This window comes from Anastrepha ludens, chromosome 5, assembly GCF_028408465.1.
Source record: "Anastrepha ludens isolate Willacy chromosome 5, idAnaLude1.1, whole genome shotgun sequence".
NCBI lineage: Eukaryota > Metazoa > Arthropoda > Insecta > Diptera > Tephritidae > Anastrepha > Anastrepha ludens.
In genome coordinates, this window is record NC_071501.1 from 15,111,982 (window position 1) to 15,256,160 (window position 144,179).

General features: G+C 38.7%; 2 protein-coding genes and 1 non-coding gene across 4 annotated transcripts; 2 read left to right on the forward strand and 1 right to left on the reverse strand.

The window, feature by feature from the left end:
• Positions 1–23,668: 23,668 nt before the first annotated feature.
• Positions 23,669–23,862, forward strand: LOC128865488 (U2 spliceosomal RNA). Its single transcript, XR_008454822.1, has one exon. It is a non-coding gene; the product is annotated as a U2 spliceosomal RNA (small nuclear RNA).
• Positions 23,863–36,472: 12,610 nt separating this feature from the next.
• LOC128865258 (WD repeat and FYVE domain-containing protein 3) lies at positions 36,473–112,786 on the forward strand. 2 transcript variants are annotated; one of them, XM_054105409.1, is made up of 27 exons: positions 36,473–37,332; positions 80,645–81,150; positions 81,231–81,476; positions 84,703–85,057; positions 85,129–85,315; positions 90,157–91,500; positions 91,572–92,578; positions 92,858–93,012; positions 93,090–93,514; positions 93,580–94,781; positions 94,876–96,104; positions 96,183–96,571; positions 96,747–97,005; positions 98,043–98,786; positions 98,872–99,021; positions 99,125–99,343; positions 99,426–99,705; positions 99,775–99,905; positions 99,972–100,075; positions 100,135–100,435; positions 100,594–101,205; positions 101,271–101,448; positions 101,522–101,746; positions 101,803–101,907; positions 107,910–108,044; positions 108,124–108,238; positions 111,827–112,786. In XM_054105409.1, exons 2-27 carry the CDS (start codon positions 80,881–80,883, stop codon positions 111,990–111,992), a joined length of 10,533 nt encoding a protein of 3,510 aa, XP_053961384.1. In that variant the 5' UTR covers positions 36,473–37,332; positions 80,645–80,880; the 3' UTR covers positions 111,993–112,786. The 2 variants fall into 2 exon arrangements, with proteins under 2 accessions (XP_053961384.1, XP_053961382.1); XM_054105407.1 differs by having other exon boundaries at positions 36,473–36,700.
• On the reverse strand, positions 83,918–84,653 carry LOC128865259 (uncharacterized). The gene has a single exon (XM_054105410.1). It carries the CDS (start codon positions 84,594–84,596, stop codon positions 84,006–84,008), a length of 591 nt encoding a protein of 196 aa, XP_053961385.1. The 5' UTR covers positions 84,597–84,653; the 3' UTR covers positions 83,918–84,005.
• Positions 112,787–144,179: the final 31,393 nt, after the last annotated feature.

Sequence of the window (144,179 nt, forward strand, 5' to 3'; positions counted from 1 at the left end):
TATTGCTCTGAACCCTCTTTGTAGTAGCCAATGGCGAATTCTGCTGCGGAACGCCAGGCCGGATAAGAAGCAGTATCCCCCTTAAATTCTTGTATAGATTTTATTAAATCCATATTTGTGTTGCCCCCGACCACAGTTGGATTTATTTCCACGGGAATGTAACTCTCCGCGGATGGCGGCTCTAAGCGCCGAAGAGTTTGCATCACTTCATCCAACTGGGCTTTTAATTCTTTTTTATTTTGCTCATTTTGTTGTCTTAAAATTTCTATTACCTGTTCCCTAGTTACACTCATGTTAATTTTGTTTTGCTTTTTTTTTTTTTTTAAAAAAGGGTAAGAAAGAGCCGAAGGTATTTCGCTTTACAAAAACTTTATATAACTTTTCTTTAATTGCACTGGATCAAAACCGAACAATTACTTACAGTATTATTATTTCACGTATTGCAATCATTTCTGCCGTGCAGGTTTCCTTCGTTTCCACAAATAGTTGATTGTATCCTTCGTTGTTAGATTCAGTTGTTCTGCCAGTTGGGTTCAGTTGTCCTGCTAGTTGGGCTCGGTTATTCTGCCAGTTGGGTTCAGTTGTCCTGCTAGTTGGGCTCGGTTGTTCTGCTAGTTGGGTTCAGTTATTCTGCTAGTTGGGTTCAGTTGTCCTGCTAGTTGGGCGCCACTTTTCTAATTTTTGCCGTTCTTTATTAAACTCCAATCTCAACTTTCGACCGTTCTTTATTAAACTCCAATCTCAACTTTCGACCGTTCTTTATTAAACTCCAATCTCAACTAAAAACTATATTCTTACAATCTACCCTAAATCCCTACTTGCGGTGTAGCTATTGAGTTTGTGTTGGTGTAGTTGCGCCGGCAGCTTTGTTTGTATGTTGGTACGAATGCATTCTCAGCTGCATTCCTCAAGCTGCCAAAAGTCACGTACGTAAATTGATGATCAGCTTGACCGCTGTAAGATTTGTTTATTTGCAAAATCCAAAAGACGGGCAGGCGTAGGAGTAAGCTGTGCGATCTAATTACGAACAGCCAGTAGCGTGGGAGTGATTCAAGGGAATCATCAAATCTCTGTTTTAGCTTTGCAAGTGTGCAATGCGCTAACTTATATATTATAAAAAAATTTTAATACAATTTTTTAATACAATTTTTTTTATATAATTTTTTCAGTTTTGATTTTTTTTTTATTTATATTAAAAAATATTTAAATTTAAAAAAAATAAATTTAAAAAAATTTTAAATGAAATAAAAAATATATTTTTTTTAACTTTTGTTTGAATTAAAAAATTATTTATTTTTTATTTTTTTTATTTTCTATCAAATGAAGGCTTAGAATTTTTCCTTTGGAATGACACCGAACTTTTATGGCGACATATGTTTTTATGATTAAATTTCGATCTTAAATGCACTTTTCCGCCCCGACGGGGTGCAATTCGGTTCCCACGACAGTCGGTCCTACGTTGTCGGAACGAACCGCATTTATACCCGTCCATGGACTCTCACTTTAGCAGCCTTCCCCAAGTAAATATATAATATTTACAATACACAACTTGGTTTTTTCCAGCAACTGTACATTAATAAACTACAACTCGCCATTCAAGGTAAAAGGACCTGTATAAAAATCCTAATCACTCAATATTTGCTCACCCCCCTTTACACAATTTATGCTACTGTATAACAGATATCTTAACCAAATAGGGGTCCAAATTCCGTTGTAGTTTTTAGGTTGGTACACTTGAGGTGTTTTGCCCCATAGGTAGTTGATCACAATGGATACATAGACTATGAAGTAGTGGCAGGTATTCCAGCCGAAAAATGGAAGAGCCCAGGGATTTGAAAGCCAATGAACCTTGTAGGGGCTGCCAAGGAGCTTCGGCGAAACTATTAACTCTGAATCAATAAGGAGATCCCAAATTACTGGATGAATACAGAAAGTAATATACGAAGTTGGATGCTTATTATAGGAATATCAGCAAGGAGTTCCAGGTACTTCTTAAACTCTCCAGAGACGGGGCCGATCATTCCAGACGACTAAAACACATATCGAATTTATGCGTAACACATTTCATCCAATCCAGGAAGCATGAAATAGCAGAGCAATTGCTTGTAATGTGTCGCTGTGAAGCTCTTAGTACGCCAAGATTTCGATTTCGCCTTTTGGGATCACTGTGAGTGATGTCTTCCACTTAAATGGCATATCAATAGCGCATGCAATGAAGAATGATGTGTGATGATGAATGTCTATTATGCCAGAAAAGCACTATGAGACCCAGGGAATAATATATTTTTTTTCATTATGTTGCACTGTGTTGTGATGGGCAAGTGGGGGTCCAGTACAATCTCGAAAAAGGCCAACAGAGGAACTCCACAGCGAGGAATACTCTCCCAACTTCTATGGAGCCTAATGATAAATCAGATTCTCATCAAACTTGGGAATAGCGGGCCGAAACTGACAGCATATGCTGACGACTTGGCTGTTATCATCCCAGGTAAGTGTCCACAAACGATGAGTGAAAGTCTCATAAGGACGCTTAGAGAGATGTACAAGTAGACGGAACAGGTCAGTCTGGAAGTAAATCCAGGTACGACAGACTTAGTACTGTTTACAAGGAAGTACAAGATTCCTAACTGCTTACCTCCGAGGCTTGGAGGAGTAGGGTTGACACCAAAGGCATCGACTAGCTACCTAGGTTTTGTTGTGGACAGCAAACCGTGGAAGAAAGAGTAAAGAAAGCCGCTAATGCCTTATACGCATGCAGAGGAATGCTTGGTAAGACTTGGGGCTTATCTCCTCGACTCACACATTGTATATACATGGCGGTCATTAGACGAATAATGCTCTATGATTCATTAGTATGGTGGACGGCGTGCGATAAAGTGACTTGCATCAAAGGATTGGAAAGCGCGCAAAGGATTATGTGTAAATGGCGCTATCAGCACAACTCCAACAGTGGCAATAGAAAGAATTCTCAACTGGCATCCAATCAAATTAGTAATAATCTTAGCTAAAAGATCTGCTCTAAGACTGAAGATGTCAGGACAATTCTCACAGAGGCTTTCTGGTCGCAGCAACATTCTCTGAGTTCAAACGGATGGTCAGACTACGTAATTCCACAAGTTACATTTGGCAAAAAGGCAAGCAGAAAGGCTTAGAATCTACTTACCATTCATACAATTTCTTTACTGATGGGTCCAAAATGGCAGAAGGAGTAAAAGCGGCTATCTTATGTCCGGAATTTGATCTCCAAAAGTCTTTCAAACTCTCTAATTACTATAGTATATTTCAAGCTGAAATCTATGCCGCATCAAAAGCAGCTGAAACGGCTCTGGAGTGAACCCCTATTAATATTCGGACAAGCATTCTCATTGATAGCCAAGCGGCTATTAAAGCAATTATGGTTTCTTGGACTAACTCGAAATGTGTTCAACAATGCAGATCCAAAAAGGGTGAACTCAGCGGAAACGGACAGGACACTATTTACTAGATACCAGGACACAAAGGAATAGAGGGAAATGCGAAGCCGATGATCTCGCATGAATGCATGTATTTGATTGCCGAGAGTGAGCACGGCAGGAGTATATCCATCACTCTTCTTTCTGAAAACGGAACTAAATGAAGAAATAGCTCTGGACACACAGGCGATATGGGAACACTCAACCTCCTACAAAATTGCCAAAATTATGTTAAGGACTTGGAGTACGATAACTACAAACAATATTTTATCACTCCCTAGAAAAGATTGCAAAATATTGATTGGAGTACTGACGAAACACTGTCTCACCTCACATCACGCAAACAAAATGGGATAAGTCCAGATAGAAGCGTCTAACACTCGCAATGAAGCGAATGCTAGGGGTACTGTGGAACATCTACTTTGGCGCAGTCCTGCTCTTTGTAGGACTCGACAAATGTGCCCAGGCTCAACATATTTTTCATTCTTAAAGGATATTGCTGAGAAAATACTTAACGGCTTGTTGAAACTCGCGAACTGTGCATTAAGTATTAAGTAAAATAATAATTCGACTCCAAATACATAGCACTGGTAACATAATGGACCCCAGAGGTCTAAGTGAGAACTTTTTACAGAACAGCCAGAACTACCTAACCTAACCTGTACAGGACACAATTGTGTGGATATCAATTATTTGTTAATGAAACTGCAAAATATCTAAACTAATTAACAATATAAATGAATTCTCCAATTCACTTATCACTTTCGTGATTAATCTACATGGTTGCTACGTCCCTAACTATATAAAAGGAAGCCGTCTAATTTTCTTTTTTACGGTAGAACAAAAATAATTTTTTATTTGAGCCACCTTAATCCACACATCCCACATCATTATAAACTTAAGTTTCAAAGCTTTGACCGAAAACAAAATGAGACTCGTCTCGATCTCAATTACCACAACTGTATGCTTCCCTTTATCCCTTCTCTGTTTACCCAACATTAGTGAAGCATGTCGCATGCACTAATGTCTTGGTCACCAAACAAAAAGGAAACACAATGGAAGCAAAGTTGGGCACATTAAGTTAACCTGCGGCAGACAATATCCAGAGGGAGTGGTACTAAACAATTTAATCAGCATTAAAGTTGGCGCACAAACGGCAGCAGGCGCAAATGAAACATATTTTGGGCGCCTGCATTTAAGGAGAAATTCGCCTTAATTTAATAAAGTTTATGCACATGCATGGAAAAATTTGAAATGGGGTGTGTGGGAGTCAGTTTATAGGGGCAACTCCAAGTGAAAGTAAATATGGAATAAATTCATGGAAGTACGAACATATGTATTTATATTCTTACGATGATTCAGTGCACCCTCTTCATACAAAAAAACAGAACTAAACACCCTTATTGCCCAAAAATTGCTAAACAAATTTACATCTACAATTTGAATGATTTGACGAGACATTTCATATGAAATACTCCACAAATTCTTTCCAGAAATAAACTACTCGTATAAATGCAAGATGAGCACTGAGGGAGTGGCCAGTTTAATAGACATGAAACGCCTTAAAAGGTAAGGAAATACAGTAATTAAATTTTTGTAGTCCATTAGAAAGTAATTTGATGGTCTCTTAAGGGAGCAATTTTAATTATAAGTCACTCCCAGTGGTCTGCAAATTGTCACGAATGTGCCTAACAGATATGGTAAGACCACTCAATATTTATTTTTAAATACAATATAAAAATTGTTCCTCCTACAATCAAATACTCAAATAGCGATTAGAGTCGAAGCAAACATTTTTAATGAGGAGTTCGAGATACAGCTATGAATGTGAAAAACGCTTTGGGCTAATGATAAACTTTTTCAAGGCGGCCGCCGTAGCCGAATGGATTGGTGCGTTGACTACCATTCGAAATTCAGAGAGAACGTAGATTCAAATCTCGGTGAAAGACCAAAATTAAGAAAAAAGTAGATCCGCCATTTGTGGAACAACATCAAGACGCACGCCACAAATAGGAGAAGGAACTCGGCCAAACACCCAAAAAGGTTGTACGCGCCAATTATATATAATATAATATTTATGTCTAATAACTCCTCAGGTATAGTTAAGAAGTGAGCGCTAAGCTGTCTGAAATGTAGCTTCTTGAAAGCAGGAACCTGTTGCCGAAAATGGTACTTGAAGTTGTGTTGGCTATCTTTGTATGAATATCCAACAAGTAATATCAAATTAGGTCTCCCACCACTCTCGAGAGATAGGGCTTTACTTTAATTTAAGTTGCTCAGCAAGCAATTCCTGCTGAGTTGCTACCAGAGGAATCCATACAGCCACTTACTGAAGGCTGAGCCATCTCCAAGGTGAGTCAGGAGATATCTCTTCAACTATACCGATGAGTTACAAGATCAACCACAAACACAAATTTGAATCAATAAAGAGATCCAAAATTACGGGATGAATACAGAAAGTAATATACAAACTGGGAGCCTTATTATAGGAATATCAGCAAGGAGTTCCAGGCACTTCTTTAACATTCCAGACACGTACTACACAACTACTGGATCAGACATTTTACAGACAGACATTAGCATTCATTGTAAGTCTCTTATCACCTTCCTAAACCCTCGACCCGTGAGTTCCGTCATCGGAGTCCAACCAACACCCATCGCATGCGAAAAGCTTCCTGCCTCGTGAGATCTGCGTTACTTTGACACAGTTACATTCTGGATATTTTAGCAGGTTAAACTCCTTCCGGTCGAAAAACGACCCCGACATACTCAGTATATATCTAGCGATATATACATATATGCGCCCTTAAACCTTCTCACCTATCAACCCTCTCTTTCTCTCTTGCTCTTTGGACACAACCCGCTGAAACAGTATGACGACCGTACTGGCAGGGCTTTGCTCACTTAGAAATTCCCCTCAAACGTTTTTAACCGAGACGAGGCCAGTAGGATCTCGCGACCTTACAAGTTAGTGTTCTAGTTCAGAACTCGCTGAACTGAATAGAGGCACATCTACACAAGAGCAGATTAGGGGTATTCTAGGTTGATTCTAACCTCTCTGCACATATAGAAACTGTTGCCCGAGGTTTCAGCTAATTTTAATTCGTCGAATGGCAGCCACTTGGTGGGGTGATATCATCAGCTTTACAACTAGGCAATAGTGCAAATAATAATTTCGGTTTTCTCTTTAGTAAAAGTATTTCAATAAAAAAGGGATAATAAATGTTTATGGTATAAAAAAAAATAAAAGGTAGATTTATGTACGTTCATTTAATTTGCATTCTTAATTTTTAATAGTTGCATTCGTCCTGTTCCTATCTCCGAATAAACTAAAGAAAGACAGACCAAATGTAATGCAGAGGTGACGATTGTCCCCATGCATGTTTTTGTTAGCTCCATGGTAATGCAGCGATGAGAATGGTCTACTACCTAGGGCATGCAAATATTTAACATTTATATGGAAGGCATTGAGGGTAGATGGAGGTGGGACAACTGGTACATACCAAGTTGTTGCCGATTCGTTAGTCCAGGACCAGTCCCTAGTAGTAGTGGGTAGTTATTGTACAATTTGCAAAATATGATGCACCTTATTATATAATTTATATGGAGAAGAAGAGAAGGACATCTGCACTCAAAAGTATTTGATCTGTGGCCACTTAAAACTACGATTAATATTTTGTTTTAAACTTTTAATTAAAATTTGTTAAAAATTTACTAAAATAGCCTAAATTTTAATTTTTTAATGAATTTAAATTTAATTTTTCAAAAGTAAATAAACAATCAAAAGTATATACATACATACATTTCTCTTTTTAATTAGCTTAGTAAAAAAATTGTCTGGATTTTTTTTTTATCTGTGGTCAGTTTGAGACAAATCTTTCCATTAAAATTTCGGTTGAGGTTCCCATGAAATTCAATTATCTTTATTAACATAAATAATTCTATATCATCTGCCGTCAGTATCACAACTTCCGCTAGAAACTACACAAAAAATAGCTACAGTGGCGAAAAAAGTGATAGCAGTGTGACATATTACCAAGTTTTGATTATTTACTAAAAGTTGTTTTTTTTTTTTAAAACGTAAATATTTCATAATACAACAAAAACCAACCATACTACAAAAAGAAAGTCAACAAATTTCTTTCAAAACTTTCCTAAAAATTGTATGCGCAATTTTATTGCCGCCGTCGACCGCCGTAGCCGAATGAGTGGGTGTGTGACTACCATTCGGAATTCGGAGTAAATTGATTCGACTCTCCATGATACACTAAACTGAAGAAAAAGCTTTTTCTAATAGCGGTCGCCCCTCGGTAGGCAATGGAAAGCCGCAATGTGCATTTCTGCCATCGAAAAACTCCTCATAAAAAAAATCCTAATAAAAAAAAAAAACAAAAAGAACAAAACTGTCTGCCGTTCGGAGTCGGCTTAAAGCTGTAGGTCCCCCCATTTGTGGAAGAATCAAGCTGACTTTTGGCCGCCAATAAACAAAATTGCCGTTTTGGGCTGAAGAGCAACCCGAAGGTATTCCAGACAGCCATTGCATCCATTGAAAACAACCTTTTGTTGCATCCTGTCACTATCGCACCATGATAAACGACTTTTTGACGCTGGAAATTGAAGCCCTTGATCTCACAATATTTGGTTCATTGGTTCCAACAAGACGGCGCTACTTGCCATTACGGCCCGTGAAACAGTGCATTTAAAGCGCCGTTGTTTCGGTTTCGAATTAATATCTAGTCTCGGACCAATGGATTAGCCGCCAAGATCGTGCGATGTCAAACCTTTGAACTTTTATTTGTGGGAGTATGTAAAGTCTAAATGCTTTGTGGATAAATCAGCTTCGATTAAGGCATTGGAAGCCAACATAACTAAAGTTATTCGCGAGATACCGACCGAAGTCCTCGAGCGATTCATTTAAAATTGGTATTTACGGATGGCCAAATTATGGCGCAGTTGCAGCCAGCCTTTGAAAAGTATTATCTAATTTGATCGGATCGGAAAAGCAGAAATTGCTTTATATGCCTGTAAACATTACAAGAATGGACGGTACGAGGGCGCAGAAGAAAATCGTAGAAGCCAGAGAGTTCAACACTAGAGCAAGAGGAAGGCCGAGAACAAGATGGACCGACAAACTAGAGGACGACATCAAGAAACTTAGGATAACGAACTGGAAAAAAGTCGCAAGCGTTCGAGACGTATGGAGGTCAAACGTGAAGCAGGCCAAAGCTCACAAAGAGCTGTAGAGCCAAAAGATGATGATGATGATGAAACTTATGCTTGGAAGAAGATGGGGTCCTCAACCTAAGCCGGTTATACGACATATTTTATCGTGTGGCTCGGTACTTTAGTGGAAAGCTCTTGGGAGAAATTACAATACCAAATTACTCGGTGGCATACAAAGACCAGCCTGTGCAATAACGGTCGGTGCAATAAGATCATGTCCTAGAGAGGCTCTCAAAGCACTGGCACACGTTATTCCAATAGACCTACATATTAAGAAGACGGCAACCATGAGTGCATTTAGGTTAAACGAAGCGGGCCGCTGGAGAGAAAAAAACTTATGGTCACGCAAGTCTATTATTGCGACAAATTCAGTTAACCTCGAAGAGGACTGATTTAATCGTCCGAACGGTAACTTTTAACAGGAGTTTTGCTACTCTCTTTCCATGTAAGGAGGAATTGACTAAGGGATTCTCACTAAACAACTTCCACACTACAGTCTATACAAATGGTTCTAAAATGTATTGTGGTCTTGGAACAGGTATATAATCTCATAGACTTGGAATTGAAAAATCTGTGAGTCTCTCTAATACCAGCAGTGTCTTCCAGGCGGGCATACTGGCAATTGGGGAAGCTTATAGGCTACTAATCATAGATTTATCTTTTAAGGACAATATCGCTGCTCTTTCGGATAGACAAGCTGCAATCCAGGCATTGGGTTCAGTTACTACAACCTCTAAAGTGGTGGAACAAAGTAGGAATAGCCTCACCACCTTGAGTGAAAACCATAAAGTTACCTTAATTTGGGTTCCGGGACATCGCAATATTGAAGGTAATGAAAAAACAGATGAACTGGCAATAAGGGGATCTGCCATGAATAACGTTCGTGCAGAATCGGTATTCACACCATGTCAGGTGCAGCCAAGAGTACAATTTCCCTAAAATACCTTCGAATCGCAGATTGAAGATGGAGAGACAAGACGAAATGCAAAATTAGCAGAACGTTATGGCCTACCTACAACCTCAAGCGATCGTCGACATTTAGAAACACGAAACAAAAGGACGCCTGTAGACTAACGGCTTTTAGTGTACCGGAGAACAAGCCGCCAAAATGCGCATCCCTCACAACACATACTGCCATAGTTGTAAACAACCGGAGAGAAAGGAAAACAATTTTCCATTTCCTCTGTGAATGCCCTACCCTATCGAAGGACAGAATGTTAACCCTGGGCAAACCGCTGTTCGAGAGTCTCGAACAACTGTCTGGCTTAGACGTCAACTATTAAAATTCTTAAACCGCACAGACACTCTCTTGCTGTAAATAACTGTTAAACAAGTTAGTAACGAGGATGTGGCAACAAAATGGGGCGGAAGCGCTAGTTGGATTCTGAATGAATCACCACTCTAACCAACCAATCTAAAATGATCACCCTTTACATGTGCACTGCTCGCAACGAAAAGATTAAACTTATACAGAATTATACCAGAATTAAATTGACTATGAAACTGTATATCAAGAATATTTTAAGAATTTTTTTTTATTTAAGAAATTTTCATGAACGTTTTTCGATTTTTTTTTTTAATTTTGTTCAAAGTTTCAAAGTTTTTAAACTAATTTTTGTTATAGTCTGTAACATATTTTTATGAAAAAAAAAAAAAACTATTAAACAGTCGAAACTTCGTAATATGTTGCGCTGCTATTATTTTGACCGCCACTATAGGCACAAGCATATCCATACAACCCATTTGAATTGATAACTGTTTGATAAGCTTACACTCTAATGCCACTTTGATAGATATGTAAATGGCGAGGTGTCAAACAAGCCAAATGCACCTATCACTTTTCAAACACCAAAGGAGTGTAGCCAGTCTCTACTAAGTAATCGCGGCTCTGAACCACAAAGTTAGCGCTGAGCACTCCCTGCTATCACCACCACATAGACACTCACACGCATTCGCCGCCGGTACACGCAGTCACTAATAACTTCCGTTCTAAAAGAAGAAATTTCATTCGAAAATCGTTCCATGCGCCCCGGTATGATCAGACGCTCCATTGCATTGCATGCTAAGCTTAAAATTATGCAAATGACTTTGAAAAGAAAAATTTCCCGCTTGTCTGCGTGTCTACAGTTTAGGTAACGCAATGTTCATTGAAAGTTATGCGCCGAAGAGTATTTAATATTCTTTCATTCTGTTATTAATCACTCCTGCTGCTTGTTTTGAAGCCACGAGCCGACCTTCACCATGAATGCCAACCATTCCCGTCAAGGTTCCTGTACTTGGTAAGGTTTTCCAACTGCGAAAGCTGCCTTTTTCAATTTTCAATTTCTTGTTTTTTTTCTCTTTTTTCCTTTTTATATTAACTTTGCTTTTAGAAATGCATTTTTCATTGACTGCATATTGATTGGCATTCGTGGCATATCAACCGTTTTTTTTTTTTGTTTTGGGCAAGAAGCACCGTAACAACGGACAAAAATATGATAGTTTGGGCGCGCGATGCACCCTAAATGCAAGAACCACGCAATGGGCAGCAAAGTGCCGGTGCGTCTGTTGGACTGACAAGTGAGTTAATGCATAAATAGGTGTTTGATTGCCTGCATAGCAACCGACGCGAACGGGCATACTTATAAAGGGTGATTAAGTTTCAAGGGCCGGTGTTGATTTTGAATAAAATACAATTTTTTTTGGAAATGATTGGCAAGTCTTAGGCTGGGACATGCAAATTTTAGTAGGCCGTAAAAAAAAATTCGAAATAACTTTTGCAAAACGATCGAAAGTATTCGATGCGGTAATTGCTGGTGATAAGAATGGGAAATGAAGGCTCCCTTTGCGTTGAAAATATTGTGCGGAGAAGGTTAGTTTGTCTAACGACGACGGTGGTGTGTGGGCGACGAAAAAGAGATGTCTAGCGTCCTTTGTTGAACTCGGCCAAAATCACTTAGGTGGTTGCTATCAAGCAAAAAAAACAAATACTTTTTTCAGAAAAATTTTGTTTTAGTATTCTGTGGCTTGTTATGGCTTAATTTTAGTAATAGATTTCAGACTTAAAGTCCCATGGGAGGATGACATAAAGTAGAAGAAGTAGTGGCATATTTTATCGAGATATCCCCGAAAGGAGCCCACTGGGTTACCTTTCCTTTGGATCACCTTTTGAGAGACGTTTCACCAGCCTGGTAGATCTGTGCATGTAAAATGGTAGACCCGTCGAACGGCGAACTGTATCCATCGAAGGTAGTAAAACGGACTAACCGCAGCCAGAGTCAGTCGAGAAGTTGTTGAAGAAATCAGAATGTCTGCCGGTGAAAGTTTGGAAGTTGACCGACCGTCGATTAATTTACTTTTGAATTTTATTTTACCCAACCCAACCGACTGCATCACTTCTTTAATTGTATTTCCTGCGTTAGAAATTATCTATAAACTTAAATTTTGTATTAGGTTGGGGAATAAGTTCGTAATGTTTTTACCGAAGTCTTTTATTTAAACAAAAAACAATAATTATATTAATACGTAAATCAATTTTATATTCACCGTTGCTGTTTACAGCCTCTTACCACCACTCGACCAATTTGTTGATGCCGTTCCGCCAAAAATCGCCTGATCTGGTGTCAAAGAAGTTGTTTAGCCAGCTTTTAAGGACCTCTTTGTTATCGAAGGTAACGCCCTTCATATGGTTTAATAAATATATATATAATTGGCGCGTACACCCTTTTTGGGTGTTTGGCTGAGCTCCTCCTCCTATTTGTGGTGTGCGTCTTGATGTTGTTCCACAAATGGAGGGGCCTACAGTTTCAAGCCGATTCCGAACGGCAGATATTTTTATGAGGAGCTTTTTCTTGGCAGAAATACACTCAGAGGTTTACCATTGCCTGCCGAGGGGCGACCGCTATTAGAAAAATGCTTTTATTAATTTTGGTTTCACCCAGATTCGAACCAACGTTCTCTCTGTGAATTCCGCATGCTAATCACGCACCAACCCATTCGGCTACGGCGGTCATATGGTTTGACAGGGAGCGGAAAAAATGGTAATCGGTCGATGCAAAGTTCGGAGAATACGGCGTATGCCGGAGGACCTCCCATTCGAGCTCTTGGAGTGCGGCTATGACGACTTCTGCAACATGAGGTCTGACGTTGGTCGTTGTCGTGAAGGAGTATAGTTTGCCATGTCGATCAGGTAATTTCAGTCGAATAGCCTCATTCAAGCGATGTAGCTGGGCAATGTTGAGTTCCTTGTTGACCGTGGCATTCTTTTCGAGCATTTCTCAATGCACCATACCTCCCAGTCCCACCAAACACATATCATGATCTTCTTTGGATGAAGATCCGGCTTGACTCTTGGCTTTGGCGTATCTCCCCGAGCCACCCACTGCTCCATTTGCTTCATATTGATGTAGAGGCACCATTTTCTTATCTCCCGTGATGATTCGGTACAAAAATTGGTGCTTATGACCGCATTTTGCTCGATGGCGGGCGAGATGCCAAGAAGCAATTTGAAGACGACTTTCTTTGTTTTTTTTGTTTTTGTTGAGCTCGTGAGGCATCCAGGCTCCCAATTTGTCGGTAAATCCCATTGAATGAAGATGATTGAGAACCGTTTTATGATCGCAGTTAATTTTTTCCCCCAATTCACGACTGGTTTGGGGGCCGTTCCTCTTCCAAAGTGATTTGAGACGTTCTTCATCGAATTTAGAAGACCTTCCGCTGCGGGACGTGTCCTAGACGCCAGAGTCGCCATTTTTTAACTCTACAACCCATTTCGGTGCTGCAGACTCGCCTATGACACCTTCTCCATATACGTCGCAAATATCTTTCGTTGAGCTCGTGAAGCGCCCAGACTCCCATTTTTTCTGTAAAACTCGTTGAATGAAGTAGACTGAGAATAGTTTTAGGATCGCCGTTCACTTTTACCGCCAATTTATTGCTGGTTTGGCGACCGTTCTCCTTCAAAAGTGATTTAAGACTTTCTTCATCGAATTCAAAAGGCCTTCCGCTGCGGGACGTGCCATCGATGTCAAAGTCGCAATTTCTGAACAGGTCGCAAACGTCCCGGACTGCTTCGGTAGCTTTTTGACCTCGATGAAAAGCAAAGAAGAGCAGGTGTCGAAAATGTTGATTCTTGCCTCCTGGGCATTCCATTTCTAAGCCTGAAAACTAATAAAAAATTATATAACTTAAAAATATAATTAAAATAGTTTTGTAGAGCAGAAAGAGTTCTACCGAATGAATACTTATCCTTTGCCAAACAACAAACAAATTTTTGTAAAATAAAAGAAAATATAAAAACGCCATGAACTTATTACCCAAATGAATTGACTTTTCTACTCGCTTCACTTTTTTATTAGTTGGTAGCGAAGATTTTATCGCCAAAACCTTAATTTATCACTAGTCGGTGCGAACTCATATGAGTTATATGCAAATCTCGCCCATATTAGAGTACTCCCTCCAATGTCCCCTGAATTTGTTAAGCTTATGAATTGAGCAAATCAAATAAAAGCTTACTTTTGGAACACCCTGTATTCTCATACATACTATACAACCAAGTCAAATGTCCATTATCATTGTAGTAGTTTGTTCAATTTCCTCAATTGGACGCCAATGATGATGTGAAGTTTGCTGATGGTTGAAGTTTAGCAGCGGCGGGTCATCACTCATAACAATTTTTGACAAGTGCGGAGGTGTCATACATATAAACGTCTTTTTTATAATTTTTATTCCCACATACTACTGCTTTTTATTACTTTTTATTATTTTATATAAATGTACTTGATAATGTTTACATATCAACGCTGGCTTTTGTGTTCTGAGATTTACATAATAAACCATCCACGTTTGATTGGTGGCCATCAAAAAAGGCATAAAATTTAAGCATTTATTTATTTAATTTTTTATTACTATTTGTCTTTTTTTAATGTTCAATAAAGTGTGTGAATAAAATAATATACTATTTTTTTTCGCTTCTTTTTTTTGGTTTTTAATGAATCTGGAATTCATTACAAAAGTTTACCGTTTGCTTATTTGCCGCGAATTCGAGCATTTCCGCTTGAAATCAACGCCATACAAATACGATATTTATTTTTATTATTATTCAATGCCTCAATGCGGCTATTGATATCTGCTATTTTGGGTAAATTGACTGTTGACAGTTTTATTTTGCAATTTGCGGAGTTAAAAAATGAGACATATGGCATTTCAGTAATTTGTTGTTGTAACTTGATTTCAATATCCGTAAATAGCAGCAAAAATAGGCAGATAAAAATGTATATTTATTTATAGTGGGTTTGGGAATACGTTCATAGTGTTCTTATATTTTCTTTTATTTTCCAACGATTTGTTTGCTGTTTGGCAAAGGGTAAGTATTCATTGGATAGAACTCTTTCTGCTCTACAAAACTATTTTAATTATATTTTTAAGTTATTTATTTTTTTATTAGTTTTGAGCCTTAGAAATGGAATACCCAAGAGAAAAAGCTCAACATTTTCGACACCTGCTCTTCTTTGCTTTTCATCGAGGTCAAAAACCTACCGAAGCTGCCCAGGATGTTTGCGACCTGTTCAGAGATTGCGACTTTGACATCGATGGCACATCCCGCAGTGGAAGGCTTTTTGAATTCGATGAAGAAAGTATTAAATCACTTTTGAAGGAGAACGGTCGCCAAACCAGTCATGAATTGGCGGTAAAAGCAATCACCTTCATTCAATAGGACTTGCAGAACAACTGTGAGCCTGGCCGCTTCACGAGCTCAACGAAAGATATTTGAGACGTAAGCATATGGAGAAGGTGTCATAGATGAGTCTGCAGCACGGAATTGGTTTGCAAAGTTCAAAAATGGTGACTCCGACGTCGATGACACGTCCCACAGCGGATGGCCTTCTGAATTCGAATTTTACATGCAAAGAAGATCATTATATATGTTTGGTGGGCCTGGGAGGGCGCACTCGGAAATGCTCGGAAAGAACGCCACGGTGAACAAGAAGTTCTACAGTGACCAGCTACACCGCGTGAATGAGGCTATTCGACTGAAAAGACTTGAACGACTAGGTGCAAACCATACTCCATCTTTTCCGCTCCCTATCAAACCATATGAAGGGCATTTCCCTCGATAACAAAGAGGTCCTTAAAAGCTGACTAAACAACTGCTTTGACACCAGACCAGAGGATTTTTGGTTGAACGGCATCTACAAATTGGTCGAGAGGTGGGAAAAGGTTGTAAACAGCAATGGATATTCGCCATAATTGATTAATTTATTGATATAATTATTGTTTTTTTGTTTAAATAAAAGTCTTCGGTAAGAACGCTACGAACTTATTTCCCAACCCAATATTATCAGTAGCCAGATGGTGAGTCATCTAAGTACATTATTTATTTTTTAAGGTTCCTTTCACTACGATTTGACGTATAAGGCATCAAACGAGGCAATGTAGTTGACGATTCGTTAGCAAGTCAAATATCCGTCAAGTAGGTTGCTAGCCTATAGAATTCTAACAGCACCTCAAAGCAGGTGTTTTGCTTGTTTTAGTAATTATTTCCCACCTACTCTGCATATTGCCCAGCATTCCCCTATCAGCTACCTGGGGACGAGTCCGATGGGAGGCAAGCAACTCCACATGAATAAGTCACTTTTCGTAGACAACGTTAATCACTCGGTTCCTTAAAAACGTGCGTTGCTAACCCACAAAGGTCGAAAGCTTTTCTTTTTTTATCTTCTTTCTGTGGAAACATACCTGCTTTGTTGAAAGGGTAGAGTGCAGCGTAGTCTACTTTGTTTTGCATCGAAAGCGTCAGCAATCCAAGTTGGAGTATGCCGTCTTTGTCTGGAGACGTTTCTCATCAGTGCCACACCAATAGACTTGAACGTATTCAAAAGAAATCTCTTTGTTTTGCACTCAGCTCGTTGAACTTCACTGATCCGATTCCTTCTCATAATGCAAGATTTGCAGTAGTAGACTTAAAATCGTTATAAAGTAGAAGAAGTTTACTGTTATAAAGCAGAAGAAGTGTACTGTTACTACTATTATAAATGAGACAGTTGACTCGCCTATACTTTTAGAACGCATTCAATTTTCCATACCACGAAAAAATGATTTATTCGAAGTAATGATTTACTACTGTGGGCAAAAAGTAAGGTGAATTTATTTGTCAAACTTCGCGGGATTAAAATTTCGCTCTAGTTATTTTTTCCATGAGTTGGCAGCACTGGGCCAACTTTCATGTGAATGTCATTATCAGTAATATATTTACGCTTGTGTTTACCAAACGACCAAGAGTGCATTTTTCGATTTTTACAATGTCTGATTTGATTGAGCAGAGAAGTGCCATCAAATTTTGTTTCCGGAATGAAATTTCGGCTGCAGAAGGCATTTGGGGATTCGAACATGTCGCAGAAAAATGTTTATAAGTGGTACAAAGACTTCAAAGAGGGTCGAGAACGTGTTGATGACTTGGAGCGCTCCGGACGACCATCGACGTCAACAGATGACCAACACGTCAATAAAGTGAAGGAGTTAGTGCTCAAAAATCGTTGGTTGACTGTTAAAGACCTTACTGATATGATCGGAATATCAGAAGGATCTGTGAAAAATATTTTGAAAGACCATTTGGGCGTACGAAAAATCAAATCTCGTTTGGTACCGAAAACTATCAATTTCTTGGAAAAGAGTCGTCAGGTTGATGTGTGTGAAACAATGCTTTCAGACTATCAGGACAAGCTCAAATGCATCATTACGGGAGATGAGACTTGTATTTATGCTTACGACCCTGAAACAACCGACCAATCAAGCGAATATCGTGCTAAAGGCGAGGCCAGACCGAAAAGAGCACGTCAAAGTCGTTCAAAAATAAAGGTCATGATGACAGTTTTTTTCGATTTTCGTGGTGTGGTGCACTATGAATTCCTTCCACCTGGCCAAACTGTTAATAAGGAATATTTTTTGAGCGTTATGCGTCGTTTACGTGAAGCAATTCGTCTAAAAAGACCAGAATTATGGGCCAAGAACTCTTGGTTTTTGCATCACGATAATGCACCGTCTCACACTGCACTCGTTCTTCGTGACCATTTCGCTAAAAATTCCACGCATATCGTTCCGCAACCACCGTATTCGCCTGATTTGGCTCCGTGTGATTTCTGGCTATTCCCAAAACTCAAGAGACCACTCCGGGGAACCCGTTTCGAGTCGATTGAGGTATCTCCTCAAAGCTGAATCGGGGATTGCAAAAATCGTTGGCATAAGTGTATTTCATCGAGAGGGGATTATTTTGAAGGGGATGAAATTGATTTACAAGAATAAATAAAGATTTTTCTTTTTACAACCAAATTCACCTTACTTTTTGCCCACAGTAGTATTCTACCTAGAGCGGGTTAGAAATGTTTATGGTTCGCACTTATGCAAAACATTGAATGAGTTCAACCATATTTTAAAATATTTGGCTTTTGATTTATCGGTATGTAAATTTAAGTTTAAATTAGTCTGACGAAACCTTGAAGAAGTTCTCTACAGCTGTTTACTTAAAATCTAATAGGACTATGAATAAGTTCGTGCGGTTTTTTTCGAAATTTGAAACTTTATTGACGTAAAATGGTTACAAATTTAATATTCAAAATATTGTCCATCGCTTACTACTACTTTTTCCCATCTTTCTGGCAATTCACGGATTCCCTTTGTGAAAAATTCGGTCGGTTTTGCCGCAATCCACGAATCGATCCATTTTTTGACTTCATCGTAATTACGGAAGTGCTGGTCAGCCAGGCCATGTTGCATCGATCGGAAGAGATAGTGATCGGATGGCGCAAGGTCTGGACTATACGGCGGGTGGGGTAGGACATCCCATTTGAGCGTTTCTAAGTATGTTTTGACCACTTGTGCAACATGTGGCCGAGCATTGTCATGTTGCAAAATAACTTTGTCGTGTCTATCGGCGTATTGCGGCCGTTTTTCTCGCAGTGCTCGGCTCAAACGCATCAATTGTCGTCGGTAGACATCCCCCGTAATCGTTTCATTCGGTTTCAGTAGCTCATAATACACAACACCCAGCTGGTCCCACCAGATACACAGCATAACCTTCAGGCCATGAATATTCTGCGCCGACGTCGATGTTGAAGCATGGCCAGGGTATCCATACGTTGCCCGACGTTTTGGATTGTCGTAATGGACCCACTTTTCATCGCCAGTCACAATTCGATGCAAAAAACCCTTTCTTTTGTGCCGTTGAAGCAGTTGTTCGCATGCCATAAAACGGCGTTCAACGTCTCTTGGCTTCAATTCATACGGCACCCAATGGCCTACCTTTCGGATCATTCCCATGGCTTTTAAACGTTTGGAAATGGTTGATTGATCAACTCCCAAAGTTTTTGCAACCTCTTCTTGCCTTTGAGCCGGATCTTGATCGAGCAATTCCTCCAATTCGGTATCCATGAACTTTGGCGGCGCACCCTCGCGTTCTTCGTCTTCCAAGCCAAAATCACCACTTTTAAAGCGTGCAAACCACTTCTGGCACGTTCGCTCAGATAGAGCATGCTCACCATAAACTTCCACCAAGATACGATGACTTTCGGCTGCTTTTTTCTTCATATTAAAATAATGAAGAAGAATTCCCCGCAAAAACACATTATTTGGCACGAAATTCGACATTTTCAAGTGTGGTAAAAATATTGTTGTTTACGCTTCAAATAAAAAACTTATACTGACGTTTGTGCCTTACGACAGTAGCTCTCCAATGAATGTTTGGAAATGTGGATCGATGGAATAATAATCAAGTTACGCCATCTGTTGTAAAACCGCACGAACTTATAAATAGACCTATTAATTCACTGTTTAACTCTTCTTTGAAATCATTTTTTTTTATTTTGCAGCTTCAAACTTCGCAACTCATTCACATTTCTTGTTTTTCTTTCAATTCGTCACTAAAATCCCCACTCGGCGTGAACGCACATCCTTTTGTCTGCGTTTCAGCTGTTACTGTCAATTTAGAAAATCATTAAATTTTATCTGATTTTCATTATTATGTGCATATCTTTTTTCGCTACTTGAAACGCCAACTAAGCGCACCAGCTTCCCCATGTGGACATATGTTGCGCACCGACAGCCTCAAGGATGTGAAGCGATTTCTGATACGCACATAAAACACTCTGGTCAGCTGTTTTATCCCCACATTTGTGCTCCACCTGTTTGTGCAGCTTTCCTTAGCAAGCAAACGACTCATAAAATCTTCATTCAGCCGCCTGCAGGCAACACGCGCTGCTTTCATATCCTGTTTACGCCGTCGCATTGGTATTAATATCCTTTAACCCAGCCGCTGGGGGCAAATTCGTTTAAGCTTGCTTGACTCTTTTGTATAGCATCTGTCAAGCACACACACACGCATGCATTGACACATACATGCTCACATGTACACACAGGGACATTCATTTCGTCTTTATCACCATAAATGAATGAGTTTTGGGTTACGCAGGATAACAGGTTGCCAGTTACACCGGTGCACCGCTACAATGTGCAAAATCTTTGACGTACGCTAAATTACACAAAGGCAAAGCCGACGTTGAAGTGTAAGAAAAAAAGACTTAAACGCCAGCAAAAATAGTGCACACCTGTGTTCGAGTGCGGAAAGCGACAAGGTGTAGTCAATTTATTGGAGTTAATTTTGACAGTCAACGAAATAAGCAAAGCAAAGAGTGAAGCATTAAAAAATGTGTAGGTACATGGAGTGAGAATTCATAATTCAGTTACTTAACATGGCTGAGCCACCTAAGCAGAAGAGCTTCCCATATGAAGGTGTGCGAAATGTTTTTTGTTTGTGGCATCCAAAGTATTAATTTGTGGCTTGTTTATATTGGCGCCGGTTGCTGCATACAGGTGCATGCATGTAGCCAGCAGCGGACGGAAGAATATGAAGCGCAATTGGCTTTGGTAGGCTTACGAGGTGTATCTAAAGGGTTTTCCAATAGCAGGTGTTATTTTGAATGTTTCGGTAGATGTCGCTTATGAAGCTGTACTTTTTTGACAAGTAGGAACTACGCCATTAAGAAGAATGGAACGATACACGCTTAAACAACGTATTGAAATTATTAAAGTTCACTATAAAAATGGTGAAAATTTGGCAGCGGCGGTTCGTAAAACTCGAACATTTTTGGATCATCGTGAAGCACCTTGTTCGACCCCAATACAGAAATTGGTGAAAAAATTCGAGCTGTTGGGACAAGTTAGTGATGTGAAGGATAAAACCCGTGCACGTCGTCGCTCAAGAACAGCCGAAAATATTGCTGTTGTAGCCGAAAATGTTGAAGAAAAACCAGGTTTGTCCATTCCTCGTAGTTCTTTGGAATTAGGCATGCCACAAACGTCATTACACGGTATTTTGCATAAAAATTTGGGTCTTATAAAGTCCAGTTAACACAAGAACTCAAGCCGGCCGATCATCAACAACCTTCGAGCCTTTGCGGATTGGGTCCTTGAGATGCATGAGAATGATCAGGAATTCCATCGAAAAATCATATTGAGTGATGAGGCCCATTTCCACCTCGGTGGCTTCGTCAACAAGCAAAATTGTCGAGAGATTATTAACGATTTTTAATGGGCGGAATTGTTCTGGACAACGTTAATTTTCAGCAAGACGGCGCTACGTGCGAATAACACCTCTTATTGGAAAACCCTTTATTAATTAACGATACTGATACCGCTCGAAAGGAGGCATACTTGCGCCAACTATTTACCGGGAAACCTTCTCTATCGAATGCGGCAGCCGTTTCTCATATTTGAGATCATTATCAATCCCGAAATTTCGGGATCCCGATGTGAATACCGGTACTCAAATATCTAAAACTGAGTAGAAATGTGATGAAGAAATATTTTAGGCTATCCGTATGGTGTTCTTAACCTTTGAAAACCAAAAGATGATCCTCAAACGTCTAGCTGGAAAAACCTGGGCTATAGCCCAAGAATCCTGAGATGGATGTGCATCATGACAATTAGACCAATGGTAATATATGGAGCGGTTGCTTGGGCATCAAGAGTCACTCCCCCGGTAGGTAGCACTAACTAAGCTGCAGCGGTCAGCATGCGTGTGCGTCACGGGAGCAATGCGGACCTGCCCTACAGCTTCTATGATGGTGATACTTGAGCTGACGCCACTTCCTATATTTATTCAGCACTCAGCCAAGCGTATCCTGCTGAATATAACCAGGGAATGCTTTGAGAGAGGAAAAGTGATGTCGTCTAAAAACATGGAAGTGCTGAGGCTGCAGTTCCCTCTTGCCCAGCTACACAAGGATGATATCAAGTAAAGCCATCAAATTTGAAGAGGTGCAGAATTGAACTGAACGATAAGTTAAACTGGAGTAGACATGCACTTGAAAAGAAACTCCAGAAGTGCACCCTGCATTAGCACACAGGTGGCTCGAAGACCCCAGAAGGCAAATGCGCTGGAATCTACGGCCCCAGAACCAAACGCTCGATGGGTAGTTTTCCAAGCATCTTCCAAACGCAGATGCATGCCATCTGTCTATGTACAGAGCTAAACTTGGACAGAAATTTCTGAATTGAGTGAATTGCCATTCTGAGCTACAGTCAGGCGACACTCATGGCCCTATCGACCTGTGAGATCAAGACCTTACTGATCCCTGAATGTATCGTAAAACTTAATGTTCTAGGAACGCGTAATCACATCCGACTAATTTGGGTCACAGGACTCCCTGTGGGTAGAACTGGGAAGGAAATAGCGGATGCATTGGCGAGAGAGGCTGTGGCCTCGCCTTTAATAGGACCCGAGCCCTTCCTTGCTATGGTACTACACACCAAGAAGGAAAAGCTTAGGAGTGAAGAGCTCAAGCTAAGAGAGGTTTGCTGGCTATGCTACAACCCACCAGGAAGGAAAAGCTTAGGAGTGAAGAGCTCAAGCAAAGGGAGGTTTGCTGTCACCAAACTATGGGGCTACCTCAGACGAAATCTTACAGAAGAAGTTTAAAAAACTCATAACCCCTCCCAAGGATAATCTGAGCATGCTCACAAGCATTCACTTCAGACTGCGTAGTCATCTGCACATGATAGGGATTTGGTCTACGGACTCCTGTCGTTTTTGCGACCAATCTCAGGGCACTCCAATGCACCTTCCCCTGGAGTGCAACGCTATAGCGCGGAAAAGGTTGAGACATCTTGGCCAACTGCAGCCAGAAGCAAGGCACTTACTCTCAATTCAACCCAGCTCTATCCTGAGTTTAATGAGGGAGCTGAAATTGGATGAGATACTGTAATGAGTAGAGGGTACACAAGGCCATGAGATCGAAATGCAAGCCTCATAAAGTATCTATCTATCTCTCTAACCCTTGAAAAAGCACTTGATGATAAAAAGAAGACGTCATGAATCGTTTTATAAAAAGTTTGGCCTTTTTGTTTCAGAAGAGAGATTGAAGGGGGGGTAAGGGTTTCAGCGGAAAAAAAACACTATTTTTGGGAATTTTTCTCTTAAATATGGATTGAGCAAATTTATTTAAACCTTTTGTTATTATTAAGCATACTTTTAACTATATTCTGTAATTTTTTCATGCGGAAATACTTAAAAATAAGCCGGTGACAGACCATGTCCTGGAATGTCTCGAAAAAAACATTTTGCAGTGATCACTGTATCTCAGTCGGAAATTATCTGAAACAAAACCAATTCTAATGCAGTCAAAGTATCATTAAATCTTCCCTCCAACGTTGTCCGTTTATTGAAGTGAAAACTTCTTTAGAATCGTTGGGAGTGTTTTGAGGAAAAGTGAAACGAAAAAGCGACCCTCTTGGCTACGAAGCGTTATATTATATGTTGATATAAACGTAGCGACGAACTAAATAAAAATAACTTTTATTTTTTCTTGTGATTCGAACCAAGGATTTTGGATAGGAAGCTCACATTGCTAGTCGCTCGGCTACCGCGCCATGCTGTCGTCGCTGGCCTAAAAGTTATTTAGTTACGAAGCGTTATATTATATGTTGATATAAATAATTTTTGTGAGCGTGTAATTCTCAAAAGGTTTATTAGAAAATCTATTGACTAGGTAGTGTGGTATCTGTTCTTATCATCTTAACATCTGATAGATCCGCCCTCGGAGGACAACAAACGTTAAACTGATTTTTGGAAATGGGCGGAGCGTTTTAGGGGCTTGCTGCACCTCTGCCACGGGTTGGCCCGGTATTGCAGTACCGTCGGGATTTCGGCCTTGAATAAATACAAGAAGAAATATACTAATACATTTAGCTTTGGTGGGAAGAGACATAAATTTTTATATGAATACAAGTAGACGAAAATGGAAGAAATTTGTAAGTCTGTTTCTTCGGTCCGTTTGGGTATTTTTTTTGACAACATCGAGACCAAAGCATTTGTATCATATTTTATCTATCATAAGCCACTCGTATCATTTGTTGAAATTGAAAACATTGAGGATGAATAATAATAAAATGAAGAAAATAAAATATGAACTTTATAGCAATATTATAATGAACCTATAATTATCCCGCCCCTAATGCTGCTTTCGTCTCATTCTCTCTCAGTTTGTTTTACGGAAGGTTTCACTTCTATCCCGTCTAACCGTTAGACTGGTATTTTTTTTTTTTTTTCTTCGTTTAAAAATTTTTGGCGGCGGTCTAAAATGAAAACTTCTATTTTCAACGAAAATTTCCGCCATTTTGTGGGCGGGAAACCCCCTTCATGTCAAAAAAAAAAAATAAACTAAACGATGGGAGGAGGCATTTTATATGAAGAAAATGTGTGCCAAGTTTAGAATGAATCGGTCAAATAGTTTTTAAATGGCAGTGATCACCGACTTTCAAAAAGTACTCGTAGTTTTGAGAAAAACGCGTTTAAAAGTTTGAAAGCTTAAAAGTGAAGAAAACACTTTTTTTTTACCTACACAGAATCATCGATTCCGGTAGATTCGATTAAAGTAGACTTCCTGTGGCAACTTCGATGTCTTCAGCCCCTTTTCTCTAGTCTTCGTTTGATCCTGACTTCTTTGCTCTGCTGAACAGCTTGGATCTCAGCCCTGTCAATGCGGCAGCTGTCCTCCAATCTTGCGTATTCGTCTGCGCTTGGGCCGACGCTGGCATTCATATCTGACAGAAAGGTGAGAAAAGCACCTGCACCTTCGTTGAAAGTGCATGCAGCAACGTACGATGCAAATTCAACAATTTGTTTGCTGCCAGATAATTTTTTCGGTGCGATTCTGCAAATGAAACATCTCGGCATTGTTTCACAGTAAAATTTCTCAACAAAATTGTAAAATCACAAGCACGCGATCGAACGTTCAGCGACAAACTGACGCTCGTCTTTCGTTTTAAAATATTGTACAGTGTATATTGTACGTATAGGTACATATAAAATATTTCTTTCCTACCTTTACTAGGGAAAATCTTCTCGGAACGGATAATGGATCTGAACAATAGAAACGAATAGACTGTATACCTACTTGTCAGCCGCGCTGCCTTCCCGAACGCTCGGACCTGTCAGAGGTATGACGCGAGACTAATTGGACAATAACTCCAAAAGTTTTTCTCAGATCGGCTTAAAATTTGGGAATATATTCTTGAAATGTTGAATAATAAGATAAGGCAAAAAAAATCGATTTTTTGAAAGTGCAAACCCTAACCCCCCCCTGAATGCATTCACTTTGACACAAAAGACATATGTATTCATTTGTACTTCATATTCTTCTATGTACATTAGTGTGTCTTCTTTTGTATCCGCAGAAGTATTTATATATGTATGTACATAGGTATTATTAGGTTTATCAGCATTATAGCATAGAAATTTAATCTGTCATACATACAATGTAAATGTGTGTATCTTTGTATATCTACATATGTATGTATGTGCATATGTATTACGTATTAATTAATTAGTTCGAGCTTGTTAGTTGCCCAATTACGCTTGTGCTTCCTTTGACCTCCTCGCAAGCCACAAAATATTCATTTGAGTCCTCACACATTTCATCTCTACATTCGCAACTCTGCTTAATTACTTCGTTAATTGGTTTCAGGAACAAAAATACCAAAAGATAATTAATATCAGTAGCTAAAATGCTTGCAAGGAATGGTTGTGAAGGTGAGGGTGTATTAATCCAGGGCTTACGTGGTTTGTAATAGCTTTAGTAATAAAATAATAATACAATAATAGAGTGAAAGCGTATGTACAGATGTGTATGTATGTGTGTACTAGGCATGCTAATATAAGCGGTACCTGCAGCTCACGGTATATCGGGTAGTGTGGCTGTGTATATGGATACTTTGACAAATAACTGAGATTAGCTCTTGGAATAAACTTCCTTAAGCAGAGACATGTATCGAATTAGGAATGAATAGATGAAAATGAGATTTGCATTTGAGTAACTCTTCCAAACCCAGTTCGCTTAGTAAACCTAAAATAGAACTGGGTTGGGCTGAGCGTTACCTATGTCTTTCCTTCGGGCGCATCCTGCCGAAATATCTCATCCTTCTTTGCGCTATAACATCACATTCGTGAAAAACGTGTGCTGGAATCTGGTCGACTGGGGACTGGTCGCAGAAAAAAGTCGAGCGTGAGCATTCTCACTTTGTCCTTAGGAAGGGTTGTGAGTTGGCTAAATCTCCTTTCATTAAGCCCCCCTAGTAAGAACATCGCCATGATTTAATGCCAGCTCACGTCTCTGAGACTTAGCTCTTCGCTTTTAAGCTGCTCCTTGATAGAGTGTTGCTCCATAGCAGGACAGGATTCGGGCCCTTTTCAATAACTAGGCCGCAGCCGCTCTAGCCGACTTACTTCGTTCCCAATTATACCCCTGTGTTCTGAAACTCCGATGTGCGCCGAAGCAATTGTTACTTTCCTAGCAAATTTAATTTCTCGGTACACTCAACGACTAATGAGAACTTAACGTTAAAGCATGACAACACCTTGAATGCCGCCTGACTGTAGCTCAGAATGGCAATCGATTCAGAATCGTATTAATATCCTTCCTTCGGTATAGGAGTATGTATACACCCGCTATTTAAATATACATATGTATAGCATTCCTATGTTTATCCGGATGAGCAAGGAAACAAAATAAGATGCTTCCATTGGTTTCTGCCATGTGTCAGGATGTTAGATTTTTGTGCATTTCGTAGCTTTCCGCAGCACCACAAGCAATGTGAAAAGGGGAGTCACCTCGCACAACACTCCAGAAGTTAGAAGCCGAAAAAAGCGAATTTTCCAGAGAATAATCCATCGGATTCGCGTCTGGTGAATTTGAGAGCCAATGTGTGGACGTTATGAAATTGGAAACGTTGCTTTTTAGCCATTCTAACTCGAACTTTGTGAGATGCTGCCGAGTTCTGCCACCGAAATGTTTGTCTGCCCATGGCTTCAAAGCAACCTCCACAATACTTTCTCGATAATATTTCGCATTTACCTTGACGTCAGGCTCGATGAAAACGTTTGGAGAGCGCCCATCTGCGCTTACAGTGGCCCAAACCATTACCTGTGGCGGGTGCTGCCTCCTGCTGGCCGATCGATGGCTCAAATTCTCATACGAAGAGTCGGTCAAATAAACCCTATCATTTGGGGAGTTTACGAATTGCTGAATTTGAAAAATATTCTCGTCCGATGGATGTTGTAAGGCTTGCCTTTGAGATCATTTTTCAATATGCGGCGGATGCTACGGTCAGATATTTTCAGTTCTTTCACCATTTGATTGGCACTTCGTCCGGGATTTCGCTCAAGTCGCTTCTTCACTTTTTGAACCATTTCACGTAACGTTGTAGTCTTTTGAGGACCACCTCCACGACGTTTCGCGATACTACCAGTATCATTATAACGAGTAGTGGTGCGATAAACAAAACATTTCTTTACTTTAAAGTACTCGAGCTCACGAACAATCGCTGGTTGTGATTTTCCAGCTAAATTTATTGCAATCACAGTACTAACACTTCGTTCAATAATGTGTATGCCTAATTAATTAAAACACATTTTTTTGCCAAAATTCGTTTTTATTCATCAACATAGTCCCTTTTTAGCGCAGCGGTTGGATACACTTCGAGTGCCGGGGGCGGTAGTTCTTCTGCTATAAATCACAACTTAATGATGTTTTGAATATTTTCTTCAGTCACTATCGCCATTGAGCGGGATCTCTTTCCAATTGCGACAAGAGACATTCATTTCCAATAAATAAGCCAACTAATAGGCTCAGATCAAAGCGTGGATATGTTGATACGTAGTATTGTATTCCTCAACTACAACCGGTCCGATCATTGTAGATCGAGAGGCCACCTGCTAACAAAATGAGAGCGCTGCCGAATAGTTGATTATTTCCTTATAAAACTTTAATCGAGCAAGCGATGTTTTGTGTGCCCTAGTACGTTTTATCACGGACAATTAATAGAGCCCACATTTTTTTCTAATTATGTATGTATATATCTTCACTGAGCTCGTCTATTATTGCATATGCGCCAAATCGGGCCGTGAACACAATTTTTTCAAGCCTCTTGCCTCCAACGCCATGTAGCGGGTCTATAGAAACTTACAAACCTTCACGGGCATGCTGACAACAGCTCACGAATAAATGCTTTAAGAGCGCATACCAGTAATATATACATAAGTACACAAGTACGCATATGTACGTATGTATGTATCAAAATCTGCACATTTTCAAACACTCATCTATGCACTAGTATGTATGTATGTATGCCCTTTGCGCACATTTCTTATATACATAAATTCATTTACTAACACTGCACAACTTTTTTCCTTGCCAGCACCATCAGCCGGATAAGGTTTGTATGATATATAAATATATGTACATATATGTACGCAAGGCGTGTTAGGTGTTTGGTAAAGCTACGTGGATACATTAATACATAGGTATGTATGTAAGTACTTACATGTTTATGTGTTAATCGGACGTCAAGGTCACCACAGCAACTTTGGCGTATTTTTGTAAGGCATAGTGCTCTGCAACTTACAGATTGTTATTGTTGTATAGATAAAAATTTAGTCTGCAATTTATATATATGCATATGTACTTATGTACTTAGATGTACACATTTATGCGCCGTCATTTGTCACATAAAGCGGCCCCACGTGGCGCATCAAGGCACTGTTGCTCACCGTTGTCTACAAAAGCCGACACGATTTTTCTTGCTTTTATTGCATTTTTTGGGCAATTTCGCGCTATTGCGTGTAACCCCCACGGGGATCACATATTGTTTTTTTTTCTGAGTTGACGCTCGTGAAGAGAAAACTGTCTTGAGTATTGCTTATACCGGCATAGCAGTATGCATGGCTTGCATCCTTACAGCTACACCTACATACTACATATTTAAAGACCTCTCCACTATCCACCACTCTCCCCGCAGATCTGCCAAAAAGGGATTACTTCACGGGGCTGGTTAGCTCAAGGCTCCTAATTATTGTTGACACCTGCGAAACTCTGCGCCTCATAGGTCGTTATGAATCTGTGTTACATACGAGCAGAATCTCTTCCAGATATTAACTGATTTCAGCATGAAATCCACGATATTCTCTCCGCTTAACACATTGACTGCCAAGGCACTTTCAGCAAATAAGATGCTCTGCGGCCACAGCATTTTTTTTTTTTAATCTCATCAGAGACGTCAAAATTGGAATTTAGAGTAGTGCTGGTAATATTTTCTGCTTAGAAACAGGCAATTTTTAACTAATTAGTATGTCACACACATTTGTTCGACGTGGGGCCTACCGACTTTTTTTAACTCAGGGCCATGGCGGACATATATATATGCACGACAAAAACATTGGCTAAACATCAAAATACATCGTCGTCGTACAAGCTCTACTTCGTTTTGCAAAAACAAAACAATTGGGAGTATGTTGTTTTTGCAAACAAACACCAAACAACATTATATGACGACAATGTATTTTGATGTTTGAATCCATTATTTTTGCAAACAGAAACAAGTCAAAGCTTATTACATGCTCAGTAAACAAGAAGACTTGATCGCGTTATATTGGTTGATAATATTTGTGTTACGGAATGTCGAAAAGAAAATTTTTATTAGATACTGAGTTAGAAAAAATACTCGCAATTCTAGAAAGTGAAGAAGATGAAGATTATAGCTCTGATGACTCTGTAAAGGATCCTATGTATAATCCTACAGCATACTCTTCGGAAAGTGAAGAAGATGAGGAAGTCATAAATAATATAGAAGAAGTTCTTGAAAGCCTAGCACTAGAAGAGAATAGGGAAGAAAGCGATGAAGAATAAGAAAATCGGGTCGCAGGTGAACCCCAAATTATAAATGCTGTCTGGTCTGAATATAAAGGTCGTCATAAAACATTTACTTTTTCGGGAAAATCAGGCCTACAAGTAGATGTCCCACAAAGTGTCACCCCATTTGATGTTTTTCGTTTGTTTATTGACGATGAAATAATCAATCTCATCGTATTAGAAACAAATTGATACGCTGAGCAACAACTGATTGCAAAAGAATTAACACGCGAAAGTCGAATGAAAAAATGGACTCCAACTAATAGCGATTAAATGAAAAAGTTCTTGGGACTTGTATTATGGATGGGTCTTGTTCGATGTGGTAGTATTCCATCATACTGGTCTACAAGTGAAATTTATGAGAACAATGTAGCGCCGTAGCCGAATGGGTTGGTGCGTGATTACCATTCGGTACTCACAGAGAGGTCGTTGCTCGAATCTCGGTGAAAGGAAAATTAATAAAAACATTTTTCTAATAGCGGTCGCCCCTCGGCAGGCAATGGCAAACCTCCGAGTGTATTTCTGCCATGAAAAAGCTCCTCGTAAAAATATCTGCCGTTCGGAGTCGGCTTGAAACTGTAGGTCCCTCCATTTGTGGAACAACACCAAGACGCACACCACAAATAGGAGGAGGAGCTCGGCCAAACACCTAACAGAAGTGTACGCGCCAATTATTTATTTATTTTTAATGTAGCGCCCAAGGTAATGCCGCGGAACCGTTTTGAGTTAATACTAGCAAATATACACTTCGCCATCAATGAAACCATTCCAAAAGGGGATAGGACTGGAAAATTTCAAACACTTATACATATGTTGCAAAAAAAATACCAAGAAACTTTATACCCAGCTGAGGATTTTGTAATTGATGAGACTCTTGTGGAGGGGTCGCTTAGTAATAGGACTATCAATAAGTTCGTGCGGTTTTCTTTCGAAATTTGAAACTTTATTGACGTAAAATGGTTACAAATTTAATATTCAAAATATTGTCCATCGCTTACTACTACTTTTTCCCATCTTTCTGGCAATTCACGGATTCCCTTTGTGAAAAATTCGGTCGGTTTTGCCGCAATCCACGAATCGATCCATTTTTTGACTTCATCGTAATTACGGAAGTGCTGGTCAGCCAGACCATGTTGCATCGATCGGAAGAGATAGTAATCGGATGGCGCAAGGTCTGGACTATACGGCGGGTGGGGTAGGACATCCCATTTGAGCGTTTCTAAGTATGTTTTGACCACTTGTGCAACATGTGGCCGAGCATTGTCATGTTGCAAAATAACTTTGTCGTGTCTATCGGCGTATTGCGGCCGTTTTTCTCGCAGTGCTCGGCTCAAACGCATCAATTGTCGTCGGTAGACATCCCCCGTAATCGTTTCATTCGGTTTCAGTAGCTCATAATACACAACACCCAGCTGGTCCCACCAGATACACAGCATAACCTTCAGGCCATGAATATTCTGCGCCGACGTCGATGTTGAAGCATGGCCAGGGTATCCATACGTTGCCCGACGTTTTGGATTGTCGTAATGGACCCACTTTTCATCGCCAGTCACAATTCGATGCAAAAAACCCTTTCTTTTGTGCCGTTGAAGCAGTTGTTCGCATGCCATAAAACGGCGTTCAACGTCTCTTGGCTTCAATTCATACGGCACCCAATGGCCTACCTTTCGGATCATTCCCATGGCTTTTAAACGTTTGGAAATGGTTGATTGATCAACTCCCAAAGTTTTTGCAACCTCTTCTTGCGTTTGAGCCGGATCTTGATCGAGCAATTCCTCCAATTCGGTATCCATGAACTTTGGCGGCGCACCCTCGCGTTCTTCGTCTTCCAAGCCAAAATCACCACTTTTAAAGCGTGCAAACCACTTCTGGCACGTTCGCTCAGATAGAGCATGCTCACCATAAACTTCCACCATGATACGATGACTTTCGGCTGCTTTTTTCTTCATATTAAAATAATGAAGAAGAATTCCCCGCAAAAACACATTATTTGGCACGAAATTCGACATTTTCAAGTGTGGTAAAAATATTGTTGTTTACGCTTCAAATAAAAAACTTATACTGACGTTTGTGCCTTACGACAGTAGCTCTCCAATGAATGTTTGGAAATGTGGATCGATGGAATAATAATCAAGTTACGCCATCTGTTGTAAAACCGCACGAACTTATTGATAGTCCTATTATTTCGACAGTATATTCCAAACAAAGCCCATAAGTATGGCATAAAATTATTCAAGCTATGTTCTACAGAAGGATATACATGGGCAAGTAAGATTTACTGAGGGAAGTCAGAGGTTTACGCAAGAAATCTTGGCCTGGGACGATCAGTTTGCGAAGAGCTTTCGCAGGACTTACTAAATAAAGGTAGAACACTGTTCGTTGACAATTTCTATACAAGCTATAAGTTGGCACTTTCCTTTTTACGACAAAATACACACGTTGTGGGTACACCAAGAGCAAACAAAAAATATATGCCCAAAGAAGTGTTTGATGCCAAATTGGAAAAAGGTCAGGTAATTCATAGAGAAGATCAAAATGGAATTGTGGTACTGAAATGGCGCGATGCTCGTGATGTACGGATTCTGTCCACAAAACACAGTCCAAGAATGATAGAAGAAGCTAAAGATAATGGCGAACAAGCATTAGCTTCTGACATTGACCAACCATCAACCAGTAACACAGAGAACAAATTACTTCATCACTTCTAAATTTGCAGAAGCCAGAAAAACATATGAAGCCAAAATCAGGCAATATTCATATTTTAGAAATAAAACCAAGTGCAAGTAATACAAAATTACGTCGAACATGTACTTTATGTTATTCCAGAATAAAACAAATGGAAGGAATGGAGATAGCCAGAAATAAGGCTAAAAGAGTATACACGTATTGCCCGGATTGTCACCAAGAGCCATTCATGTGTTTAGAAAGCTTTCGGAATCACCACAAACAAGTTTAATGGGTTCATTTGTATAACTACAATACTTTGTAAAAATAATATGTAAAAAATTTTTTGTTACTGCAATAAAATGAATTTAATTTTTTTTTTCAAAACCAATTTTTTCCAATTGTTTTTTGAGCTGCGCCGAAGCCACTACAACAGAAATTTCATGGGAAGCCATATATTTATTGCAATAAAATCATATTTATCGTCAATCGTTGTTGTGTGACATGGCGAGAGAGAATAATAGTCGTGTCGGACATATGTGTCCGACGTGGCGTAAACCGCATAGTACAGTGTCACACATACATATATGGCCGACGTGGCAGTCAATGTGTTAAAGTTTTAGAAGTTTCGGGAGGGGTTCTTCTGCGGCGATTCCTTTACGCATTGCTCCGTCGTCGAGTTCGGATAACCTTATAAATAATCTTTGCATTTATTTAGACAGAATATCAACTGTAATTAGTCCTGCATTTAAGAACGATGAGGCGACAGAATTTGTGAGGAAGCCGCAGATGGCCCGCAAAGTGCTTAGCCGATAGATGACTATCAGTTTTTTGCGTAGCTATTAAGGTTCATTGCATCAGCCCAGATCGGTGCCGCGTACAAAAGGACTGAGCTGACAACCCTACTATATAGTATTCTTATGCTATGTTAAGGGCTACCGTTTGGCATTATACGTGCCAGAAAAGACTGCACAAACGGTGCCTTCTTCACAGCGTATTCTACTTGCGTTTTAAAGTTAAGACGTCTATCAATCATCACCCCTAGGTCTTTAATGTCGGGTTTTGAATTGATAGTTACAGCCCCAACTTTTACCTTCATGGATTCTAATACCCTCCTGCTGCTTATTAAAACCACATCAGTTTTGCGCTCAGCTAATTCCAGGCTCATGGTCGTCCACAAAGCCTTGACCCTACTTAATGACCTGGGGATCCTCTCAATTTCTTGGATGTGTTTTGCCACTATTACCACCGTTGTCGTTTTGTCGTTTCTTAATCTTAGTTTACGGTTCGAAAAATAACTTCCAATTCTAGTAATATAACTAGGAGTCCCTACTTTTATAATGGTTTTTAGTATACGCTGCAAGGTCCCTGTGTTAAAAATTTGTTTAACGTCCATAGGTACCACAGCGTAGTATTCTTTTTCCCCCGACACGCCATCACTTACCCTCAATAAAGTTGTTGGCCCCACAAGGTGTATCACGGCACCGTTGCTTGCAAAAGTCGACACGATTTTTCTTGCTTTTATTGAATTTTCTGGGCAATTTCGCACTACTGCATGTGGCCCCCACGGTTATCACTTATTTGTCACAAACTAGAAAGTTCATTAACGTCACTAAACATTAAACTTTTTACTTATTCACAAGATTTGAATTTAATACTTAATTTAACGACAAATTACGTGTTTTCCGTTGGCAAATCACATGACGCTTAAATTTTCAATGCATAGTAAACTAATTGTCAAACGCGTCAACTATTACGAACAGTTTGAGTGGCGCTGTAAACTCATCAAAGACACAAACCTTAGTTGATGTTTATTTGTTTTTTATTGCGGAAAAGTGTGGCGAAGCAAGGAAAATACTTAGGCATATTTGTCTGCGTTTCAGTACTATTCTTGGCTATAATAATTTTAGCATAAACGTAGTACTAGCCGAGACACATCACCAAGGTAGAAGCAGTAGAGCAGCTAATTCGACTTTTTTTTTGTCATTTAAGCTGTTCCCTATTCTGTTCTCAGATTTTGTTTATCTTATTCTTTACTGTTGGCTAAAGCAGCGTACTTAGAGAGTGCGTACGCACACAAAGACCTTACCTCTACTCAACGAGCACTAAATGAGCTATACCTGTCCCTTCCTGATTTAGAAATCACAACAAAATACACCCTACTAGCAAATTTGACATTTCAAGTTTGGCGTTCTAGAGGTTTTAAGCAGCGACAAAATACACGCCTGCTACCTGCTAGATGCACCTTGGCACACTACCTTCATTTTTTTGTATTTTCTAAATTTCTACCTAGGATTACACCATTTCTTTGTGCTCAAAACGAAAAATGGAAAACGAAAATTGAAGAAGAATCTTTTTAACATTTTCACCACACTTTTAAGAAAGTCTAGAGGTGTTGGGAAACATCTATGTACATCTAAAATTCGCTTTTGCTAAAATTTGATTAGTCAGTAGAACATTTGTAAATAAATAGGGTTTGGCGCGGTCGCAAGTGTAATCGCTAAGACTACTGTTCTAGGCTTGATGATGGAAAGGCAGAAGCTAGTAGGTAAACAAGGTAGGGGAAATATATTCTTTGTAGGGGTTATTCTTGGCTTTTAGTGAAACCCAGGTTCTCATTAAACTAAAGTATGATTGAAATATTTTTTTAATGTTTCATGAATTCCATAATAAATAATTCAAATCTAATTTTTTTTCCTTGCACACTCCTCTCGGGAGCATAGGACCTCGACAAGGCTCAGTTTTGGGTTGTTTTCGTTAATCCATTGTGATTTCTGCCATGGTAGGTGATTAGCCTGCCGCTAACAGTCCTAAAGTCCTAAGTAGTGGTAGTGCCCATCTGTCGTTGCTTAGGAACAACGTTTTCTAATATAACTGTTTAGAGCGCCATCTGTGTTGCACATTTTTCTGGCAGAAGGATCGCACAGATAGTTGAGGACTTCGCTAAATTTGGTGGGTCAGCGCTATTACCGCGATTGCCCGCTCCCTATTGCTGGCGCCACTGATGCAATGGGTAACTGTGTGCTTTTTTTGCTTTTGCTTGTTTTTTAGCAGCCACAGCGAGAGTAAGGATGGAAAGAATAAGTTTTTGGGGTTGAGGAATCAGATTTTTGGTTTATTTTGTTTTAGAAACAGGGAATGTAGGTAAATTTGGGAAACTACGAGGACGTGCTTTATATTCAAATTTAATATTTCACCTCAATTCGTTGTGGGACTAAACATTTTTTATTAATTATATTTTTCCTATGGACTTAAATTTTTCCGGCCACCGTAGCCGAATGGATTGGTGCGTGACTAACATTCTGGAGTGCGTAGATTCAAATCTCCGCGCATGAACATCAAATAATAGAAATATTTTTCTCTAATAGCGGTCACCACTCGGCAGGCAATGGCAAACCTCCGAGTGTATTTCTGCCATAAAAAACACTCCTAATAAAAAAGCAATTTGGCGATTAGAGTTGGAGTTCACCTATTTGTGGAACAACATCAAGACTCATACCACAAATAGGAGTTCGGCCAAAAACCTAACAGAAGTGCTCGCGTCAATTGTTTATTTATTTTTTTATAATTTCTTCATTACTTGTTTTTATTTATTTATTTATTTATCATTTATAACTAATTTATAATTTATTTATTTTTAAAAGCAAGAATAACCAATTCATAACTGAGTTTGTGCAAACTCAACACATATTTATGCGAATAAACTCCACCACTAACTGCAGCAATAGATACTATTTTTCACAGCTGGCAACATTAATTTTATCAGCCAATTCTGGTATTTTGCTCATCAAACGTAAACAGAGAAGCAAACAATAAAAGCGAGTACATGATAAAGTAGCAACACAAAAGCTGTGAAACAATAAGAAAACACCACAAGTGAAAAACGTCATCACGGCACTGACAGTTCAACCAACGAACGTCAAACGAAATACAACAGTGAACAATTCATTATTCGCAATATTTTTGACGCATACTGATGTTCGGTCTGCGTCGTCGCGCTAGTTTATACATAAGTTGAAGAAAAAATGTGAAAGAAATTTGCTAAAGTAAAAATTTAACACAATGTAATTACAGAAAAATAAAAAAAGTATTGAAACGTGTGCAATTTTAACGTGCGAAGAAGTACAGTGGCTATACTTGGAATTAGAAGTGAGTCAAGCTGGCGTTTAAAATGGGGGCGGTGTGATTATGTGCATGAAAATTTTCACCTCCTTTGCTGGAGCATCCGTTTGGCGTAGCAAATTGTGTGTATTTCTTATAATATTGAGTGGCTACGGCCACTAACGCGTTGAACGCCTGTTCACCACATCAACTGCAATTTTTTCGAAGTGGTATTTCAGGCAAAACGCTTAAAAAGTCTCGCTGGCAATTGATTTGTAAGTCGGTCGTGAAGTCGTGAAATCAGAATGCCTAGGGCTTTGCTAATACAGTAAAGGGAAGCAAACAGTCGTCGTCCTCATACCAAGTGGCGAAAGAAAAATCGATAAGCGGCTCTAAAAAAAACAAAACAAAGAAAACGCTCGTGAAAAATACGTACACCAAAGAAAATACGACGATAATCGTGCGAACGTGCGTGCAATGGCAAAGCAAGACGGGAAGGTGACGCGCGCGTGCAAATGTAGATAAAAAAGGAAATACAAAATAGGAGTACATCTACATACATATTGAAAGAGTTGTAAATAAAAATAAAAATGTGGGCAAGTGCAAAGCAAAATGTGCCACAGGATGTAACGAGTTGGGATGCTGATTGTTGATTTGCACGCGACCATAAGGGCCACCAAGTAAGGGAGGAGTATTCGCATTGGCAGCATCCACCCACAAAGCGTGCAAATAACCAAGTTTCCTGCGTCAGGATATTAGAAATGTTGTAAATAATGTAAAGGAAAAAGTTACAAGTGAAAGAAGAATAAATAAAGTGAAAACTTCAAGGCATGGAGGGACTGTGAGACGCACAAGGACAATTTGAATGATGCTCTGTGCCGTGTGTATCTATTGAATATAATGCGAAAGTGATGCTTTTTTTTATTTTAATTTCATATAAAATTGCTGCTGCCGCTTAGCAAGTTGTTACATGCACAAAATACACACAAATAGATCTACGTTTTCGTATTTTTATATGTACCTATATGCATATGTATGTATATATGTGCGTGCACCCTTTTACATTGTAATTTTACACCATTTGATTTATGCATGTGCGTTCATGATTATATTAGGCATTCGAAACTGTGGGAAGTGATAAGCTGCGCAGCTGGGCCAGTGCTTTATATACTTACTTGATTCGATACATTTTGCTCAAGTGGGGAAAACTGTTGAATTGGGGAACATCAAGTGACAGTGAACAAAGTATACATGCATACGTACATACATACATACATACATACATCCATACATGCATACATGCATATATGTATGTATGTACATGCACGCATTGGCTATGAGTAGCATAATTTTAATTTTAAAAATGTCTGAAACTTTTAATTTTGTTGTTACAGTTCAAAGTGACTGACACCAAAAGCGCTCAGATTTTCATAGCCGTAGGCCAAATTAGGCCTATTTTTATAAAGATGCCTATGACGTGTTGGATGTTTTCAGAGACACCTAAGTTACAAACTGTGCAGGCGATCGAATGTACATTCTTAAAAGGTCTCGCATTTGGGTTAAGAAGACTTCCTGGTGCACGAAAATTTAAGTTAAGGGGGGATTCTACTGTAAAAATCAAATTTTCATGGATTTTGTTTTCATACTTGTATTAATTTAATTAGTAAAAAAAAGTTTAGGGTTACATAAAGACAGGTCTTGAGTGTACAAACAAATTTTTTAAATTTATTTTCATTTCAAAATGGCAGCTGTACAGCCGCTCCCCCGAAACGCCTTTTGAAATCTGCCCACACTGTCGCGCATTTAAAAAAAATCTGAAATGAAAAAAACCAATTTTTTTTATTATATATCATTATTTTTAGTTGTTAAGCCTATTACTTGCAAAAAAAAAATTTTTTTGTAAAATTTTTGAAGTTTTTTAAAAAATCGACATTTTTTTGTTGTCATTTTGTTATTAAAAAAGGGGTTATAAATAATAAATTTTTTCCCACCATAGCTTTAAAAACTAGTAAATATTGTTAAAAATATACTATCAAAGTTTGAGCTTGATATGTTAATTTTTCACGGAGCTGTGATGTGGGCAATTTTGAAAACGTGGTTTCGAGAAAAACACGCTTAACCCTCTAGTACCCAAGACCGCCTGTAGACGGCCTAAGTTTATTTCACGCTTATTCCCTTTTAAAATACCATTTCGTTACTTTTTAAACTCTTTCTAATTCCGGAAAGTCCCAAAATTTTTGCTGGTGCATTTGCAGCAGCGTCTTGTTTTTTAATCAGCCGTCATAGTCATTCGAAGTCGAAAAATAGTGAAAAGCGGTCAAATTAATTATTCTGCAAAAGTGGTGTATTTTAAAAATTAAATAAAAATATTAGAAGTGTATTTAGCTTATAATAAAAATTATCATAGTGTTGCTGGTTGTGTTCAAAATACGAAAGTTAAAAATAATAACAAAAAAAAAGTGTTTCCTGTATTTTATAAACCTTTGAAGACAGCCCGTCTAGAGGCGGTCCTGGGATAACTCGGAATAAATAACACTATGCGGTAAGTTTGAAATTTTGATAGTTTTAGAGGGGGGCTAAGCTTAAAGTTTTGGTTTTTTAGAAATGGATCAACGACAAAAGTCTAAATTATCATCCCTCAATGATGAAGATATTGCAACATTTTTGGATTTACTAGAAATCGACGATGATACAGACGTGGAAGAAGATTTCGAAGATCTTTTATACGAAAATGTGGACGATGCAGAATTACCTATCGACACTGGAATTGACGAGGTGATTAACAGGGCGGTAAATTTGTCAGATTCTATGCTAGAATCAGAAGTGTGTGTCAATTTTTGTACATGTTGTCAATTTATGTCTCGTTGATCATTTCAATAACAGGTTTCAGTCCATTCCGATGACTCAACGTTTATGTGACGATGAACAAATGTGCGCACCGAAGATGAGGACTTTCCTTCGACAATATCTGCCAGATAAACCACATAAATGGGGTATAAAACTTTCGTTTTGTGTGACTCCTTCGGATTTTGTTATAACTTCGAAATATATTGCAGCGCAGGAGACAATGCTGTTCTGACTGATACACCAGATCTTGGGGCATCAGCGAATGTGGTGGTCCGATTTTCCCGTAATATTCCAGATTTTAAAAACCATATAACATATTTCGACAACTATTACACGTCACTGCCACTTCTGGTTTATCTAAAATCACGCGGAATACATTCGCTGGGAACTATTCGTTCAAATCGAATTCCGAATTGCAAACTTCCGACAGATCTTGATCTCAGGAAACAACCCCGTGGATATTCAACTGAATTTTGTGGATCTGCTTTAGGAGTTGACATTTCTTTTTCAGTTTGGAAGGACAATAAAATAGTGTGACTCGCATCGAGTTACGCAGGCGAAAAGCCCTTCCAGAATGAAACAAATGTTATAGGTGTCGCGGTTCGTCCGCTCAGGAAAAAAATTTGTTGATGTCGATTGCCCCAATGTAGTCCGTGAATATAATAGTCATATATGGGGGGCGTCGACCTCATGGATTTGGATAATTTGGATAATTGGGCGATATAAGATTCCGGTAAAGAGCAATAAGTACACAAACCGACTTTTTAATCACCTGCTTGATATGGCCACGCTTATGTTTTGTTCAGAAGAATTAACAAGATTGACAGGCGTGCTAGGCAGTACCAACTGCCAAACTTCCGGGCAGAGATCGCATACGTACTATGCAAACAACAATATTCTTCAATACCAAGAGCTCCAGGTCGTCCATGACAAACTCCTCAAGTAAAATTTACTGGAAGAAAAGCTTACTTACCTCCTGACGACGTTCGCTACGACGGAGTTGGACATTTTGCAAAGTTTTTATCACGCACCGGTAAAAAAAGGTGCGAATATCCTGGCTGCACCTCCGAAACTCAAATCGTGTGCCGAAAATGGAATCTGAATCTTTGTTTTTCCCAGCAAAAGGACTGCTTTCACAATTTTTACCATAAATAATTTGCACCAACTGCCTATTTATGCCCAAAAGCATGCCTTTCTTTTGTAGACATTTTTCTAAAACTATTTGAAATAAGACTGACTGTTTGTTTTGTATTGATTTCTGTTAAAAGCTTTCTGTTTTGTTCAATAAAAGTACGTAATACACTGAATTTGCAAGTTTTTCATTTAGATTTTTTTTGGCGTTCTTTCCCAAAGCCGCCTGCAGGCGGGGTAAGGTTTTATCCCTATATAATCGGATCAAGGAACAAAATTTCACTTTCTTGATAAAGAACCTATAATTTTACCATAATCCCCACCCAAAGCAATTTTTTTCATTCAAAAATAAAATTTGGGCACTAGAGGGTTAAACAAGCGCATTATCAAGCGCATATGACCGTAAACCGCTCGAGCGCTCAGTTTATACCTGCTTTGCTAAAACTTTTATAACTTGAAAACTATTCAAGATTTCTTTTTAAGATTTTCATGGAACATTCTGGAGTTGTTTCTGAGTATGTTTCAACAAAAAGTAAAAAATCGATTTTTTTTAAGTTTTACAGTAGAGGCCCCCCTTAATAGCGTAGACAGAAAAATCATTACTGAAATATTTAATATCTCTAAGTACATACTAAGTTAGCATACAAATCGCGTGATTGTGATTTAAAAACAGAGTCCAGAAAAGTCGGAAATTTATTTTTTAATGAAAAAACGTAGAAACTTCTCAACTGAGTCGTATTCGTAATGTAAATATATCTTCTAAGTCACTATCATAAAACTAAACGCAGCGATTTAAAATGAAATCTATTCGCAGTAGGAATGACCCTTACTTCGCCTTCAATCTATGTACATATTTCGTTTGTCGGAATACTAATTTTAGCTATGTTTTTTATAGTTATAGCCGCATTAAATATTTCCTGTGGTATCATTCATTAACCGGACACGAATCCGGTAGGGTATACTCGCATGCGTGTGAACTATAAAAAGTTTATTTTTTTGATATTTTTTGTCTCCTAAATATCCTGCTCACTAGCAATCGCCCTTCTACCGTCATCACAATGAATTTCCTTAGTTAAATCACTTGCAATTAATCGCTAATAATACAGAAACACACAATTAAGGCATTAAAAGCAATTTTCTTCCGCCTCTAATGGCCACAACGAATAACATTTGACCTTGAAATAGATTTGGTTTCTTGGTTTTTGAATATCAGCAATTACTCGGTGCATTCACATACATACATATGTGAGTACATACATACAAATATTCCTATACTATATGCCGTGTTTCATCTCTCTGGCATCAAGTGGAGGTTGACTGGGCTGCAGTCAAGCGAATGATGTTAAGCCGTAAATCTAATGCAGCTATTCGCATATTAAAGAAAAGTACGTAATTAGGGAGATGGAAAATATAGAAAACCACTTTTTTGCTTTCTTTGTAGACATTGTAAGCTTAAAAAATTGTGAATGCAATACATATGTACACAGATATGCTGCATATGAATGATACATTCCATGGCGTGCTTCATACAAATGTCAGCCCTCAGTATCTATAAGCTACTCACTTTCAACAACATAAGCTGCTTCACTTTGTGAAAATAAAAATTAGAAAAATACAAGCTAAACCGCTAGCAGACTTATTTCAGCTCATTCTATTGTACTATATAACGGGTGTGTGTTTTTAAGTTTTATGAAGCCTTAAATAAGAATGTCTGTTTGCCAAAGTAAAAACCTTGCCTTGACGAAAACTGAGTCTAATTAGAAAACAGAAATTCATGGTGAAAAAAAAACAACAGGTGTGGCCAATATCATGCCGTTAATCGGCTCTCAGCGAATTTGAAAGAATCAACTGATTGGCTGATGTAACCCAAGGATGATGGATTTACCAGGTTTGCACCTTAACTATGGTGAAAGAAAAAATTGTGGGGAAATTTTGGCTGCAACGTCGCTTAGTGATGCGGCAGTCGAATTCTGCCCGCTCATTTCACACACTCGTCCGATTAGTCGTTGTTCAGATGATAACGAAATGTCATTGATAGATTTTTTTCATGTATAACTAACACAATCCCAAGTGGCGTCATCCCATTAGTTGATTCTGTTAAATTTCTCTCAGAGCCGAATGACGGTCAGCTAAAGAGTTTAAAATCGTTTCACCACGGAGGTCATAACAGCGAAAAAACTGCGCTTGTGTTGGTAATATACGAAAAAAATCAACACATCCTTCGTTAATATTGCTTCGTGGCCTTCTGAGCAGCGACTAATTGTTCGAGTGTGTGAATACGTGTGAAATGAGGGGGCATAATTCTGCTCCCGACGTGACGTGGACACCGAAGTTGGGTTAGGTTAGGATAAATGGCTGCCCTTGCGAGGGGTCCACTTCGACAAATATTTACAATTGTTCTGCTGTGATACCATACAGGGGAAATGGAGAAGGGGCCTTGGAATTGCATGCTGACGAGCATCGGTGGCTAATTTACAGATTATGTAGAAAGAACTTGACGCAATCCTAAGTCCCAGTGCATGAACACCTAGGAAGCCAAACTTACTTGCTCAATTTCATTTTCAACTTAGCTGAAGGTCAAACCTGGTGATCTATCAACCTTGGCAGACACTTGTAATCGCAAACATTGAAAAATTGACACATTTCGAAAAAAGGTGCTTAATGGAAAATTGGTGACTTCATGAGCTCATTAATGTAAAGTAGTTGTCCGATATTGTAACAGCATAAACATTTCTCATACATTTTTTTGGGATTGGTGCTGAAGTGAAAGTCCTTGGCCGGATATAAAGCCATGCCATTCCCGCAGCGTAGAACCGACTATCGGGGGGAAATTCTCACTTTTATTTGAGTTAAACTAATTTTGAGTTCTATAAAAATTTAAAAGATACTGAATAGGACTATAAGGGAAAAGAGGCAAGGCTGTGCAATGTGTCACCTTCACGTATTTTTGGTGCACGAAATATCTCAAGAGTTGAATACATTAATTGGCCACCAAGGTCACATTGTTGTTGAGGTGTGACTCCATAAAAAATCCTCATACATTTTTGTTGAGTCCTGCTGAAGTGAGAATCCTTGGTCGGATATAAATTCGGGTTATTTCGTTGACGTGAAACCAACTGTCGTGGAAATGGATATCATTAGCGCCTTTGTACTACATTTTGTGGGAATATATCAATCAATTAATCTCTATTGTTAAGCCACTTACGATTCACGGCTTGGAAGGCATCAATGGGCATGTTTTTAGCGAGAAAAGGCCATTTGTTCTGAAAAAAGTGGTACAAAATTGAAACCGATAGACTTTATAAAACGCAATCGATGCTACTAAGTTTCAAGATTTATTTATAAACCAACTCCCACCAAGCCTTCCCCATATCTACACTTCTACCGAAAGTATTTTTAAAAATCTGACAAATTTCTGTCTTCACTTTGACTCGTTTGCTCATGTCTTAACATTTCGTATTCAAAATGGCAGCAAGCCAATGGAATCGCTGTATGCGCGCATGGAAACGGCGCGGTAAAATGAAAATTGAGTTGTCACACTACGAGGTGACAGGTGATGTTAAGGCAGTGACGGCAGGAAATACGGTAGGAAAATTGTGAAACAGTGAAATTCACGTTTCTGTTTTAACATATGTAGCTCTTTTAACCTGATCTATGGAAGGTGTAGATGTGGGATTAACTGGAATTTATGCTTATCTACAATTAAGCGATTGTTTTGTATCAAGGCTCGTAAGCTCACTTCCGAAACTAAGGTCACTCAAAACCAACAGAGTGATATTGATATTGATAGCGATTGTTAAAGCGAAAATTTTTTTAAATCCGTAATAAATTTATTTATTAAGTTTAACTTTATACAAAAGGATTAAAAAATGAGATCTTATCGCTCTGCCGTTATGCCTCTTTGCGCTCACGGCTCCCGCTTTGCTAAATTTCTCCCGTTTTTCTTAGATTTTTTATCCACCAATCAGCGAACGACTCGTATTGCAGTATTACAATTGAGCCAAGAATGATAGAAAGAAGATTGCGCCCATCAGAGAGTACGTGACGTCACGTCACGTTTGCTGAGTTGTGCAGTATTGCCAACCATTTGCTCTTCGCAATAAATTTAGTGCTTTTTTATACCGAAAATTTTGAAGTTTCGTGTTTGTTTCTTTTTTTTAATTTAAAACTACCGAAACCTTAGGTTAAAAAAAAACTGTATTATTATACAAAAGAAGGTTAAAAAAGGCTACTCTGAGAAGCTTTTAGTGCTAATGAAAATTAGTTGGTTTTTATAAAATTTGATATTTTGAAAGTGTGAATTTAATTTTTTGCTCCTTTTAAGGTTATGGAAGAATATTAAATGTCCCTCTCCCAACTCTTCTTAGATTGAAAACTTTTTACACATTTTAAAAGGCGTTTGAATTTACTGAATGCGGATTAAGGCCATAGAGGTGTAATCGTTTCTTCCGGCAATCAATCCTTAGTAGGACATAGGGTATCAAGACTTGTATTCATAGTTAAATAAGCAACAAAATACCAGAAAATACAAGAAGAAACCATAACGACATTTTTACAAAAAGAGTACCTTATCTAGTTACATAACCTCAAATATAGCAAATAAGTCGTTCCCTTAACAAAAGAGTCTCGCTTGACAAAAATAACTTATAAATTAAATTGTACATGAGCACAACACATTTATTAAAAACAAAACGCACATTCTAAAGACAATTTGTCGCGCATACAAAGGTCTTTATATGAATCAATAAAAATTTGTTGTGTTATTTTCTTTGAATGGGAATTTTAGTGCGTTTTTATATCCAAAGGTAAGCAATACTGCAGTAGCGAGAGAGAGATTTGACTGCCGAAAGCAGAAGAACACCAACAACAACTGCAATCGAGCGCAATCTACCAGATGTTAAAAAAAGTAAAGCGAAATAAAACTGAGTGAATTATTGAACTAATTTTTAAAAAATGTATATTTTACAAAATTATAAACATTACTTTTAATTAGAACAGGCTAGAAAAATGTCATGAAGAAAGAACTAAAACTCTCAGACTAAATAACAAAAAAAAAAAAAATGCTAAATCATCTTACGAAAATAGTAATCTGGCCATACTGGAGCTAAAATCACGTAATTAGTTGTCAAATGCGCTGAGAGCAAAGTAGCGGGACCACGATAGGCGTCATCTCATTATTCTTTCCATCATGATAGCGACTGTTAAAGCGAACACAGCGTAATAAATTTATTTATTAAGTTTAACTTTACACAAAAGGATTAAAAAATGTGTTCTTATCACTCTGCCCTCACGTTATGCTCTTTGCGCTTACGGCTCCCGCTTTGCTAAATTTCTCCCGTTTTTCTTAGATTTTTTATCCACCAATCAGCGATCGACTCGTATTACAGTATTGCAATTGAGCAATAGTGGAATTTAGTCTGACTGTGCTGCCCGACAGTTCGCAGCAGCGGCATTAAAAATTCTAAATTTTCTTACATTATTTTGTTCAGGCGCACACAAATATAATTTTCATACAAAAATTTATTTTTCTCTTATTTTTTGCATAGATATGCGTTTTCTACAATAATCGAAGCAAATACTCCCACTATTTGGAAATAACTTTTAGGCTTGGCAAAAGAAAAGTACGAAATTGAAATATTCACTTCCCTACTTACAAATACAGACCTGTTACCAGGCCATCTGTTGTGAAGAAAGCCTGACAAATCAGTTATTTGAATTAAGTCTATTGCAGTTGAAACACTCGACATTTCTGAAACTTAAAAGAGCTCTTAACTGCAGTTAAGTTATTGATGGAAGCTATAAATTGCATAAAAGTTGAGCGCTTATAGAGCTAAGAAATACCCAATTTTATAATTTTTTTCTGCATTTTATTAAAAAAATTGTATACACTTCTATGATAAAAAAAACACCCATTACAAATATACATATTCACTTATGTATGAAATTTGTATAGTCACTCGGAAGACATATTACACCTTTCTTTCTTCGAATACCAAGCGCACAGTCGCTTCCACTTGCCGGTCATTAGTTTGACCTAAATTTGAGTAGCAGCAAGCAGACAGCAGCCATGCGGCTTTGTTGAAGCTGCTCGTATCAGCCAGCACCGGTGATAGGCAAAGCGCGCTGGTGTTCAACAAATCATTGAAGCGATGCTGCTTAAAAAGTTATACACACACATGAATATGCATGTCCATACAGTGGCCCAAACAATTATCCGTACATTGAAGAAAAAACTTTGCATTAAAGACACACATATTAGTTTAAGTTAATATAAATGAAGAAAATAACAGAAAAAGAAAGAAAAAAGATTTTTCTAAAAAAAAACAAAAAATAAAGCAAAGCTTCTGAGATACGTCAGCTCAACAGCTGATTCTGTCAATTTCACTGCGAGCCAAGTATTGCTATATGGCACGCGTAATCTCAGGCGCATTCATTAAAGGTGGTGTCGCTGGGCCAACAACAACGTTTTATACGTAGAAATACCAAGACAAAGGAAAGTAGAAATGAAAAAATAAAAGGCGAACTATGCTCCACAGCTGACATGAAGTTGGAGCTAGAAGCATGCAACGATAGTGCGAATGGAACGGCTTTTTATCTTTTCTTTTTATGCTGACTTCCGAATGTACACGGCGAAAGAAAAAAGCAAATTAGCTGGTCTACCGATTCGTCTTGCGTAATTTTCTATATTCTTTGAACTGTGAAGTGTGTGGAAAAGTATTTTCCTTCCTAATACGAAATATTTGCACTGAAAGACTTGTAACACTGGTCAATAAAATTTAACTTTTCATTTGTTGCAAGAGAAACTTCGTCCATGTCTGATAGGATTTGGTGGGAGCGCAAGCAACTTCTATAATTCCTTTTTTTACCCTAAGTAATTTGTTACTAGAAATACAAACTAATAATATGAAAAAATCGATATTGAATAGGTCACTTGTTAAATTTTACTTAAATATCGCCAATGCAAAAAACGAGGATTTTTATTCTTATAAGAATAATTTTAATATTTATTGAAAGACTTTTTTATTCTCATACAAGTATTTTTATTCTCATAATAATAATTTTAATATTTATTGGAAGATTTTTTATTTAGTTTCTAAATTTTTTCTCGATATGTGGGCTTTAAAGAATGAGTAAGAAAAATTTTCCGAAAATCGTTTTCTCATTACATTTTTTACAACATAAATCGGGTATTTGCATATTTTGGCAAAAAAAAAATTACCTATTTTTTGAAACTTAATTACTTTTATACCTTCATTATGAATAAATATTTTGGAAAAGTGTAAATTTATTGAAAAATGATAGTATCATATAAATAAATGATAAAAATTAAACTTCCTTGAATTTCATTTATAACTTTTTCTAAGAAAATACCAATTTTTTGTAAATATTATAAATATTTTCAGATATTGTAAATTTTTTATTGAAAATTCGAGCATTAAAAATTTAATTTCCTTGAATTGGATTTATAACTCGTTTTGATCGGTTAACGGATTTACCAGATACCAGACATTTTTATATATATTAGTTTTTTGTTATTCTTTTATCAGAAACTGTTATTCGCCGATATCTCGAAATTACTTGACAGAAAAATAAAAATTATGTGGATTTTCGAACCCGGCGAACGTTTTTACATAAGAAATTGATGGTCCAGTTCTTGGGTACAAAAATTCTTAGTTATTTGTTAACCTGTGTAATAAAAGGCTCACCATAACTGCACCTTAATGTTGCAAAGATTTTTATTTGCGAACTTTAAAGTTCATGGTTCAAGCTTAAAGTTCGTGGTTCAAGCTCTTACTTCAGCTGCACTTGAAATTTTTTATGAAGTCACGTTTTTTTGATGCTGGTTCAAGTAAAGCTAAAATTGCGTTTTTAAAAGATTTTAGTATTATTTATTGAAAAATTGCGTCATGAAAATCAGTTATTACTCTCAGATAATCTGTGGGAAAAATTCTATCAGAAACATCTGAAGCTTTTCTTGCAACAAAATCGGTGTTGAACAGTGTAATTTTACTAAAGTATCTATCCTATCTACTTGTATTCCTTCGCTGATCAGTTGTTTGAGTCACTGTGCGTACGCATAATTTCACACTTACACACATCCGACGCTTACCATAATCAAAATTTGTTTCAAAATAGCGGCTATGGCCGATGGTACAGAACACTTCAGACGCTTGTAAGTACTTGTACTAAGTAGTTAAATGTTTTTTTTTTTTAATTAAATTAATTCTCTACTGAAATTGGCGAACTCAAACTCCAATTTAGCTCTGCAATCATTCATGCGCCGCGCCGTTGACTCTTTCGTTCATTCAAAAGTTTGTGGTTGCTGCTGCTGTTTGTGAAGAGATATGAAATTCATTTTATTTACTTTCAAATTAGTAGCTGCTTAAATTCCTTGTAAGTGTTTAAGTGCATTAGTCATACAAACAAATATATTAATTTAGTATATGCAGGCATATGTCTCAATACAAGCCCCACGTTTTACCCTTCTTTTGCCCTCCTCCTCAGTTCCAGTGCTTTTATGGTTCTCCGCGCAGCACAGTGACCTTTTTTGTGTTCACTTTTTGTTTTTGTGCTGTACTTCACGTGGCATGGTATTGTTGTTGTCACAGCTTTTATCACTTTGGTTGTGTTTTTTACCCCTAACTTTTGCAACTTTATTGTTTCTGCTGTTTTTGCGAAATATTCTTGTGAATTGTTTACCCCACAGTTATACTGTCAGCTTCAAAGGAAAGTGTACACCACATTATAACAAGTTTCGACTATTTATTTATTTTTTATAAAAAATATAGTTCATAAAACAACGAAAACTATAGAATGCAAAGATTCAACTTTATACAAAATTTTAAAAAGTTGGGTAAATTTTCATCAAACTTTTTAGTCTACTTAATAACGCAGCTTTATAGCCCAGCCAATTTTAGCGCAAAGTGCAAGTTTCAAGTGGCCAAATTCGCTAAGGTTATTATTGCGTCTTTTCTCCACATCGATACTTTTTTATTCCGATTAAAAAATTCGAAGTTTTGAAAAAAATTCACCGATTTTTCATAAATCTCGTACAAAGTTTGAGATTTTGCGTTATATGGTTTCTGTTGTAGAGTTAAGTTATATTTTTAAAATACAAAAAAAAATAAATATACTTTTTTTTGACGCTGAGAGTAGTAAATGGAATTTGTAATAAATACAAATAAACAGATGGTGCGTGTGGCCGTGAAAATTTTTTCCAAGAACACACGTTCGAAATAAATATCTTTGCAGGTTTCAAGTACGAAAACATAATTATTTTCAATTGTTGTTGATATAAAATAATAAATACTGCAAATATGGCAAAGAAGTGAATTGCGCAAAATTGGAGGTTGTAGTTGCAAAATTGGAGCCGCTATTTACTTAATATTTCATTCGTTTCTTCCATCCTTGTCTGCAATTCTCAACGGGCCTATGAAACGAATAATTGTTTGCATTTTATAAAAATGTTTTCAGCAATCGCAGTGAGAGCTCCCCAACCAGGCAAATACCTGCCTAGAGAAGCTCCACGTGAGCTAAAGTCGGGCCACGAAATACTAAATTATAGAAACAATTTTCTCTCTCTCTCCGCCGCTACTCGGCAATCAATGACAAAGCTCCGATTGTACATATTTCAGCCATGAAGAAGCAGTAATATTGGATTGTTCGGAAAGTAATTTCGTTTTTTACCGACAGAGGATTTAATTGTATTTTTTCACAGCTAACTTCCCACTTATGTCGCATTGTCATTATATGTTTTGACAGCTGATATAGCAAGGCTTGTGTGTGAATAAGTTTAATTGATTTTACGCAGTAGTTTTTGGTCAGTGCCCTTTTACATATGGAGAGTAATAAGCAGCATTTTCGTCATATTTTACTTTTTTACTATTGAAAAAGTAAAAATACTGTTCACGCCAGAAGGAAATTAACCGATGTGTATGGAGAAGATGTGTTGACAGTACGCCAGTGTCAGAACTGGTTTGCAAAATTTCGATTCGGCAATTTTGATGTCCAAGATGCACCACATTGCGGAAGGCCAGTTGAAACTGATAAAGACACCATAAAGGCATTAGTTGATGCAAATCGGCGCATAAGAACACGTGAGATCGGTGAGAAGTTAAATTTAACGAATTCAAGTGTTTATGACCACCTGAAAGGCCTGGGTTTTACCTCAAAGCTCGATATATCCACAAAAAAAGGAAATTACTCTGGGAACAACCCAATAGTATAGTGTTCACTTAATAATTAGACGATAACGCCTAATTAGTCCACAACTCTCTAATTTGCATCAAGTCCACCGACATTTAACCTACCCAACTGACCCTAGTATATCTGTAGTTGAATCATTCGCTTATCACTCATTATCAATCATTAGGTTTCACTCCTCTGCACTCTTCCCTAGAATTTTCATCAGCTTTATGAAATTAGTACTTGTCTTTAAGCGCTGCTTGCTAGTCCGCGGAGGATGACAACCTAAGATATTATCACTGCCTTTAAAAGCCACTTGGCAGCAGACTAGCACCATCAGCGAAACACCCTCAGCCATTAAACTTCATTAACAGTATTTTGGAGCTTCAACATTCTTCATATTAATCCTTCACACACAAGTCACTATCTCCGCCTAAACTAAATAATAAACTAATAAAACGTAGATACCAAATTATTCTTGTGAATATTTTACTATGGAACTTTTATTCACTAAGTTATAAACAATTCTGAGAAGTAAAAAACAAAATATTTTTTTATTGTTGTCATAGCATTTCTAACCCGGTTTGGTGTCATTGGAGGTGTATCAAGTACATCAAATTGATAATGCGAATAAAACAGCGATAACATCCTTAGACATTTTCTTCCTCAAAGCGATGCCAATGTTTTGTAGTTCTTACACTTTAGAGAAACGAAACGAAGAACGAAAAATCCCACTTTGACCCATTTAGAGTGCTCCAATCGAGTCCCATGACCGACCCCTACTAACTTTGGACGGCCGATCCACCCAAGCCAGTGGCACACCCCCTGGAACTCCCCTAGGGGGTTCCCCATACAATCATTTCAAAATATCACCATTTTTGGCCTTTACATGAGAAAAGAAACTAAAAAGTTCGACCCAAATTGGGGGACATCAGAATTCGTTTTAGAGGTATGGTTCCTTCGGCGAAGTTTCTTAATTTTATCCCTAGAATATGATTTTCACAGAGCAATGAGTGATTTTTTTGCCTCCCCACAAATCGACCCGGCCTAATGTGTATCCTCGACGATTTCTAAGGTCCAGCTTAACTTACTTCGTCAATGCTGTAATAAGTCGGCTGTATTTATTATTGGATACGTAAGATTTCCTGCTTCGAAAGAGGCAGAAAATTAAGAGAAATCGTTGATGGATGCAGTTTAATATATCTCATTCTTTCTTATTTATTTCTTTAATTTAATATTGTATATTTAATTTTATAAATTTTCTGTTATTTTATTGTATTTTATTTTATTTAACTCTAATTGTATTTTTATATTTGTTATTTCCTCTTTTTATTTGATCCCATTTTATTTTAGTGTTTTTATTTATGTATTTTTGAAGTGAAACTTCTTAAGCGTCTATGGACTAGCGAGAATGTAGAATAAAACTTCAAGGCCATGCAACTTTTTGGGCATTTTTGTTCCGCGAGAGAGAAAAAAGATACAACGTAAAGGAAAAGGAGAGAGAAAGCTATACCTTATATATATCTTAGATACACTTTAGGCTATTTTTCCTGAGTTTTTCCTTGTGCTTGCTAATTTCTAGTTGTCCTGGTCCTGGAATCGCTGCGTTTGTGCGGGTGATAAACGCTCTGAGTAGTGCGCGTTGTTGCCACGGTTTGTGTCCGGCGTTTGCCAACAACGGTCGACCATTCTCTGCTTTTTGTAAATTTTGTCTATTTGTATTCACTGCAAATGTTGAGAATTTATTTCTCATTCTCTCTCTGGTCTCTCCCTCTTTCTTTGTCTGCCTTAAAGGTTTCACTTCTGTTATGTGTACTACGCTACACGCACTTTTTTATTTACCTTTTTATACTTTATTTTATTTATTTTAAGTTTTTTATAATATTAATTTTAGTTGATTTAGTTTAATATATTTTTCTTTATTTTACAATATTTAATTTAATTTTTTTTTGTTTTATGTTTTCTATTTTATTTAGTTGGCTTTTTTAATTTTTACAATATATAATTTAATTTATTTTAATTTTATTTTATTTCATCTAAATTATGTTTCTCTTCATTTGATTGAACTAAATTTTATTTTATCTTACTTCGTTTTATTTTATATAACTTTATTTAGTTTTTTTATAATTTTAAGATGTCTAACGTTATTTTATTTCATAACATTTTGTTTTTTTTTTGGTATATTTTATTTTCATAGAATTTGTATCTATGTTTTTTATATATTTTTAACATTTTATGTTAATTATTTCGATTTACTTTATTATTTTATTTAATTTAATATATTTTACTTTATTTTATTTCATTTTGGTTGGTTTAATGAATTTTTAAAAATTTTTAGTTTCCTTTATTTTATTTTATTTAGTTTTTATCAATATCTAATTTTTTTTATTTTATTGAATCTTAATTAATTTAATTTAATTTTTTTATAAATTATACATAAAATTCTTAATATGTTTTTGTTATTATTATATCATATTATTTAAATTTTGTATCATATAATATACAATATTATGTATTCTTTTGTTTAATTTTATTTGTTTTATTTCTTTTTTATTTATTATTTTTTTTTTTAATAATTTATTGCTTTTGGGCATTTATATATTTTTTTTAATTACATGCTTTTTATTATTGTATTTTTTTTAATTACATTTTTTTTATTTTGTTCATTTAATTTTTTTATTTTTTTATTTCATATTTTTAGTTTTTATTTTTATTTTTTTTTTATTAAATCTTGTTAATTCGCCTTGAATTAAATTTTTTTATTTTTTTTAATTCATATTTCTACTTCTTTTTAATAAATATTTTTATATATTTTATATTTTTTTTATATTAATTTAATTTTTTTTATATTTTTTCCTATATTTTTTTAATTTTTCATACATTCATTGGATTTCCTCTAATTTTCCTTACAAGTCCATTTACTTCCCACATCGTTCACCATTGCGTTACCTTATTTGAGTAAATGCGCTCCCTTCTTTGTCGCCCACCTACATTAGCTCACAGCGATTTCGCCACACCTGACAGCCGAAAATAAATTTGTAGCTACAGACAACGTATCGCCTTGTTATTTATTGTTATTGTGTCGTTTTGTTGTTTCTATTTGTGTGCATACATTTACAAGTGAAACTTTCGATGTTTACAATTTCCAATATTGGCTTTGTTGTTGCTGTTATATTCAAATATTTTGTGCTCAGCTATACGATTGTAGATTCTATTGTTTATTTCGATTTTGATTGTTTGCAATGATTTTTATTATTCAATTTTCACTCTGCGGTTTCTATTAAAATTTTTATAATTAGTCATAAGCGAGCCACAAAATTGGCTTTTCTGTGGTCTGAATGTTTTCCATAAATACGAGTTTGGAATGTGAGATGGGGTTTCTCTTAAAAAACCCCAGTTAGATGTATTATTCAGTTTTATACCTAGACATTCTCATTGTGAAAATTTATCTATTTATGGTTTGTGATATGTGCGAGATTCTTAGAAGTATGATGAGTGAAAATGCTTGTGAGGTTTAGCCTTTTCACACCCACTGCGATAGTAATATTTTAATAAAAATAAATAAATAAATAAAGGGAAAACCATAGTGACCATATCTGAGTCATGGAAGAACCACATTTTTATTGATTATTGTAGAAAATTGATTGATTCGGTGTCAGACGGGTTTAAAGTTGTACCGAAGGCTGACAATTAAAAAATAAAAAATAAAATATACTGAGTTTCTGATACGTAAAGGCAAAATCGGTATATCTTTATCTTTATAGCTATAGTTATAATAGACACATTTAATAGGTATAATATCCATTATAAAATTATCTAAAATTGATAGCAAAACAATGCGCCATATAAGTTTTAAAGAGCCGATGAGGCAACCTTCTACAATTCGTGTGACACCACTTAGTGCAATTAATTATTTTATGGGCGCGAAATACCTACACAAGCGCAATATTTTATTTACTTTAGTTGCCATTTGCCATTTGGCGGACGAGACGTGCTTAAGAAGTGAAAATATTTTTTTGTTTTATTAAATTTTTGTTATTTTATTTATTTCATGGTATACATAGGTATTTCATGCTCACTTTCCTCAAAAACACACACCAATTGGCTTGGCTTCAAATTATTTGCGAAATAATAATCTAATTCAGGGGTTTTAATCAATTTGAATAACAACCAGTTTGTTGTCTTTTGACCCAGTGGAACGAAGATTCAGTTTCGCTAATATACAACGCAGTATAATAAGGCATACATACCCTGTAGGGAGAACCTGAGCTAGTGAAATAAATTTCAGATTCAAAACTAGTGCGATTTCATCAATTGCGAACAACTTCCAGATGTCATATCCAAAGCAATGTAGGAATTGAGGGCTAAAGACACAAAATTCACATTTTTGCATATCCGATAAAATGTAAAATGAGAATACAGGGAACGTACGGTAGTTGAGAACAAATTGAGAGTAAAACTAATAAGCTTTTATTTTAAACAAAATTTAGTGAAACTTCATGAATTTTTTACACAACATGAACATATTAAATATCTATAAAATCATTCAATAAAATTTCCATTTACTGCAATAACCTCTTCCATCCGAGTCCGGAAACTGTTATACTAATGTGGGAAAAAAGTAAGGTGAATTTGGTTGTAAAATGAAAAATTTTTATTTATTCTTCTAAATCAATTTCATCCCCTTCAAAATAATCCCCTCGATGAAATACACTTATGCCAACGATTTTTCCAATTCCCGAAACATGCCAAATAGTCCATTTCTGGTATAGCCATCAGCACCTTCTTCGATTCAGCTTTTATCTCCTCAATCGACTCGAAACGCGTTCCCCGGAGTGGTCTCTTGAGTTTTGGCAATAGCCAGAAGTCACACGGAGCCAAATCAGGCGAATACGGTGGCTGCGGAACGATGTGCGTGGAATTTTTGGCGAAATGGTCACGAAGAACGAGTGCAGTGTGAGACGGTGCATTATCGTGATGCAAAAACCAAGAGCTGTTGGCCCATAATTGTGGTCTTTTTAGACGAATTGCTTCACGTAAACGATGCATAACGTTCAAATAATATTCCTTATTAACAGTTTGGCCAGGTGGATGGAATTCATAGTGCACCACACCACGAAAATCGAAAAAAACTGTCACCATGACCTTTATTTTTGAACGACTTTGACGTGCTCCTTTCGGTCTGGCCTCGCCTTTAGCACGATATTCGCTTAATTGGTCGGTTGTTTCAGGGTCATAAGCATAAATCCAAGTATCATCTTACGTAATGATGCATTTAAGCTTGTCCTGATAGTCTGAAAGCATTGTTTCACACACATCAACGCGACGACTTTTTTAAGAGAGACTTTGAGAGTTTTCGGTACCAAACGAGATTTGACTTTTCGTGGACCCAAATGGTCTTTCAAAATGGTCTTCACAGATCCTTCTGATATTCCGATCATATCAGTAAGGTCTTTAACAGTCAACCGACGATTTTTGAGCACTAACTCCTTCACTTTATTGACGCGTTGGTCATCTGTTGACGTCGATGGTCGTCCGGAGCGCTCCAAGTCATCAACACGTTCTCGACCCTCTTTTAAGTCTTTGTACCACTTATAAACATTTTTCTGCGACATGGTCGAATCACCAAATGCCTTCTGCAACATGCTATACGTTTCCGCAGCCGAAATTTCATTCCGCAAACAAAATTTGATGGCACTTCTCTGCTCAATCAAATCAGACATTGTAAAAATCGAAAAATGCACTCTTGGTCGTTTGGTAAACACAAGCGTAAATATATTACTGATAATGCCATTCACATGAAAGTTGGCCCAGATGTTATTAACAGTGCTGCCAACTCATGAAAAAATTAACTAGAGCGAAATTTTAATCCCGCGAAATTTGACAAATCAATTCACCTTACTTTTTGCCCACAGTAGTAGATCTTCTGTAGAAGAGTAAGAAAGACAGAGCTAACGTGCGGTCTGCGCATGCATTTTGCTTCACTTTCATAACCTTCTGTAAATAGGTAGTTGCCAATAGAATGATTGTAATATTTACTATATCAAGCATCCCACGCTTTTAACTCTAATTTGAATTACTCTATTTGTATCTTAATTTTTGTTATAATTCTGTTCTGAGGTAGTTGACTATGACTGATCGTTCGATTTGTTATTACTTCATTATACCTAGCTCTCTTCGTCATTAAAATTTATTTTCTACTTTTTAGTTCGGTTAGCAATAAAAGCGTGTTTTTTAGTTTTTTTAAACTATTTTTTATTTCTTTTTCATGTATTGCTTCCATGTACAATAAGTTTTTCGTCCAATTGGGGGTTCCTAGAACCATTTATATTACTTTTGTCCCCTTAGAATTAGTCCCAAGGTATCGAAAAAGGAATATAGCGGGGGCAATGGGCACTTCTTGTGGCTTTGCCGTAAAAAAATTCTTCACTTGCTTAGTCATGCTTAACTGCATTCACTAGAAGCGAGCCTGTTCAGCACCAGTAGATTTCCCTGCAGGGTACGCGAGACTCTTCACTTGATGCACATTCATATGTGGTGGCGAGTTTGTTTATGTATATTTCAGCAAATAAATGTGAGTTTTTATATTCATATTGTGAAATTAGCGCGATCGCTTGAAAAGCTCAACTCGACAGGCCGTTCTAGTCAGCTAAGCTCCGAATTGCTCATATCAGCAAATACTCTGCTGCTTGCGTAAGTATGCATGTACATCTGTGTTCACAATAATAGTAGCGCGACGTATTGCAAGATTTTCACTATTTATTTTTTTGCTTTCATTTTTTTGATAACTTTTTTTAATATAGTTGAGTTGTATGCTTTTGTTGCTGTATAAAAGGCACACAACTCTAAGTTTCAAACTTTGCACCAAATTTTCATAAAAACTTCTTTAATCAGAATTTTTATAAATATTTCGAGTATGCAGTTTTATAGCCCATGAATTTCTGGTATAATAAAGTGCAAGTTTGAGTTCGCTTAAAAGAGCGTTGATTTTTGGAATTTTTTTCTGCTGGTAGTCTTGCGCATTTGCTCCAAATAAAAAAATGTCGAACATTCAAAATGCCATAACACCGTGAACAAAACAAATTATCAAAAATCATTACGCCACTTTTAACTCGCACTTTATTATAACAAATTTAAATGGGTTATAAAACTTTATAGTTAGAATTTTGATAAAAAATTGTTGAAGTTTTTAAGAGGGGATTCCCATTGCAAACGCCAAAAATACGGTTTTTTTACGAATTATTATTAGGAAAACTATCAGTTGAATCTTTTGGAAAATTTACGGCCATATTTATTATGCATTATATAAAATCATTTTAAATTTTTGGTCGATTTACTGGAAAATTGTGGCTTTGACAACGCTCGAGGTGAAATTTCTATGAAAATTCCTGGTCCCTGGCCGCCACGAGAACTCAGCTCCAGGTTGTCTGAAAGGAAAAATTCAAATGGGATTTGACTCCTTATGAATATAGTTTCAGTATGAGCTATTGAAAAAAAATTGTTTCGAAAATTAATATAACTGCGTTGGTTGAAAGACAAAGTTTGTTTTTTCGCAAATTTTTTCCTCGGATTTTTATTTATAAAAAAAAGTCATGCATGCATCTTATTTTCCGTAGTTTATGATAGAGACAGATATTATTTCGAGATTCGTGTCAAATTTGACAGCAATCGTCCGAATAGTTCTCGAGATATCATGGCGGCCGTATAGAAAAATGCTGTTTTGAGAAAAACGCATTCAAATATTTATATGAAAAAAGGTATACCTATATTTAAGACTCACAGCATTTTCGTGTTAATCAGCTATTCCACTACCATATAGTACTCCCTCTTCCTCTTCAAAAAAATAATTTTGTACCATTTGCTGACCCCGACGGAAAAATTCGAGCTTTTTTCGTTGAATTAAGGCTCGGCTATCGCTCGCGCGCTTTCTCAGTATTATGGAGCGCGCCGAGTTCATTGATCACGCAAAACTTCGTCAATTTAACAAATTTTGTCATAAAATTTTGCACAGAGTTCTTTGAAAGTATAATAAACAAGAATCGGTAAAAAAAAGAATCCCCCTTAAAATTTTGTACGAATTACGAAACTTGGACTTGAAACTTAGAACTCTTTTTTTGTTGTTTTTGTTGCAGTGTGAACTATATATTTATTAAAACAAAAAAAAAAAAAAAATAAATTGTCGAATATTCGCAATGTGTCGTAGTGCTATTATCGTTAACACAGATATGAATAGGCACAAATTTAGGATAGAATAGGCTGCAGGAAAAGCTATCGGAAAATATTACAATTTTTAACTACAGGTCCTGGAATCGATACCCCCTAAGTTGCTTCAAGCATCGATCACCCTCCGCCTGGCAATCTCACACCCTCTCTGTCTGCGAAACATGATGGAAAGAATAATGAGATGGCGCCTATCGTGGTACCGTTACTTTGCGCTCAGCGAATTTGACCATGAGTCACGTCGTTTTAGCACCAGTATGGCCAGACTATCATTTTCGTAACTTTATTTGGCATTTTTTTTTTGTTATTTAGTCTCGGAGTTTTAGTTCTTTCTTCATGACATTTTTCTAGCCTGTTCTAATTAAAAGTAATGTTTGTAATTTTGTAAAATATAATTTTTTTAAAAATTATTTCCATAATTCACTCAGTTTTATTTAGCTTTACTTTGTTTTAACATCTGGTAGCATTGCCCGCGATTGCACTTGTTGCTGGTGTTCTTCTGCTTTCAGCAGTCAAATCTCTCTCTCGCTACTGCAGTGTTGCCTTTGCTTTGGATATAAAAACGCACTAAAATGCCCATTTAAAGAAAATAAAACACCAAATTTTTATTGAATCATTTAAAGAACTTTGTATGTGTGAAAAATTGTCTTTAGAATGTGCGATTTTTTAAATTAATGTGTTATGCTTATGTACAATTTAATTTATGAGCTTTTTTTTGTTAAGCGAGACTCTTTTGTTAAAGGAACGACTTTTTTCCTATATTTGAGGTTATGTAACAAGACAAAGTAATCTTTTTGTAAAAATGTTTTTATGTTTCCTTTAGTATTTTCTGGTATTTTTTTGCTTATTTTTACTATGATTACACCTCTTGATACCCTATGTCCCACTAAGGATTAAGGAGCGAAAGAAACGATTACACCTCTCCATGGTTTTAATTCGCATTCAGTAAATTCAAACGCTCTTTAAAATGTGTAAAAAGGTTTTCAATGCTACGAAGCGTTCAGAGAAGAAGATTTAATATTCTTGCATTCTTTCCTTTTAAACAAATTAAATTTGCACTTTCAAAATATCAAATTTTATATTATAAGAATCAACAAATTTTCATTAGCACTAAAATCTTCTCAGAGTGAACTTTTTTAACCTTCTTTTGTTTAATAATACAGTTTTTTTTAACTTACAGTTTCGGTACAGATTGAATTAAAAAAAAAGAAACAAACTCCAAACCCAAAAATTTGATTGCATTTTGGGTATAAAAGAGCACTAAATCTATTGCGAAGAGCAAATGGTTGGCAGCACTACACAAACGGCAAACGTGACGTCACGCACTCTCTGATGGGCGCAATCTTGTTTCTATCATTCTTGTCTGTGAAAGGCATCTCATAAAAACCTCGCTCTCTTTGTGGGGCAACAAGAAAATATGTATAATATCTCGAAACTTGGCCTACATAACTGTCAGGTTACTATTATAAGAAGCATTATTAATTCCTTATGTACTACCAAAACAGCCACCTTTTTTTTTTGACTAATCGGTAAGTTGCACAAAAAAGGGATTTATTTCAATCAGCGCAGTATTAGATTTGCCATAGTAACCCATTTTTCTTTTAACTTGGACGATTGGGATGTGTAAATGACTCGATAACGGTTAGTCTATGCTGCATATAGCGCAACCAGAATAGATTGCTGTGTTGCCTTCAGTTAATTTCTGATTTTGTTACATATCCGCTAGTCATGAGTATTCGACCATTGGTCCATAAGTCCGTGGAAATTTAAGTATGGAATATTATATTTACCAAAACAAAAATAATATTTCAACATAGTCAGCCTTTAGTTCGCAATTTTGCGATGCCCTCCCATAGTAAAAATTTTTGAGGTTCTCAGAATAGGCGTTTGAGTTCATCATCCATCATCCACCAGCGAAAATCATTGCCGCTAAGTCACATTTTTCTTTAGTTTTGAAACAGAAAATCGTCATAGGGCGATACAAATGGAGTGAACAACTGAATGAGGGCACAATTCATTACTGAATACAAGCAATTTTGCCAATGCAACTTGTGTGCCTGTGGTTTGGTAATCGATGCGAATCATGGTGAAAAGATTTTTAGAGGTGTGTCCCAAGGTCAGACAATTAAGCGGTTCTTAGCAAATTGAAGGAAACAGCTGATTGGCTGACGTAACCGAGTCATGAGGGCGGTTTGATATTGAAAAAAACTTAGATTGGTTGGTTGGTCGCTTTGTTGCCGTCTGAACATCGACTGATTCGACGAATCTGTGAATACGTGTGAAATGAGCAGGCAGAATTCTGCTGTCGAGTACCTGACTTTAATCTCCTAAAGCTAAACGGCGTCAGTCTCACGCTAACCCAACAGGCAAAATACCTAGGTGTTATCCTAGACCCCAAACTCAGATGGAAGTCCAACGTAGAGTACAGGGTAAAGAAAGCAAATAAAGCATTTTACACGTGTAAGAGAATGTTGGGTAAAAAATGGGGTCTCCAATCAAAACTTTCCAATTGGTCCTATACAGCCATGGTAAGGCCAATACTAACGTGTGCGGCACTAGTTTGGTGGCCTGCAACAGAAAAGAAATACAACAAAACTAAGCTGAACAAGATACAAAGAACAGCATGTATCTTAACTACAGGAGCGCTTAGCACCAGTCATACTGAAGCGCTCAATGTACTAACTCATCTGCTACCATTAGATTTACATATTAAAACAATAGCTACTTGTAGCGCGGTGAGCCTCAGAGACATAGAAAGCTGGACAACAAGGCCGTATGGTCACAGTAAGATCCTCCTACAGGGACCCTCGCTACTCAAAAACAGATCAGACTACACAGTCCCCGACCTTAACTTCAAGAAAGGCTTTACGGTACGTTTTCCGTACCGATGGTTCTAAGATGAACTGTGGTGTGCGAGATGGCTTCCATTCGGAGCCACTCGACCTATCCCAGTCAATTCGTCTTGCTCATTATCTTCCAGGCAGAACTTTTTGCGATTAGAGAAGCATGCAAATCACAAAAGCTCTATAAGGAAGTTGGGCAATAGTAGCTATTTTCTCAGACAGTCAAGCAGCTATAAAGGCCTTAGACTCCAACTACATTTCATCCAAACTGGTCTTACAGTGTAGAGAGGAGCTGGAATTGCTTAGCCATTGGCTGGAAATCACTCTGATATGGGTTCCCGGTCATAGGAACATACGGGGTAATGAGATAGTGGATGAGCTAGCAAGAAAAGGTTCAACACTAGACTTAGCGGAGGCGGTGGCAGTCTCCACCCCACTGAACACACTAAAAGCATCCATTGCTTCACACTACCTTGCTTTAGGCGAAAGAAGATGGAAGCAAATAACTACATGTACTACAACAACAAAAAGTGGCCGTCATACAAAATCCAAAAGACGAATCACCTGTTAGGATGTTCTCGGCCAAACACCTCACGCTTCACTGCAACCCTCACAGGTCATTGAAAAGTAGGGGAGCATGCAGCCAGACTCAACCTCCCCTTCAATCCCATCTGCAGAAGCTGTCAAGCGGAAGGGGCGAGGGAAAGTCTTTTCCACTATTTATGTGAATGTCCGGGGGTAGCCAGGGCACGACGCCGCTCCTTCAGTAAGCATTTCCTACAGCTAATTAAGGAGATCTCAGACATCTAGATAAAAAATTTGCTGTTATACTTGAACCTCACTAAATGGATCTGACTTGGAAGCAAAAACCAACAAAAACAAAAAAAAAATACATCATCACACGAGACAGTGGTAGTAAAACGGTGCTGGTCGCTAATTAGGAATATTTCAGTGGAAATATTCAACCACTTCAACAACAACAACAACCTGATGATGTGGCAGCCGAAGTTACTCTCTTAATTTTGCTATAATCTATCATCCTTGAATGCGAATGATATCCATTCTATACCGGAAAACTTTAGTTAGCCGATAGAGGCGCCTTGAACCTTCTTATGATCATCGTGGAAGGGGTGAGCACAACGGCAAAGAAAAATTTACATTAGAAAATCCATTACTGGATTGTACGGGAGTACGGTGGTAGTAGTTTCAGTCATGAGTTCTGAGGACTTAAATTCTAGTACAAAACAGAACAAGAGCACTTTTTGTTCGACCCGATCTGTTCACGGAGACGTCCTCCTCTTGGATTGTCAAGGTCGCAAAGGTTCAACACCCAAGCGGCGATACAGTTTGGATTATGTCGACTCGATATGCAGTTGAATTGCAATCGGTTGTTGTCCGTCAAGCAAGGCATATGTTTTAAGTAGACCTCGAACCCTACCAAGGCTGTTAATTTATCGCTTCCAATTGCTACCTAAAACACTTGTATTTGTGGTACTGATCAACGCATTGCCTGAAATTTGATCTCTTGAGTGCTGAGTGTAAGACTGACGTTGGAAGGTATCTACTTAAAATACCGAGTAATCTTCCAAGATGCGTACAAATACTATTTTTTGCAGGCATACTTAGATTTTGGTTTTATTTTGAAGTTCAATTGGCTTTCCAGTCGGTTTTTGCCGAAAATGTGCTGGAATAGTCAGCAATTGCCATGTATGCAGTATCAAATTAGCTGCATTTCCTACAGGGTTCCTCTGTGTGCTACCGGCTTACTTACGTTCCATATAAATATATTTTACGCGCTTTATTATTATTCTAGTCAGGCTGGTTTCCTCCTCCTCGACAGCAAAATGTGAGCGATACTTTTCCATAAAGAAGCTTTTTTCCTCGAATTAATTTGTTTAGATTAGTTTAGCAAATATATCAGTATTTATATACTGGCTTGTTATTGTTGTGTTATTTTGTGGGTGTTTTGGCGCTTCCAAAAGCGTTGGCGTGCATTTATATGTACGAGTATGTGCGGATATTTTTGTTTATCTGCTTTACAATTTGTGTTGTTTAAAAATTTCGCGCGTGCTTTGCGGTTTTTGGTAGCTGCGTTCCTTACAATAGAAAATTACAAGTGGTTTTAAACACATTTACATACACACATACACACATATGTATATATTTACAACCACATGCGGGTACTATAAATAAAAATCGCAGTAACTGCAATGCGTGAGTCATTCAAAAGTGTTAGCGATAAGTGTTTTGCCCGCAATTCGTTTGCTTGTGGAAGTCAATTAAAGCTAACAGGTTATTTCGCCGGCAAAATGAAACAGCTTTTACCAATACTTGAAACTGTATGCTAAAGAATTTTATATTATGCAGTTTCTGCATTATTACTCATACTCATTTTTGAGGAGAGTAAAAGATTGAACGCGAGGCTCGAAGGCCCAAGTTGACATTCACAAAACTCAATCCAAGAGATTGGCCACAACTGCGCTGTAAGTGTGGAGTCCGTGAAGACTCCTATAAAGACTACAGGGCTAATGAAAGGTTCTATTAAAAGTTGAGACCTTGCATACATACACACATACATATATGTATGTGTACATTAGGGCGGGTTGATTTAAAAAACGTTCATTGCTCTGTGAAAATCGTATTCTAGGGATCAAAATAAGAAACTTTGCCGAAGGAACCATACCTCTAAAACGAATTCTGATGTCCCCCAATTTGGGTCGAACGAAAAATCCCACTTTGACCCATTTAGAGTGCTCCAATCGAGTCCAAATGTGTGACCGACTCCCACTAACTTTGGACGGCCGATCCACCCATGCCAGTGGCACACCCCCTGGAACTCCCCTGGGGGGTTCCGCATACAATCATTTCAAAATATCACCATTTTTGGCCTTTATATGAGAAAAGAAACTAAAAAGTTCGACCCAAATTGGGGGACATCAGGATTCGTTCTAGAGGTATGGTTCCTTCGGCAAAGTTTCTTATTTTGATCCCTAGAATATGATTTTCACAGAGCAATGGACGATTTTTTTGCCTCCCCACAAATCGACCCGGCCTAATGTACTTACAAGGTGAAGTCAAAAATCAACAAGACTGAACTAAAATAGAAACGGTAGGTGCTTTTTTCTGATATATTCGAGTTTATTTATTCAAAGTAGTCCCCTTTGGACTGGATACACTGTTTTGCGCGATCTAAAAGCTTTTGGAAAGAGTGTTTTAGGTCATTCACCGGAATGTCTTTTAGGATGATGGTACAAGCCTTTTTGATGGCCTCTATAGACGCAAAACGTTTTCCTTTCATGGTCAAATCCAATTTTCTGAATGGTGAGTGATTGATGGTTAAAATGCGATTTCTAGTCAAAAAATCAGTTTCGAGAGTGGATCGATGAGATGGTGCATTATCATGCAATAAGCACCAGCTTTCTCCTACGCGGTATTCAGAGCGAATTCGACGAATGCGATGCAACAAATGCTTCAAAATGTCAATATAGAGAATTGTATTGACGGTTTGGCACATTTTCACGAACTCCTTGCGGACAATTCGCTTGGAATCCTAAAAACAAATGAGCATCGACTTGATTTTTGACTTCTCCAAACGCGATTTTTTGGGTTGTGGCTCGTCTGGGGCCTTCCATTCGGCACTTTGACACTTAGTTTCAGGTTCATGTTGGAAACACTACGTTTCATCACCAGTTACTGTGTTGTAAAGGAAGTTCTCGTCTAGAATCTAGAAGTTCTCGTCTTTTCTCGCCTCTTTATTAGGTCTTTCGAATGTTGAATTCTGAGCAATTTTTGGTCCTCAGTTAACTTGCGCCGAATGAAACGTGCGCAGACCTTTCGTAAGCCCAAATGATCAGTTAAATCAATGTTTTGCGATAAATCGATGCTTTGGAGATATTCAAATCCAATTCCATGATTTCAGCGATTATTTCGGTTCGTTTTTGATACATTTATAAACAATTTCGATGGAGTTTTCGGTGATTACTGATGTTCATTGTCATTTATGTCCTCACAACCATCTCTGAGACGTGTAAACCACTCATGAGCTCTGGCACGAGATAGACAATCAACGCCATAAACTTTCTTCATCAATTAAAATGTTTCGGTTAACGTTTTACCGATTTTAAAACAAAATTTGATATTAACTCTTTGTTCGAAACTCATTTTTGTACCGACGACACAAACATACTGACACTTTAGCCGCAATAACTTCACTTCCATTGAACCGAATGTCACCAAGCTTTCACTGGAAGTCGGCTAGGGGTGTAACTTCCAACGCACTAACTCATCAAAAACATTTTTATGACGCTAGTCTTGCTTATTTTGGACTTCACCTTCTGATCGCTTTTTCTCAGTAAGAATTTCGGCAGTGATGATGGAATATGCTAAGGCGAATTCATACAAGATTTTGGGTTTGCAATTCCATGGTTTGGATGTCATTCACGCAGTAAGAATGTAAATTAACAGATCACTTTTACATTCAAACAACTAAAACGAAAAAAATAAATCAGCTGATCTCGTAGCATCACCTCGAGAATGGTAGAAAGAAGATTGCGCCCATCAAGAGTGCGTGACGTCACGTTTGCCGAGCTGTGCAGTGTTGCCAACCATTTGCTCTTCACAATAAAGTTAATGCTTTTTTATACGCAAAATGCAAAAATTTTTAAGTTTCGTGTTTGTTTCTTTTTTTTAATTTAAAGCTACCGAAACTTTAAGTTAAAAAACAAACTATATTATTAAAAAAAAAGGTTAAAAAAAGTCACTCTGAAAAGATTCTAGTGCTAATGAAAATGTTTTTACTCTTATAAAATTTGATAATTTGAAAGTGCAAATTTAATTTTTGGCTCCATTTAAGGTTGTGCAAGAATATTAAATCTTCTTCTCTCAACTCTTCTTAAGATTGAAAACCTTTTTTACACATTTTAAAAAATCCTTTGAATTTATTGAATGCGAATTAAAACCATAGAGGTGTAATCGTTTCTTTCGCTCCTCAATCCTAAGTGGGACTTAGGGCATCAAGTCGTGGATTCATAGTAAAAATAGGCAACGAAATACCAGAAAATACTGAAGAAACCATACTGACATTTTTACAAAAAGAGTACCTTATCTAGTTACATAACCTCAAATATAGCAAAAAAGTCGTTCCCTTAACAAAAGAGTCTCGCTTAACAAAAAAAACTCTTAAATTAAATTTTACATTAGCATAACACATTTATTTAAAAAAAACGCACAATTTAAAGACAATTTGTCACGCATACAAAGTTCTTTAAGTGATTCAATAAAAATTTGTTGGGATATTTTCTTCAAATGGGCATTTTAGTGCGTTTTTATATCCAAAGCTTGGCAACACTGCAGTAGCGAGAGAGAGATTTGACTGCCGAAAGCAGAAGAACACCAACAACACCTGCAATCGCGGGCAATGCCACCAGATGTTAAAAAAAAGTAAAGCTAAATAAAACTGGGTGAATTATTTAAATAATTATTAAAAAATGTATATTTTACAATATTTTACTCCGAGACTAAAGAACAAAAAAAATGCTAAATCATCTTACGAAAATAGTAATCTGGCCATACTGGAGCTAAAATCACGTAACTAGTTGTCAAATTCGCTGAGAGCAAAGTAACGGTACCACGATAGGCGCCATCTCATTATTCTCTCCATCGTGGCATCCCCTCATATGAATTCGCTATAGGAGAGAACTGAGAGAAAAACGTCAAAATAAAAAATTTTAATAATTAAAAATTTATGGGACGGATAATTCAAAAATTATGTGTTATAGTGTAAACATAAAAGTTAATTACGAAGTGAATGGAACGAAAAAGTTGTTTATATAAAAAATAGAAATGGTAAACAAACTTGTAAAAGGACGTTAACCCAATAATAGTGGTGGTGTGGTGGTCGTGCAGGTGCTGTCTGAGTGACACAGCCCATACCCAATTAGCATAAAAGGTGCCATTTTGATACACCATTCGTAGAACCACTACTTTTTATTAGTTAAACCATCTTGATTTGACTATGAATCTGCCTATGTCGACTATTTTCTTTTCTGTAATTTCTTTCAAGTTGGCCATCGAGAATTCCCTCAGCTTCTATGTCGTAGAGCACCCAGCCTTGGGCACTCACACCGACAGTGAAATACTGGTTCCTTAGATTCTTCTTGATTGCAGCTTCTGCGTCTATTATTCTAAGGCCACCCCGTCTTCCTGGCATGGTCTCCCAAAGGCAAGTGCCCGGTTATTGTTGACGTAATTCTGAATATGTCTGCTCGTGGTTTTCTTAACAACTTTTCAGTTCTGGATTTGTTGAAATTGGACCACGCTTGTTTAGTTATTTTGGTAGATATTTACACGGATACCTGGTATTGGTCCATCTGTCAACGGAATAACGAGAATATCTCCCTTTTGCGCACACGCTTTGGGGACAGCTTATTTCTAAAGCTTTGGATTCGTTATAGGATGCCCCCTGTCTTGCTACTTCATCAGTTTTCTCATTTCCTTCAATGTTCCAATGGCCAGGTACCCAAATGAGAGTGATGTCTGTCGTGCGCGATAATGCATTAAGTTCTTCTTTGCATTGTCTGACGTTTTTTGAATTGTTGCCCAATAATAGATTCTGTAAAATTGACTGAATTCCGATTAGTGGCATAGCGATATGGCAGACCCTACGTATTCTCCCAGTCGTGTATATTCCAACTTCCAAGGGACTCGGCACCATACAAAATCGTACCGACGTGTGCATTTGTAGCAGTTAAACTAGTCAAAAATCCGGAGCTCTTCGATAACAAAAGCACTCAAGTCTCAATTAAATAAATGTGCACTCCCGACTCTAAAATTGTCCTCAGCTTTACAGGGTTTGATTGAAAAGTAATGAGCCTTCCCGCGCGGAGCGTCCGCCAAGCAATCAACCGAATCGGCTGGTGGGGGAAAATGATCGTTGAACCTTCCCCTTCCACTAGAAACCGGTCCCAGTTCGCTGGCAACAGCGGTGCAGTCAACATCGCTCCGCGCGTGAAAGCTGTTTTAAAAGTGTGTTAGGATTTTGCAGTGGCAAAAATGCAGCGATCGTTGGAGCAACGTTACTCGATCAAATTTTGCGTAAAGCTAAACAAAACGAGTACCGAGACCATTGGGCTACTTAAGGAGGCTTTCGGGGACCAATCTCTGTCCAGTGCCCAGGTAAAACAGTGGCACAAGTCGTTCAAGGAAGGCCGGGACCATGCTGATCATCTTTTTCGACTCTCGAGGCATCGTCCACAAGGAGTTTTATACCTCTAGGAAGCACTGTAAACGCGGCGTTTTACAAAGAAGTGCTCCTTTGGTTGAAAAACCGCGTCGCCCGGGTACGGCCCGACCTCGTCAACAATTGGACCCTTCAGCACAACAATGCGCCGGCGCACACCGCCTTCCTCTGCACCTCTGCATTGGCCAAGATGGGGGTTCCGGTACTTCCCCACCCTCCCTACAGCCCAGACCTGTCCCCTTCGGACTTCTTCTTGTCCCCGCGCCTGAAAAGAAAGCTAAAGGGGAGGCGTTTCGACTCCATCGAGGCGATCCAAAAAACTGTGACAGCCGAATTGAACGCGATTCCGGCGGATAAGTTTAAAAAATGTTTCCTGCAGTGGAAGGACCGCTATCAGCGGTGTATTGACGCTCAAGGGACCTGTTTTGAAGAATATTAATTGTATAAGCCAAAAGGTTTAATAAAACTGCTTTAAAAAAACGAGGCTTATTACTTTTCAATCACACCCTGTACTTAGGTACACTTCCTACACCTAATAAGCATGAAACGCACTCGAAACGGTCACGAGCTCAACATTGAGCTTTGAATAGTTTCTATAGTCTCTATATAGAGGTGGTTATCAGTCGGTTAGTCAGCATTGTTTGCCTATTAGGCAGACGATTATCTATATTTTTTCTATGGCAGAAGCCCCATTTTTCTAGCTGCCAGTTTCCTGTTAACTTCCCACATTCTTATTTATTGAGCATAAAATCCGATCCGAAATTATGAGCGAACTTTCAGAGCCTTGATCCTCATTAATTTATACAGTTGTTGTTTCCGATCGATCGTGGATACTTTTTAGAACTCGGAATTCGTAAAAAAACTGTTCAGTTAGGGAATCATCGTCAATCATTTTTCGAGAGAGATAGTGTCGTTTTCTAACAGTCTGTTTACGCATACAGATCCACATAGTAACTTTGCATAAAGAGTAAATTTTATAGTAAATAGTCCTTATGCGAAATCGGGTATCTGAACTGTAGATATGCGAAGTAACCAACCGCACTCTACAGAGATTCCATAGCTCATGTGCCAAAGAAAATTTTCGAGACGTTTCGGAATGCACTGAGGTAGATTACCAAAAAAAGCACGAAATCGTTCTCAAGTGTTATTGTGCGATATGAATGAAATAAAAGCCCATAATCTTGAATCTGGACACTCTGCTGATAACATTTTGTTTTAGTAATTTGACTCGCAGTTCTTAGATTTAGTGAATCGTAGGCGTACAAGCGAATAGACTGGCACGAAAACGTGGCTAAAACAAATTAGTTTGTTGCATTATTCAGTGAGTGTTAAATACACCGCTAGTTTTGGCTTCCCTAAGTCCATTTAAGCCCCTATGAAAAATATGCATATGCATGTATGTGTGTCTGTATGTACCTAATATGCATATATGTATGTATACAAATCAACATAACTGTGATGGGTTCCCACTCCGCTTACATCACTTCCGCTTATTGTATTATGCCGCGCCAAAAACTATCAGGGTACAGCCATGCATGTGTATGTGTGTGTAAATAAGTGAGCACGTGAATTTTATAATTCAATTTTTGTGCTGCCAGTACGGTAAGCAATTCGCGAGGGTGCTTAGTGAAATTATGAAAAAATTCGTTTGCCTTTGGGTAGAGTTTTTAATCATACACTTCATATTCCATTATTTTATTGAAATTTGCAGTCATTCACACCGTGTCACGAACGTCTGATATGCGGTGGAGGGTTTTGATTAAGTTTTAATGGGATATTTATGCAACAGTACACATATTTTTGTGTGTAAATACAGACTTATTTATGTTTATTTAAATCACATGAAACGCTTTAAATAAAAATATAAACTTTTCGCACGGAATTTTCAAGAATTTTTGCTTGTTGGGATTTCCTTAAGGGTGCCATATGAGCAAATTAAAATAAATAAATAAATAATAAATAAAAAAACGTTAGGTTAGACTAAGTTAGCCAGGTTGCTTGTCTAAGACAAGACACTCAGTGACCCTAAGGGCCATTGTAACACCTGCATTTGATTGTTGTCCCCCTACTAAGCTGCTTAAACCACTTAGATCATTTTAAGAAGGGAACTAGTCCTCTACCAGAGGCTTAGTTGTGGGAAGACTCAGAAAATGAGCCCGGCAAACACTGTTTTCGCATTTTTACGGATGGCTCCAGGACCGAGCATGGCTCCGCCTCCGAGGTCTACGTGGAATCCAGCGGGACAAAACTGCACTTTGCTCTTGGAATGCTTGCATCTGTGTTTCAAGCGGAGGTGTATGCGGTTCAAGAAGCGATGAACTTTGTTGTGGAAAAGCGATGGAGAGGCAGATCTATATGTGTCTGCAGCGACAGCCAAGCTGCGCTTATGGCCTTAGACAGCCCCAAAACCACATCAGGGGTAGTCAAGCCCCTTAAATCCAGGCTGAACTATGTCGGTAGACATAGTAGCCTGATGCTAACATGGGTCCCGGGACACGTGGGTATCGCGGGTAACGAGACCTCTGGCTCCTTAGTCAAGATGGGCTCTGATGCCAACTTCTTTGGCCCAGATCCCGTTTTGCCACTCCCTGCTTCGGCCATCACAGCCACGGTTAGCAAATGGGTAACTACCACCCACAAGCGAGCTTAGCAGGCTGAGATAGGCTGCAGATGGACTAAACTGATGTTACTTGTCATGCCCGATCGACTGTCGCAAACCCTTCTGACATTAAACAGAGGGGAGTGCAGACGGCTGGTTGGACTGATGACGAGCCACTTTCTGTGGGCGAAGCACATGGAAATATTGGGTATCTCAAACAGTGTACTCTGCCCAGCTTGTGAAGAGGAGGATGAGACGGTAGACCACCTCCTGTACGTCTGCCTCGCCTTCGCTCGAATCAAGTTTGAGGTCGTTGGCACTGATGTGTTAAGAAGCGACCACCTTGGCTCCTTGGCACCACAAGATCTACTCAGATTTCTTCGAAGATCGGGTAGATTTAAATAAAATTAAATGGGGATCCAAGTGTAGTACAATGGACTAAATTAATGTCTGAGTGTTGCACTTGCTAGTTGTCCCGACAAAAAACAAAAAAAAGGGCTCTCAATGAGACATTTTCAAGGTCTTCTAAGAAATAAACGCCAAGATATTTTGCACAGTTTCTTTGAAGTGCACGAGATTCACAGAGGAGGTACTGTGCCCACACAATTTCTTCTTAATCTCCACAACTCCTGCAGACGTCATTAAGAGGTGTGTGTACCCATTTTACTGGCTATGGTGCCATTAGCGCAGTGATCCGTTGTAACACCTGTGAGGACGCTGCAAGTGGATCTGTTGAATCCAAGCAGACATTGATTCGATTTTGGTCAGAATGCTTTGAATTTGGACATTGCAGTTAGTAGTCAGATACCACCTTTTATTGGTTTCCGCGATTCCGTCCTCTAAAACCGTTAGCCTGAGCAGACTTCTCCGTTAAGACCTCAACATACCTTATTCGCTCATGCCTTTCTACTAATTCATAAATTGAAGGCAAGTGGCAACTCATTGAAACAAATTCTCTTTCAAGCCGACGTTTTTTTTTTGTTTCGCATAACAATTTTCTAAAGTAGTAAAAAATCTCAATCCGCAAATTTCTTAATCAACTGCAATTTTTTAATTTCTTTGCCTCACCCAAAATGTTATACTCGTAATAATAATTTTAAAGCCTGACTCAGTGTAGCTGCAATCCAGCTTTTGTGGCATAATTAACGAACTGTGACACAACAACTGTTTTCTTCACTACCGTAGACTATAATCAGCGCGAAGATCGCCGCCACCCACTCGTGTGCAGGTGCAGCGGAACAATGGCTCTGGATTGAGTAACAGCTGTCGATCGGTGCGGCAGCAGAGGAACTTATGAATGTAGGTATGGCGTTATGTTGAGTAACCAAAGTCGTGTAGCGCTCTGGGTTTGTACCGTTTCCCACATCTTTGTTGGATGGGTGTTGCTTGTGATTTTGTTGCTTATTGCAAGCAGGAATCTTTTGATCAGTGAAGCGCAATAAGTGTGAATTTTTATTCTTCTGAATGCTTCACTGCATTTATTTTGCACATGTTTTTTGTGAATTCTTTGCAAGCATTATTTTTTCGATGTGGGTATTGAAGTATTTAAAAGTAAATAATACAGAGTTAGTCTCGAACTCTTAACTCAAACTTCGTACTTTGTACTTTGAGTGTGAAAATGGATTGGTTTATGCCGTAGCAGCAACTTTAGTAGCAACAAGAAAAACACTAACACTGGTTGTGAGGCAAAAAAGAAAAAAAAATATGGAAACCGCGTATGCCAATATGAGTATGTATGGGTGTGAGTATAGTCGCGCAATGTAATTACTTTAGACTTTATTACATTACACTTGCCACAACTTTTTCTTTACAAGAACATATTTATAAACTCTTATGTATGCACATACATACATACAGACATATATTTTAAGGGCAACTATTCATAGTAAAGCCGCGGTGGCATAAATCAATTTTCTTGCTCACGTCACAGGCACGCAGACATGTCACAGAGTAATTAAGTTGTTGTTTTTCAAGGGGAATTATTTTATGTGGTCTGCAAAATTAACATATCGAAACTGTTAAAGGAAAACAAATTTTTTCGTGCAGCCATATTTTGTGGCGCAAAATTAATCAGCCAATTTGGTGTGTGAATAATATTTGAAGTGATTAAAAAAATTATTTTTAGTGATGGAAATCTTAATTTTTAAATTTACGCCTCCTTTACTTGGTTGCTTGCATACTGGAGCTGTCCGGTTCACAAGAGTCAAATATGCACGGCGCTATTCGCAAAAAGTACAAAGCTATTTATATGCAACAATTAAGGGGGGAGTCTGCTTTAGAGGCTTCAAAAAATCGATTTTTTTGTTTTCGCATAAATGTCTTCCCAAACTATCCAAGAATGTGTTCTCAAAATTTCAGAAGCAAATTCAAAATATTTTTGCAGTTGCAGAAGAAATTGTGAGGAAGCGTCGAGCAAGTATACGAGCGGCCGGATCGCTCGAAGTGCGATTTCTCGGTTTTTTTATTTTACGATTTTTCCTAATTAGGTAAATAGTTTAACGTCCTATCGAAACGAGATAACATTGATTGTATTCGGAATTAAATTCTCTTCTAGTTGAACTTAAAAAACCTTAAGAAAGTTATGATTAACCCAATTTTTAAACAATCTAAAGTGAATTTGGCGCCTCGGCAAAATGCTTGTACCAGGCATAATATGACATATATTTTAATGAAAAAAATTGAGAAGACCGTTGAAATATGTAGCCTCTAAAGCAGGCTCCCCCCTTAAGTATTTTTTTGTTGTTTTTTAGCTGTATGAAAACTCTCGATATCGGTAGCTATAGTTTGACATCAGCTGAGAATGGCAAACTGTTCAGTTAGGTTTGGCAAGTCATCATGAATCGTTTCACCAAATTGTGGAAATTTACTTAGAAAAAAGAATAAAAAAAAAAATATCTTCGCAAAGTTCATAGCACGAAGTGTTGAAGAAGATGCCGAAATGTTGATTCATCGTCGTTCTTAAATTGTTGGTATTTGCCCTTCAACTACGTACACAGTATGTTCAATAAATAACATCACTTTTCAGATGTAGAATAAAACACGTATCGTACTGTATTTGAAAGTTATTTTTTATTCCAAATAGTCTCCATTTAACTCGATACAACGTTCAGAACGCATGGTAATAGATCAGGAGAATACGGAAGGTGGTCGATGACACAAATATGTTTTTGTATCAAAAATTCACGAGCATTTTTGGTTTTGTGAGGTGGTGCATTATCATGCAATAAAAACAGCTGTTTCCCCTCTGGATATTCTGGTCTTACACGAACAATTCTTGACCACAAACGATGTAAAACTTTTAAATAGTATTATCCATTAATAGTTTGACCTTCTGCAACAAATTCCTTTTGTACAATACCCTTGGATTTTTTGATCTTCATTTAATTGGTGTGGAACAAAGCGTGCACAAACCTTTCTTTTACACAAATCGTCAGTTAAAATTTTCCAAATAGTACCAGTAGATGAATTTTATTCTTCAGCCAACATTTTTACAGTGAAATTTCCGTCAACAACAATGATTTCGCTGACTTTTTCCACCAATTCAGCACGATTACTTGCTTCTAGACGACCAGGTCATTTATCATTATTCAAATCTTCACGACCATTTTTAAATCGTTTAAACCAATTATATACATTTGAACGAGCTAAACAATCATCACTATAAACTGTTTGCATCAATTCGAACGTCTTACTAAATGTTTTTCCAAGTTTAACACAGAATTTAATATTTGCTCTTTGCTCCATTGTATTTTTACGACACATGCACGAAACATACTGTCAATAAAAGGCGCTTAACTTTTTAACCTGTCAAACGATTTACATGAAGTTTGCTGCGGTTGAAAGCTGACGCTTGTACCTTTTCAATATGATCAAAGTTTAATAGATAGCTCTACGTGTTCCATGATTTAAATAAAAAGTTCTGTTATTTATTGAACATACTGTGTATTTAACGTAAAGATCCTGGCTTAAAAGTAAATAAATAATTGACACGTACACTTCCGTTCGGTGTTTGACGGAGCTTCTTCTCCTATTTGTGGCGAGCGTCTTGATGTTGTTCCACAAATGGAGGGGCCTACAGTTTTAAGCCGACTTCGAATGGCAAATTATTTTTTATAAGGAGCTTTTTCAAGGCAGAAATACACTCGGGGGTTTGCTATTGTCTGCCGAGAAACAACTTTTCCTATCTTTTTGCCATTTCATGCACGGCATTCCCGAATGGTAGTCACGCACCAAGCCTTTCGGCTACGCCGACCGCCTAAGTACTTTGGTTTCCGTGCCTTTAAAATACAGCTCGGGCAAGAATTTAAGCCAAATGAACATCTTATGTGTAGAATTTTTACTGATTGGGCTCATTTAGATTTATTGGAAAAAATAGTCAAAAATTGGACTTATCGAATGGACCATGTATGCCAGATATCATTACAACAAAAAAAAAAAATTGCCATTAAATTACCTACCAGATAATAATAATCCAACCAAGGATGATAGAATACATGGTTGCGCCTTCCAAATTCGCTGTGTCGCCAGAGCCCATGAATAAACGAACAAAAGGAAGGGGCACTAATTGTTTGTTAAGGGGAAGAGCGGTAGAAACTACCAAATACAAAGAACTATACGCACACATATACACATTCTTGCGACGGCGTATTCCGCGTAAAAATGCAAAGAAACCAACGGCACATCGTTTTCATTACTTTGATTGTTGTAGTTTAAATCTCACAAATCACAACATTACCAAACTATTCACTGAATTTTCACAAGCATGTAATTTCTCCTCGTTATGTTTGTTTTGTATCTGACGTCAGACTTGACAAAATCGCGAAGAATAAAGTGACTGTTTTGGAAAAGCACCACCATCAGTACTCCATTTGCCTCGCATTCCAACAATATTTATGTTCTGTGTTATCATTTTGAATGCTCAAGCTCTTAAAAAAAAATCCGATATAAATAACTCTGACAGCTTTTTCGCCCTTTTTGTACTCCACAAACAATTGTTATTCAAATTATTTACAGGTTGCCAATTTTCGAAGGACCCATCTGGCAACTCTGTATCTTTTGACAGAGACGTCAGATCGCTTAATGACATACCGCGTTGGAAGCGTCAGTCCAAGCAGATTTTTACCACGCAACAGCCACGCGAGCGCTCCCAAATTGTTGAAATTTACATTCAACAAAAGAAGTCAATTGTGAAAACTCAACGTACGTATAAAAACTTAAATAATGTGAAAAGTACGCCTTCTAAGAACACCATTTTCAACTGGTGATGCTCTTTCTAATCCAAAGACGCCAAATCAACACCGACCAAGGCGTCGCCAAGGACATTCCAAAATCGCCGTTCTCAGCAGTTGGGCATTGCTCGGACCACTTTACAACGAATTTTCCTCATTGATTTGCATTTATTCCCGTATTAGATTCAATTGACGCAAAGATTGTTGCCTGCGGACAAGCCTCGTCGATTGGAATGGGCCCTAAGAGTCATCGAAATCCGTCGGGTCCGTCGAATATGGGCAACCCTGTTGTTATCATCATATTGCATGTAATTTGCAATAACAGTAATCAGCTGATTTTGGCGGTCAAATCAGCAAATTGCAAAAACAATTACATGTTAATTTTGGTTTTTTTTTTACTACTACTCGTACCATTCGACGAATTCGCTCCGAACAAAAACTACAATTAGCCAGCTTAACAGCTGATTCTCTAACATATGTACTTATATCGAGAACTGAGTAGCGGTACCACGATATAAGCAATCTCTTATGTTCTCTTTATCGTAATCTTAACCAAAGTGTTTGATGACTATAGTCCCTGATGAATCCGTAAGAGAATACAAACCAAGAAATTGATAAATAAAAAAAAATGCAGTTCTATGGAATTCTATACAAAAGTAGTCAAGTTGGTCTGCAGCAGAATTTGGTTATTTAAAAATTGTTTCCAAAATTATGTTAAACTCTCGAAAGCAATGCCCTCTTATATTCAGGAAAATTTCCACTTTCTGCATGTTATTTATTTACCTTCACATCCACATCCACATCCACATATTTGGCTCCATATGGTTTTTGATTATTCTTATGAAATAATATCATATTCCATGAACTTCAATTCAGTCGTTGGTATGTTTGTGGCTTTGTGGCATTGCGGTTTGCCTCAAGGGTATCAACTGTGCTGTATCCCTAACCCCCTTCGACTTTATTTCTGACAATAGAGTGGTGAAGGGCTGTGTGCGCCACCACAGCTACATTGCAATGTATTTCTCCCCAAATAATTTTCCTTTCATTATTATTTACTATTTTTTGTTATTTGCTCTTACATTTTGCCATAATCCTTTGGGTATTGTGTCCTGTAAATGCAGCGTTTTAAATGAAATGCTTGTTTTATTGAGGCATGTGGCTGTAAAACCTCAAAATTTGTATGCAAGTTTTAATCAATACTGGGTGAAGCATTGGAATCATTTTCAAAAATACTATAGAAATTTTTTTGCTATGATTTTTGCTTTATTAGTAAGCGTTCCGAAAAGAAAAAACTTATGGTCATGCTAGTCTATTATTGCGACAAACTCAGTTAATCTCGGTGAGAACTGACTACATCGTCCCGACGGTAACATTAAATAGGAATTTTGCCACACTCTTTCCATCTAAGGAAGAATGGAATAAGAGATTCTCTCTAAACAACTTCGACACTACAGTCTATACGGATGGCAGTAAAATGGACTGCGGTGTTGAAGCTGGTATATATTCTCACAGACTTAAAATTGAGAAATCTGTGCGTCTCCCTAATGCCAGCAGTGTCTTCCAAGCGCAAGTACTAGGAATTGGGGCAGCCTGATTTCTCTTTTAAGGGCAATATCGCTATTCTTTCGGATAGTCAAGCTGCAATCCAGGCACTGGGTTCGGCTACTACAACCTCTAAAGTGGTGGAGCAAAGTAGGAATAGCCTCACCACCCAGAGTGAAAACCATAAAGTAACCTTAATTTAGGTCCCGGGACACCGGAACATAGAAGGTAACGAAAAGGCCGATGAACTGGCAAGAAGGGGATCTGCCATGAATAACACTCTTGCAGAATCGGTATTCACACCATTAGGTGCAGTCAAGAGTACAATTTCCCAAAAATACCTCCGAATCGCGAATTGTAGGTGGAAAGACCAGATGAAATGCAAAATTAGCAGAACGTTATGGCTTACCTACAACCTCAAGCAATCGTCGGCATTAATAAGCATGAAACGACGGGACGCCTGGAGGCTAACGGCAATCATAACTGGATTTTGGTCTGTGGGAGAACAAGCAGCCAAATTGGGCATCCCTCACAACACATACTGTCACACTTGTAAAGAACCAGAGAAAAAGGAAACAATCTTCCATTTCCTCTGTGAATGACCTGCTCTATGGAAGGACAGAATGTTAACTCTGGGTCAACCGCTGTTCGAGAGTATCGAACAACAGTCTGGCTTAGACGTCAACAACCTAATAAGGTTCTTAAACCGCACAGACTGGACATAGTCTTGCTGTAAATAACCGTTAAACAAATTGGTAACGAAGATGTGGCAACAAAATGGTGCGGAAGCGCTAGTTGGATTCTGGAAGAATCACCACAAAAACCAACCAAGCGTTCCGATTAAATTGCCGACTCACCTGGGCCTACAACCCTTCCATCCTGTGTCGCCAGTTGCGCTGTCTCTATCTGAAAAATTGCTTGGTCGATATTCGCTTTAAGAGTCCACATCGTAATTTCGAGACTCTCTGTATTCACTTGAGCTAAATTACTCGTTGGCTCTGTTGGCCGGATTGCGGTATTTGGATTGCTTCAGTGACTAGAAGAGATTCAAGTAAGCAATCGTGATTAGCGATTTTGTATGGTTATAAATCCGGAAGGGGCACAACGTCTCCGTAGATTGTTTACTAGCCATATGATGCGACGTAGTTATTTGTTTGAACTCTAAGGGTCATAGGGAGAGTTCTTGGTGCAATTGAAGTAGTATGGCAGAGCCTAAAAATACTGAAGTTGGGTATAGGCAAGTTATGGACAAGCTGGATAAAAAATCAGTGAATATTTACTGGAGAATATTTTGTAATCGTAAAATTTTACCTCAACGTATGTTAATATAAGTGTCTTCATAGGAGGGATGGAAGTGACTCGTGATCATATCATTTCAGCCACCAGTTTAGGTTTAGAAGCAATTAATTCATCACAAGGAAGCCGTTACGTTCGAAAAAAGCATTCACTCGCTTAGAGGGCAGATGCTACTGACTCTAGTGACTCAACTAAGAACGCTTTCCCTTAGTAGTGGCATGATTCACTGATAGTCTCCGCGGTCCATGTTCGGGGAATTGATTAGTTGTAAAATGTCTAATATTTGTGTTAAACTAGCGAATGTATCCCTGAAATTCGTTTAAAGTAAGGTCCAAAATCAATTTGTAATGCGGCTCGTGATTGTCAGACAAATGAAAGGCTCTACTCGAACCGTTTTTTTATGGAAAGCTTTTATTATGCCACATATGCGTTCGAAGGTTGGGTTTAGGCTGCCAAGGGGCGAACACTATTAAAAAACACTTTTTTGGAGTCTCACGTCCGTAGTGGACGTCGTGTCGAGGACCTGTTCCCTGTTTCTCACGCAGAAACACACTAGACCTCGACGACCGTTGTGAAAAAAGAACTTTTTGTAATACTTGGGCGCTCAAACTTTGGTAATATTGAGACTTGAGCATCAAAATGAAAAGAGCAACTGTAATTTGAGTTCTTAAAAATAAACTATAAGGGTTTCGAGTTGAACTTGAAAATGACTAGCCATACAAGTACTAAATATTATATGAATATTTTTGAATGCCTGTATGATTTCAATGTAATCTATTCCAATAAAAAAAATTTCATTCTAATTTTAAACCCTAAAACGCATTCCTCCTACAGTAAACCACATTTTCTTACTCTCTTTCTCAGATTACATTTAGTGTCCAAAAAGCGTGCGTCAGTGTCCAATTAGCAACCACAAATAGCACCTAAGGTTTCATTCAACTTCCAAAGGGCCACACACAATCGCCCGCACAGGCGCTGTGGTGTTAGTGGTGGCTGCGGTTGCTCCGCATTCGGAGTGGAAGCCACAGTAAAACACCAAAAAATAACAAAAACAAAACAGAAACGCTCTCGAAAGTGTACAACTCTGCTGAACGACAAACATGAATGTGATGCGTAAGTTGCGCGGTAACGCCAGCACCACTGGCTCACCCACCGCGGGAGCAGGTGCTACAGCTAATGGCAATATTACGGCGACCAGCGCGAGTGCAACACGTATGGGAGATGAGATAACCGCTGCCACAGATGCGCGCATACAAATCAGCCTGCACACGCTGAAGCAACTCTTCAATGAGTACACACATCCCAAAGAGGCGCTCAGCGAGCACGAAAGAGATATGAAGTTGTATCAAATGTTGCCGTTATTTTGCAAGGTACTTGTGGCGAGCTATACTTTTTTTTTGATTTCACAATTGTTTTCTGTCATTTTCTATCTGTCTTTATACCTCTTTAGGTCTTTAGCACGTGTCCGGCAGCCGATATGAGTGAAAAGTTCTGGGATGTGGTGGCTTTTTGTCAACAAGTCTCGCGCTTGATGGTCAGCGAAATACGAAAACGTGCCTCCAATCAAAGCACGGAGGCGGCATCGATAGCGATTGTGAAGTTTTTGGAAATCGAAACGACCGAGGATACCAGCAGCGGTTGGATGTTGTTGTCCACCTTGAATTTGTTGGCCAATGGAGATGTGTCGTTGATACAGGTAATTTTTGAATTACGACAAAAAATTAATACATCGTCTTACGCTTAAAATAATGAAGGTTTATATAAGTAAATCTTTCTGTAGAGACTAATGTGAGTCAATTAAGAAATACTCTGTAAGTGTTTAGTCAAAACGTATCCCTTATAGGTCCCCAAATATGTAGTGACTAACATTTTTATAGGTATCTGCCGTTCTTCAGAAAAAATCCATTTACATGCTCAAGTGTTTTGCCGAGCTTCTCTTCCAATTCGTGCTGTGCATTTTGAAAGGAGGAAATGGAAAAGTCTAAAATTGCATGCCGTCTCTGAGCGTCAGCTGGTTTTTCCATATAGAAATGCATTCAAAGTATTTTTAATACTAACCGGTGGGCTTTTCACGTACACAGTGTGCATTGAACCTGTTACTAATCGATTAGCTGGCAGGAAAATGCCTTACACAATATACAATTTTACACTCGTTGACTAGTAATGCCTTAGTTCATGGAGACAGTTGTCACTTCTGTGATTTCTAGGAACAGGAAGATTCTTGATATTTTCATCCGAGGAGAGGCCTGGATATCCTGATACTAACATGGATCCTGGGGCACGTGGGTATCACGAGTAACAAGACCTCTGACTCTTTAGCTACGATGGGCTCTGGGGGCCAACTTCTGCCATTTCCTTCTGCAGTCATCAAAACCATGGTTAGCAAACAGGTTACTCTAAACCACAAGCGAACTTGGCAGGCTGCAGAGGCTGAAAGAGGCTGCAGATGAACAAAACTGATGTTATCTAATATGTCCGATCGACTGTCGCAGATCCTTCTGTCATTAAGCAGAAGGGACTGTAGGCAGCTGGTTGGATTGATGCCGGACCACTTTCTCTGGGCGAAGCACATGGCAAAGGTGGGTATCTCAAATAGTGCATTCTGCCCAGCATGTTGAGAGGGGGATGAGGCGGCGGATGACTTTCTCTGCGTCTGCCCCGCCTTCGCTCGAATCAGGCTTGAGGTCTTTGGCACTGATGTGTTAAGAAGCGACCACCTTGGGTCCTTGGCACCACAAGATCTACCCAGATTTCTTCGGAGGTCGATTAGATTTAAAGCAAATCATAAGAGGAACCCGAGTGCAGTACACTGGACTTAATGCTGTCTGAGTGTTGTACTTGCTAGTTGTCCCGACAAAAAACAAAAAGCTGCTTGGAACTGTTTTGTTATCAAACATCAGTACACGTGAACAATTTTAACTTTTCAGATATCCTTTTATTTTTTTAAATTTTTTTGCGTGTATTGAAATAGGCTCTGAGAAAATGGCCGGACAGCTGTTCAGCACATACATATAGCGCGGCGAAAGATTTAGTGTAGGAAGAGATGCGAATAGAGCTCAACTATGATTAGTCAAATCAAATCAAATGCAGAATGTGGCAATGGATAGGTCAAACGCTTAGAAAACCACCAGATAGCATCGCGAGAATGGCATCGAACTGGAACCCGCAAGGGAGCCGAGGTCGCGGCCGGCCAAAGATCACTTGGCGACGATCGAATTTGCCCGAACTAGCAGATGACGACATCATATGGGACGGCCCAAAAACATCAGCTCGGAACCGTGTACGATGAAAGAGTCTGAAAACTCAAATTATGGTTCAGATCAAGAATATACTCGGACTTTTTCGAAGTAGAGTACACATTAGGCCGGGTCGATTTGTGGGGAGGCAAAAAAATCGCCCATTGCTCTGTGAAAATCATATTCTAGGGATCAAAATAAGAAACTTTGCCGAAGGAACCATACCTCTAAAACGAATTCTGATGCCCCCCAATTTGGGTCGAACTTTTCAGTTTCTTTTCTCATGTAAAGGCCAAAAATGGTGATATTTTGAAATGATTGTATGGGGAACCCCCAGGGGAGTTCCAGGGGGTGTGCCACTGGCATGGGTGGATCGGCCGTCCAAAGTTAGTGGTGTCGGTCATACGTTTGGACTCGATTGGAGCACTCTAAATGGGTCAAAGTGGGATTTTTCGTTCGACCCGAATTGGGGGACATCAGAATTCGTTTTAGTTCCTTCGGCAAAGTATGGTTCCTTCGGCAAAGTTTCTTATTTTGACCCCAAGAAAACGACTTTCACAGAGCAATGAGCGATTTTTAAATCGACCCGCCCTAGTACACATTCCATTTTTTACAATACAATACAATACAATAGTCCTGAAGTCCTTGGACGAGCATGAATTTGCGTCGTGGTAGTTCCGGTAACATAAAACCGACGGCCGTGTGAAGTGGACAGTGCTTTTCTTCCGGTAGAAGTAAAGTTTATCTATTAAGATTCCTCGCACATTCAGCTTGAGCCCTATGAAAACCTAAAATATCTCCTTATGATTCAATTTTTTCTATGAAATATTTCGATAATTTTCTATATCATCAGACGAAACTTCAAGGATACCAGAATTTCAAGAATATTTTCCATTTTATTCTGATCCCCATAAGATTCTATTTGATCTACATTAATAGATGCACTATTATAAAAGGTTTGAGTCCGAATCATTCTCTTCCTTTCCCCATTACGGTTTCACAGCTAACTTCTCGAACCATTTGAAACGCATCAGTTTCGTGTGCACCAATTTGCCCATCACAAACATTTCAATCCGTCTTCGATGGCGCGGTACCCTTTCCATTTCCTCCTCCATTTCCTCATCAACCATCCCCTCACGGGGCATCTTTGGCTCTGCTCGTATGAGCATAGCATCAAAGGCGAATGTTGCATGCAACATATACATGCCGCCAGTAGCTAGTGCGGCTATGCTTTGTGCCTTGCAATAAAAAAAGAATGGATGCGTTGGCTCCTCAAAATCGGAGAGAAATATCAGATGAAAATCATTCTCCGCATGATACATCGACATCAGCGAGGCAATGAAGTGTGCAGTAGCGCCCAAAGTAGTGGATATTGCTTCCATCATTTCGTTGCGGCCACGTCCCCAGCAAATGTTAAAAATGCCGAATAGTGAGTGAACTGCGAAGCAGGAAAAAGTGCCGCAATAGAAGAGATTGTGCGGGAGCGGTTCGGTTCGCACGAAGCCCAGCGCATGGAATGTGAGGCAGGCTATGCCCAGCAGCACTTCAAGCAGCTTGAAGAAGCACCAAATTTCTTGCATTTGTCGTGTTTCAATTCAAATTTCTTGCAAATGTTGCTTTATTAAAAACTTTTTTGCTCAAATGTATTTATTTTTCTGATTTTTTTTTTCGCTTCTTCACTTACAGGTTATGACAGCAGCCGCAGTGCCCTCCACGCTCGTCAAATGCCTGTATTTGTTCTTCGACTTGCCAATAGTGGATGATGATCCGGCACCGGGTGTCGGCGAGTCAGCGAGCGACTTCAATGCCTTCGAGCGTCGCACACTACTGCAAAAAGTCTTCGTACAGCTGCTGGTTAAGCTTTGCTCATATCCGTATCCGGCTGAGGAGTTGGCGCGCATGGATGACTTGACGTTGCTCTTCTCGGCCATCACTTCGCCCTGCCCAACGCACAATATTGTGTGGCGTAAAAATGCAGCGGAAATATTGACGACCATCTCGCGGCACGGGCTAACCGATGCTGTCGTTAGTTATATACATTGTAAGTTATTTGAGCTGTTGTTGTTGGTGTTGTTTTTGTATGTTAATCTTATTTATATTGTTTTTTTTCAGCCAAGGGATGCATGGCTTTGTGCGTGGATAATATGCAGCGTCTGAGCTTTGGCAATCCATTGGAGATTGTTGAAATGTTTGTTACCGTTTTTTGCTTCCTAAAGGATTCTAGTCAAGTGTCACAAATTTTGCTCGATGACTTCAAAGCATCACAAGGATACCTCTTCCTCAGCGACTTTTTGCTCAAGTGAGTTTGAATGATTGAATGCTAAAATCTGGCAATTTCGAAAGTGTACTTTGAGTAGGAGAAGTGGAATAGACTACTGTGGTAAAATTAGTTCTTAAAGCAAAACTGTAATCAATACAAATACCCCTCATGGACGGAGGTAAGAATGATAGATTAGGGGGCGTCCATAAATTACGTGAGATGTTTAAGGAGGGGAGGGGGTAGAGTCAAATCTCATCTAATCTTGCGTTGGAGAGAGGGGGGGGTCTCGGCAAATATCACGCAATTTTTTTTCTGATTGAAACAAAAAAATTGTACATGCTTAAGATTTAATCTCAAGCGTAATCGTAGTATGATTAAGATCATTCACTAATTCGTTCGAAAGAAAATAATTTCATTCATACTTTAAACGTTATACATTACTACTGTCAAACCAGCATATTTGTTTTATACCAAATAGCTCAATTTAATCTGAATTTGAAGTACAGTGTAGCCCGTCGGTTGTTTTCGCGCCACTATGAGCCGAACGCCCTATCACTCAGGTTGACGTTTGACAATTCCGGACTTTAAAGAACATGACGGAAAATCATTTGTTCCATTTCTAATACGCGTACCGATTCAACCGCTGAATGCCTTTATCAGCACGCCTATTGATCTCTATTGCCAAAGTATACGTGATGATTTAGAGAAAATATGCTGCAGTACATGAGGTATTTACTTCGCATCTATCACAAGAGCTGCAGAGCACAGGAGAGCAGCTCACATTGCACCAGCTAAGCAAGCGCGTATGTTCCGCAAAGTGCGACCCTCACGGATTGTCACAAGACGAGCTAATGAGTTACTGTGCGCAAGCGTCAACGGCTTAGAGTGGATAGATTAGAACGAAGTTGAAGGAGCACATGATTTTACTGAAAATCATATGGACATGTTGGTCCCAATAGTCTCTCTTGAAACCGCGCATGATTCTCCATGGACTGAATTAGAGTAGATATTCTTTTTTTAATCGCAGTAGTTACGATTTAAGTCTTCTATTGTTAAATTTTTATTACACTTATAACTCTCAGCAATATTGATTACTAGTCTTAACTAGTCGTAAATAAAAGCACGAAGCAAATTTTTTTTTCTTTTTACAATAACAATCCAACGCATTTACATAAGAAACCCACATTTTGAAAAATCTCACGTGAGATTGGGGGATGGGGGAGGGGGTTGAATAAAATCTCACGACATCTCACCAAGGGTGGAGGGAGGGTCAGAAAATTGAAAAAAACCATTCACGTAATTTATGGACGCCCCCTTAGAGAAAAAAATCTTTTGGGATCTAGCACATTTTCTTCAAACAGTTTTTTTCTTATGATTTTTTTATTTTTTCCTATGCGACCCTTGTTCAGCATTTTTAGAATGCTCTCAATTTAATTAATTTTGTTATAAGACTGAAAAGTAAACTCTTTGTCAACTTCAAGGGCTTTAAAATATTTTTAACTTCATTTATTTTTTATTTATTTTTATTTTTTTTCTCTTCTTCTTCTTAATTGGCGGGATAACCGCTTACGCGATTTTGGCCGAGTTTAACAAAGCGCGCCAGTCGTTTTGTTCTCGTGCTAACCGGCGCCAGTTGGACACACCAAGTGAATCCAAGTCCTTCTCCACCTGATCTTTCCAACGCAGAGGAGGCCTTCCTCTTCCTCTACTACCACCAGTTGGCACCGCATCGAATACTTTCAAAGCCGGAGCGTTTGTATCCATTCGGCCGACCTGTCCCACCCAACGTAGCCGCTGGATCTTTATTCGCTACGCTATGTCTATGTCGTCGTAAAGCAAATTACCTTACAGACTAGAAAAACAAGCCAAATTCGGCAACTAAAATATGTATATAAATCTATACAAATACAATTTTAAGCTACGAAATTGAAATTTTTCACAAAGTTAGATTTAGATAAAGCAAAATCAAGCTGACTGAAATTGGATGAATTATAGGGTCTAAGTGCGCGGGCAATGGGAGCATTACTCGCAAATTTAGTTATCCCCATAAAAAGGGTAAGCATTGCGAAGGCTTATTTGTGAAACACCAAAGCTTATCTGCTCAAGTAGAACTAAACAGTGGACGATGCCATTAACAAAACACTCTCTCGTTTATAAAGATTCTAGATTATTTAGCTTCAGCTGAGAATAATAGGATGGAACAGGGACCTAAAATCATCGGGAACGTAATGTCTTTTTAAGAAATATTTCTTTAACGCCCTCTATTTATCAAAAGTTGGTCGTAAGGTCTCCAATATCACAACATACTCTAAGTGAAACCGAACAAAAAAGTCTTTATAAAAATACTCCAGCCAGTGCAAACTCTAGGACACGATTAACTTTGGTCTATCTATGTAGTAACAGATTCACTAGACCCCGCTTCCAATTCTTGTGTTACAACTCGTCCAATCTCCTTTTCAAAAGATGATGCAGTTGAACATCCTACTTAGAGCTGATTAAAAAGTGTATTCCTATCCGTTAACCCGAGAAAAATTCGAAGCTTCTAAGAAATTTTTAGTACCCGTACTTGGAGCTCGAACCCTGAGCTATAACCCACTCTTAGCTCAATCGTGTCCAATGTCTCTAGATAATATAAAATTGTGAATAATGCTTTGAAGGCATTGTAAGAACTTCACTGGCTCGAATAACAGATCTCTTTGCGTCTTCTATAGATGTCTTGTCATTAGATTAGATTCGTTTGGGGGAAAAGAAGTTCATTATTTTTGTGTAAAATTTTTGCGCAAATGGTTTAAAACTGTTTTAAAGTCGCTCTTTAGCTCCTGGACGATGCTACGACTACTGGCATGTCGGTCAACTTCGATTATTTCTGTGATTTTATCGACATTTTCGAAGACGCGCTTGTCTGTGCGAGGTGCATCTTTAACATCAACAAAATGCCTGAACGGAATCGACGAAACCAAAATTGCACATAATTCTCGCTTACAGTATGGGCTCTATAAACACCATTCACAATTTCAGCGGTATGGAAAAAGCGGCGCAACGAAAGAGGTTAAAATGTACCGAAATATCCCTTTGTTGACTTCCATTGTTAGCACACTGTAACTCGCAACTGAATGGAATGAACAAAAAACATCGAAAGATTTTTTTAGTGTGAAATGTCACCTTGACAATGATCGTGAACTTTAAATCGTTTGATCGATACTTTACGAGATATCGATCATTACAGCAATCTACCGAAAAAATAATGGATTTCTTTTTCACCAAACTAATATTTTGTTTTAAAAAGTTCTACTAGTTGGGGACATTTAATACCCCATCGGGTTAATATCAAAAAATATGCCGCATATCATTAAAGGTCGCCTAAAAAGAGGACGGTTTTAGAAGAACAAGCAATCCTATAAGAAAAGCTCCCCCGGCAGTCGGTTCTACGTTACCGGAACGACTCGGATTTATATCCGGCCAAGAACTGTCACATCAGTAGCATTCCCCGTACATGCATGGGGAATGCTTATGCTGCTGTAAAAACAACAAAAGGTCTTTGCCTACAGACCATTAGTCAGAAATATTGCCTTAAGGGGTTACATAGGTTTCGTCGGGTAAAAAAAGGCGTACTTTCAATACTTTTTTTTTCTATGTAAAATATTATTTATTTAATTCAAACTTTTTTCTGTCTTATAAATACATATTTAAAGAATAATTTCTGAAATTTAAAAAAAAAAAAAAAATTATAGCTCCTCCATTGTGACGTCAGCGTCCGCGTTGTCAGCATAACTCCTGACAAGATCATCGAAAATGAAAAAACAAAAATAAGTGTTTTAGTTAAGACCATAAACTCGTGCTTGAACGAAGGAAAGAAAACAAAAGTAAAAATTGGAATTTTGGCAGACATTTTTCCAATTTTTCTTGCCATTTTTTTTTTTTTTTTTAAATAGTTGTAATTGAAAAAAAAATATCCTTCGTCCAAGCACGAGTAAATTGTATCTTGAACACTTGAAAACACGGTTCCGAGAAAAACGCGTTTAAAGTTTTGAGTAACAATAAAAGTGGCTTGGAGCGCACACATTCCGAAGACTGTATTTCCGAAACTATTATTCGGATCGACTTGAAAATTTAGGATAATATTCTTGAGATGTTGTAGAAATTAATAAGCAAAAAAAAAATCGATTTTTTGAAGCCACGAAACCCATGTAACCTCTTAAACCAACTGATGCATGCGACTTGCAGAAATCAGCTGGATTAGTTCAATGAGATTGGTCTGATCTGATCATTATTTACATTAACATATATATGTTAAGGAGAGCCATGTGCTAGAAAAGGATGCAAAATAAGAATGATGACAAAATGAATCAGAAGAAAGGTCATCTGATGGTCCGTTTTAGGAAAGTTTTGTGAGCTCTGCGATACCACTGCTGACTATTTAACCTTCTCACCCGTGTCTGGAAAGACTTTTTCAACTTTTGGACGTAAATTTGACATATTTCTATTATAGCTAACGACTTGAGCTTCCAGGTAGCTTCCTAAAATTTAATTTTCTATCGATTTGTGGATATAACTTTTTAAAAAGGCTCCTCGAACAGGACGAAAAAAGGCCAGACCCGCGTGCCCAACGGAAGGTTTTAAAAAGGTGTCCAACTGAGGACAAAAAAACAGTTCAAGGTCACATATAAATCTACCATAGTAAACTGTTTCAATTTGCTAGTCTCATGGGTATATTCTTCATCACTTTATTTTCCAAACTTTTGGTCACTCTCAATATGTCCACACAGTTTTTTCGACTAAACACATTTCGGAAGCTTATCAGAAAAATTGAATTCAAATCACTTCTGTGTATGCCTGTTATACATTTTATCTCATCCATCTTTGCTCTCTTCCTCATTTAGATTCGACACCACACGCACCCATTCCCTTGAAGTGCAGGCTGCCATACGCAATCTCGTACTGATGATCTCCTCGCTTTGCATGTGCGGCTTCAATGAGTTGCGTCCACCTCAGGTACAGAATACCCTCTTCAAAATGCAAAACTTTCAAATGCCACAAGCCAGCTCACGTGAGACTTGCGTGCGCAACATCTACGCATTCCAAGTACTGCAAACCGTCTTCCTGAAGTCCACTTCACCGGCGCTTTGCTGCACCATACTCGACGCCATATCGCGCGTATATCACTCGGAGAATGCCAACTATTTTATACTCGATTCGGAGAATACGCTGAGCCAGTTCACCGAACGCATTCACCTCAAAGGTCCACAGATACAGGAGAAATTCTTCGATTTACTTGAGTTCATTGTATTCCAGCTGAATTTTGTGCCCTGCAAGGAGCTGATAAGTCTCTCATTACTGCTAAAGAACAATCATTCGACAAGTTGCAGCATACTTTGCTTGAAGACACTACTCAACATACTACGTCACAATTCAGTCTTCAAAGAAGTCTACCTCGAGGTGGGCATACTCGAGGTATTCGTCACCTGCTTGAATCGCTATGCGGATCACGTGCGCAAAATAACCAAATGTGATGAGAGTTTGGTGGTAGTGCCGGAGGAGGATGATCTTGAGGATCTTACCGACACGTTGGGCAAGCATGTGCTCGAAGCGCTTACCATCCTCCTCAGCGGCAATAACAACAATGCGAATGTATTTCGCGAATGCGGCGGCGCCAAGCGCATACACGATTTGGTGAAATTCAAACACTGCCGGCCTCAAGCGCTGGGCATCATACGTGAACTGATACTCTCTGCGGGCGGTGATGACGATGTGCTGTTCATACTGTCCGTGATGCATTCGGTGCCGCCGTATCAGGTGGAATTCAAAATACAAATACTCAATATGCTGTTGGGCTGCTTGAAGGACTCACATCGCACGCGCACCGTGTTTCGCAAAGTAGGCGGCTTTGTTTATCTGACTAGCGTCTTCGTCTCGCTCGACGGCAAGCTGTGCGATGAGCCGCTGGCGCACATAGAGCCGGACTCACAGGCGATCACACAGGATGATCTGATTTTGCTGCTGCAGATTGTATGCCAAACGCTAGCGACTGCGATGCGGTTCGAGCCCGCGAATGCGAAATTTTTTCACCAGGAAATTTGCACAACTTCGCTGTGCGATACCTTCCGGCTGCTGGGCTGCTTCGGCAGCGCAACCGAACTGTGCGACTTCAAGGGCGAGTTTGAAAATGACAATGCAAAGCAAAAGTATTTCCACGAGGTATTCTCGGGTGACATATTGAATTTTGGGTGAGTTTTTGTGCGGAATCTTAATAGTAAACTTAGATATTCAATGCGAAATTTTCTCTCTCCCCCCACAGCTTCAGTGCGGACATACCGCGCTCGTTGTCCTACGCCTGTGTCGTTTATCGCTTACTGTACAGCATTGCCTTGGACAACTTTGAAACGCCTAATTTGTCGGGCGTTATAACGCTCTTCAGCGATACACATTCGCGCTCTCCCAGCAAAGAGTTGCCACCGGCGCATCCCAATCAGTTGAATCTTTCGCAGCCCACGCCAGAGCCGCGCATTGTGCACCCAGGCGTTGTGCTTTGCATGCTGCAGCTATTGCCAAGCATCACACACGAAACCAGCTCCATGTTGGCGCTCAATCTGCAGGTTTACCTTAGCGAAATCATCAAGTCTTTGGTGCGCAACGAACGCAATCAGCAAATCATGTGCGACTACGGACTGGCCGAACAGCTGTTGAAAATTGCGCGCAACGCGCTCTCGGAGGAGTCGAATCCGTTGCATGTTTCCATGCAGTACGTGTTGGAGCGCTTGGCTGCGCAGGCGTTGCAACCCACGGAATTGCGTGAATTTCTGCGCCTTGGCGAGCCACTCTCGTGCGCCGATATCGATTTGCGCAAACCCTATAGTATGGGCGGTCCTGTGCCGCTAACTCGCATCAAGACGCTCGTTTCGATGACAACACCGCGTGACTTTCGCGCGCATGGTTCGAGTACTTTGCCGCCATTCGTGGAGATGGATATGTCGGCTGAGGGTTTCGGCTGCTTGTACTTGCCGTCGCTGGCGCCACAAGCTACCGCCACTACAGGCGGCACAATCGATGCGAACACAATTGGAGGTATTGGCGCGGGCGATCGCATTTTTCCACCACAAACGGGACTCTCATACTCAACTTGGTTTTGTGTGGAGAAGTTTTCGGATCCCAAAACGGATCCGCATTGTGTACGGCTGCTGACGCTAGTGCGCACAATTCACAATCCACGCGAAGAAAATTTGGTTTGCTTATCCATACTGTTGTCGGCGCGCGACAAGGCGATTGTGGTGTCCACGCAGGAGACGCTGGTGACGCCGAGCAAAAGTGAGTTAATTTTCGGTTTTATGAAAAATACTTTAAAATAGAGAAATGTGAGATTAGGAAGGCGCTGAAAACTTAGAATTCCGAATGCTTATCTTAAATGTATTTGATTTTTTAATGCTTTAATAAAATTTTAATGACGCAAAGTTGATGGGAGAAATGTGAGGTTAAGGTCACATTAAATTTATGAGCGCGCAGCAGTTTTCTAGACACCTACAGATCCTTTATTGAATGTCTACCAAGTTCTAACTCGACTTTCCAATGTTTGCATTTCCTTTTAAGGCCTCGGCGATTGGGAGCCAGAGGGCTCAGATGATGGCAGCGCACGCATTTGGTGTCCCGACCTGTTGCACGAGGGCCAATGGCATAACTTGGTGGTGGTGCTCAACCGCGCGGTGTTGAAGAACTCCAGCCTCTCGCTCTACTTGGATGGCACTGTATGTGTTGTCGCGTTCATTGCTTAAATTTCGCCATTAACTTTTAATATCCCCATTTTTTCTACGCTCCACTACAGCCCATGCACACACAGAAGCTCCATTATATTTCACAAAATCCCGGCGCTGGCTCTGTTAATCTGGCAGTCGCCAGTCAAGTTTACGGCTACATTGGCACACCGCCAATTTGGCGTCGCTACTCGCGTCTGTGCTGGAAGCAGGGGGTTTGCCATTTGCTGGAGGACGTCATTGCGCAACAGACTGTGCAGACCATCTACAACTTGGGACCGCACTATATGGGCTCGCTGCAGGCGCCACAACTGGGCAAGCAAAGTGAACCTTTGTCACCCTTGGTGCCGGAAGATCGCGTGCTGTTGGGACTGAATGCAAAGGCAGTTTCTCAGTTGACTTTGGTAAAAATACGCAAGGTTTATAGTCGCGTCGATAACAAATCCATAGCTAAAGTGTTGGGCATGAATTCACATGAGAACGCCACACCCATAAGGTAGGCTAATATTAATTAAAGTATATCTTAAAGCTGGCCCTCACTCACTTCCTTTTCTACAACAGAATTCTGCATAACTCCGCCGGCCATTTGGCGGGCGCTGGTCGCTCTCTTGGCGGCGTAGTCGTTGGCTACTTGGGCGTGCGCGTATTCAGCCCTCACCCAGTCTCCGCCATGATCGACACTGTGGGCGGCTGTAACGTGCTGCTGGGTATCATCGCCATGGCGCAGGATGTCGAATCACTTTACGCCGGTGTGAAGGCGCTGACTTGCGTGGTGCGCAGTAATCGCGCTGCTCAGAGCGAAATGGATCGCAAACGTTGCTATCAAACACTGGGCATGTTTTTCAAGAAGAAAAAGAATCTGCTCAATTCGCATATACTGCATTTGACTTTTGGGCTGGTCGGTACCGTGAGCAGTGGCCAAGATATGTCGGCTATACCAAATGTAACTGCATTCCAGGATTTACTCTGCGATTTGGAAATTTGGCATAATGCGCCAAATGGTTTGCTGCGCTCACTGCTCGAACATCTGCTCGAGCTGGCTATTGAATCGAACGAGAAGAAGCAGAATGTTAAGATTATGGGCAACCTGCAGCTACTCAACAAATTGTTGCACATTATTATCGATATACAGGATCACTCGACGCGTGAAATACTCTTCAATCTGATTGAAACTCTGCTTGGTGGCCAGCCGCGCCACAGTGACTTGCTGCTCTTTGGCCAATACATCGCCGCTAAGTTGCCCAAGTCCGATCAGGTTGAGAAAGCCGTCATCTTGCCAAGCATGCGCACAACTGGCGGCACTAACGGTGCAGGTCTTAGCGATCAAGAGGTAATTGCGCAGAATATTTATCTACGCAACCGCTGCCTCTCGTTGCTGCATGGCTTGCTTTTCACGCCACGCAACACCGTTAACTACATCATTTGCGATGACATCTCCAAGACGTTGGGCATGGATTGGCTACTACTCTTCATGCAACCGCATGTACACTTCACTACCGTTATAATTGCTGTGCGCATTTTGGTGGTCGTGTGCGCCAATGAGAATTTCATGGTGCGCTTCAGAGACTCGACGCACAATGGCGGCTATTTGCGTTTCACGGAAATGGTTTCACAGAAGAAGATGATGGCATTGGGCGCGCCACAGCTGAATACGGGCGCGCATAGCGGTGCAGGCTCGGTGATTGTGACCACAGCCAATGTCGTGCAGCACTTGCCCACGCAGATTGCGGGCGAAGTGCGCACCACTGCGCTGAGCATACCAGGTGAGGCGCATGTATAAGTATTTGTTGTTGTTATTTGACTGACTTTAGAATTTGCTAAATAAATATATAATAAAACTACTTTGACTTTTCATAGGCTTTCAAATGCTCGAATGGCTGCTCACCCATCATCTCGATGTACCCGAGCTATATTTCCTCATCACCGCCTTGATTATGGGCCAACCGGTGAAATTGCTAGCTACTGAGCACACCAAATTCGATTTGGATCGTGTGCGTCTCTTCCTGTGGGGCACACCGCCTACTTCGAATGCGCCACTACCAAAAATGAACGTTTGCCCCGAAGCCGTCTGCGTGCTGCTGGGCATGGTGCGCGCCATTGTGCACTCAACCGAATGCGCCAACTGGCTGAATAGCCACCCGGAGACAATAATTCAGCTGCTCTTCAATTTGTATCAGAATGTTACCGATTTCATGCCCGTCATGATGTCCGGCGATGTCGTCAGCTCGTTGGTGGCCGTGCTCTTCCCCAATGCGAAGGAGCCCAATAATGATTCCGAACCCAATAGCGGCAATTCCACACCCACCGATAATGGAACGAGCAGCTTTTTGTTGCATGCCGCTCATAGCGCCACAAATACGCCAGCGCACAAGTTGACACAGCATCCGGTGCGCAAATGCATAATTGATTTTCTGCGCGTGATTGTCGTCGATTCACTAAGTCTAAATATGCATGGCAAGACGACACCCGTTATTGATCTAGTATTGGATGCTTCGCCCGAGTCGGCGGAGATGCCGTTGCAAGTTGAGTATCAGACAGAAATTATCACCGCTTTGATGGAGCATCTGCTGGCCGCCGACGTTTTGGTAGGCGAGCAGGCCGCGCTCTCCATTGTGCCGTTGCTGCAGAGTCACACACAGCACATAGCGCCGAATGTGTTCTACTTCACAGCGCGCGTGGTGGACAAAATGTGGCAGGGTTGCTTGACGCGCAATCCGCATGATATTTTCGACTTTGTCATAAAGTTAATTGCGCAGGCGAAGCGGCGTTCCTCGTCGCTGACTATCGAGCAGCTGCATCACTCGTTGAATCGCACAATTCTGTATTTGTTGTCGCGTCCCACGGAGTCTATAACGGAGCAAATGAGTGTGCTGGAGGCTTTGCACAACATCATCACCCATCGTTTGCTCATTTTTGGCGCTGGCAACCATGAGCTGGAGTTCATTGGCTGCCTGACTTATTGTCTGCTGCAATTGACATCGGATATGAAAATCATTTTGGAACCGGCGAATAGGAATACCACTTGGCATGTAAATCCGCAAACGGACACAGCCGAGCCAAAGGACGAGGATCTCAATCAGTTGCAGGTAGCTTAAGAATTTAGCAGTTAAAAAATATTTTTAATCATTCTTCTTTCTTCTGCATTTCACTCGCTTGCTGCGCAGGGTCGCAATCTTATTGTCGGTGCTGCCTTTCGCGTGTGGGAAGAGTTGTACGTTTGCAAGAAGCCCGCCATCGAGGAGGTATTCAAAGTATCGCTCACGCCACCGCCACCCAATTCCAAAGCGCCAGATTTGCAGAGCACGCGCGAACAAGTAATGGAGTTAGCCTCTAAACTGTGGTTTAACTACGTGGATGCTGAGCGTAAGGCCTCCTATCGCGTGCCCTGGGAGATACACAATCAAATACAATCGAAAATACAGAAAGTGACAGGCGGCTTGTCGCGTCTGGCGAGTCGCACGAAAGTAAAGAAAGACGAGCTCGTGCGCACCAAATCGACCATGAGCAAGGAGAGCGCATTCGATTGTACGGGCATACACGTGCAATTGATCAAGTGAGTAGGAAAAGTGTTGTTGTAGAGCAGGAAAAATTCGCTCGCACCGACATGACCCTAAATCCATGGGTTTTATGAAACCAAACTGAAGAATTTGTTATAGAAATTTAGAAAAAAAAATATGTTTTTGGAATTAATTTATTTTTTTATTGAAATTTTTGTTTTCCACTTCAAGGGACCTCTGGGAGCTGCGCTGCAAGCAATACATACAAATGCAGCAACACACGCAGCGCTACGTTTATCAGGACTGGATACAGTCGGAGACTGAGTTGACGCGCGAACGTGGCTTGTGGGGTCCCGAGGGCAGTTCTTCATTGGATAAATGGATACTGGATACCACAGAAGGACCACATCGCATGCGGAAGAAGACCATGCGGAATGAGTTATTCTATTTGCACTATCCTTATAGACCGGAGATCGATTTGCCTGACAATGTAAGTGCATTGGAAACGGGGAGGCACTCCCCACGGGTTGATAAGAAATGGGTCTAAGTAAACCAAAGTTTCAAAAACCTAGTCTAAGTGTGAGGTGTTTTCTAAAAGATTCCATTTGATTTAAAAAATAATAATCGGCGCATTCACTTCTGTCAGGTGTTGGGCCGAGCTCCTCCTCCTGTTTGCGGCGAGCGACTTGATGTTGTTCCACAAATGGAGGGACCTACAGTTTAAAGGGTTACATGGGTTTCGTCGGGTAAAAAAAGGCCTATTTTCAATATTTTTTTTTTTATGTAAAAAATTATTTATTTAATTCAAACTTTTTTCTGTCTTATAGATACATATTTAAAGAATAATTTCTGAAATTTTCAAAAAAAAAAAAAAAATTAAAACTCCTCCATTGTTACGTCATTTCCGGTGACCCCTCGAAAAAATGGTGCGTCCGCGTTGTCAGCATAACTCCTGACAGGCTCATCAAAAATGAAAAAACAAAAATAAGTGTTTTAGTTAAGACCATAAACTCGTGCTTGAACGAAGGAAAGAAAAAAAATCAGACATTTTTCCAAAAAAAAAAAATGAAAATTTCGGTCAAATTTGCTTGATAGGGGCTTGGAGCGCACACATTCCAAAGGCTGTATCTCCGAATTTATTATTCGGATCGGCTTGAAAATTTAGGATAATATTCCTGAGAAGTTCTAGAAATAATTAAGCCAAAAAGAAATAAATCGATTTTTTTAACCATCGAAACCCATGTAACCCCTTAAAGCCGACTCCGCACGGCAAATGGTTTTTTATGAGGAGCTTTTTCATGGCAAAAATACACTCGGAGGTTTGCCATTGCCTGTCGAAAAGCGGCCGCTATTAAAAAACACATTTTCTATCATTTCGCTGTCTCATGCACGTAGATTCGAACCTACGTACTCCCGCATGGTAGTCACACACCATCCCATGCGGCTACGGCGCCCGCCATTTGACTTTACTCTCTATTTTTCCCCACTATTCTCAATAACTCCCTTCCTCTCTCTCCCTTTCGATAGCGTCAATTAAAATACAAAGTGGCCACAAGTTTCGATAGCAAAATCTACTATACCCACTGTCAGCAGCCGCCGCGCATACTCTGCGAAACTGATTCGCTACAACAACAACTCTCCATACAGCAACAAAACTCACTCGACGCAAATAATCCAAAGCATCCACACCTCATCCAACACCAACAGTCTGATTCACAAACCAGCAGAAGCGAGCATTCGGGTGGTGGTAGCAGCAGTACGCCACCACCACCACTGCCACATTCACCCCTAGATGCAGCAACGCGCTTGCATAATCCACAAGAGTCCATTGATGCGAGTGTACAAGAAGAAGACGAGGAAGAAGAGGACACCTCCATGATGTCCGACAATGAAACATTCCTCCGTTTGTTGGAGGAGCAAGAGAAGATCTCTTTCATGTTTCGCTGTGCGCGCATACAAGGGTTGGACACATTCGAGGGTTTGCTGCTATTCGGCAAGGAGCACTGCTACATAGTTGATGGTTTCACGCTGCTAAAGAATCGCGAAATACGCGACATTGATACTTTGCCACCGGGCGCATACGAGCCGATCATACCGAATTCGGGTGGTCCTACGCGCACTCAAAAGGCGCGTCAGTGCTCGAAATTTTCCTATGAGGAAATTAGGGAGGTGCATAAGCGTCGCTATTTGCTGCAGCCGATTGCCTTGGAGGTGTTCTCGGAGGATGGCCGAAATTATTTGTTGAGTTTTCCACGGAAAGTGAGGAATAAGGTAAGTACCCGAGGGTGGGGGTAGCTTATGTTAAATAAATTCATTGATAAACTTTTAATACTATTTTTTTTTTTGTTTTTGGTAGGTCTATCAACGTTTCATGGCACAGGCCACGGCAATCAACGACAATGCTCAACAGTCGGTGGCGGGTCAGAAGCGCACAGCGAGCGTAGAACAGACGTCGGGCATATTTAGCAGTCTCATTGGCGAAACATCGGTCACGCAACGTTGGGTGGTAAGTTTAGCGATGAGGTATTGGCACTTATTTCGGGGAGACAAAAGTTAGGTTATCATTATTTTATAACATTTTTCCATCTTTATTTTATCTATTTCTACAGCGCGGCGAAATCTCCAACTTCCAATACTTAATGCATTTGAATACGCTGGCTGGCCGTTCATACAATGATCTCATGCAGTATCCAGTCTTCCCCTGGATAGTCGCCGACTATGAGTCGGAAGAGCTGGATTTGTCAAATCCGAAGACATTCCGTGATTTCTCCAAGCCAATGGGCGCACAGTCGGAGGAGCGTTTAGAGCAGTTTCAGAAGCGTTTCAAGGTGATAAAGTGCACCACTTTTTTATTTTTTTCTTTACCTATTTTGTGCCAAAAACTCGCTATACTCAATTTGCATGCAATAGGAGTGGGACGACCCGCACGGTGAGACGCCACCTTATCACTACGGCACACATTACAGCTCTGCCATGATTGTGTGCTCTTATCTGGTGCGTTTGGAGCCATTCACACAGCACTTTTTGCGCCTGCAAGGCGGTCATTTCGATTTGGCGGATCGCATGTTTCATAGCATCAAGGAGGCCTGGTTGTCCGCATCCAAGTTCAATATGGCCGATGTCAAAGAATTAATACCAGAATTTTTCTATCTTCCTGAATTTTTGAACAATGGCAATAACTTTGATTTGGGTAAGCGCATTTGAGCAGAGGCAAAGCGGCGAATGATTAAATTATATGAATTTATTTAATAAAAAATAGGCACGAAACAGAATGGCGAGACGCTGAATCATGTCATATTACCACCTTGGGCCAAACAGGATCCCCGTGAGTTTATACGCGTGCATCGGAGTGCCTTAGAGTGTGATTATGTTAGTCAAAATTTGCATTTGGTGAGTGACAAAAAAAAAGAAAAAATAAAAAATGCAGTAAATTTATTTTTACGATTTTGCTTACAGTGGATCGATTTGATATTTGGCTGCAAGCAACAAGGTCCCGCCGCCATTGAGGCTGTGAATGTTTTCCATCATCTCTTTTACGAAGGCAATGTGGATATTTACAAGTGAGTTGATTTGAGTTTTTACCAAAGCTTAACATTACTAAAATATTCACCACGCACAGCATCGATGACCCGCTGAAGAAGAATGCCACCATTGGCTTTATCAATAATTTTGGGCAGATTCCCAAACAGCTTTTCAAGAAAGCGCATCCTGCTAAGAAAATGTCCAATTCACGTCATTCCACTTTAATTGACCCAGGCGCTTTAATACAAGGCAATACCACCGTTTTACAATCGGAACGTTTATTCTTCCATAATTTAAATAATCTCAAACCGAGCCTGCAGCCAATTAAGGAACTGAAAGGACCTGTTGGTCAGATATTGCAACCAGACAAGACTGTGTTTGCCGTCGAACAGAATAAGGTGAGCGTGAAATTTGATGGCGTGATACACAATTGATCCTTTAGAATATTTTTAAAGGTTATTACAGGTTCTAACCTATTATTTAAAGGTTATACTGTACGGATTACCTTACTAGATTCTCGTTCACTTTAATTACTTCCACTTCTTCTTTCCAATAGGTCATGATGCCACCCTCCTATACGAAATATATTGCCTGGGGCTTTGCCGATCACTCGTTGCGCATCGGTCTGTACGACTCCGATCGCGCTTCTTTCGTTTCCGAGGCAGCCGCACAAAACTCGGGTGAAATACTCTGTTGCGCTTGCCCCAATGGCAAGATGATTGTCACCGCCGGCACCAGTTCGGTTGTGACGCTATGGAAATTCGATGCGAATCGCAAGAGCCTCACCGTGCGCAACTCGCTGCACGGGCACACAGATGCCGTTACATGTTTGGCAGCAAGTGCCGCTTACAATGTCATCATCTCGGGCTCGCGCGATGGCACGGCGATCGTGTGGGATATGTCACGTTTCACATTCGTGAGACAGTTGCGCGGTCATGCGGGCGTTGTGGCCGCTGTAGCGATCAACGATCTCACCGGCGACATCGCAACTTGTTCGGCCACTTGGCTGCATGTTTGGTCGATCAATGGCGATCCGCTGGCGATGGTGAACACGTGTGTGGGTAGTGCCGATCGTATGCAACAGATTTTGTGTGTCGCTTTCTCGCAGATACGCGAATGGGATCAGGAGAATGTGGTGATTACCGGCTCGACAGATGGTGTAGTGCGGGTGCGTACACAAATTGTGCATATGAAATTTAGAATGAATTTAAGTGTTACTATTCAAATTTACAGATGTGGTCTTTGGAGTACACACAGGTGCCCATCGAACGCAAACTCAAACGCGCCACAGAGGTGAGTTCACAGGATCGACCGGCTAGCACAGAGCGTGAAAACTCGTGTGACTCCAAGGATGGCGACAAATTGAATATACTCAAACAAATGAAGAGTCTATCGTTGCAAGATGAAAATGGTGGGTATCGTGCCAAATTTCGTTCGGAAACAGGAAGATTCCTATTCTTATCTTTTTAATTTCTTTCAAAAAGCAATTGCCAAGTCTGGCTCGGAAAGCAGCATATCAGAAGCTTCAGCGCACTCACAGCACTCAACACATTCCGAGAAGGCCACGTTAGAGTCCAAAGACCCTGCGGATAAGGATAATAATGAGGAAAGTGAAAGGCGTAAAAGTTCGCTGTCTGGCGCCAAATCCTTGCATGAAATGAAAGCAGCAACAGTGGACGGTGAAAGCATAGCCAATAAAGGTGTTGAAGGTGAGGAATACAGCTTTTGAAAAAATGTGTAATTTCAAAAATTGTTTCGTTTGCAGAGGAAGAACGTACTATACGCCCCAGCAAATCGGATACAAGTCTCACCGACGGTTTCGTTATGGTTGACAGTGAAAAACACAAAAGTGATCAGTCGCTGAGAAAAGGTAAGAAAAAAGTGAGATAAGTTGAGTTGAAGATAAGAATGTTAAGATACATGTATGGCGCATACACCCTTTCTGGGACACCTACTACTGAAGCCAGGGAAACCCGCCAACCAAGGGGAGTCTTATCGTCCGATAACTCTCCTTTCCCCAGTAGTGAAGACTCTTGAAGCCCTTCTACTCCCACTCCTTACAGAACACCTGACCCCACACCAGCATGGTTTCCGAAGAGTGCACAGCACCACCACGGCACTCACCGTCATTAACACCCAGGTAAACCGCGGACTTAACTAAAACCGCCCGTGCGAGAGGACTGTCCTAGTAGCGTTGGATTTACAAAAGGCTTTCGATACAGTCAGCCACGCCACGCTACTAGATGACATTTTACCTTCGACACTCCCGCCAGGGCTGAAGAGGTGGACCGCGAACTACCTGAGTGGTCGTCACTCGTCGGTGATATTTCGAACACCAAGAATCTAAACAGAGGAAAATAACGCAAGGAGTACCGCAGGGTGGTGTCCTTTCACCCTTGCTTTTTAATTTCTATATTTCGAAACTCCCCAAGCCACCAGAGGGAGTCACCCTGATCTCATACGCCAACGACTGTACGATAATGGCGTCGGGCAATGACATTGATGGCCTATCCACCAAAGTAAACGACTTCCTAGCCCGCCTTTCTCGCTTCTTCACTGCGAGAAACCTACAACTTTCTTCCACTAAATCCACGGCGACCCTTTTCACCACCTGGACAAAGGAGGTCAAGCTGCAACTTCAGGTACACGTCGATGATACCCCAATACCGACGGTAAACAACGCCAGAATATTGGGAGTCACCTTTGGCAGCTTGCTCTCCCTCTTAGCGCATACAACCGCTATAGCAACGAAAGTACATAATCGCAACAAGGCCCTCAAGTCGCTTGCCGACAGCACTTGGGGCAAAGACAAAGAAATGTTGCTGTCGACTTTCGAAGCAATAGGCCGACCGGTTCTTAACTATGCTGCGCCTGTCTGGTCGCCTGGAACCAGTAATACGCAGTGGACGAAGCTCCAGACCTGCCAAAATACTGCAATAAGGACCGCGACAGGATGTCTCCTGATGTCCCCCATACAACACCTGCACGACGAGGCTCATATGCTACCTATGAAGGAGCATAACAAACTGCTCAGCAAGCAGTTTCTACTAGGGTGTCACCGTAGGCCTCACCCATGCAAACACCTGCTTGAGTCTGAGCCACCTCCCAGGCACATCAGGAGGCGCTTCCTAAATTACGTGGACGAGATTCTAGACAAAACAGACAGACCACTCCAGGATCGGACAGTGTACAGACAGGCCATAAACGACATTCATCGGGGGACCCTTACCACCTTCTTAAGCTCCCGACCTCCGAATGCCGTTATCAGAGTCCAACCACCACCAATTGCAGACGAAGAGCTCCAACTTCTCCGAGAGTCCCGCGTAACCTTGGCACAATTACGTTCTGGATACTGTAGCAGGTTAAACTCCTACCTCTCCAGAATCGACCCCGACATACTAAACATATGTCCGGCATGTGAAGTCACCCCGCACGACACTAACCACCTTTACACATGCCCCATCAAACCCACTCATCTAACACCTCTCTCCCTCTGGACCCAACTCGTCGAAACAGTTAGTTTCCTGGGTCTACCGTTAGATGAGCTAGGTGAAGACGTCCGGTGATTACACTACACTGACAGACGTATACCTGCTCTACTTGGCCCTCTCTAAACAATTTTGTGGCCTTTAAAAGGCTGGCTATGCTAGCTAATTTGAGATTCGAAACATCCGCAATGTTGTCCAGAAAAGTGAGACCAAGCAATTTCAATCGTCTCCTACACAGAGCCATGCACCCGCATAGAAGGTATTCGATTCTCTCTTCCTCTTCTATATCCTGACAGCTTCTACATCAGTCATTAGATGGTGCCCCTAATCTACTGGAATGTCTTCCTATTAGAACCCCTACTGCGATTCTGAAACCCTGAAGTAGGAATACTTAATTTAAGTAGACTCTTAGTGCGATCCATATTTCATTCGGGCCGCGTTTGTCTACTGATAGCGCAGGTGGTTAACTGTTCCCAGTTGGAATTTGCAACAGTAATGGTGTGTCTATCTATTAAAAGTTTACATGCTAAGGGCATGGGTATGTCGACGTTGTCCTGACTAATTTTGAGCGAGGAGCCCAATCTAACTAACTCATCGGCCTTACAGTTACCATGTCCTGGCGAGACGAGTGTTTACATGATAGGACCGATTTGCGAGCTGCTTGACTATCAGAGTAATTGAAGAATTCTCTAACTGTGTGACTACGTTTTATTTAGCACTAAAAGGCTTTCTGTGATTGCCAAGGGCTTGGAATACGCTGCAATGTTCAGGCAAGCGAAAGAATATATTGGTGCTTATAGTTTTGGAATACACAACGCCTCCCACTTGATCATTGAGATTTGAGCCATCAGTATTTATACCGAACCCGTTTTCATTGCTTATTACACCATTTGCCCAGCCTTCTCTGAATAGAAAAAGTATTGTAAGGCCTGTTTAGGTATGCATTCAGTGAGTCACGACAGTCAGTGGTGTTAGGAATACCAGGAAACATCCCAAGTATGCTTGAGTGCCCCTTGTTGTTTGTCTTGAGCATCGAAGATGGCCCTCAATCTTAACGCCGCATTGGCGGCTAGTTGTCTAGAATAAGCCCAATTTGTAATAAATGCAGCTTAACATTTAGAGCCACCAGTAATACTGAGGCTAGCCACCAGATCCGAACTCCATAACCGCCTCTGATCGCCTTACCTAAATCAAATCACCTTAAGGCAAACTAAATCACAAATATCTTACACATTGGAATAGTAGTAGTAGTATTTATTGGAAATAAAAGTAAAATGTACAAAATTGATAGTTATTTATGCTTGAAATTGAAATTTGAAAAGGTCGAGCCAAGGAGCATCAGGAGATTTGGGGGCTCCTAAAACACTCAGGCTAAAGAGCACATTGTATTTAAAGCTCTGGAAAGGGGGTAGATAGTCAAGGAGGGAAGGATAAAAGTATCAGAGAAAGAGATGGAAAAGAATAGAGACAGAGATAGAGATAGTTAGTCCTGTGAGAATTTTCCAGATTCTTTGTAGATATTCTATATATTTATAAAGGGTGGTGCAAAATTAATCGGGTGGCGCAAAATTAACCATTCAACTTTTTACTAAAAAAAAATTATTTTGTATGACGGAAATCTTTATTTTGCTGTCTAGCTCACAAGTGTCAAATATGATTGCCGTAGGACGATATTTGCAAATATTATAAATCTTTCCATAATTGATTAATTTTGCGCCACCTGTTGTTTACTTATTCTAGTATTAAGAAAAAAAAATTTACAATAATTTTATGACAATGACATGAGCCGTCTATAAGACATTAGAATATCGATTCACATAAACACATTGAAAAGACAAATTATATCACATGAAAATAAATCTGGATCATATCACCTTATCATATCATATCACATCATTGTATCATATCACATCACATCACATCACATCACCTTAAATCGTATCAGTTTAACCCAAATCTAATTAAGCATTCCATGCCATGAAATATTAGGCCATTCTATTCGCCATTTCTCCGCTCGCTATCATTATGCTCAATTAACTTTACAAAAAATTTTCATGCGAAAGCAACAACAAAGTTATCGAGTAAGATTCGCCGCTACCGACTATGGCTATAGCTCATTAGACTGGTATAGGACACTGCCTTACCAACACATGTAATTGAAGGCAGCTCTCTTCCTGCGTTGCCAACATTTATTCATTTGTACCAGTTGCTTCATCAATTCGCCACTTGCTTACTCTTAGCGAAAAGAAGAGGCCCAATTCCCCTTTATCAGATCACGCAATATCACATGAAAAGTTATCTCACATCACATCAATCCTATTGAAATCAAATCATGATACAATGATAGAAAAAGTATATTGACGATAAATGAAAAAATATTCCATCTGATTTCATCACAAATCTGATCAAATTAAGTCATTCATCCCGCATAAAATTTCCTGACTAATTATATTAACAATTGTTGAATACTATCAATTCTCATCACATCGTATAAGACCATGTGACATCACATCGTGTATATTCTAATTATATAAATTAACCGTATCTAATTAAATCTCATGACATTTTATCATGTCAATAGAGGCACAATAGATCTTTCAGGTCGCGGTGCTAAGTTCCCTCAAAATATACAATAACATCTCATCACATGACCATGACATCGCGTCACATCATATTATATGATATGACATCATATCACTTCATCGCATAATATTGAAGTGAATCGTCAAATCTCATCGAAAAAAACTCAGTTCGAATTCAATTTTTATGAAATCACCTCATCTTTTAACTTCACATTACTTAGACCTGTGTTCAAAATAATAGCAAGGTGATTTATTGGGAAGTTTTAATAATTATTTTTTTTCTCTTTTAAATTCTACATTTTTTTATAAAAGCCTAGTTTATTTTAAAACTAATTTGATATGAATCAAAGTTTGAAACCTTGTGCAAAAAAAAAAAATAATCAGCAAATTTTTAGAAAAATTTCCAAATTTTTACTCAACGTTTAGCCTTTTGACGCTCGGGTTGTTTTCGCAGAAATGTAACCAAAAACATCAGATTTCTTTTGTATTTAAAAAGTTTACACCGCTTAAAAATAAAAAAAATTAGAAGTAGTGATTGGCAGTCGTATTCGTTTATGTGTCGGATGTAATACAGGGTTTTCCAATTAGAGGTGTTATTTTGATATTAAAAAAAAAAAAAGAAGATATTTTTTAATATAAATGTGATGTGTGATGTTTATTTCATTGTAAAGAGGAAGGTACGCCGTTAATAGTGGAAAAGAACATCAGGCAAATGACCACCACGACCACGCTAACAGGACAATATCCCTTTCATGAAATTTTCCATAACCGAATTGCAAAGTGACTGCCCTATATCCTCGATAGCTTCACGAATTCCAACTTTGAGGTCTTGAATCGACCCTGGGCTGTTGGCCTAGACCTTCTCTTTCACGTGGCCCCAAAGAAAAAAGTCACAAGGTGTTAAATCACAAGATCTCGGTGGGCAATTGTGATCATCTCTTCGAGAGATTACACGATCCGGAAAATTTTCCCGCAAAAGATCAATGGTTTCGTTGCTTGTGTGGCACGTGGCGCCGTCTTGTTGGAAATAAACGTTGTCCAGATCAGTACCATCCGATTCCGGCCATAAAAAATCATTAATCATCTCTCGATAGCTCAATCCAATTGAAAATAATACCTGTTGTTGGGAAACCCAACTCGGGTTGGTGCGTTAGAATAAGTCCCCCGCAAGAAAACGCTGTTCGATCAAAATCATTAGTGGTTAAAGAAATGTTGGTTATGCAGTTTTATAGTCCATTTAGTTCTAGTACAATAAAGTGGAAGTCTCAAGTGGATACACACTTTCATTGATTTTTGAGAATTTTAGTTTTTTTTTGCATGCAGAATTGGGCATTTTCGTTTATATAAAGAAGACTCGAAATATAACATTTTTACATGGAAGAAATGCCAACTCTGACTGCAAAAAAAATTGTCAGAAATCAATTACAATTTTTAGCCTCTTCAAGCTTGAATTTTTTTATACTAGAATTCAATTTGAACACTGGTGTATATCACTTCAAATTATACGAGTATGTGAAATCGAAAAAAAGAAAAAAAAAAGTAAGTCATGTGATACCGTATATACCACACCCTATCATTTTATGTTACAATACATCATGAAATTATTTCTTGTGATACCGCCTAAGTCATATCGCAGTAAATCGTAACTTATGCCACGATGAATCTCATTTTATTATAGTTAAATTAAATTAAATTTCAAATAAAAATCTAAAAATGGTTCCAACGCTTTTTTTTAACATTTTTCTCTACTTATGTACATTGAATATTTACCCACAAATTTCTTTTCCTCTCTCTCTTTTCAGGCTTCAAATGGCAACGTCAATTAATGTTCCGCTCCAAACTCACCATGCATACGGCATACGATCGTAAAGACAATGCGGAACCGGCTAGTATAACCGCGCTAACCGTTTCGAAAGATCACAAAATTTTGTATGTTGGTAAGTAGCACGAACGAAAGTCAGTTTTTTCACAGAAAGTTAGAAAATAATCCAAAAATAAAAATCTAATTCACCACAGGCGATGCGCGTGGCCGAATATTTTCGTGGAGTGTAACCGAGCAACCGGGACGAGGTGTAGCCGATCATTGGCTAAAAGATGAGGTCACCGATCAGTGTGTGAAGTGTCATGTGAAGTGAGTATGATTAATGAATATTGCAAAAATATCCACAACGTTCTGGTTTTTGTTGTAGTTTGAACTATATTTTTATAAAAAAATAATTTAAATTAATAAATAAATAAATAGTCAAAATTAATCAGCATGCGGTGTACTTTTCATGTGCACTGTATTTTAGAAATTACTTTTTTAAGAACTAAAAATTTTTTTTAATTTATCTTGATAATTAATATTTTAACATTAATTGATATCTGCGCATATTACATCATTTTTTCAATAATACAAAAAAATAATATATGTATGGTATAAAAAAAAATATATATAAAAGACTATTTTTCGAAAGTTACACTTATGATGTATGACGTTTTAATCCCAGATAGAGATCAATGGTTAAGTTAAGTAAACCCCCTAAACAGACTACAGTGTACAGTGTAAGCACACACATCACAGGTACTATGTGTATGACATCTGGTGATGCCTTTAATGCCATTCTGATCTTCAAATTCGAAAGGAAGCGATGAAGGTAGCGTAGAGGCTCAAGTTAAACGGAGCCTGGGGAAATGAAGAAAGCACTGGCGACTATCAGATATACCACCAGTTGTCTGAGCGGTGCGCACTGTTCTCGATACCAGTGGACAATCGGGCGCCTTTCGTTAGCTTCGGTAGGAAGTATGATGTTTTGATCCCAGATAGAGATCAATGGTTAACTCCAAAGAACCTAATAACGAGATATCAGCCCACTTTCTACACCGACGGATCCAAAACCAGCGATGGAAGCGGATCTGGATGGTAGACGAAGACACTTAGTACTCTATGCCACAGGACAGATGGCCACGGTATTCCTTACGGAAATCTATGCCATCTTGAATGTGGCGTACTGGCTAATTGAGAAAAAGTGGCGAGGCAACAGTATTGGAATTTGTAGTGACAGTGAAGTTGAACTGAAAGCCCTCGCTAACCCACCCTGCTCTTCGAAGTTAGTCGGTGAATGCAAGACAAAACTGAACAGTGTTGCAAAACACAATAAAGTTAGTCTTATCTAGGTGCCTGGACATTGTGGTATTGCAGAGAACAAGTTAACTGATAAATTGGCAAATGAAGGCTGTGCAAGTATGCCACTAGACCCTGATCCTTTTCTAGGTGTCAATTCCGCATCTATTCAACTATGGATTGACGACTTCATGAGGTCTACCCACAGAGGTCGTTGGTCTGAGTTAAACTCGTGCAGAGTAGCCAAGTGTTTTGTGAAAGAACCAAACAGGAAAACAACGACCTTTCTTCTAAAACTCAGCAGAAAGGAGAGTACTGGTGGGTGCAATCACAGAGCACAACGTCTGTGGTCAGCATATGGCTGCCATGGGGATCGTCGACAGCCCGATATGCCTATCCTGTCTTGAGAATGACGACACTGCAGAGCATTTTCTGTAGCTTTCTGGCGTTCTTCAGAATCAGACTTAAGATATTGGGTTGCGATATACTGAGTATGGATAAAGTTCATATTCTTCCTCTTCCAGATCTCTTAAAATTCATCAATGAATCCAAGAGATTTGTGGAAGAGTGACCTCAAATAATTTTTCCATCCACCTTTTATCTTTCCTATCTCTCTATTCTTTCGACTGAAATCTATTCGGGTGTAGTACAATGGTCTACTGACTGAGTGCTTGGACTTGTCCAACCCCCCACAAATCTAATCTAATCTAATCTACCTGTATACTTATAATGACTCATTTATTGGGTAGTCGAAAAAGTCTTTTCGTATTTTATCAATAGATGTCGTTGGAGTCATCTATCTCCAGTGCTACCAATCACATTGTGTCATATCATATGGTGTTAGAAAGGTGACATTTTAAGCTTCATTCAACCAAAAAAAAAAATTAAATTCGGAAAAGTTGAAAAAAAGTTATAGCTGTTCAAAAATGAGTGAAAATTACTTGTCGAAGTTTTTCGCCTAGAAGCCACAAAAGTTTTACACTGATGGAATTATGTCTCTAGAAGAAAAATGGCAAAAGGTGGTCGACCAAAATGGTATATTACATATTTGGTTTAATAAAGTTCATTATAAATATAAAAAAAATGAGTTGAAGTTTGATTAGAAATACGAAAATACTTTTTCGACTACCCAATATTGGGAAAACTATGTCTTTGAAAAATTATGTTTTTTTCTTTATTTATTTTTTTAATTATTTATATAAATATCTATATAAACAATTATTTGTGCTTATAAAAACTATTGGGAGGTTGAATTAGTTTTAAAGGTGAGACACAGATGGCGCTATTTATCACTTTATCGCGTTGGCAATACTGAATATATATTCATGACAAAGCCTCATCCCTAGGCTTTGTTTATCAGTATCTGTCATTTCGCTGAAGTATAAACAACGCAGTGTTTTCGTGCTCCGAGTATGTCAACTTTCGTGCCGTCGAAACGCAATTTGCGGGAAGCTTTGCTTTTCTGCTTCAATTTGAAAAAAAATACAGCCCAAGCCCGTGAATTGCTGCAGGAGGCCTACCCAGACCATACTCCGTCGATTTCAACATGTGAGTACTGGTTTCGACGATTCAAAAGTGGTGATTTTCACACCGAAGACAAGGAGCGTTTTGGCCAGCCCAAAAAGTTCGAGGACGCGGAATTGGGGGAATTGGTAAACGAGGACTCGTGCCAAACCCAAGAAGAGCTTGCTGAATCATTGGGCGTTGATAAATCAACCGTTTGCAAGCGTCTAAAAGCGATGGGAATGATCCAAAAGCAAGGACATTGGGTCCCGTACGAGTTGAAGCTGCGCGACGTCGAACGGCGATTTTTACTTGCGAATTGCTGATCGAGCGACAAAATCGGAAGGGTTTTTTGCATCGGGTGGTGACTGGCGACGAAAAATGGATCCACTACGATAACCCAAAACGCAAAAATCATGGGGTTTGCCCGGCCACGCATCAACGTCGACGGCCAAGCAGAATATTCACGGCAAGAAAATCATGCTCTGCATTTGGTGGGATCAGGTCGGCGTCGTATATTTTGAGCTGCTCCAACCGGGCGAAACAATCACGGGGGATCGTTACCTACTGCAATTGATGCGTTTAAGCCGGGCATTGAAAGAAAAATGGCCGGAAACGGTAAAAAGGCACGACAAGGTTATTTTGCAACATGACAACGCTCGGCCGCATGTTGCTCAACCTGTCAAAAAATACCTTGGAACGCTTGGCTGGGAAGTGTTACCCCACCCGCCGTATAGTCGAGACATAGCTCCCTCCGATTATCATTTGTTCCGGCATATGAGTCTCGATTTGGCGGACCAGCGGTTCTCCTCGTACGAGGCTACCAAAACATGGGTTGAGTCATGGATAGCCAAGCAGCGGCCAGAATTTTGGAGAAACGGCATCCGGAAATTGCCCGAAAGATGGGCGGAAGTTGTAGCTAGCGATGGCCAATACTTCGAATAAAATATTTTGTACCGTTTTTTCACAATGAAGCCCCAAATCTTCGAAAAAAACTTTTAAAACTAATTCAACCTCCCAATATATTTTTGAAAAACTAAATTTATTTAAATAAAATTTGTATAACAATTTGAACAAACATTAAAACATTCCCGTTTTTTCTCACCGCACCAGATTCAATCTCTACGAACGCAAGCATCACTGTCGCAACTGCGGCCAGGTATTCTGCAACAAATGCAGCCGTTTCGAATCGGAAATCTCGCGCTTGCGCATACTGAAACCGGTGCGCGTGTGCCAGGCCTGCTATAGTCAATTACGCGCCAACTCAGTGGACAATTAAGCTGTGAAATGCGAGGCGCGCAAGTGGACGGACCAAAACACAAAAAAAAAAAAAATAAAAATAATGCAATTTTTTAGCAAAAACTAAGCAAACGAAAACAATACTTTTACTCCTTTTATTATTTATTATGTACCAAAGCGTTTTCGACGCCCATTTGTATATTTCCGATTATTCGCTAATTACTGCTGTCTTATTTTATTATGAACATGAACATATTTTTTAAGCTTTTTTCTATTAGTATGTTACATTTTCATACGATGACGATATTATTGTGTGTCACCATCAAACAAGAAGGCTGTTTTATATTTGTATATTATTTTTTATTATATTTTATTCAAGTTTTTCTACCTTCAGAGCTATCCAAATGCCAACTTAAATCACTTAGAAGGTAAAGCAAAGAAAAAAAGTAAACACAAAAAAAATAATTCATTCTCCCTACTATTTCTATTGTAAAACAAACTTTTTATACTTTCTACTTATTTATTACAAAAAACAAAAACAAAAAACTGATAAAATATATTTAAAAAATGACTATCAATTCTTGTTTAGAGGTAAAAAGATAAAAAGGGGAAATAAAAAAAAAGAAATAAATAAATAGCAAAGCTTTACTGCGGCTTAAGCAAATAGCAAACCAAATGTGTCTAACAATAACAAAAATAATAATAAGAAAATAATGCGCTTGCTTGAATGTAAACAAGGAAATAAGTGCAACGTACAGCTGCGAGTATGAGAAGCTATTTTAAAAATGATATTAGGTTGCAGCTAAAAATACAAAATATGCAAAATAAAAATAATAAAAATAATAAAAATATTAAAAAATAATAAAAATATTAAAAAATAATAAAAATATTAAAAAATAATAAAAAGATTAAAAAATATTAAAAAATAATAAAAAAAAAATAAAAATATTAAAAAATAATAAAAATATTAAAAAATAATAAAAAATATTAAAAAATAATAAAAATATTAAAAAATAATAAAAATGTTAAAAAATATTAAAAAATAATAAAAAATATAAAAAAATAATAAAAATATTAAAAAATAATAAAAAATATTAAAAAATAATAAAAACATAAAAAATAAATAAAATATTAAAAAATAATAAAAATGTTAAAAAATAATACAAAATATTAAAAAATAATAAAAATATTAAAAAATAAAAAAAATATTAAAAAATAATAAAACTGTTAACCCTAAATGAATATCGTAATTTATTGCATGCACTTGTAAATTAATTTCAGTAGCGCATAGGACACGCTTGCCTGTCATTTCATTTGTGGTTGCATGGCCTATATAAATATTTGCATAAATGTATACTCAGAAAATATGAAAAAATGAACAAAACAAAAAAAATTAAAAAATTGCGCATTTCGATAGACAAATAACACAAAAACAGAATCTATTGAGGGAAATATTTGCGTGTGCGTTGCATGTTATTGTTATTCTATGATATTTATGCATATTTCATGGCATTTGCAATAATACAAGAAAAAAAGTTACAAAAACAAAAACTTAAAACCTATAAAAGACATCATCAAATCCAAAAATTCATTGTAAAATGCAAGCTGAGAATTTGTGTTTATGTATTAACAACAACAAAAAATGTGAAAAAAATGCAACAAAAAAATTAAATTAAATTAGTTGCGCGCATAAGCAAAATTATACAAGAAATTTCATGTATTGTGGTGAAAATAAAGTCAAAAGTATTAAGAAATTAGAAGGCAACCAAAATTTATTGTATTAGAAAATTTAGACAAAAAAGTGGCGAAATGTTTATGCTTCTATCATAAAATCGCAAAATATATTAGAAAAATTAGTTGAAAACATACTCCTATTGCGTTTATATTGCCGAGGAAGAACTGTTTTGTTGTCAAAAGTTAAAAGTAAATTAATTTTATAGGCGGGAGTATTGCAGTTTTCGCGGTGTCTCGTTTTGCTCATGAATCCTTATAGAACCCACTGAGGTAGCACGATAAGTTTTGAAAACAATTTTCTAATTTTCGCTTGTTTTTGAGTTCTATAGTCTGAAGTGTACACGAATTTTTAATATCAGTCAGAATTTTAAGGCGGTTATTTATTGGTTGCGGTGAGACAAATTTAATAGGCAAAAATGCAATTTTTCGATACTCGCTACAGTTTCGAGGTACGGAAATTCCAGCGAATTCTTATACAATTTGATGTATGCAAATATTGGTTTGAGGAAAAAGAAATCCATTTGCAATCGGTAGATGGCTGTAGTGATCGACAACTCGTAAAGTATCGATGAAACAATTTAAAGTTTATGCTCGTTTTTTTGTATATTTGTTTATTTATTTCCAATTAATAATATTAATCTGTTAAGTGATTATTTGGACATTATAAAGTAAGCACGAACACTGAACTTCCTGATAATCGTCATCATAATCGTTCAGCCAACGCGCACGGTGAATCCAACATTTGTCTGAAAACCGGTTTTGCATCGACAGTCTTCGCTTGAAATTAATTCAGCACAGTAAATCGAGTTGTTTAAGAAAAACTAATCGCTTAACAGGTTAAGTACTACGAGTACAATAAACAATAGTATTAGAACAGTAATGATGTGTCGTTTAAAGTCTCTAGACGAGTACCTCAAGTACCTATATTATCTGATGTCGAGTAACTTTTCCTTAATATCGAAATTAATTTTGTTTTAACTGAGAAGTTATTCAAATATTTTATATCTTTGATGCAGGGAAAAAAGGAACAAAAACGATGCATAGATTATTGTTTATAATAAAAGGCTTACAAGTAGTAAAATAAGGTAGTCAGACTAGAAAGGTGGTGTGAGTTAGTGTTACGAGTCATTAACCACCAGCAGTTTTTAATGGTAAGGGTGGATTCGATTTTGTCGCAGCTTGAAATATATGTTGACTATTTGCATTAAGTGTTTTTGATGTGATTATTTTATTGTTCGCTCTTCTGAAAATGTGATATATTATTGGCGTGTGGTTTTCGTTTTGTATAAAGTCTTTTTTGTCGAGGTATAAGAAGGATTCGGGAGGTGCAAATCCATTAGAAATAGCTAGTGATCGTCGCTTTCGTAGTAAAACGCTCTTATTAATATGTTATTGGTATTGCATAGGCAACACCGTATATATTTTCTTATTAAATTTATAATAGGACAATCCATTCTGGGCACTTTCGCTGTGTTATAAAGCTTTGAATTCGAGATGTATTTGGTATAGTTACTATTTTGTGATCTGTATAAGGAAGTACATGATCGTAGTATTCTTCTCTCCAAGTTTCCTTAGCCGTTACATATATGAGGGTGAAATGTTATACCGAATTGAGCAACCATATGTAGGTATCTGTCCTACCAGGGTTTGATATATTAATATTTTGACTTTCTTGTGCAGTAGTTTTGATGAAAACATTTTTTGACGTGATAACGTCTTATAATTCGATGTATTCCTTATCTTCCTCATGCGTCGTTACCTTGCTTAAACTGCAAGCGAGAGCGCAGAACGAACGACAAAGAGGCACAATCGGTCCCCGCGTTCGGCAACGTTCGACATCTGGCTCTCTCCTACTTGTGTGAGCATACATACATATATGTATATGTATGTATATGCGCATATGTACGAGTAAATATATAAATTCACATAGGTATTTGTATTTGCATATGCCTTCTTCCTATGTGCATGGTAATGAACCATTTCTCTATGAGGATTATTAATTTGATTTACTTGAAGAATTTAAAATAAAACCAAAGGACGATGATAGGAAAAGTAGGAAATGAAAGGGAGTGTTTCGAGTGTAAAGTGTCTTGAAAAAGGCAAATCGATGATGGTGCCTCTTAGTGTTGTTGACTTATTATGTCTGATGCACAATCGAAATTGAGCATATCTTTCATGAATTTGATAAATGTTTCGTCATTTTTCACGTTTGTGTAAATGTAACTTGACCTATTCCATTGCAATTCCATTTACCTCCTCCTCTATATCCATACAAAATATCTATTAAACTAATAAAATTAAAATTTTCTTTTGAAAAATGCAACCATTCCATCAGTATTTTCTTATGACGTTGTCACGTTAAACTATCTTCAGTAAACCGACTTTACAGACAACCTTTTTTTATAGATATGGAAAGCTCTTGCGGTCTTCTCGACTTTTAAGTTAATGTGATCGTTATAGTACCTATATTCGGTTTCGTTCGATATTATATTTAGATTTTTCCACTTTTTTTCTGATATTTGAGTTGCATTTTTTATGGGTGGACGAAACAAAATGCTTTCGCATTTCGTTGTATTTATTTTAAGATGCCTGTTTGCTGGAAAATTTTCTACAATATTGTACTTCAGTTGAAGATTTCTGTTAAGGGGGGAAACCAGTTTAGACTTATCAAAAAATCGACTTTTTTTTATTGCATAAATCGTTAATATAACTACACAAGAATATGTGGTAAAAATTTTAAAGCGAAATTCGCATTATTCCCGATTGTATGAACAATTAAGTGACAGACCGTCGGTTCCGCACCGTAGCGCGCGTTAGTTAGAACGACGTTTTTCTCGAAACTACTTTTTTTCAACTGGTTTGCACTCTAGCTCAAAAAGTTATACACCAATCGTTATACATTTTTTTCGGAGTATTCTTTATTCAATCCTAATCCATATGAACCTTATTTTGGTATTATATTATCATTAAAAATATTTTTTTTAAGCAAAATAGATGAAAAAATATGGTATGAAAAAATTACATTGTGTTCAAGCGCCTCGAAGATATGCAATTTTCAATATTATTTTATCGCAATTAGGTTCATATTCTTAGGAAACATGTTGTAAACGAAAAAAAAAATGTTGTTGATTACAGAGAAAAATTACAACTTCAGGAATGCCCACCAGCAAGCCACTCGGATGGCGATCGTCCATGGACAGCACGCTCTAAAGCCACTATTTCCGGCGGAAATGGCTTGAAAGAATTTTAAAGTGTACTTAAAAATATGAGTTGTGAGTTACAGGGTGCTAACAATGGAAGTAAACAAAAAGAAAAATAATAAATAAAAATTATGGATTTCTTTTTCCCCAAACTAATATTAGGCCACTTCGATTCGTCAAGCGTTAGTAAGTGGCGTATAGATGAATCAACTAGTAAAAATAAAACACATGTTGGTAGCGTTGGCAAAGAGCTGCCAAAAATTACATTTGTCTGGAAGGACTTAATGAGTATTAGTAAGACCGCGTTCATACAGGGAAACACTTACTTGAGATGCTCGCGCTCTGTCAATACCCTTTGTGTTCTCGTTCTTTTCAATGATGCTGTTGACAGTAGACTATAAACTAACAATTGTAAGGAGTGGGAAAACGACGAGAACTCGCAAAGTTGAAGCAATAAAATTTGCTCTGTATGAACGTGACCATCCATAGAGTACGATTCTTCGTTGCAAATCTATGAGAAGGTGTACTGTACTGTATATTTCGTTGTAGGACATTATCGCCTTCTATGCGATCCAGGTTCTATTTAAATTCATTAGAAAAAGCACGCTTGATTTCGAGGTATCTACACTGTTGCCAAACTTCACTAATATTTAATGCAGCCTATCCGCAAACTTTGTCACACAAAAGTAAACATTTTTAAACTTTTTCATAGGTAAATCAATTTTTGCTCGGAGTTTTCTTCTTTTTTGTTCATCTGCCTTGCCGCCTACAAAATAGTTTATAAAAGTATTGAAGTAAGTAGTCATTGCAAATAATTACACTACCTGTGCTATGCCCTATGAAGTCAAGTCAAGTCATTAAGCTGAGTCAAGTAATATAGTATTCTGCTCAATGCTTGATTTTTACAAAGAATACATACCATAATATTTTTTTTTAATTTTTCTTCCCTTTATTATTATAAAATAATTTATTTTGCATCGAACAGCTGATTAAGAGTTGGTACATTTAAATAAAATTCTGTATGACAGTCTACAATTGTCATAATTTTTTAATGTTACACTGTATAAAAGTCATACTTTCTGAGACTCGTAAATACCCTAAATATAAAAACACTAACTACAGTCTAACCTCCCCTAAAGGAGGTTGAGCGGATATATCGGAAGAAGTTACCCTCTTTTCGAGTGGATACCTCTGTTGGAGGGGCAAAAGCTGACTGACGGTGAATGTCGGCGCAAGAGAGTTTTGACTGGTTCCCTTTTTCACTTAGTTCCCTTTTTACAGGGTCCGGTATTCGAAGTGTAACCAAGTAAAAAGGCAAAAATTTAGTTTTGAAATGTGTGAAAATAATACAAAATTAACAATCAATTTACTTTTGCTCGATATTACCACCTTTTGCCATGACTATGGCCTTGAGACGGTCCGGAAACGAGTCGCAAGCTGCCCGAATGTAACTTGCAGGTATTTTGGCCCCCTCACGGACAATCCCGTTTTTCAGCGCCTCGAGACTGGTGATTCTTCTAGTTCGGGCCTTCCTCACCAAAATGGCCCAAAGAGAATAATCCATCGGATTCGCGTCTGGTGAATTTGAGATCCATTGTGTGGACGGAATGAAGTTCGTAACGTTGTTTTTTAGACATTCTTGGTTCACTCGAGCTTTGTGGGACGGTGCCGAGTCCTGTTGAAACGTATATGGTCTGCCACCGAAATGTTTGTCTGCCCACGGCTTCAAGTCAAACTCTAGAATACTTTCCCGACGCCATTTACCTTGACGCCAGGCTCGATGAAAACGATTTCGGTTACAGCGGCCCAAGCCATTACCTGAGGCGGGTGCTGCCTCCTGGAGGCCAATCGATGAATCAAATTCTCGTATGAACGGTCGGTCAAATAAAGCCTATCGGTTTGGAAGTTTACGAATTACTCAATGTGAAACATTTTCTTGTCAGAAAACCCAATGTTTGGAAATTTACCGCTTTCGGCCAAGCGAAGCAACTCCTTTGTTCTCTCAAGTCCGACATGTTGCTGCTTTGCTGTGAGATCATGCTGGTTTTGGATCATGTAAGGCTTGACTTTGAGATCATTTTTCAGTGTGCGGCGGATGCTACGGCCAGATATTTTCAGTTCTTCCGCCATTTGATTAGCACTTCGTCGAAGATTTCGCTCAAGTTGCTTCTTCACCTTTTGAACCATTTCACGTGACGTTGCAGTCTTTTGATGACCACCTCCATGACGTTTCGCGATCCTACCAATATCATTGTAACGTGTAATGGTGCGATGAACAAAAACTTTATTTACTTTGAGGTGCTCGAGCTCACGAGCAATCGCTAGTTGTAATTTTCCAGCAAAATGGAATTACTCTATTACGTTTGAAATCCATTACTGATTTCCTTTCTTCGCATTTACTCTAGGCAAAATGCTTCCTATTACAATATAGGAATGTCAGCTCGTCAGTGAAATACACAAAAATATCGTTGCCGACGTATTTAAAAAAACTGCACTGTGCCGGACATGCACTCCATTTTAATACGTTCACATATAAGTAGATGATCTACTATTTCGTACTTAACTCCCAATCTGTGATTAAAAAGCGAGATTTCCTTTACAAAATTTCTCTTCCAAAACCTGAGATTATCAAATAATCCTAGATAATAATCCAATTTTTTAACATGGAACCCTGTGTTTTCCGTGTAATAGATCAATATTTTTACGCGTGTAAAGAAATCAAATACCATAGATTAACGAAACCAACACAAGACTGAGTCTTGCCGAGGCCCTATGGTCCCGAGAGGAGTGAATGAAAAAAAAACGTCAAAGTACATAAAAACTAAATAAAATGGATGCCGGCAAAGAAAACAGGTTTGTAGACATAATTCTAATAAAATGTTTGTTAGGTTTTATTAATTATGCATTCATATAACAGAAAAAAACAGCGTGTGTCCTCTTATTACTTATCATAAAATGTAATACCGCATTTCGAATGCGTATTGCTGCCATAATTTTTTGAAACCTCAGTAAACGTCGTTTACGGATTTCCTCCAAGGGTTTATTATTAGCAGCCAATTGTGCAATTAAATTAGCTATTCCTTCTCCTTGTATTTTCTTCATATCGTTAATAATAATTAAACAAACCAAAAACACCGAAGTATTCCACCAAAATAATTTCTATGAAGAAAAATCTTTCACAACAGTATTGACAGCTGATTGTCAATTTTACAGGTAATCTGCCATTCGTGAACGGGTAAATTCATTTTGTGGATTTACTCTTAATTGTGAGGCTGAGGCAACGATATTTCATTTTTCACTGCCATTGATAAGACACTGCTTTGTGTAAAATGACTTTAATGCATTCGCAATGTGTATATGTAGTACTGCAAAAGCGAGTATTGGTGGTATTGGTATATTGGTATTGAGTATTCTGCGCGAAACGTTTTCTATTTCTATTCAAAACCATGCGAAGCTAGTTTTTCTTTACGTATATCAGTGAAAAGTCTACACAGCTTTCCTTTGAGGACTCTATTTTAAAATGTTCGATGTTCGGAAATGGTAAGGTTTTACAAAATATATAAGGCTAATTAATGTTTTGGCGGCGGCCGTAGCCGAATGGGTTGGCGTGTGACTACCATTTGGAGTTCAGAAAGAACGTAAGTTCGAATCTCGAAGAAACACCAAAATAAAGAAAAAGTTTTTTCTAATAGCGTTCGCCCCTCGGCAGGCAATGGCAAACCTCCGAGTGTATTTCTGCCATGAAAAAGCTCCTCATAAAAAACCATTTCCCGTTCGGAGTCGGCTTGAAACTGTAGGTCACTCCATTCGTGGAACAACATCAGGACGCACACCACAAATAGGAAGAGGAGCTCGGCCAAACACCCAGAAAGAGTGTACGCGCCAATTATATATATAAATTTAATCTTTTGCTGAATTTTCAAAATTTATATGTAAGTCCAAATAAAATGTATGCTACTCGCTTTGCATGAGGTCTGCAACTGTTATGCGCTTTAACCGTCTTCCGGAATAAACAACTACTTCTAATATTGACTCAATATGATTTTTCTGAGATAACTAATGCCTTGTTTGATTGAAGCTTGAAAGTGAGTTGGTGCCCCAAAGCCTTTTTTTATTTGTATATTACATATAGAGGTGCATTTTGATTTGTCAGTGCTGATTAGAAAGTTTAACACCCTGTAAAATCTTATCATAACAGATAGAAAAAAAATTATATTTAAGCATTATTTATTGCATATTAAAATATAGTTGTAAGAAACTATTCAGGCAAGCTCAAAACGCCCTAAAATATGCTAACCTCAAAACAACAAAACTCGAACACAGCCAGCGATTCAATTACTATACAATGTGAAAAACAGACTTTCAAGGAAAAGTACATAGGAGTATTTATGAATAATTGCTATCATATTTTGGGAAATTGTATTAAATAGAAAACTTAATAAGAAATTATAAAAAAAAAAACATTTAATGAAATTTAAAGAAAATTTGCAATAAAAGTGTTTTAAAAATAAGGAAAAAGGGATGAAAAAATTATGATATGGAACTAAAAAATGACATAAAAATATTTTTAAAATATATATTAGCAAAACATTGAAAATTAAAAAATATTACGAAACAAATAAAGAAACAAGATATAGAAACAGGAAATTAATAAAAATTAAAAAAAAGGTAAATATTTAAAAAAATAAAAGAATAATAAAGAAAAATTAAGGAAAATGAAGGAAAAATATTATTTAAAAATATTTTGAAAATACCAGCAGAATGAAAAGAAACAGAAAATTAATAAAAAATTAAAAAAGGCAAATACTTAAAAAAACGCAATAAAAGAATAATAACTAAGAAAAATTAGAAAAAAAGATATCAAAATATTTGAATATACAAACAAATTGAATAAAAACAGAAAATTAATAAAATATTGAAATGTCTTAAAAATTGGTAAAATAAAAAAATAATAATAAAAAGAACAATAATAAAAATGAAAGAAAAAATTAATATAAAATATTTTGAAAATACAAACAAAATGAAGAGAAATAAAAAACTTTAAAAAAATTATTTAAAAATATTTAAAAATGCGGAGCTCAAGTTAATAAAAATTAAAAAAAAAATTGGTAACCAATTAAAAAAATCCATATTTAGGATAATAATAAAGAAAAATTTAAAAAAATGTATTTAAAAATATTTTGAAAATACAAACAGAATGAAAGAAGCATAGAATGAATAAAAAATAAATTATTGGCGCGTACACTTCTGTTAGGTGTTTGGCCGAGCTCCTCCTCCTATTTGTGGTGTGCGTCTTGATGTTTTTCCACAAATGGAATAGAAACAGAAAATTAATAAAAATAATAGATTTTAAAAATTGGCAAATAATTCAAAAAATAATAATAAAAAGAATAAAAAGAAAAATGAAAGAAAAAACTCATATACAAATATTTTGAAAATACAAACAAAATGGAAAGAAATAAAAAAAAACTAAAAAAAATTATATAAAAATTAATAAGAAAATTAATAAAAAAAAAATTTTAAAATTGCTAAACAATTTAAAAAAATCGCCATAAAAGAATAATAATAAAGAAAAATGAAAGAAAAAAATTATTCAAAAAATATTTCAAAAATACAAACAGAATGAAAAGAATTAAAAAAAACCAAGAAAATTGAAAAAAATTGTACCAAACTACTATTTAAAAAATACAGACAAAATGAATGGCAGTAGGAAATAAAAACCTAAACAAGAATATTTAGAAATGCCACAATAAAGCGAAAATTATTAAAAATTAAAAAAACAAATTTAAATAAAAATACAGAAACAGTGTTGCTTTTAGAATTTGTATGTGTAAAACAGCATAATATTGTATGTATTTATGAATGTGTGTGCGTTACTCGCAGTTGAGCAAAGATAAACAGCCGAAATGCGCTGCTGAAGCTCAGCAGTAAATTAAAAAGAACAGAAAATATAGGGTGGTTAAATTTCAAGGGCCGATGTTGAATGTGAACCATACCTAAACGTTAAGTACTTTTCTGCATTTCATTTGACATTTTTCAATTTGAGACTAACTCAATTTGAACCATGGAAAGATATACATATAATCGAGCAACGCGTTAAAGTTATTCAGGCTTATTATGAAAACGGGCAACAGTGAATGACCAATTTTCGAAGAAAATCATCTTCAGTGATGAGGCACATTTTCACCTCAGTGGATTCGTCAATAAGCAGAACTGCCGCATTTGGGCGAATGATAATCTAAGAGTGATTGCCGAAAAACCAATGCACCCATAACGAGTGACTGTTTGGTGCGGTTTATGGGCCGGCGGCATCATTGGGCCGTATTTTTCCAAAATGAGGCCGGTCAGGCAGTTACTGTGAACAGTGCGGACGATATGTAGTTTAAACAGGACGGTGCCACTTGTCACATAGCTAACGAAGAAAGAACCATTTTCTTTTGCGAAAAAAATTTGATGGCCGAATAATCTCACGCCGCGGCGATGTCAATTGGCCGATAAGATCATGTGATTTGACACAGTTGGACTTCTTTCTTTGGGGTTATTTGAAAGAAAAGGTGTACGTCGATAAGCCAGCAACAATTCAAGAGCTAAAGGATGAGATAATTCGGCACATTAACGGCATAGAACCTCAATTATGCCTCAGCGTCATCGAAAATTTGGACCATCGGATGGAGGTGTGCCGCCGAAACCGTGGCGGCTCTTTGGCCGATATATTGTTTCATACGTAAATGAGCCATACCAGTATTATCATAATAAAGAGAAATGGCAATAGTTTCCTAAAAAAATGTATTTTATTCAAAATCAACACCGGCCCTTGAAACTTAACCACCCTTTATATTAAAAAATGCCAAAGTGCAACCCGCACACACATGCATACATACACATATATATTACATTTATATAAATATTACATCAAAAATGTGGAAATTCTATGTAAATTTTGTGCAAGTTGACAAATAATAGTAAAAATAATTAGAAACACAAAATATGAATTAGAAAAATGTATTGAGTTGGATAAACAAAGGAATATAGAAAATATGGTAATAAAAGTTAAAATAAATAAGCGGAGAATTGCAAAAGTAAAAGTAAAAAAAATGTGAGAGCAAAATTTATAAAAACAGCTGGAATAGTGCAAGAGACCTCAACCATAAAGTGGCACGCACTTTCACACACACATACACGTGTATAGTACGAATATTAACACTCAATGCACATCGAGCACACACTCACATACACATTTACGTAGTTCAAATAATTGTAGCGAAATATAGTAGTAAAGGAGTAGCAAACAGGATAATCATTTACGGCACTTAAGGGACAAATTATCAATTTAATAAAGAAAAAATCAAAAAAAAAAAATTATCTCACTACTGAGTGAAATAAATAATTATAAATAACTACGAGTAATAAATACTACAGCATATCTATTGCAATAAATATATCAAAAAGTTAAAAGTGGAAAGTCCATTAACTCAGAAAAATATTTTTTGAATAAAAAGGCCTCTTTGAACAGCTTTGCCAAAAGAGAAAGTCATACAGACACATTTCGAACCATAATACAGCAAGGTATTCACAAACCTGCTATCAGTGTCGTATTGTTGTAGGTCATAAACTTCAAACGGTTAAAAATATATTTAAGGTATTCCCAAGGTACTGTACCAACAAGCCATAAAACGAATTTTTACACAGTTAAAAAAGTTGTTTGTGGCTTTGACTCCTCTAGCCATTTATTTAACCATTAAAACCTTTGGGATACATCTGTGTGCTTTTTTTGTGGTTTTAAGGTGCTACAAAATTTTGAGAATCTAGGGAACTCAAATTGTAGTATTGCATGTTTATACTTCATGGTGGCCCTCTGTTCCATGTGAGGTAAAAAGTTGAAGGCAATAAGAATCTTGGGATCTTTTCCATATTCTTCAGGCTTAGGGTACTCAACTTATTGCTTATTTATGCATAGGGAAATCTGTCTAATACCCTGAATACTAGGAGTTGAGGCGTACTTAGGGGTGGAAAGTGAATATGAGCGATTTTGCAAACCAAGTGATCCAAGTATTTTGAATATTGTCGTCAATTCTGCTAAGTTCTGGCTTGAGTATAATAAAAAGAAAACTGAAAAAAATTTAATAAATTTAAGACTTATTACTTGATGAAACAATTTTTATGAGGGTTTCGAGTGTGCAATACCTTCGGTTCTTTTTAATATAATATTTTTATACATTTTTTTTATTTCTTATTTACATTTTTTTTTTTTTGGTTTCTGTTACAAGGTAAATTCGGAGACAATAGGTTTTTGGCCTAATGTGCCTATCCTCGCGATGGGATTGCCATCTCAAAGCTGGTGGGAACAACTACTTGTAGGCAGCGGCTGAAGCGAGAGAGACGTTGCATGGAAATTTGAAATTTGAATTGGTTGAGCCAAGGAGCACCAAGAGATTTGGTGGCTCCTAAAACTCTCAGGCTAAAAAGCTTATTGTATTTAGAGCTCTGTAAAGAGGGTAGATAGTCATGGGGGAAAGGAGAAAAGTATCAGAGAAAGAGATAGGAAAGAATAGAGACAGAGACAGAGACAGGGACAGAGACAGAGACAGAGACAGAGACAGAGACAGAGACAGAGACAGAGACAGAGATAGGAAAGAATAGAGACAGAGACAGAGACAGAGGTAGTTAGTCCTGTGAGAATTTTCAAGATTCTTTGGTAAATCTGTAAATATGCTCCAGTTTTAGAGAACGAATAAAACTCATTTTCACGACATCGGAACCCAAAACTCGTAGCCGTGCTCTAGCAAATACGGGACAATCACAGAGAAAGTGCTCAGTGCTATCCGCCTCCTCCAAGCACGACAGGCACATTGGGTCCTCAATGATTCCAATGGTGGTCATATGCTGACCCCATGGGTTGTGTCCTGTAATAACACCGTAGAAGTAGTAGAAAGTTTGACAGTTTTCTGTTCGGACTTGTCACAAAACACTTTACAGTTCTGCGGCGTTCTACACCGGACCATCGCTATTTAGTAGATTGCATACATAATCGCTGATCCAATTCATGATTCCTGTGGAACTGAATCCGATTATTGGCTCTGGATCTTGTGGGGTAACCGCTGATCCACCGTTGGCAAATTCATAGGCAATTTCGTTTCCTTGTACGCCGGAGTGTCCTGGAACCCATATAAGTACAAGCCTGTCTGTCTTCCGACAGAATTAAGCCTCTTCTTACATTCTTGAACAATCGTTGAGGTTTTCCTCGCGTTCTCCAGGACCTCCAGTGCAGCCTGACTGTCACTAAGAACTCCAATCTGTTTCCCGCTCCATCTCCTATCGATTATCCATTCGGCTACTTTTAGGATGGCAAAAATTTCCTTTTGGAAAACAGTTGCCTTTCCCCCATAGCATAGTGATACTTATTACTGTCGTGTATCAAATTTTCTTCCAAATGAAACTATGGGTATTACGTCGTCTTTAGGTGCCAGAAACAGTGGATACTGCTCAGATAGAAACTTAAAGATTTCTTGGTGTGCCGAAGTTCCGTCTTCGTGCCAGAAACCATATTTATGGAGTCTACACATAGCTTTTATTGCTTCCTGTTGTATCTTTAGATCCATTGGGAGCAAATTAAGCATAGCATTTAGAACATCGCCGGAGGTTGTAATCATGGCACCCGTGATGCATAAACATACACTTCTTTGCAACCTGTATAGTTCCCGAATTGTGGACTTAACCATACTCCGTCGCCACCAGACCACAGAAGCGTAAGTGATGATTGGTCTGATAAGTGCTGTGTATATCCATAGGACCACAGCAGGTTTTAGACACCAGGTTTTACCAAAGGCACTGCGGCATTGCTGAAAAATCCTCAATGCGCGATTCACCTTCAGTGAAACGTGTGTCTCCCAAGTCAGCTTCTTATCCAAGATTACTCCTAGATATTTAACTTCATCGGAAAGACCACGTATCACACCTTTCAGTATTGGAAGACTGAGTCCATCCAATTTCGGTTTTCTCGTAAACAAGACTATGGTTGCTTTGTTCGGATTAACGTAAAGACCTTGTCTCATGCACCAGTCATCGATTTTGTCCAGAACCCTCTGCACTTTCGTGCAAAGCCTCCTTAGGGATTTATTCGATGTTAGCGCACAGACATCGTCCGCATATGCTTGGACATGAAAACCGAGACCCTGCATCTCCGCTAGTAGAGAGTCTACGACCAAGCACCGCAACAGCGGAGGAAGAGCGCCCCCTTGGGGACATCCTTGCTTGGCCCTGATGGTGATTAGTTCGTCACTGTTCTCACCAGCGGTTAACAGCCTCTCATAGAGCATGGTATATATCCACTTTACAATGGTTTGACTAACTCCATGTTTGACAGAAGAACATATTGAACCGAAAGTGGCATTATCGAGCGCCCTCAAAAATCGATGCCTCCGTAAACACTCTTGACAACACTAGGGACCAGTTGTGGTCTGTATGAGGTATCTTCCTTGAAATTCCTCTGGTATCTTCCTTAAAATTATATATTAGTTGAAACAGATATTTGAGCTGTTAAAGCACAAACAAAAAAATGCAGAGATACAAAAATGTTCGGTTATTTAACCCACACAGAAAAAAACTGGAAAACTATAAAATAATAGTAATAATAATTGAATTAACTGAATGCATTTTTAGCACAATACTATTACATACTTACATATATGCCTTCCCATACATACATACATATGTATATACTAACATAAGGGTTACACTCGAAATTTTCAGAATTTCAGTACTAAAAATCAGCTATCATAGTTAATGTGACATTGCATTCTCCACTCTATTACTAACATAGGCACAAATCCTTATAAGAACTGCAATCGTACATACATACCTATGCATATAAAAATATGTATATAAATAAGTAGCTCATACTGCATATGCCTATTCTACTTCTTGAAAAGTATTAAACTGTAAACAAAGAGACACTAAATATTTATTGGATATAACCTAAGAGGATATTATTGAGAGATGCATTATTTAAATGAACGAAAAAAGAGAAAAATATTGTATAAGTAAATACAAATCAATAAAGCAAGCATTGTTAAAGACACATTTTCTGAGTATTTTATTAATTCAAGAAAGGGATTTTCTAAGACCAAAGAAGAAGTTGGACAAAAATGAGTCACTTGTTTAAAACTGTGTTTGAATAACTTTTTATTAATGAAAATAAAAAAATACGACGATTTTGAGTGATATAAATCTTTATTTTAGCCTTTCCGAGATACATTTCTTGTCTGTTGTATTATTGCAAAAATTACAGCGTACGGCACTCTAATTGTAACCAACTTCAGACCACTCGCGTAGCGGATGCACGGGCATCAGCTGTCTGTTAGTTGGCTAAATGACAGTCCAGAGTATTCTTTACAATCGCGCGGAATCATTTTGCTGAAGCGAAACGTGAAAGAAGAAAACCAATAATGGATTTCAAATGTAATAGAGTGATTACATTTCGCTGGAAAATTACAACCAGCGATTGTTTGTGAGCTCGAGCATCTTAAAGTAAATAAAGTTTTTATTTATCGCACCATTACTCGTTGCAATGATACTGGTAGCATCGCGAAACGTAATGGAGGTGGTCATCAAAAGACTGCAACGTCACGAGAAATGATTCAAAAAGTGAAGAAGCGACTTGAGCGAAATCCCTGACGAAGTGTCAATCAAATGGCGAAAGAACTAAAAATATCTGACCGTAGCATCCTCCGCATATTGAAAAATGATCTCAAAGGCAAGCCTTACATGATCCAAAACCAGCATGATCTCAAACCAAGGCAGCATCAAATCAGGCTTGAGAGGGCGAAGGAGTTGCTTCGCTTGGCCGAAAGTGGTCAATTTCCGAACATTGTGTTTTCTGACGAGACAATTTTTTAAATTAATTAATTAAATTCGTAAACTTTCAAAACGTCAAGGTTTATTTAACCGACCGTTCATACGAGAATTTGAATCATCGATTGGCTACCAGGAGGCAGCACCCTGGTTGGGTACCCACAGGTAATGGTTTGAGCCGCTGTAGCCGCAGATGGGCGCTCTCCAATTGTTTTCATCGAGCCTGGCGTCAAGGTAAATGCGAAATATTATAGGGAAAGTATTCTGGAGGTTACTTTGAAGCCGTGGACAGACAAATAATTAGGTGGCAGACCATGGACGTTTCAACAGGACTCGGCACCGTCCCACAAAGCTCGAGTAATCCAGAATGGCTAAAAAACAACGTTCCGAACTTCACACCGTCCACTCAATAGCTTCCAAATTCACCACACGCGAATCTGATGGATTATTCTCTTTGGTCCATTTTGGAGCGCAATAATCAGACTAAAGGATTCACCAGACTCGAGGCGCTGAAAAAAGCCATTGTCCGCGAGTCACATTCGACAAAGCTTGCAGTTCGTTTCTGGACCGTCTGAAGGTCATAGTTAAGACAGACTGCGGTCATATCGAGAAAAAGTAAATTGATTCTTAATTTTTTTTTTTTACTTAGAATTGAATAAAAAATTTATGGGCTTTTTGATTGGTTACACTTCGAGTGCCGGATCCTGTAGAAATCATCCGATAGGGTGATTAATTTTCCGTCGCTTTGTACTATCGATATGATCTTATAATGCTATAGTTATGGGATCCTAAGGCTACTATGAGAGTTGAGTTCAGGGGCAATAAACTGTGAACTGAACGTAAATTCCTGAAGTAGCATTTGAAATTAAAACTATCGATTTTCTTTAAAATTTGACAGCAAAAGTAATATCTGGGATATGGCAAACAATTACAAAATGTGTCGATCTCCACTTGAGCAAAGTTTGGAAACATAAAACAAAACGTTTTTCAAAAGTTTAGTTTTTTAAAGATTCGCATTTTTCCGAAAACTCACGTTTTGGGAGAAGTGAATTTTCAACTTGGGGCTGTGTTAATGAAAAAAAATTGTTGGTTTTGGGATAGGTCAGGCGACATTAGAATATTGGATCATTTTCTGCGAAAATATGCAAGCTATCCTTACCTCGCCATGTAACCGATTGTTTGTTTCCCCAAATTGGAGAGATTGACTTAAATGATATTTAGTTTCAACTGAAATAGAATTTATTTGAAGAAAATGGCTACGAGGTTGTAGTTTACATGTCTGCAGTAGTAGCCAAGCTCCACTCAAAGAATTGGTGAGTCAAAATTATTTTACTCTATGTAATAAGTGCTATGTATAAGTGCTCTGATATAGAATATCTGATATTTTGGCCACAAAAGGTACTGACTTTCCTTGGTCTAGCAAAGCAATAGTTAAAAAATAGGTTGATATTGCACGCAGTGAAGACAAGGAGACATCGAAAGCTGGTGCGTTCAATCTTAACAAATCTAGCAATGTACGCATTGGATAGTAGATAACTTGGAGGACTGCTCGCTGGCACTTCTTAGAGATCAAGCAGCTGAATCTGAGGGGCATGCTCCCATTTCCTTCACTCATTCGTTTATTCCGCCCTCGCTGTGAGTAGATGTGAGACTTTTAGAAGAGACGTCTGAGGGAGAATCGAAACATATCATCTTTTCGTCGACTTCAAAGCTACATTTGACAGTACGAAAAGGAGTTGCCTATATGCCGGGATGTCTGAATATGGTATCCGCGCAAAACTAATACGGCTTTGCAAGTTGACAATGCTCAACACCAGCAGTGCCATCAGAATTTGGGAAGAACATCTTCGAGCCGTTTGATACCAAACGAGGTGTCAGACAGGGTGACTCGCTGTCGTGTGACTTCTTTAACCTGATGTTGGAGTGCATCGTACGAGCCGCAGAACTTAATCGCTCAGGCAAAATTTTTTATAAAGGCGTATAATTGTTGCTGTTGCGCTGTTAGTTCTGCCTTCTCCAAACTGGATAAAGAGGCAAATGAAATGGTGAACTAGGACAAAACGAAGTGACTCCAGTCATCAAACAAACAGTCGGCGCACTCGCGTATCAGCACCCACGTCACTGTTGACAGTTATGATTTCGAGGTTGTAAAAGACTTCGTTTATTTAGGAACCAGCATCAACACCGATAACAATGTCAGCTTGGAAATCCAACGAATAATCTCTCTTGCCAACAAGTGCTACATTGGACTGAGCAGTAAAGTCCTCTCTCGACGAACAAAACTAGTACTCTACAAGACTCTCATCATGCCCGTCCTAACGTATGGCGCAGAAACTTGGGCGAGGCCAATCTCCGATGAAGCGACGCTTGGAGTGTTTGAGAGAAAGATTCTGCGTAAGATTTTTGGACCTTTGTACATTGGCAACAGCGAATATCGCAGGCGATGGAACGATGAGCTCTATGAGCTTTACGACGACATAGACATAGCGTAGCGAATAAAGATCCAGCGGCTACGTTGGCTGGGTCATGTCGTCCGAACGGATACAAACGCTCCGGCTCTGAAAGTATTCGAAGCGGTATCTGTTGCTGGTAGCAGAGGAAGAAGAAAGCCTCCTCTGCGTTGAAAAGATCAGGTGGAGAAGGACTTGACTTCCCTTGGTGTGTCCGATTGGCGCCGGTTAGCACGAGAAAGAAACGACTGGCGCGCTTTGTCAAACTCGGCCAAAATCGCATAAGCGGTTATCGCGCCAATTAAGAAAAAGAAGAGTGTTGAGCGTCGAACTTTACTTTCAAATATTGTATAATAATCTACTTAGAATTGTTTGGGGATGTTGTAGATTTAAAAAGGTTAAAAAAAGATAAACCGAAGTAGATACAATGGATACTAAACTGGTTGAATGCAAGCTTTTTGCGTCCTTCTGCAGCGCTGTCTTAAAAACATCATAAACTCTTTAATTACAATAGTTACATATATTTTCTAAGAATTTGTACCTTAAAAATGAAGTATAAAATAAATAAAAAATTGGGTGGTCTCAGTCTTTTAATTCCACCGTTTGCTGTTCTTTAATGATAGCTTTCTCTCTCGTCTAGTGCGAAGTACTTGGGAATCATCTTGCCACCTAAGCTAAACTGGAGACGGAATATGGACCACCCTGAGCGATGATCATCAGATCATCATTCCAACTTCTATTGCCGTAGGGATACGACCGTCGATTTTGTGTATCAAACTATGACAGGCTTGAAGATTGTGGCTTTCCTTTTTCGAGAGAGGGAGATAATTTTTAGTTTATCTACTTTGCATGAAACGATAGAAATTAATAACTATAATTTTTATTTTCACCATTGACTTGGAATGAATTTAAAAGAAGAAAATATTTTATAATCCTAATGTCTGAGGTCCTTAGCACTTATTTCTTTTTTATGTAAATACCTTAGGCTTTTTATTTTTATACCAACCAGTATCCCACTCGTATCCATGAGAATAATTTAGGGACAAGCAGTTGTTTCACGCCCAATAACAACGATAGCAGAAGTGTCTATCATGTGAATAAATTAGTATCGAAAGCATTTTATTAAAAACATCTCATCAGCAAGCGACCAATACCACAAACGTTCGACCATCGCCTTGACAATGTACCACATATCGCAAAAAGTAGTAAAATTGTAAAAATATAAATAAATAATGCGAAGGATATGAAGGATATTACATATCAAACACTTTTCCCATAAGTAATACTAAAAATATTTATGTCTCCTGGAAGGTGTTTTGCATAGCCGCACGCATAGCAACATAAAACATAGTTACTTATTTTACATATGCATTTATTATATTCGATTGTCTATAAAAAGTAACACAGAAGATCCTTTGAAATGCCTGAGCTGCATGCGGCCGTGATGAAGATGTTGCACAAATGTTTTACAAATATAGAACACACTTCCCTGCAAGACAGGCTTGGACTTGTGGAGCAAATTTTCGATTCAGAACTACAGTAGAGCGCCGATTATCCGAAACAATTGGTGCAGAGGGTGTTCGGATAATCGATTTTTCGGATAAACGAACATTTGCGAAATTCCAGTTCTTTGTTGAGGGTAGGGTAATAAAACATATCATTGGATTAGGAATACATATTATGTATGTCATGCTTTTTAATGATACACTAGAGTACAGTACATATTATGAATAGTCACATACTCATTTAAGTAGGGATTGCACACACGGTACATAAATACATATGTCTAAACATTTTTTAATAGTACAAAACTAATCTAAAAAAAAAAGTCGAACATATTTGTTTGCTTAAGTTTTGAGACTCGTTTTTTTGCCGCCAAATCTCTTAGGCGTTTTAAAGACTTCACAGAATCGCATTCGTCTTGGTGTCCCAACCATTTAATAGCAGTCTCAAATCATTTAAAGGCTTCTTCATTGGACGGACGTTTTTCAGCTGAGACGATGCCATCACTAATTTCGTCTTCATCGTCGTCATCTTCAGGAACTTGAGCCTGTGCTATTATATCGTCGTCTGTCAACAATTCGTAGCCAGGATCATCCTCGTCAAATTCTAGCCATTCATGCACGTTTTCTTGGTCACATTCTTCAAATCATGAAACCTCTATCATCAACTCAATCATTTCTGAAACAAAGTTTTCATTTGTTGGTTCTTCAGATGTAAGGCTATCTTCAGATTCAACTGCTGGAAAAAGCTGATTCCAGGATTTCTTTAGAGTAGTCGCTTTGACATAAGCCCACGCGTCTGCTGCCATGTAAACAGCATCCTTCAAGTTAATACCTTTGTAGATTTCAAGAATTATTTTATCTTCCTCTTGGCCGATTAGGACACTACGAAGCAACGCTTTTCCGTAGTAACGTTGGAAGGCTTCGAACACCCACTGGCCCATAGGTTGAACGACTGAGGTAACATTGGGTGGCAAAAAAATCACCTTCAATTTTCCATCTTCTCTCTCAAGTGAAAGGTTTGAGGGATGACTTGGAGAATTATCAATCACTAATAAAACATTTCCAGTGTCTCCAGTTTCTATCTGATGTTTTTAACCTCTGGAATGAATACAGCGTCATACCACTCGATAAATACTTGAGTGTCCATCCTGAAATTAATGAGAGATTGCCCAAACAAAACTGTCGGCGTCGGATGCGCGTTCGATGCGCGTTCCTTTCGCGGCACGATAACACCACCGACACTGTTATATTTAGGAACTGCGATACTAACTTAAATTCATTAAGCGCGTGACATATGTACAACGCTGTCAATACCTATGAATCATGTTCTGAATAAAACATGCTATCGGTGAAGTCACGGAAAATGCCAAAATCATGACGTTCCCTTGCGTCGCTCTCTGAGTCATTTCTGTTAAACGTTTCTATTTTATTTGTACATACTTTTTTTATTCTTTATAGCCGAGAAAGGCGTCATGTTTCCTTTCGGTTAACCGACGTTTCGGATGACCGGCTTTCGGATAATCGACGCTCTACTGTAGTAGCATTTGGCAATTTCTTAACAGGAGCGCAATCAGCGGAATAATACTCGACTGTTTGGGTGTTCCAAGATGAGCCAAATCCCAGAGCAGTTGTGCGTTCACGAAGCATGTTGATGCCAATGGTTGCTTGTTTTTTAAGTTCTTTTTTTCAGTATTATTGGTCAGGTGATTACAATGGCATTAAAGTAATAAAGCTTTAACAACGTTTAAAGCATAAAACGTTAAATTCTGAATGGTAACTGTCTTTGTTTGGTAAAATTTGTAAAAAGAGCAGAAAGAGACAAATCCATCTTCACCACTTCAGTATAGTCCTGATTTAGCGCCTTATGACTTCGTTTTGTGAGGTCAACAATTGTGAATGCCTGAAGAAGCGGCTGATGTATTCGAAATGCATGTTTCAGAGTTGTGTCAATTAGACTGCACAAAGTACTTACAAAAAAATAAAAATATCTTCAGCCTCCAATGTTAATTTTTCCACTGTTGAGCCAAAATAGTTTGTGATTGCATCTGCTTATTTTCCTTACGATGCTCTGAAAGGGCCACCACCCGGGAAGGCCACTAGTTTCGTGAGGTTCTGTGAGCGGCGCAATCTGGGCCTTATCCTATGTTCCGATGCTAATGCCCAGCATACAATCTGGGGCAGCAGCAAGTGCAATGGACGGGGCTCTTGACTATTCGAATTTATCGCGTCCTCTTGCCTAGATATATCTACATAACAAGGGCTCACAGTCAACGTTTGTAACTGCTAGAAGGCAGGAGGTGATTGATCTCACCCATTCAAACTCAAAACTTGGGTGGTCAATCAAGAACTGGATAGTCCTTGCCGAAGATTCGTGCTCAGACCACAGGTACATTGAGTTTCAGTGTGGCGAGGAGGCGCAAAAGCCATTGCCCTCTTGAAATCCCAAAAAAACAGACTGGCAGAAGTTTAGGGGGGTTTGCGGGACCTTGACTTGATGCCACCAAGACTTCGAAAAGAACAGGCCATTGAGGGGGCTGTTGAGAAACTCAATGCTACCCTAACTGAATGTTTTGCGTCAGCCTGTCCCGTTTCTTGGTGGAATCGAGAGCTCCAGATGTTGAGGCGTGAGTCGAGAAAGCTTCTAAACCGGGCCCTCAAGACTAACTTTGCTGAAGACTGGGAGCGGTACCGTGATGTTCAGAAGGACTACAAGAGGTTTATTCAGGAATCGAAAGTAGCCTCATATAGGGAATACTGCAGCAGTATTGAATCACTGAGTGACACGGCGAAATTGGTTAGGATCCTGAAAAGGGACCCAACTGCAAAGCTGGGGTCACTTAGGAAATCTGATGTCTCCTTCACGGAGCGGCAAAGTGAGACACTCAGGTTGCTGATGGAATCTCACTTTCCTGGTAATCAAATAAGCGTCAGCCGGCAACAGACCTTATTGATAGAGGCCTATTGATACAGCCTACACCTTCTCGGCATGACTGGTACGTTGCCAGATCTGTGGTGAATGAGGTCGGCATTCAATTTGCCATCAAATCTTTTGGCGGCTACAAGTCGCCCGGACAAGATGGCATATATCCTGCCATGCTGAAGGAAGGCGCAGAGTCCGTGACAGCAGCCCTGAAGAAAATCTTCTCTGCATGCCTGGCATTGGCCTACAAACCACGCTCTTGGCGGATGGTGAGGGTCGCCTTCATCCCAAAGGTTGGAAGAGACGATTACATCAGCCTCAAAAGCTTTAGACCCATCAGCATGACCTCTTTCATGCTGAAAAGTCTCGAACGACTGGTAGAATTGCGCATACGTCAGAAGTCGCTGATGGCTCACTCTCTGTCCCCATTTAAGCAAGCCTATCAAAGTGGAATACCCTGCGAGTCGGCACTGCAAAACCTTGTTGCTAAGGTAGAGCTGGCCATCGACAGGTGGGACTACGCTATGGGCATCTTTTTAGACATAGAGCGGGCGTTTGATAATGCCACTTTTGACAGTATGTGTAACTCTGCTAGTAGCCGCGGCGTAGACCGGCGCAGGAGCTTGGGCGATGACAATATCCGATGAGGTGTCCATTGGAGTGTTTGAGAAAGATATTCTGCGGAATATTTGTGTACCTTTGCACGTGAGTGACGGCGAGTATTGTAGGCGATGGAACAATGAGCTGTATGCGTTTTACGACGGCATCGACATAACGCAACGAATTAAGATTCAGCGGTTTTGTTGGCTGGGTTATGTCATCCAAGTGGATACAAACGATCTTGCTCTGAAAGTATTCGATGTGGTACCTGTTGCTGGTAGCAGAGGAAGAGGAAGGCCTGCTCTGCGTTGGAAAGATCAAGTGGAGAAGTACTTGGATTTGCTTAGTGTTACCAACTGCAGCTGGGTAGCACTGGAGTGCTTTGCTAAATCAGCTAAAATCGCGTAAGCGATCGCACCAATCAAGAAGGAGAATAAAATTTCCAAAACCAGTTTCAGTTTCCAGCAGGGTATGCTCTTCCACATACATAAACAAAGGTGCAAATTTGTATACATCATGTATTCATATTTTATTTAAATGTCCAACACATCAAAGAAACATAAGCCCACACATCACCTCAGCTTCGAAATGTCTTGGAAGACATCAATAAGGCTTCGCATCGCATCACATCGTCGCATCGTCGCATCGTCACATTTCAACTTTACATCTTGAGTTCGACTACAACAGCAACACCAAAGAAAAGTGCGGTCAGTGAGTGTTGTACGATTGCCCAAGGATACTTGTCTTTTCTAATCCTTTAACCACAAGTATTCGGGCATACATACACACATACCTACAGACAGATAAACATATGCAACATTTTATGCCTTTTCTGTAAATGATTTGTTCTCGACTACTCGGCCCTTGGCTATTCGTCATTCACATTCAAAAGTAATTCAAGTATTTTTGTATCCATTTATTTTAAACCGAAAAAGAAAAGCATAAATGGAATTGCTGGGTATATTTTTTTATTGTTAGATACATTTTCTTGCTTTATTTCTTTATTTCATTGAGTAGAAAGAAGTGTTAAGTCGAGCAGACGTATTTGAGAAAATGAAAAGTGTGTGTGAGAGGGAGAGAGCGGGGGAGATGTGTTGAAGAAATATCTTTTATCCGATTATCGCGGCTGTAAATGTATTGTAAAGCTTTTTATTTATAATTTTTTTTGTTAATTTAATATTATTTTGCGCATACTCCTCCTATGCTTGCAATATTAATATATTATCTTTGTATAGCGGCATGATGCAATAACAGGGTATGAAATGGTTTGCGAAGGGGATATACACTTTTGCATATTGAAGTCTTTGCTGAGAAAAATGCATTTCATAGTAGATAGATATTAATAGTAGAGATAAAAATATACATTTTCAGTGAGGCCGGCCATATATTGTCTGTGGTTTCCATATATTGTACTGTGGTCGTCGGTGAAGAGATCTGTCAATTTCATTGTATGAATCGAAGAGGAGTTATTTTGGCTGAAGTTGTCCTCAGTTCCTGAGTTCCAAGTTTGACTTAAATTTCGCAAGAAAGGGTTGGTAGAGGAACAGCTCCTATACTCCACATGGTCATTTAGCTATCCTTGCCAATACTTCTAAGCTTGACGGCAATATACGTGATGGTGTATTTTCATGAAGCTCAACACTAAACCTCTTTTTTTTTGCATTGCATTTCTTTCCTGTTTGAAGTATCAGTCAAATTCAGGCTGTAAAACTATACTTAGTGACAGTAAGGCGACAATTGCCTTAGGGATCTTAGCTCTAAGCTCTGAGCTCTAGTAAATTCGAAACTTATGCACGCGATGACCGGCTCAAAAAGAATGCTTCTGCAACTTGAAATTTGAATAGGTCGAGCCAAGGAGCACCAAGAGATTGGGTGGCTCCTAAAACACTCAGGCTAAAAAAGCCCATTGTATTTAGAGCTCTGGAAAGAGGGTAGAGATAAAAGGATAAAGGTTGTGAGTCTAGTGAGAATTTTCCAGATTCTTAGGCAAATCTGTAAATATCTTCCAGTTTTAGAGAACGAATATTACTCATTTTTACGACATCGGAACCGTGTTCGTAGCCGTGTTGTAGCAAAGGCGGGACACTCACAGAGAAAGTGCTCAGTGCTATCCGCCTCCTCCAAGCAAGACAAGCACATTGGGTCCTCAATGATTCCAATGGTGACCATATGTGTCCTGTAATAACACTGACCATCAACCGAATGTCTTTCCTTCTAAGTTTGAGTAAAAGTTTGACTGTTTTCTGTTCGGTCTTGTCACAAAACACTTTGCAGTTCTGCACTGTTTGAGACCGGACCATCGCTCTTTATGTAAATTGTATACATAATCGCTGCTCCAATTCACGATTCCTTCGGGACTGATTCCGGTTATTGGTTTTGGCCCTTGTAGGGGAACCGCTGATCCACGGTTGGCCAATTCGTCGGCAATTTCGTTTCCTTGAACACCGGAGTGTCCCGGAACCCATATAAGTACACGCCTGTTTTGTCTTGCGACAGAATTAAGCTTCTTCTTACATTCTTGAACAATCTTTGAGGTTTGCTTCGCGTTCTCCAAGGGCCTCAGTCACCCTACACTGAAAACTCCTATCTGTTTCCCGCTCCATCTTCTCTCGATTATCTATTCGTCTACTTTCAGGATGGTAAAAATTTCCGTTTGGAATACCGTTGCCATTTCCTCTATAGTTTAAGTACCATTCGGCTCCAGACCCTATTTCATTTATGGACCCATCGGTAAAGAAAATATCCATCAAACCGCCCTGAATGAATTCTGGATTGCTCCAAATTTCCTTCCAAATGAAACTGTGGGTATCAGGTTCTCTTTAGGTGCCAAAAACAGTGGATACTGCTCAGATAGCAACTTGGCATCTTACTTCCTTACTTAATTGGCTTGATCAAGGATCCCAACCTGTTACCGGATAAAGACCAACTGCAACAAGTCCCGCCAGGCATCTCTGTTTTGCGTCCGCCCTCCCCAATTTGTTACACCAAGCGATGATAGGATTCCCTCGACTTGGTCCCGTTGTCCTACAACTTGCCATCTGAACACCTTCTTTGCTAGAGCTTCTGCATCCACATGTTCGACGTAACCCAGCCAGCGCAAGCAATTAATAATGATGCTCGTAACTATGTCGACATCATCGTAGAGCTCATACAGCTCGTGGTTCATTTGGCGATACTAGTTATCGCCAACCCGAAGAGGACCGATGATTTTCTGAAGACATCTTAGGACCCCATTTTTAGTCACTCTACATAGATTAGGTGGCGTATATGGATTTAAGAGAACTGATGAGATTCATTTGGGACTGTGGATTTTTTAAAATATTATAGTTTAAGCAAATGGGACATCTCAACGGGCCTGCATCGTTGGCATAAATATGTGAGAGAGCAGCGGCTACCACATAACCTAACTTAACCTATCTGAATCTGTACAAAGAAGAATCAGGTTTATAAGGATCAGTGTTTCTCCCTGCCTCGTGTCCGAGGACTCGGTACCTGACAACGTTTATTGTTCCCATGACACGTTTGAGAAAACACCGCATTCTTAAATTTTAACATCTTGATCGTTCTTCCATATACTGTAAAAACGGGGGCGAATTACTAAGGCGATGAGAGTCCGCTGGGAGTACTCAACAAATTTATTCCACGAACGACTTATGATCATGTTTGCGTGGATGACAGGTGCCTTAAGAAGTGGAATGATAAATTATGTGGCCTTTTTTGCACACACCGACTTTGTAAAACGCATCAAAAGGCGCTTCCTTAGCCATCTCATACGAACGGACGATGATGTTGCGGTGAAAAAACTTTTTAATTCAAGACCTATGGATCGGCAACGAAATAAAATACTCTACCGGACACAATGGAACAACTAAGTTAAGAAGGACTGAAAAGATAGAAGAACTTAGCCAAGGTAAGAGACAACTGGTATCGGTTCAGACCGAGCCATTCAAAAAAATAGGTAGATGGCAACTTAGTGACAAGCGGCTACGTTGGCTGGGTTATGTCGTCCGAATGAATACAAACGCTCCGGCTCTGAAAATATTCGATGTGGTGCCCGCTGGTGGTAGCAGAGGAAGAGGAAGGCATCCTCTGCGTTGGAAAGATCAGGTGGAGAAGGACTTTGCTTTACTTGATGTGTCCAACTGGCGCCGATTAGTACGAGAAAGAAACGAGTGGTGCGCTTTGTTAAACTCGGAAGAAAAAGAAGAAAGAAATGTCGTACATAAATATCACGCCCTCTTCATGGCAGATAAACAAATTGAGATTAATTATAGTATAAGGTAAAATTCCAGTTTCTCTGAAATCAACACTAGCATAGATCCCTATAATCTCTTCGACAGCTCACTATAAAAATATATTATGCCTCGGCACAAAATAGCGTTCTAAGAAATGAGGAAGCAGACAAGTGTCCGCGGAAAGAGCTTGAGACAGGATTTGTTCAATCGAGTCTAAGCAAAACAAGCTCCTAAGATTCCTGCTCTCACCACTTTATAACAAGACTAGAGTTGCTACTAAGAACAGACGAGCTAATTTGGATATTATCGCAACATCTTCCGATGTTTCTGTTTTGCTGCAGATGCAAAAGAAACTATCGATAGCGTATAACCTACATACCCTCATGTGGGAAGAATCTGGGAGGGTGGCACACATATCGCTGGTGGCATGAAGCTGGCTACAAATATGGTGGACCCAGATGTGGGTGAATAGTATTGGTCCATTTTATGGACGCCGTTCTTGGTTGTCCTGAAGTAATATATTGTAGAAAGCAGTTCCGGGAAGGGAGTCACCCAGAAGAGGAGGAGTGATTGTTTTAGTGGCTACACCATACGACGCAGTTGACGACAGTCGCTGTAAATGCGAAGCCATTTTGAACCCTACCTCACCCATCAAAACATAATCTGGATATCCGCATAGTATTGGGTTCACTTTGTGGATCATTGAACCGATGAATGAAGAATGTTTATCATTGCTAAGGTTCTTTAAATGGAACCCATGGCTTATAAGGGGCATATTAATAAAAATAAATAAATAATATAATAATAATAAAAAACAATAAAATAATACGCTTACACTATTTTTGGGTGTTTGGCCGAGTTCCTCTTATGGTGTGCGTTTTGCTTTAAGCCGACTTCGAACGAAAAATATTTTTTAATATATTAATAACCATTAAGCCATACGCCCATCAGATTTGGAGCCTCACATAATGATTTTTGCAAAAGCTGTAGAGATCAGGAAGAGATAGAGTCTACTTGTATTCAGCATTTCCTGTGCGAATGCCGCACACATCGAAGTATGCGCTTCAGATTTCTGAGGACTATTTCTGGAGACTATTTCTACGAGGACTTACACAATTTACAGAGAGAATATTTCTAAGTGTTGTTTAGATTTGCCAAAATATCAGGGTGTATTACATTGATGTTGGTGTAGGTTAGGAGAATTATACTCCAAGGTATCTCAATAAGCCTCTGTGACCACAGAGTGAATTCTCGATAGGAGTAACGCAGCCCATTCGCAAGCTCGAGTACACAGCAAAGTCTCAGTGCCGAATTGAATGAAACAAAAAAAAGTGTAACAAATAAACACGCATACACACACAAATGCAACTAAAGCAGAAATCTAAATATTATATTGTATATAAGGAGAACATGCAATGCACGATTAAATGTGGCATCGCGACAGGACACGCCATGTCAATAAATCCTATTTTCAATTTACACCAAGTGCCAGCACACCCACTCAAACACCTTTTGCGCCACCTTGTACGCGTAATACACACACACATACACATACATATGTGTACATAAATCTAACAAGAGCTAGAGTACCAGACAGATAGACAAACTCATCAAGCAACTGTGTAAACGCGCCAGGATAAAGGCGAAAGCCGTACATAGAACGGCTATAAACTGAGACCATTTTACCAAACAGGCCAACTAACGTGCCAAAAGCAACAACAACAATGAGGTAAAAGCAAGAGTAACAACAGAGGAGTGAAACAAAAAATTACGTGCAACTTTCCAGCTTCCGTCGGCAATCAATTTTACGGGTCTAGTACGCTTTGGCGAGCAAACAAAGCGGCAAAGCGCACACAAACTTCCACGCGCACACACATACACACACACACAAATGCCACACAAGCACCACGAATGCCACAGAAGTGAAACGGTTCCTTCGACGAGGTTATCAACACGAATTTGTTGCATTTGCCGCGTTGCAAGTACGGCCCGCCTGGCCTTCACTCGAGCAAAGGAGCGTGAGTGGGGGTGGATATGTATAATTGCATTGCCAGCGTCGTGGTGGCGACGACGGAACACGTGGTCCAGCTCACATGAAGGTATTAACGCGTAACATCATCAATGCATGATTAACCTGACACGAAAAAAGCACGCGAGGGGCGTGCAAGGATGCAAAACGGAAGACGAGAAAAAATTAAAAAAAAAAAAAATAGTGGATGAATATGGTTTAGAAGGTTGGACACGAGCATAAATTTAATAGCTAGCACATGCATATGTGTGTGTGAGTGTGTGTGTATGTATGTAAGTATGTATGTATGGCATGTAAGTAAATAAGCTTACATGCAACGCTGCTACATGTCTACATTTGAGCTCTGGTATCCTTGACGACTTTCCGTCTCGCGTTTACTCTACTTTCATTTTTGCCCACACTTTTGCTCGCTTTTTTCTTGCGCTACCCCCCGCTGGCTTTCTTTCACTCACATCCTTGTTGTGGTTCCACTCCGGTCAATCGTCTCACTTCTCCACTTTTATGTAAGTAGATTCTTACATGAGTGGCTTCGCGTTTTTCGGCCATCAAGCCAAATGTTATCCAGAGCTTCTTCAGCAACACCTCGCCGTTTGGCTGCATACGAACACCTTCAATGCAGAAAGACACACAGCCGTACTTACATACTCACACCCCCCTCTCGTTCCACACCTACATAATTCCCCCACCTTCACTTCAGTCATTCAAAGTAAATTTAATGCCTGTTTTTGCCCACTTTTGCCCACTTTTGTCGGCTTTTTTCCTCGTTTGCTTGTGCGCCCTTGTGCGACATGAATATTCAGCTGTCCTTAGGAGCATCGCGCAATACAGCTCCGTTTTTTCATGCTACTCGTCGTTCATCATTCCACATGAATGTAGAATCATGCAGCGCTAAGATTGATAGCGCAGTCTGCTGCCTATCAATTCGAGGTTTGCTGGCATACACACATACATACGCGAATATGTAGCACTGCGCTTTGTTCGTTCTGGTTTTGTAATTTCTTGACCGTGACGAATTTTTATTGTTCCTTTCTTTTGCTCTCGATGATTTTATGACGTCCGACAAGCCGCATAGCCAACATATTTTCAATATTTCTTACTTAAGGAGCGAAATTTCTCTGGAATTCTTCGACGAAGCTGCGTAAGCGAGCTTACTGTTTGCCTATTATTGGGTTGGGGAATAAGTTCATAGCGTTTTTATATTTTATTTTATTTTATTTGAGCTTAATCCATCTCGGCTATTGCCGGAGATTACACATCCCGGATAAAATTTTCAAGGGATTGTGCTCTGGTGGAGCGTAGTCCAAGTTCTACGCCCATGCGATTACTATTGCTTAAATATTTAAAAATCTACGAACTATTGCACATGTGTCCAGTATGGTCGACTTCTGCATGTCTTCTAAGAGGTGTTGGCAGTCATACTTTTTCAAGTTTTTTATTAAATGCTTAGGCACTAATCCAGTGGACGATATAATTATTGGGATTATATTCACTTCCCTCGCTTTGTACATTCGTTTCAGTTCTATGGCCAAAGCTGCATACTTCGATACTTTGGTGGAGTATGTGCTTTGGATGTTGCGATTAAGGGGCACCGCTATATCGATTACTTCGACTGTTTTATTTATCTTGTCGAACAAGATGATATCAGGTTTGTTGGCAGCTGCGGTTTGATCTGTGGAAATAAATCTGTCCCAGTACAGTTTAAAA

What these genes read in the sequence shown, in the direction of transcription:
- LOC128865258 (XM_054105409.1), top strand. Translation starts at nt 80,881, where the DNA reads ATGAATGTGATGCGTAAGTTGCGCGGTAACGCCAGCACCACTGGCTCA. An exon ending in TGTTGCCGTTATTTTGCAAG is followed by an intron (nt 81,151 to 81,230) that starts GTACTTGTGGCG and finishes ATACCTCTTTAG; the next exon opens with GTCTTTAGCACGTGTCCGGC. An exon ending in TGTGTGAAGTGTCATGTGAA is followed by an intron (nt 108,239 to 111,826) that starts GTGAGTATGATT and finishes TCACCGCACCAG; the next exon opens with ATTCAATCTCTACGAACGCA.
- LOC128865259 (XM_054105410.1), bottom strand. Translation starts at nt 84,596, where the DNA reads ATGCAAGAAATTTGGTGCTTCTTCAAGCTGCTTGAAGTGCTGCTGGGC.